This window comes from Sus scrofa, chromosome 9 (assembly GCF_000003025.6).
Source record: "Sus scrofa isolate TJ Tabasco breed Duroc chromosome 9, Sscrofa11.1, whole genome shotgun sequence".
Classification (NCBI taxonomy): Eukaryota; Metazoa; Chordata; class Mammalia; order Artiodactyla; family Suidae; genus Sus; species Sus scrofa.
The window spans coordinates 39,988,013-40,132,191 of record NC_010451.4 but is presented as its reverse complement, the minus strand read 5'-3'; the positions used below and the strand labels follow the sequence as shown (position 1 = coordinate 40,132,191).

The 144,179-nt window shown below is 46.7% G+C and overlaps 2 long non-coding RNA genes across 3 annotated transcripts; both read right to left on the bottom strand.

Moving 5' to 3' along the window:
- Positions 31,710-46,310, bottom strand: LOC110255301. Its single transcript, XR_002335633.1, has 3 exons — positions 46,142-46,310; positions 44,085-44,161; positions 31,710-32,628 (listed from the first exon to the last, which is right to left on the bottom strand). It is a non-coding gene; the product is annotated as an uncharacterized LOC110255301 (long non-coding RNA).
- On the bottom strand, positions 46,400-127,522 carry LOC102164325. 2 transcript variants are annotated; one of them, XR_002335631.1, is made up of 4 exons: positions 126,948-127,522; positions 53,146-53,339; positions 48,420-48,583; positions 46,400-47,157 (listed from the first exon to the last, which is right to left on the bottom strand). It is a non-coding gene; the product is annotated as an uncharacterized LOC102164325 (long non-coding RNA). The 2 variants fall into 2 exon arrangements; XR_002335632.1 differs by lacking the exon at positions 53,146-53,339 and having other exon boundaries at positions 126,948-127,518.

Genomic DNA, 144,179 nt, shown 5'->3' with positions numbered 1-144,179 from the left:
TAGACCAATGGAATAAAATAGAAAACCTAAAAGTAAACCTGCCTATATATGGTCAAGTGATACTTGAAAAGAGTTCCAAGATCAGTCAATGGGGAAAGGAGACTCTTTTCAACAAATAGTATTGGGCAACTGGATATCCACATGCAAAAGAATGAAGCTGGAGCTTTACCTTATACCACATACAAAAGTTAACTCAAAGTAGATTAAACACCTAGATGTAGGAGCTAAAACTATAAAACTTTTAGAGGGAAACACAGGGGAAGTCTTCATGACATTGGATTTGGCAATAATTTCTTGAATATGACACTCAAAGCATAAGCATTTAAAAAAACAGATAAAAACTGGACTACATTAAAAACTACAACTTCTGTACATCAAAGAATACAATCAACAGAATTAAAGACAACTTACAGAATTGGAGGAAATATTCGTAAATCATATATCTGATAAAGGGTTAGTATGTAGAATATATAAAGAACTCTTATAACCCAGCTACACAGGCACACACACACACACACATACGCACATGGTCACACACGCAGTTAAAAAATGGCAAAGAGCTTGAAGAGACATTTCTCTATAAAGATAATATACAAATGGCCAAGAAGCACATGAAAAGATGCCTAATCTACTATTAATTAGGTAAATGAATATTAAAACCACAATGAGATACTCCTCACACACACTAAGATGGCTACAATACTCTCCCCCCCCCCCAAAAAAAACCAGAAAATAGCAAACGTTGGTGAGAATGTAGAGAAATAGGAACCCTTGTGCACTCCTGGTGGGCATATAAAATGGTGCAGTCACTGTGGAAAACAGCATGGCAGTTCCTTAAAAATTAAAACAGAGCTAATGCATGATCCAGTCGTTCCACTTCCAGGTATACTGAAAAGAAGCAGGGTCTCAAAGAGACACTTGTGCACGCATATTCAACGCAGCATTAGTCACAGCAGCTAAAAGTTGGAAGCAACCCAAGTATCCATCAAACAGATGAATGGATAAATAAAACGAAGTATATATGCACAAAGGAATATTATTCAGCCTTATAAAAAAAGGAAATTCTGACACATGCTACAACATGGATGAACCTTGTGAAATCAGTCAGTCACAAGAAGACAAATACTGAATGACACCATTAATATAAAATATCTAAAATAATCAAACTCAGAAAGACAGAAAGTAGAATAGGGGTTGCCAGCAGCTGAGGAAGGGGGAAATAGGGAGGCGTTTAATGCGCAGAGAGTTTCGGTTTTGCAAGCTAAAGGGAAACCTAGAAGCTGGTTGCATAGCAATGCAGTGTACTCACTACTGAATGCTACACTTAAAAACGGTTAAGATGGTGAATGTGTGTGTGTTACCACAATTAAAAAGAATTAAAATCATGAATAAAAGAGCAAGAAAAATTATCCCTGAAGTTCCTGTTGTGGCTCGTGGTAACAACCCAGCTAGTATTCACAAGGACTCGGGTTCGATCCCTGGGTTAAGGATCTGGTAGCATTGCCGTGAGCTGCAGACACGGCTTGGATCTGGCGTTGCTGTGGCTGTGGTGTAAGCTGGCAGCAGCAGCTCGAATTCAACCTTAGCCTGGGAACTTCCATATGCCACAAGTGTGGCCCTAAAAATTTCCCAAAAAAATCCCCTAAAATATGATCTGACATCAAAGATATAATTGAAAGCAAATGATGGATTAAATAAACAAATACATTTGTCTCTATTAAATATAAGTAAGTAGTCTCTATAAAATAATGTTATAGGTTTACAGGATTTTTCTTAAATTCAGAATTAAATTTTTGATGAAATGTCACCAAAAAAAAAATGTTAAGGCAAAAATATTCAGATGAGAGGGAAGATCTTGGACGATAATGAAAGGGAGACGTTGGAGTCAAGGGAGCCTTTCCGGGGTTTGTTTGGAACATTGCTTTTGGTTGGGGGGGGTTCTGCTGTTCGTGATGCCTTTCTTTGCTTGCTTCTGTTTATAAAAGAGGAGAGACTATGCTTATAAGAGCATGTGTCTGTAGGCTGATGAGACATAGGCCACAGAGAGGAAGAGGTTGAAAATACAGGGACAAGGAAAACTTCTGAGAATACTATTCAGGAAGAACTCACACAAATCTTCTAGGCTCTTACGAAGGAATATTTAAAATATTAATGTTAAGAGACAGGACCCCCCTATCCCTCAAGCTAAATTCATTAGCAGCAAGGCTAGTTTTTCTGAGGGAGAAAGCTGAAAATCTTACCCAAGTGTCCCCGAAAAATAGCTCTGCTTACAGGTTTCCAGCATTCAAAAAAGTCCATTTCTCTCAAAGAACTCCCGACTCTGATTGAATACGTCTTGACCTGTGCAATTCTGATCCTAAGTAAGAGCTGAGACCAACCAGGACCAATATAACCCTCTGTCGTCTACCTGCTAACCTTGGAAGGGACTGCTCCCTCCGCCACAGGTTGGTATAGTTCCGATTTCGGTAATGCAGCCCGGATCAGCGGGGCCACCTCAGCACACTTCACTTTATGTGTCACCACTCGAGCATCACCGTGGACTTGCAGTCTTCCATAAACTTGTAATTATCATAGTCATAATTTACTTTTCTTGAGCTCGTATGACTGCAGTTTGGTCCACCTCACGTTCTGATGCCCCAAACACAGAATGACTGCTCCCCAAGAAAACTGGGCTTTTCCTCGGGAAATGGTAGGAAAGACGTAAAGGTACCTGCTACGGAAGTGCCATGTTTCACACGGCACACGATTTGGTTTGTTGACAGAAAAGAAGTTATCTTTGTTTCCAAAAAGTGAGGGTTCATGTTGATATTTTCTTTTTATAATTTTTTTTAAATTTTTGTCTTTTTTGTCTCTTCAGGGCCGCATGCACAGCACATGGAGGTTCCCAGGCTAGGAGTTGAATCAGAGCAGCAGTGACCAGCCTACACCACAGCCACAGCAACTCAGGATCCGAGCTGTGTCAACAACCTACACCACAGCTCACGTCAACGCCAGATCCTTAACCCACTGAGCGAGGCCAGGGATCGAACCCGTGTCCTCATGGATATTAGGTTCGTTAACCACTGAGCCACAGCAGGAACTCCTTTCCTTATTTTTTTTAAGGGCTGCACCCGCAACATATGGAAGTTCCTGGGCCAGATCCGAGCCGCGGCTGTAGCAACTCTGGATCTTTTAACACCAGGTCAGAGATCGAACCCAGGCCTCCACCTCCACAGCGACCCAAGCCACTGCAGTGGAATTCTTAACCTACTTCATCACAGCAGGAATTCCCGTGTTGATATTTTCAATTTGCCTCTATTTTCACCAATTTTTTAAAATCTTGCTCTAAATTTGATATACCATGCTATATACTCTTATACCAAATCACCTGTCCAAATTATACTGTTGCTTTCAAATTTTAATTTCCCCTTTCTTTTCCTTTTTTGATCTCCGGCTCCAGCACAGGAACCCAGCTTCAAAGTGTACATCAATCTACTCAAGTACAAACTATCTAAAAGGAAAAAGCCTTCCAACCTCCCTCCAGAGAACCACCAAAAAATACACAAGCTTGAGCTAACGGGCATCTCACAAATGATTACATTTAAAATGGATAAGCAATGAGGTCCTGCCGTATAGCACAGGGAACAATATCCAACTTCCTGGGATAGAATGTGGTGGAAGATAACTGAAAAACAGAGTGTGTGTGTGTGTATGTGTGTGTGTGTTTGGGTCATTATGCTGTATAGCAGAAATTGACTCAATACTGTAAATCAACTATACCCTAATAAAAAACAAAAGCAAACAGATAATCTTAACAACAAAGATTACTGGCATCGCAATGTGAATCCCAGACCAGTCAGTGAGGACATAGTCCTCTCTGGGGCACAAAGCTGAGACCATGCCCAAATGTCCCTGAGCAATATCTCTATAGTAAGAAACAATATCTCCATAGTAATAACAAGAGCAACAAAGGGTAGAACACAAATCCCGGCTTCCTAGGTTTTAATATAAAAATCACTTGAAACTCTTCATTTTCATGATCATTAGAGTCATAATTTAATTTATATCATAGGTAGCTTTAGTCTTGAATCATTTCCTTTGAATAAATTGATATTCATTGTTTTTGCCCTGTGCCAGCCTAAATTTTCAAAATCAAATTAATATCAGAAAATGCAACAAAAATAAAATCAAGAACTATAAGTGATTTTCATACTTTTCCCCAAAGTTCAAGCGGAACACTTTTTGTAAGACCTTTAAAATGTATGCAATATTGGCTGGGTTCCTCATGATCAACTCAAACGATAGAAGACATTTAAGGCAAATACACCTCAGTCTCAGCATTGGGTTCACATTACTTTCTCATAACACCCCATGTTGACTCCAGAAACAATCAAAAAAAGACTTAGTCATTTCATATGTAGAGCAAAAAAGCTGAATCCATATGCGGACTAAAGATTTCCATGACTCTGGTTTGCATTTTGTGATAACTGCTCAATCACAAGAGAAAAGAAATGTAGTCACTTTCTTCAGGGTAATTGCGTGAGTAGGACCCCCCTTTGTGGGTCTGCGAGAGTAGGACTGTGCCAGATTGTTTTGCTACATCCAAAGTCAGTTGATCAGGTACTAAACTACCTTTGACTTGAGCTCACTATCTATTTCTAAAGAAAATCTCCATCTAATTTGATCACTAGGCACTTAATTATTTAGGAAAAACTACCTATTTAGAGGCTAATAATGGACTTTCCCATTATGCATGTCCAAGTAGCTCTAGATAAAGAGATTTGCTTGGTTATTGGTTTGGTGCATTTAAACAAGGGGACGCTATCTTGTGTCACTTCCACTAGGAGTCACCAACCTGTCGGAGGGGAGGAGGTCAGATGACCTAACCTACCTTTGGGCAGACTCAGCCAGGCTCCCCTTGTGGGGGTTCAACTTTCTGAGCAGTTGTCTAAGGCAACAGTGCTCTCCCTTTACCTCATTTCTTCTCTTTCAGAGGCTGGAAAACGTGGCTCCACCACCATGTCTATTGGATTCCTCCACCATCTATTTCTTTGCCTCTTTCAGCTCAGCCCAGCCCAGCTAGGGCTTGGGTGAATCTCTTACAGGTCAGATAGAAACTGCCTGGCACCCTCGTCATCTTTATGGAGTACAGAAGTTGCAAAAAGCATGGCCTCAGGCCAAGATCCTAAAGTGAGCCAAATAAATTGGAAGAATTTGATCTTCCCCAAACCACTAGTCCTGGAGATGAACTTTTTGATAATAATTGTCCAGGCTCTGTGGTCATCTTCTCCTGTTTTCTTAACTCCATTCCAAAACAGGTATCTTTTTCTAAGACAAATTATGGCCAAAGAGAGTGACTTAACACTTTTGTCAACTATCTTGAGACTGTTTCAATTTGGTATTTTTAATATCCTACTTGAAAGTCACCTTTCTGAAGAATAAAGTTATGCCTGAGACTCTATCCTCTGAAATTCATTTTTAAAAACTCATTTGGCTTGCACAAAATGGTGAAAGCCAAGGTCATAGCTCTCAAAAGACTTTACTGTAAAAACAAAGATTAACTCACACAGGTTAAAGTAATAACATTAACTCTTCTGTTCTCTTTGAAGTCACCCTCCCTATCTTCAGCTGGTCCTGCAGCTCTCATACAATGGCCTTCACAAATTATTTAGGAGGAGTTCCTGTTGTGGTGCAGTGGTTCCGACTAGGAACCATGAGGTTGCAGGTTCGATCCCCGGCCTCTCTCAGTGGGTTAAGGATCCAGCGTTGGTGTGAGCTATGGTGTAGGTCGCAGATGTGGCTCGGATCCCGTTGCTGTGGCTGTGGTGTGGCCGGTGGCTGCAGCTCCGATTCGACCCCTAGCCTGGGAACCTCCATATGCCGCAGGAGCGGCCCTAGAAAAGGCAAAAAGACCAAAAAAAAAAAAAAAAAAAATTTAGGAAAAACTGAACATTCTCAGAGCCCATTTCTCCACTCTCCTGATAACTCCTTCCAAAATCTAACAATGCTGGTGAGGGGCTGGTACTTATCACACTCTGGCACCAACTGCAACTTTTTTGAGAGCTCCAAATCAGCAAAAAGAAAACTCACAGCCAGATTAGAGCATCAATACATTCAGCCAAAGATCCAGAAGCTTACCAGAAAAAGATGTGCATGGCCCCTCCATCTGAGCAGATGCAGCAAATCCCAGTGTCGTTTTCTTAGCCCTCCAGAGGCTTTAATGGGCAGTGACATTAACCGCAGCTCTTATCAGATCTGACAAGCCCATTCCTCGCAGCTCTTAGCCACTGTGCTGTTTTGTACACAGTTGTGCTTGTTACTAAGCTACTCTCAGTTTCACATCCACTCTTTCATGGGCGAATTTGCAGTGGGGCGGGAAGCCGGCAAGCCCCTTCTCTCTGCATGGGCAGCAGGTGCCCTGTTAGTCGCTACCTATGCGGGGGTGGGGGTCACTAGAGGGTCTCTGGAAGGTTAGAGGAGGGAAAGAGGTCACTTCCCCTTTCTACCAGTGTCACCCCCATAGCACTTCCTCACCTGGGCATCCACAGGTACAGCAATAGTTGGTTCCGTTTTCCAGCCTCTTTCCACACGCCCCGTTGTAGCCCTCAGGGGTACCAGCACCATCCAGGCAGAGCCCCTCTTCCAAAGGCCTGGGTCCCAACTCTGTGGCGTCCTCCTCAGAGCTTCTGTGTTCTGATAACCCCAGGCTCCTCCTTTGTTCTCCCAAGCCTAGGATGATAACGGCTTCATGCACTTATTGCCTCTGTGTTACTCTGTTGCTTTTCAGTCCCCCAACATCTGTTTAATCAATTTCCTACATCCTCTTCTCTCTATAGAAATAACTAGTGAAGTTTCTACTTTACAATATAGACTGTAACATGAAAGTACATGCTTTTGTTGATTCTAAAACTTGCCACGGCCACGAGTTCCCATTGCAGCTCAGCAGGTTATGAACCCGATAGATATCCACGAGGATGTGGGTTCAATCTTTGGCCTCTCTCAGTGGGTTGAGGATCCGGCGTTGCTGTGAGCTGTGGTGTAGGTCACAGATGTGGCTCGGACCCTGTGTTGTTGTGGCTGTGGTGTAAGCCAGTAGCTGCAGTTCCCATTCCACCCCTAGCCTGGGCACTTCCCTATGCCGCAGGTGCGGCCCTAAAAAGCAAAAATAAAAATAAAACTTACCACTTCCAAGCACTGTGCCATTTACCATTTCATAGTCTTCAACTGGGAACCAATGAAGGAGGAGAAGAGAAATAGTTACCAACCATCCCAGGCCGGGGATGCTAGACCTTGACCACTGGTAGGGAAATAATTGATTACACATCTGAGGAAATGCCACCAGGTAGAAAATATCCAGCTGCGTGTAAGACTCCTACACAACGATGAAAAAATGCCCAGCTTTGTACATTTACTAGAGGGACATCTTCTTTGCCATCTCATCCTCTGCGCATACATGTCTATTTCCTCCACCACCCCCACTTGCCAGACTCAGAATGAGGTAAATTTGTGAAGGCTGGAGTTACGACCACCCAGCGGGTGTGTGCCTTCTGACTGAAATGAAATGCAATGCAGCATTTCTTAAAAGCCAATTATTTCCAACCTGTTCCATTAGAACCAAACATGCTAAATGAGCATATAACATATTGACTTTTGTGCCCTGTGGCATCTGAGGCCATAAATGTCCTGCTTGTCATAGTTCTCATCTCCATAGCTCTTGCAAATCAGGACCCTCCCTGGGAGAGCACACATCGCTCATTCATAACTCAGGATGGCAAGGAGACAGGCTGCCTGCTGTAATGGAGCTGGGCTCCCTGCACGTCTGCACACAGGCTGGAGCTGCTGCACCCACCCACCCACCTCACCACGAGTCAGGTAGCCTCTCCACCTGTGTCTGAACAGATGGCAGACAATGCCATCCCTAGGGAAAAGAAGTCAGCTCCCAAGGGGTTGCCCAGGCCAGGACCTGGCAAGGGGAGCCCTGAGGAAGCCCCAGAAATACTTAAGCTTTGGAGTCAGAACAACCTGAATTTGAATCTTGGCTCTTATTTGCTACATAACTTTGAACAATGTACTTAACCTCTCTGAGCCTCAGTTTCCTTCCCTGGAAAAGGGAGTTGATAATGCCTATTATATGGCTACTGTAATGATTAAATAATAGAATGTATATAGAGTTGCTTATATGGTACCCAGGACCATAAGTGCTTGACTCATAGGTATTATAATGTTTTACTTTTTATAATCATTTACATTTATAATTTTTCTATCTATTTATTTATTTATGTATTTATTTTGCTTTTTAGGGCCACCCCCGCGGTATATGGAGGTTCCCAGGCAAGGGGTCCAATCGGAGCTACAGCTGCTGGCCTACGCCACAGCCATAGCAATGCATGATCGAAGCGGGTCTGTGACCTACGCACAATTCACGGCAACACCGGATCCCGAACCCACTGAGTGAGGCCAGGGATTGAACCCACAACTTCACGGTTCTAGTCGATTTGTTTCCACTGTGCCACAACAGGGATTCCTACATTTATAATTTTTAATAAATATTTACAATCTAGTGGATTTCAGATGGCAGGGGACCTGTTCTTTCAATGCATCACTTCCTCACCTCCGCTGTACATATAATGACCAGGAAAAGGCAGAAAAATAAATTTGAGTTCTTTCAAATGATCACTTGCTGTGCCCTCTGGAAGATGCACAGCCTCATAACCCTCTCTGCATCCTTGTTTCCCCACCACTCTCCCATGCTCCCTGCATAGCTCCTAGAAACAGGTGGGGATGCGTTTCCTGATCTCTTCTTATAATACACTCTTCATTTTTGACAAGCCTTCTCTATTCCCTACTGTCTCCTGGATAAACACTAATGGCTCTACCTCTGATAATCAGTCAGGGTCTGAGGCTCTACTTTTCCTAGATCCAGCAAGGAAAACCCCAGGCATCCAGCAGAGGTGCATGCAAAACTCTCAGCTCACACCCTGACGCTTTACACAGGTGTGGCATTTGGGGTTCACCAGGGAAGCTGCATAATCACTTAGAAAGAGTGCCTTCTGATTGTTCCTTTCTCTGCAAGTGCCATCTCTCCTAATACCATCGCCCAACTGAATGCTTCCTAATTCTGTCGGAATGCATTTTAATTATCACAGCTTCTTCTGTTGGTGAGCTATCAGTGAAGTTTTTGATTTGTGATGGAAAATAGGGAAGCCATAAAGTATTTTGGTGACAGCTCCCTGATTAGGCAGCATTGCAGCAAAACAAGTTGTCACAATAAAACTGATTAATCAAGTTGTCAAAGTAAAACAAATTAATGCCATGAAAACCTTTGCTAGAAATTACCTCCATATCTTGGGGTATTTGACTGATGGATTCTTTCAGTTAGCAGAAACTTCCATCTCAGGAGCACATCCATGTCTACACTTGGGAGCTGAGTTGGGCCAGTTGCTGAGATTCTCAGTTTCTCTGATTCTGAGATTCTCAATTTCTCTGAGAATCATGAGACATATTTGGTAGAGTTCCCACTGTGACTCAGTGGTAAAGAACCTGACTAGTATCCATGAAGATGCAGTTCCAATCCTAGCCTCGCTCAGTGGGTTAAAGGGTCCAGTTGCCTTGAGCTGTGGTGTAGGTCACAGACGCGGCTCAGATCTGGCATTGCTGTGGCTGTGGCATAGGCTGCATAGGCTGGCAGCTATAGCTCTAATTCAATCCCAGCCTGGGAACTTCTATAGGCCACAAGTGTGGCCCTAAAATGCAAAAAAACAAAACAAAAAAAAAAAAAAAAAAAAAAAAAAAAAAAAAGGAGAGAGACATATTTGGAGGAAACAGCCATGGACTTGATTTTCAGACATACTTTTTTCCTGTCTAACTACTTGGGAGGCTACTAGTACTTGAAACCTAATCTGGAGTATAAAGTCTTAATGCAAAATAAATACGAAGGCCATTGCCTACAATGCTACTACCAGTGAGTCTGGAGTTCGTTTATTAAAATGTTTAATCACAATCCTCTGGTTGGAAGGGCGCCTTGCAGTTCTTATACTTTCCTCTGTCTTAAGGAAAGATTTGGCCCAGACTGGAGACATCAGTCACAGGACCTGTCTCCGCGGGTCATTGTAACATACAAGGTGGTATCTGGATATGCAGAACCCCACCCCCCGCAACTAGAGATTGGCCCAGGAGTGGGTTCGACCACTGACCCTGGTATAAAGTGATGACCTGGACTAATCACATTCCATCTTTGAAGATTTTAACCAGGAAATAGGCTGGTCTGGTTAGATATGGGAGCTGAAAAAGTACCCTCAAGGGACACAGAGCCATTAAGGATCTCAGCAAGCCAAAGTCATAAGTGAGCAAAAGCTTTGGGGTAGAGAAAAGACACAGAGTAGGGCAGGACGAAGTCAGTAGTGTGGTAAGAAGAGAACGAGACTGTGGCCCATGAGAAAGTTGGGACTCAACCCCAAGTGCTAGTGGAGCCTCCATTCCAGGAGCATCTCTGGGTTTGATTCCAATTTGTAGTCTTAGAATAAAAACCCCTTCACTTGAGAAAGTTGGATTGGGTCTCTTTTCTTGCAAATGCCCTAACAAGCACAAGAGGTACTGTCAGGAGAAACGGAGAAAGTGTGAGCGCTGTTCAAACTGTTCATCAGAACAGATCACCCCATATGCCATACCAGGGTATATGGCCTGCATACCATGCCTAACATATGTCAACTGGTGCCAGTCTATGGAAGCCCCATCACAATGATAGGCCTTGCAAATTACCTCAGCCCTGGAAGAAAGGACCAAAACACAAAACATTGTCTCTTGGAGATGCCCTCTAGAAGCTGATCATTGTAACTGGAGTGGAGAGATGTCAGATGCAGCAAAAAACAGCAGTGGGCTATTTCCTTTGAAGCCACTGAGGACAACACTCCTCCCTCTGACAAAATACCACTCTCAGGAGACTTTGGCCATACTGCCCTTGAGGGCAGAGATCCGCATCTTGGAAGGGAGAAGTGATAGAATGAAGAAAAATAAAGGTATTGCCACCAAGTCTAGCCCCAAATAATATCCTAGGATCATAAAAACTTTGTATATTAAGCTTCCGAAGGAATAAAAGGTCAATACCTACACAGATATGCACTCACTGGCACACTCTTATGGTGCAAATTAATTTTAAATGAAACATTACATATTTGAGTTCGAAAAGCAGAATTATCAAATATCAAATAGTCCAGTCATCCTGAGCAATGTCCTGCTTAAAAAAATAATAAAGCTGGGAGTTCCCGTCGTGGCTCAGTGGTTAACAAATCTGACTGGGAACCATAGGATTGCGCGTTCGATCCCCACCCTTGCTCAGTGGGTTAAAGACCCGGCGTTGCCGTGAGCTGTGGTTAGGTGCAGACACGGCTCGGATCCCCATTGCTGTGGCTCTGGCGTAGGCAGTGGCTACAGCTCCGATTAACCCCTAGCCTGGGAACCTCCACATGCCGTGAGAGCGGCCCTAGAAAAGGCAAAAAGACAAATAATAATAATAATAAAGAAACAATTTTTAATGCTCTAGAGAATGCGAATGTTTCATCTGTCTCAGGACTGCTGTGCGATTCAGCACAAAGACCACAGATCCCTAAAGGAAATTTGGTAGCTAGAAAACACAAGGCCAACTTAAACTTAACTTCGAAGTTAGAGCAAACATGCCACCTCCTTCCGAGTGGTGACAGGGGCATGGAATAGAGACCCGAGGCGAAGAAAGTTTAAAATAATTCCAATCCCACACAGTTCTTTACAGCTCGCAGTCCTGTCTCACCCACATTAGCTCATTTTGATTCTCTTCGGTACATCCCCAAGAATTAGTTCCTATTATTACTCCCATCGTCTTACTATAAAGTGGAGATGATGAGAGTAATAAGGTTCCAAGAGATCAAAGGACTCCTGATGAGAGTAATAAGGTTCCAATCTCAGGTTCCAAGAGATCAAAGGACTTTCCATTAGAGGAAGGTGTCTTTTGTGCCAGCCAGACTCTTCCAAGCCACGTGGACAGGAGGCTTTGCAAAGTCCAGTCCCTCCAGTATGGTTAGAGATGTTCTGGCTGGGACCACAACCAAAGGCTGTAGCTAGCAACAGGACCAGAGCCCTGGAGGCCTCTGACCCCATCCTGGGTGACTGCTTCTGTCTTCCTGGAAAGTCCTCACCCTGAATCCCATACACCAAACTCAACCCCTCCCACTGTCAGCATCTGGCCAACATGCACCCTGGTCTTCCACCCTCATCCCCACCCATTCCGTGCTTCTTCCAAATCGCCCTTCATCCACGGCTGCCCTCCGCCAAATCCTGTCCTCTGAGCCCAGCGGAACCCACATTCCGTCATAAAAATATGTACCACTATATGCTCCACCCTTTCTCAAAACACTCCCTCTACCTCCTAGACTTAATGGTACCTGAATTTCTCTCTGCCGGGAAGATGACCTTCCGCAGCGAGGAAGCAGAGCTCCACTCTTTTCACTTCACTCTTTTCTGACCACGACCTGTTGTTTCATACTTCCTTGCCTTTGCTCGTGCTGTTCCCTCTACCTGAAAGGCTCTTTCTGCCGCTCTTTGCCACCCTCACTCCCCACCCCTATCTTCCCCCCAGGCACCGACTCATGTTCATGCCTCTTCTCTGGGTAACCTTTTCTGACCACCCCTTCTGTCCTCGCTCTGCCCTGGGCAGGATTCTTTCAGAGACACACTAACCATTTAATGCAATCATCTCTTCATATACCTCCTCTCCTACTGCACCAGGAGCTTCCAGAGGGCCAAGATCAAGTCTAATTCATCTTCATATCCTCTGGCAATGCTGATAAATACTCATCAAATACATAAAGCAAAAGAGTGAATAAAAGTGGCTAAGTCAGGATTATAGCCTAAGTCTTTGGAGGCAAACGCCCTGGTCTTTCTGCCACAACAATCAGGCACCCCAATGACCATAGCTGAACCAAAAAATGGGGTGCCAGGCATGGGGGGGCACAGTGACAACACAGGAAATCACCAGTTGCTATTCTGCCCTAACCCTCAGCTGAGTGGGGCCAGGGCATCAAGCCCCAGGCAGCATCCAAGAAGGTACTAAAGCCAGTGCCCACTGCCCTTGATCTCTTTAGGCCATTGTCACATTTCTTTTCTTTTCTTTTTTTTTTTTAATTGAAGCAGAGTTGATTATACTGTTGTGTTAGTTTCAGGTATAAAGTGATTCAGTTTTCATATATGTGTGTGTGTATACATATATATGTGTATATATATATAGTGTGTGTGTGTGTGTGTGTGTGTGTGTGTGTACACATATATATTCTTTTCCAGATTCTTTTCCATTCTAGGTCATTACAAAAATTTTTTTTTTTTTTTTGTCTTTTTAGGGCACACCCAGGCACATGGAGGTTCCCAGGCAAGGGGTCGAATCAGAGTTGCAGCTGCTGGCCTAGACCTCAGTCACAGCAACGTGAGATCCAAGCTGTGTCTGCAACTTACACCACAGCGCAGCAATGCCAGATCCCCAACCCACTGAGTGAGGCCAGGGATTGAACCTGCAACCTCATGGTTCCTAATCGGATTTGTTTCTGCTGTGCCACGACGGGTACTCTGGTCATTACAAGATATTGAATATAGTTCCCTGACATGTCTTATGCATCAGAGATGAATTATAAAATCACCTAATATCCCAAAAGGGAGGAAACTAAGAGCTCAGTTGTTTCTTCCTTTGGTTCTCCCTCCTCATTTTAAACGTGAAGAACTAGAAGCAGAGAGAAATGAAGGAAGCTGTCCCAGGTCTCCCATCAACTTGAGGACAGACGCCTGATCCCCACCCCTCCCTCTGGGCCCATTGCTCTTTCTTCTGTATCCTTGGCCTCTCAGGGTGTTGGAGGCAGGATGTCCTTAAGTTCACGGACTAGGACCAGGCATGTAACCTAGATATCACAGGAAGGAACCTCTGCTGTCTTTTCCCAGCCTTGGCTTTGGACTCAGACAGTTCCAGGCTTAAACCCTATCAGTACCACCTACTAGTCTAGTGAAGGGCTGTGGAGTGAATGACCATCTCTGAGCCTCAAATTCTTACTTACACACCAGGATTTGATGCCTTCCATCAGTGTCGATGTAAAAATAGGTAACCACGATCTATGTTGACGCTCTTAGCAAGTTTGACATGCATTCGTTGCTTAATAAATAAGCATCTTAAATTTGCTTTGAGTCATGAGAACAGCCATTTGCAAATGATGTTTAGAGTCCTCCTTAAAAACATTCTGCCAGGAGGTGCTTACCCCCTGACCTGCAGTTTTTATTCTCGAGGGTCTTCCCTATTTTAAGCGGAAAATGCTGCTTCTTTAACATGACAGACATTTCATGTTAAAGACTTTTATAAACTTACTATAATGCAAAATAATTTTCCCAGTTGAGGCAGTAAAACTCTATTTCACATGGAACGGAAGAAAGGATTTTGGTTACCTTCACAGCTTTTTGGTATTTTCATTTTCTGTCCTGAATCAGTGTTCTGCTATTTATAAATTGGTCTTTCTTTTGCTACCACCTACTTACTTTCTTTCTTGCTTTTTTTATTAATCTAGTTTATACCTTTATCAAAGACTTGCATGTGCACAGTTTAAAGAGTAAATCACCCTGTAAGGCTCATTATTAAAGAACAGCCTGCCCCCATCACAATCTCCATTCCATTGCCCACTCGCTTTCCACTCTCTTACCTGATTTTCTTTTGAATTTATTTCTGTGTCACTAAATAACGTGCTTGCAATGTGCCCCTTTTTAAAATTTTCAGACTCTCTTGCCTCGTCTGGAAGGTGAAGATTTTTTTTTTTAATTTTTATTTTTTTGCTTTTTAGGGCCACACCGATGGCATATGGAAGTTGCCAGGCTAGGGGTCAAATCAGAGCTGTAGCCGCCGGCCTACACTACACCACAGTCACAGCAACGCTGGATCCGAGCCGTGTCTGCACCTACACCAGAGCCCAGAGTAACACCAGATCCCTAACCCACCGAGCAAGGCCAGGGATCAACCTGCAACCTCATGGTTCCTAGTGGGTTGTTGACCACTGAGCCACAACAGGAACTCCCTGAAGGTGAAGATTTGACTCTCCTTCCCCCTCTTGATCCCACCACTTACACACTCACTTTCAACTCCTGCCCCTATTCTCTATCCCTGCAAAGCCAGAAGGTAAGTTTGGTTTGGTCGACATTTAGTTTCTACACAACCGTTATTATACAAATGCTCTTCACAACCAAACCATTTGTATTTTGTCCCCCCTGTGCTTAATAATGGTCCTATTGGGAGTTCCCTTCATGATTCAGTGGTTAATGAACCCGACTAGGATCCATGAGAATGCAGGTTTGAACCCTGGCCTCGCTCAGAGGGGTAAGGATCAGGCATTGCCATGAGCTATGGTGTAGGTTGCAGACGCGGCTCGAATCTGGTATTGCTGTGGCTGTAGCATAGGCCAGCAGCTACAGCTCCGATTCAACCCCTAGCCTGGGAACCTCCATGTGCCATGGATGTGGCCCTAAAAAACAAATAATAAAAAGAGTAATAATGGTCCGTTGGTTTCCTATGTACGTCTCATTAATTCACCCTGACTCTCCTCTGATTTTAAGTTTTGTTTGGGTTTTGGGCACATTCGCGGCATGCAGAAGTTCCAGGCCAGAGGTCGAACCCATGCCATGGCAGCAACAGGAGCCAGAGCAGTGACAACACCAAGTCCTTAACCCACTGGGCCACCAGGGAACTCCATCTCCTCCAATTGTGTGAATCTCATCCCAATACATTCAAACACATTAGGTGTTCTGTCGAATTCCTGCTGGGGGAGAAATCTCCCTAGCGATTGTTCTCCATTCTTGTTACAGAGCTGCCATCTTGGGTTCTCTTTGCACCAACAAAGGGTATCTCCTCCCCCTCTGTCTGGTGTTAGAGCCTGTTTCTTAAATCCCATATTTTTGTTTTTCTTGGATTACCTCCTCATCTTGATAAGCACCTCCTCCGGCAGCTTCATAGAAAAATCGCCTCCTCTGGTATAGTGTGCATAGGAAACAAATTTTTTGAGGTCTTGAATCTCTGAAAATGTCTGTCTCCTACCTTCATATTTAACTGATGGTTTCGGTATAGAATTCCAAGCTGGAAATTATTTTCCTCTCAGATTCTGAAAGTATTGCTCTATTGTCTTTTGGCTTCAAGTGTGGCTGCCCTTAGTGTTCTGAAATGTTTCGATGCTGTGCCTTGGGATAGCTCTAATTTCACTCATTGTGCTGATTCTGGAAATTCGTGTCACTCATTTTGAGGAATTTTTACTGAGTCTTTTTTTTTCCAGGGATTCTTTTTTCTCATCTGACTTATTCCTTCTGGAGTTCCTGTTATTCAAATTCAGATCTCCTGGAGGCCTTTTGCTTTGCTTTTCTATTTCCCTTCTCTGTCTTTTTCCTCTAGTCTAGTGAGAGTCACCCAACTTTATTATCATGCACTTATTCATTCTCTCAACAAGCTTTTGTTGAGTCTCTACTTATATACAATGTTCAAGGTGCTGGAAATGCGGCTGTGAAAAAAAAAAATGCTGATTGATCATACAGTCTTTGGGCCCTACTGTTGAGTGTTTGGTTTTTGCTACCAAACTATATTTCCAAGATCTATTTGTGATCTCTGCATCCTATTCTAGGTTTGGGCTGCACTGTCTTATCTCTTCGAGCATTTTGATAGATTTCTTTGAAGTTTTTTCACTTCCTACACACTAGCCATTTCCTCAAAGTTGCCTTTGTTTGCTTGTTTTTGGTTTACCTCTTTTATGTGAGATGCTTTCCTTAAATATTTGTGTTGTCATATTTAAAGTGGCATGCTTCAGCATCACTAATCCTCAGGGAAATGCAAATCAAAACCACAATGAGATGTCACCTCACACCTGTCAGAGTGGTTGTCATCAAAAAGACAACATATAACAAGTCTGGGTGAGGAGGTAAAGAAAAGGCAACACTTGGGCACTCTTGGTAGATGTAAATTGGTACAGCCCCTGCCGAAAACAGTACGGAGGCTCCTCAAAAAATTAAAAATAGAACTACCATATTATCCAGCAATTCCACTTCTTGGTATTCTTTATCTGAAGGGAAAAAGCACTAATTAGAAAAGACATATGTACCCTTATGTTCATTGCAGCATTATTTACAGTAGCCAAGACATGGAAACAACCTAAGTGTCCACTGGTTGATGAATGGATTGAGAAAACGTTGTGTGCATGTGTGTGTGTGTATATAATATACATGTATTTATATGTAGACTAATATTCATGTGTATGTATATAAACACATGCATACATAAACATGAATATTATTCAGCCATAAAAAGGAAGGAAGTCTTGCCATTTGCACAACACATTTGGACCTTGAGGGCATTATGCTAAGTTAAATAAGTCAGACAGAGAAACAAATACCATATGATCTCACTTCTATGTAGAATCTTAAAAACAACAATAATTGGGCTCATAGAAACAGAGACCAGTGGTTGCCAGAGGCAGGGAGAAGGGTGTGGGAGTGGGCAAAATAGGACAAAAGGGGCGAAGGGTACAAGTTTCCAGTTATAAAATAAAAGGAGCAGAAGGTCTTCATTCTAGAGAAAGAATGCAGCACCAAGAGCTCCTGCCATGACTTGTTCGGCTTTCCAGCTTGTCTCTCTCTAATTCATACTGACTTCTGTTTGTAAGATTCGTCGCTGATTGGCATCTAAGCCATTCATCCATTCACTGGACAACCACAAAGCACCAGCTGAGCACCTGCTGTGTGCTAGACCCTGCACTGGACACTACAGAGAATTAGTCACGGTCCCTGCCCTTCACAACACATAGTCTAATAGGGAAGTTGAAGACGTGAACACATGCAAAGCCTTTGAGCCGAGTGGATGGGGCAGCATTTTGGGCACTGGGCATGGCAAAGGTATAGCAGAACCAAAACTTGTATCTGGTTTAAAAGTTCTGATGAAATATAAGCAAATGGAAAAGGAAACTCATGGCTGGTGTGCTTGTTTGTCTTAATAAATCCCATGAAGGTTTTTGTCTACCTAGGAGCATCAGAAGACCATAAGTGGAAAGGTCAGAGAGACCTTTCTCACCCAGACTTGTCAAAAAATAAAGTGGGTTGCCATGGAAACCACGCTTCTATTTATTCTCTTTTTCTGTTCCAGCCATGCTAATCATCTCCCACTTCCTCCACTGAGCCTTGCTCTTTCTCTTTCATTCTTGGATCCTTGAATAATCTCCCTTTACCTACAACACACCCTCCACACAATTTTCCTCCATCTTTCTAGCTCCTACTCCTCTTTCAGCTCATCTCGGATGCCACTTCCTCTGGGAACCCTCCCACGACCACTACCACCCGCAGACCAGAGTGGTCCTCATTAGCCTCAGAGCTGTCCCTGCTCTAACTCTCTTCATCCTTGTGCAATGTCTGCCCTTCCAGATGGCTGGACTGAAAGCTCCCTAGGGATGGACAAGGCTGTCCTTTGTCTTCTACATCATCAAATTCCCAGAACTTAGCAGAGTACCTGGCATACGGGAGGGTGCCGTTGAGCGGGTGAATGAATGTGTAAATGAACAGAACATTCTTTGTCCCTGCAAGTGGCTCTGTGGCAATTTGATGGGAGCAGTACAGAGACGGTTCTGGGTGAGGCGATAAGGCTGGGGCTTCAGGGAGGACTTAACGTGAACTTTTAGCTCTGCTGCAACTCTACAGTTTTAGGACATAGCAAAGGATAAAGCAATTGTAACTCCATTCTTCCTTTAGAATGAAGACCTTCTGCTCCTTTGAGCACATAATAAAGTCCAATAACTTAGTATCTTTGCAATTCAGCCCCCAAACAAGATCAAGTACCAAGGAAATGATCTTTTTTAAAGATAGATTGAGAGGTCAAATATGGCTATCGGTTTCTTTCTTCACAGATGCTCTGCAAAGGTAAAGAAAGCTTCCAATGGAGTGGCAGCCCCACTAGGAGCGCATGTCCAGAGCTGAATTCCAAATGGCTCTAAATGACTGAGCCATCCTCCTGGAGCCACGCTAGTGGGGTGGTGGTTCCTACATCATTTGGCTCATGGTCAACCTTGAAAACATGATGAGAGTTAGGAAACATGCCCCTAAAATGCAACACAGTCACATATACTTAGAATCTGCTGACTATCTCACCTCCTTTGGACTCATACACAGACCTCAGGTGGGGATGCCCGCCTTAGCATGAAGCCATTACCAAGGTTATATGTTGCTGAGAATGCAGGTAACATCAATCACTGCGTTCCTTTCCTCCTCACCTCCTTGGGCTGACAGCGACAAAGGCAGGCCTGACAGCCACCAGCCTCACCCAGCCACTGACAGATACTGAACAATCTGGAAGGTCCAGGCTGTACACTCCTCGCGTTCTGGGTCTATTTAGTGTAGTATCTGAAGTAAAAGCACAGCAAGAAAGACCCAGGGAAATTTAAAACAAAGAGAGGAGTTCTCGTTGTGGCTCAGCTGGTTAAGAACCTGACATAGAACCCAACATCCATGGGTTAAGGATCCAGCATTGCCATGAGCTGTGGTGTAGGTCACAGAGGCAGCTCGGGTCCCGCGTGGCCATGGCTGTGGCAGAGGCCAGCAGCTGGAGCTCTGATTTGACCCCTAGCCTGGGAACCTCCATATGTTGCAGATGTGGCCCTACAAATAAAAATAAAAAATATTTTAAAAAATTAAAAAAAAAAAAGGAAGAGAGGCATAGATGAAAGTAAGCGATAGGACTACAAAGAAAGCCTGAAGAAAGTAACAACAAAACACAGAGAAACCAGTGGCGTCCTGGGACCCAAGGGCCTGAGCGGGAGCTTGGTCACCTGAAGTGTGGCTCCCGACAGTGAGCCTGAGAAGATGAGAGGCGGGCCAGTTGGACGACTGTTTTACTTATTAGGACTTTCATCAACAAGAACCAGGGTAATATTTGTGGTTCATGTCCCTCTTATTTACACAGAAGAGAACTGAAGAAAACTATTTCTCCAGCCTTAAACATGGCCTCCCAGGAGCCAAGCTCCTTCAAAATCAACAGAAGAGCAGTGGAGGGAAGGAAGCACTTGGGCAAAGCTATATTTAGCTCCAACTCAAAGACCAGCCTTCACACTCTTCCCTTGTTCCTTCTCTCCAGCGGGGTCCAATCGCAGCAAAACTCCTCAATTCAACTGCACCAAGGTGCAGTCTCCCGCTGAACTTTCCAGCTTTTCTTTGTTTTAGGGGTCAAATCAGAGCTACAGCTGCTGGGCTATGCCACAGCCACAGCACCTTGGGATCCGAGCCACATCTGCAACCAACACCATAGCTCACAGCAACACCAGATCCTTAACCCACCGAGTGAGGCCAGGGATGGAACCCACATCCCCGTGGATACTAGTCAGGTTCATTAGTGCTGAGCCACAGTGGGAACTCCGCAGTCTTTCTTATGCTGGAGCCTAGAAGGGGGACTGGGAAGAGGAAGGCAGCAGCTCGAGGACAGAGGGCAAGTGCAACCCACCCCTCCCCCTCAGCCCCCCTAATCCTGGAGGAGCTATCCCTCAGACCACCCCACCCCCGGGCCAACACCCAGGTGGTCCTCCCCTGGCCTCAAGGCTCACCACATGTCTTCTGAAGGCCTCTCTGACCCTCACAGGTCAGGAGAATGGGAAATAAAATAACAGTGGTTAAGAGCACAGGGCTGCGTTGGAAAGACCCAGCTTTGAACCCCAGCTCTGCTCTTACCACCTGCGTGGCTTAGTTATGTAGCCTCTCTAAGTGCCCGTTTTGTTCTCTGTAAAATGAGCTGATAATACCAGCCACCTAGGGTTGTTGTATTACATGTGACAATGCAGGGAATGCATTTAGCAGGATGTCTGTCACAGGCTAGGAATTCAGCAAACATCAACCCCCCTGCTCCCACCCCAGCTTCTGCAAAACACTGACATAAGCCTGCATCCCAGCACTTAACCATACTGGGTTTGAAATGGACCCTTTCATCACTGCACAGAAAAGAGCCTACTTCATCTCCAGCACCTGTCACACCATGGGTGCTCCGTGAGTATTTGGCACAGAAGCAAAGTTAAGAGCTAGGAAGGAAAAAACATTTTCGCCTTCACTTTCACACTCTCCTTGCAATCTCTCCGGCTGCCAAATTCCCATACCAGGCAATTTTTAGACATTACCTATGTGTCCCACAGTTTAACTCAATTCTGACACCATCTATCTGGAAATAGCATGATTCTGATAGGGATGGAGTAGGAGAGTTACACAGCTTGTTGTAGAAGGCCCAGTAAGGGACCATAGAGAGGGAAACCTAGGGAAGTCTGGGAGATTACTCTCAGTTAATAATTGCTCAAGACGGCCATCAGGAGTTCCCGTCATGGCTCAGCGGAAACAAATCCAACTAGGAGCCATGAGGTTGTGGGGTCGAGCCCTGGCCTCACTCAGTGGGTTAAGGATCCGGTTTTGCTGTGAGCTGTGGTGTAGGTCACAGATATGGCTCAGATCTGATGTTGCTGTGGCTGTGGTGTAGCCAGCAGGTATAGCTCTGATTGGAACCCTAGCCTGGGAACCTCCAAAAAGAAAAAAAAAAAGTGAGCCACCAGAACGAGGCAGGCTTGCTTGACTGGTGGAGGCAAGAGATATGCCTCAGGTCATTGGGTGGGGGGTGGGGTGAGGCCTGCATTCAGGTTCAGACCAAGGGCAGGAGTTTAAGGACCGCCCTTCTGCTGATTTGAATAAGTACCATGATCCCCAGTTTGACCTTATAGGGTCAAATACTCTCTCAGCAGATACCAAGGAGGAGCTACTACTCTAAGAGAAAGAGGTGGTCTTTTCCCACCCCCCATGCCCCTTGGATGATAAAAACATAGCCATCTAATCCTCAGGCAGAGCCTCCTTGCCTGCCCACTTGCATCTCTCACAAGTGTCTTATCTAAATAAATCTACTTCTTGCCTATCACTTTGTCTTTTGCTGAATTCTTTCTGCACTGAGGCACAAAGAACCTGAACCTCAGTAAGTCCAGACATGGGATGAGGGATTCCAATTTAAAAGACACGAGCTCAAGGAGTTCCAGTCATGGCGCAGTGGTTGACGAATCCGACTAGGAACCATGAGGTTGCGGGTTCGATCCCTGCCCTTGCTCAGTGGGCTAACGATCTGGTGTTACCGTGAGCTGTGGTGTAGGTCGCAGACGCGGCTCAGATTCCGCGTTGCTCTGGCTCTGGTGTAGGCTGGCAGCTCCAGCTCCGATTCAACCCCTAGCCTGGGAACTCCATATGCTGTGGGAGCGGCCCAAGAAATGGCAAAAGGACCAAAAAAAAAAGACACGGGTTCAAGTCCCAACCTGGGTTTTGACTGGGTTTAAATCCTGGCACATGGGTTCAAGTCCCTATCTGGTTAGGCTGGGTTCAAGCCATAAGGGCTGTCAGTTTCAATTCCACAGGTTAAGGGTTCATCCAACAAGACGGCCCCCCACCCTACTTTAGGCACCAACTGCAAGTCCAGGTTGTCACCTGCTTCTGACTGATGCTATAAATCAGAGGTTCCCATGATCCCCTCCTTGGGTTTGATTAATTTGCTAGAGCAGTTCACAGAACTCAGGAAAACAGTGTACATATAGATTGCCAGTGTATTATAAAAGGATATAATTCAGGAACAGCCGAATGGAAAAGATGTATAGGGCAAGGTACGAGAGAAGGGGTACGGAGCTTCCGTGTCCCTGCCAGGCACGTCGCTTCTCCACGTGTTCACCCACCAGAAGTAATCTGAATTCCATACTTTAGGGATGTTTACGGAGGCTGCATTGCCTCGGCAGGATTGATTAAATCATTGGCCATTGATGACTAATTCTGCCTCCCCCCACCTCTCCTCCCCAGGGACTGGGAGGTAAGGGGATGGAGCTGAAAGTTCCAACCTCCAATCCCTGGGTTGGTTCCCCTGGCAAGTAGCTCCCATCCTGTGGTTAAACTCAGGGTTGTCCAAAAATTGCTCCATTGACATTAGCCCAGGTGCGATGGAAAGGGGCTTGTTATGAATAATGAAAGATTAGTTTTTATGTTTATGGCTCTTACCCCTCAGGAAATTCCAAGGGTTTTATGCCCTTTTGGCCAAGAACAGGACAAAGACATTTCTTATCCTCAACCACAGTATTAGAGAACATACCCCATTTAGTGTCAGTTCACCTGTTCCTATCCATGCAGACTCCCAAGAGATCTGTGGACCTTCTTCAGGCTTTGGGAAGTTTCCCCATAAAGCGATACTCCTTGTGGTTTGTTTTCTGTCCAATTTGCCTATTCAACATCTTGCCCTTTAAACTAGGTAGGTTGCTTGGGGAAAGGGCTACCTGCTCCACTTAGGGTCTGAGGACTTGGAGAAACCTTCAGCCATCAGCTGAGGCAGAATGAGCAAGGGCAAGGGCAAGGAGTCTTGAGCCAACGGTTCCGGATCCTCATCTGCATGGACGGAAACATGCCCTGCGTTGTCTTCAAGGCACAAACTGCCCAAAGAACCACTCAACCGGCTCCAGGAAGAGGCTAAGTGGCAGGTCAAATTGCCCATAACTTTGTCGAGGAGGATGGCTGGATGATTCCAGAGCCTCTCTAGGGAGAAATGAAATTCAGAATGCAAGCGTCAAGAAAAGGAATCATTAAAAAAGAAAAAAAAAAATCCCCTGTGCAGAATTTACATCCTGCCATAAAACAGGGAAGGACTTAGGATGCAGAGGGATACTTTTATCAGCAGTGCGCATTTGTCAAGAAACATCTCCCTCGGCCAGACCAGACCTTTCGCTTTCAGACGATTTCTGTCAGGGCCAGACAATCCAGACATGTGCAATTATAGCGTATCAATTTGTTTTTAAATTATAAGTCTGCCGGGAAGAGCCGACTCCCTGCCGGAAAGATGCTGCGCGGTGCTCCCGACCGCCGCTGAGATGCGGTGCGACCACCCATCCGCCCAGACACAGAGGATTAATGCACCTGCACGTGCAGCCAACGCCCGGGCCACCCGGCCCCACAAGCTTGGGGTGGCCCTCGCTCACTTAGCTAGCACTTGTTCTGCAAATCCCTAACCCGGCGTCCCAGCACGTGCAGAAGTCTCTAAGAAGCAACCTCCTGGAACCCAGGCCTCCTTTCCGCGCCTTCCTTCCCCTCCCGTGTGTGTTTCCCCCGCGAGGAGATGAAATTCGTGGGGGAAGATGCCCAAGGAGGCGGCCTCCCAGGCTCTCCTGTGTGTAGTCTGCCCTTCCTCCTCATCCCAGCAGGAAAAGCCACTGTCACATCATCTGATACAGCTGGCATCGCTCCTCTCCAGGAGGACTGAACCTGGCCTCTGCTGTACCCAACCGTCAAACGCCCCTTTGCTGGAAGGCTCCAGAAATTGCCCTGGTAGAGGCAGAGGACATGCGAGGAGACTTTATCCCTTGTACCACGTGCTGGAGGTAAGGACAAGGACTCAGTCCACATCTCCAGTTTTCTTGGCTGTGCCGTCACTCCCAGCCCTCTCTCTGGGCAGGTGTCACCACCTGGTGACCCTTCTCTCCTCTCTGGGGATGCTCCTTCCCTTCCACACTGGTGACCCTGCCCTGACTCCCTTCTCGTGGGAGTCTCTGATATGGGCTAGAAGGCAGTAAAGTCTTTCCCCACTGAGCTTCTCCCTTCTCCCTCCCAGGGGGGTGGCAGGAGTGGCAATGGTGCCCTGAGTGGAGGGAGAAGAGATGTAGTTTTTCAAAGGCTCTAAGGTCTTTCTCGCCCAGAGCCAGCTACCACCAGCTTCCCCTTGATTTTCTGAGCTGTAAACACACTTGACTTATAAGAATTTATTTTCTTTTGAAACCCATATATTCATTTTAGCTATAGGACTTGGACTCTATTCCTTGTGAGGCAATTATCCTGGTCTTTTTATAATAATTCAGTTCATTACAAAGGGCTCCCAAGCGGCCCTGCCTGCACTATCTAGGACAAGGGACCCATGCTTCTAGTTGTCACTTAACATTGTGATTGGGGACGGGATGGGGACCATTTCAGTTCATTCAGCACATACAAACATAGACACCTCCAACAATGCTACATCATGCAATCCAATTTCCCAAGGTCCTGCTGCTCACCTGCCAGCACAGAAGCAAAAGCATCTCCAGACCAGAGCCCAGACAAGCAGCCTTTCCAGAGAATGGGGAAGCGAGCAGTAACGGTAGCTGTCAGGACTCTCATAGTGCCACTGATGACAGGTCTCCTGGATTTCCAGACCAGGAAGCCCCACTGATCACCAGGCAGGGACCTGGGAATGTCAGAGGTCTCCAGCGGCTGTCATTCCTTCCTAATCAGCTTCGGCACCTTCATTTGGGGTTTAAATTTTGACAGGCTGAGGCCTCCAAATCATCTTCCAGATTGTTCCCCTGCTTTGAAGAACTGAGATGGTTTTTTTAAAAAAAAAAATCAAACAAAAATCCTTTCTCTCTCTTCTGAGCCCTTTCTTCATCAATTTTACATATTCTAGTGTCTGGAGTTTTCCAAGACTGTATACTCTTAAAACCCCATTTTCTCCCTTCATTTCTTTGGTTCAGCCTCTAGAAACAACACTGCTAGAAATACCTTCCCTCATCTCTCACTCGCCTCACCCACTGAAACCTGTTTTCCATGCCCGCAACTCAAATATCTGCCGCTAGTGTCTCCAGTGACTGCCTTGTCACGAAATCCAATGTCCACCATGATACTGGCTCCTCTTGGTTTCCCTCTGCTGCTCTGGTTGCCTGTTATCATGGGGTGACCATGAAAGTGTCATCTAATCAAGGTTGCTTTTGAAGATGAAAAGGGTAAACTACCATGTGGACATAATAGGCGTAAACCAAAACACACCACCACAGGCACACGGGACACGCAGGCACACTTTTCATCCATCTCCTTTATCGGCTTCTCTTTCTCCGATTAGCCTTAAAGACCAGTGTCTCTCAAGGCTCTGCTCCTAAACCCTCCTCTTTTCCTCTGCATGCTCTCTCAAGCCATCTCCTCTATTATCAAGGCTTCGAAAATCATCTAAATGCTAATGATTTTCAAATCTATCTCTCCGAGTGTGGTAGGCAGCCTTGACGATGGCACCATGATCTTTGAGGTCCAGTGTTCACACCCTGTGTAGCCCCCGCCATCAGTGTATCAAGGTCAGTCTGTGTGACCATTAGGACATGGTAAGGTATGGTGTGTGACTTCAGAGGCTAGGTCAATAAAAGACATTGCCATTTGTGTGTGTGTGTGTGTGTGTGTGTGTGTGTCTTTTTGCCTTTTCTAGGGCTGCTCCCGTGGCATATGGAGGTTCCCAGGCTAGGGGTCGAATCGGAGCTGTAGCCACCGGCCCACGCCAGAGCCACAGCAACACGGGGTCTGAGCCACGTCTGTGACCTACACCACAGCTCACGGCAACACCGGATCCTTAACCCACTGAGCAGGGCCAGGGATTGAACCTGCAACCTCATGGTTCGTAGTCGGATTCGTTAACCACTGCGCCACGACGGGAACTCCAAGACATTGCCATTTCTGCCCTACTTTCTGAGGTCACTTGCTCTGAGAGAAGCCAGCTCCCATGTCTTGGAGACACTCAAATAACCACTGTGGAGAGATCCACATGGTGAGAATTTAGGATCTCTTGCCGACAGCGCCAACTTGACAGTCATCTGGAAACACATCCACCAGCCCCAGTTGAAAGTTCAGGTGATTATAACCCTAACCCAAATCTTCACTGCCACCTAATGAGAAGTCTCCAGCCTAAGGCACTCCTTAATTCCTCATTCATGGAAACTGAAATAATATTTATTGTTATTTAAGCCACCAGCCTCTAAGAGCAATTTATCATAAGCAGTAGATAAACAAATAAATAACTTGTCCTTTCTTTTAAGCTTTATATCCAGATACCTGAATGTCTCAGCTCTGTTCTTGAATATTCCAAAGATAATTCAAATTTAGCACTTCTGAACTACTCGCGCATTTTCCCCTCCACCACCTTCTCCCAAAACCTGGTTCTCCTCTTGCTCTCCACCTCACTACATGGTGGTAGCATCCTTACAAATATGGAAGCCAGAAACCCAAATATGATCCTTGCCTCCTCTCTCGTCCTCCAAGCCTCATCCATCATCAGCTCCTGACAACTGGACCTTCCTCCTAAGTAAATGTCTCTCAACTCCATCCACCTCTCTCCAGCTGCTTCAATTCAGGCCATCATCATCTGTCTTTGAGTAACTATCACAGCCTCCTTAGCTGGACTCCTTGCTTCTTTTTAACCTTCTTCAAGTTTTTTTTTTTTTATTAGAAAGCAAATCAACCATGTCCACCCTGCTTAAAACCCCTCAATGACATCACGGAACCTTGAGAATAAAACCCAAGCCACCATCATGGCTCACAGAACCCTATGAAATGTCCTGACCCAAACCCCGGGCCTCCCGCTTTGCCGTCCCACCTGGGCTTGCTCTGCTCGCTTGAGCCTATTACTCTGTGCACATTCTCTTCCTCTACCTGGAATCGAAACCCTGTCCCTCCAGATCAATACCTGTTGCCAGACTGATCCTTACTCTTCCTCCAGGTTGCAGCCTAAAAGTCACCACTTCTAGGAAGCCCTCCCTGAATAGTGTTGACCATGTTGGGTCCTGTTGCAGGTTGCTTCCACAGGAGGCAGAACCTGAGACAGAGATTACCCTACAGGTGGTTTATTAGGGAATGTTCTGGCAATCAGCACGTGTGGGAGGGGAGGAAGCAGACCTGGGCCGAGGGAGAGGCTGAGTTGTGATGCAGCCCCCCAGAAAGGCTTCAGCTGATCTCATGGGGGATCTGAGACTCTAATGGGTCAGAATTGTCCCAAGTTGGGTCAAGAATCTGGGGCTTTCTACACACAGTCCATCAGCCGTGGATGCCGCTGCCCTGGGAAGGACACATGGTCTTGGGCCAGGTGGCTCTCCCCAAACATGGGAACCTCCACAAGGTGCCCACAGCCAAAGTCCCTCCCTCCCCCCAGCTTTCCTAGCAGCTGGGGAAGTAAGTCTTGGTCCTTGTTGGGGGCTCCCCCAGGAACCTCTGCTGTTTCCTCCTGTACCCAGTACTCACTCACACTGCACTGAAATTGCACAGTTCCGGTCTCTGCCCACCTGAGCACAGGTTCACACCTTTTTCATCTCTCCAGCCCGGCACCTGACCCCAGCTGGCATACAGTAAGTGCTCCATAAGATCCTGTAGAATGTGAAGGAGCAAAGAGGACATACAGGGCCTTCCAGGGCACTTGTTTGGGGCTCCCTGGAAACCCTCCTTCCCTGAGCTGCATGGATTCCCACCTGAGCCATGACTTTCCCCAGGATGGATCTGTTCCTAGAACAGAGGGTCAGACCAGCCTTGAGCCCTGGAGGAAGAAGGGGAGGCAGGCTTCCCCTGTGCTGGGTCAGCTCTCTGCCACTGGGAACACAGAGCAGGAATTAACAAGTCTGATGCAGTCAGATGCCCCAGAGGAATACTTTTTCTCTCCTGATTTTATTCTCACTTATTAAATTTTAAACAGCCCTCGAAGGCTCCAGCCTAACGTGGAAATCAAACACAACAACAAAATGTGTTTGTTTCTTATTAATATGGCAGAGCAGACAGCCCTGCTGCAGCAAAGCTGTGCATTATGGCAGAAAAATCAACCATCTTCCTCATGTCCCCAGTGGGCCTGGCATTCCACGCCGAGGTCAAGATGCCAGCGCCTGGGAGCCGCAGCTGCTTGCTCCCCTCACCTGCAGGCTGCTGCCAGGATGGTCCAGGAGCCCTCAGGTAGCTTCTGGCTGCCTGGGGGAAGCCCAGGAGTGAGGAGCTTGTGTCTTAAAATAGCTCACTACAGGAGTTCCCGTCGTGGCACAGTGGTTAACAAATCCGACTAGGAACCATGAGGTTGCGGGTTCGATCCCTGCCTTGCTCAGTGGGTCAAGGTTCCGGCGTTGCCGTGAGCTGTGGTGTAGGTCGCAGATGCGGCTCGGATCCTGCGTTGCTGTGGCTCTGGTGTAGGCTGGCAGCTACAGCTCCGATTCAACCCCTAGCCTGGGAACCTCCATATGCCACAGGAGCGGCCCAAGAAATGGCAAAAAGAAAAAAAAAAAAAAAATTAGCTCACTACAGCCTGAGCTCTCTGGTCCAGCTATGTGCCTTGAGCATAAAGAAGAAGACTTCAAGAATTTCCTGTGCAATGGACAAAGCACCTCTACAGGAGAGTCAGGTGTGGTCCCCAGGCCCGTCCTGAGGTCGCTTGTACTGCCTCCATCTTCCCTCCCTGAGCTGGGCCCTGCCACAGGACAGGAGATGTTCGGAAGCAGCCTTTTGGATGCAGGGACATCTTGAGATACTGTGAGAACACATTATGTAAATCGCTGGTGAGTAAAGTGGGTTCAGATTGGATGATCATCTCACTTATCCAAATGAGGACACTTTGGAGACTGACGGAGAGTGCTGTTAATCATTAAGCCAACAATGTATACAAATATTGAATCATTATGTTCTACACCTGAAGCTAATATAATGTTTGTCAATTAAACCTCAGTTTAAAAAAAAATCATAGAGCCAAGACATGAGTAAACTGTGACTGTCTCTAGTGTTAACTTTCCCATCCCATTGCTGAGCTTTCCACCCACCCCTAACCTTGACCCAAGCCTCACCACTCCCGGAGCCTCACCCCCCAGGACAAGGGCTGAGGATGGAGCAGCCTGAGTGAGGTGCAGGTGCGGAAGGGATGTTGGTCCAGAGAAGGTCAAGCAGAGGTGGTGCGGGCTTCCTGGGAATTTTAAAGGGCATTTTTATCTGAAAGCTGGTGTGACACAGTGACCAAGTTTCTATGAGCTGTGTTCTCTTTTGTGACCTCTTGGTGCCCAGCACAAAACAGAGTTTTGTGAGAAGAAGGTTCAGAGAGGGGAGGTAGAGGGAAACCCCCGTCAAACCCCCTCCCATCCTGGTTTGCCCGGATCCGGCCCTGCTCTCTCTGTCTAAGGGATGGGACCACAGCTCTCTCCTCCAGGCTTCTGTTTGCTGATTACCCTGGGCAACAAGAGGTCTGGATCTTCACAGGAGTAAAGAGACCAGAGGCCAGAGTTCCCATCATAGCTTAGCAGAAATGAATCTGACAAGCATCCATGAGGACACAGGTTCGATCCCTGGCCTTGCCTAGTGGTTTAAAGATCTGGTGATGCTGTGGAGCTGCGGTGTAGGTTGCAGATGTGGCCCAGATCTGTGTTGCTGTGGCTGTGGTGTGGGCTGGCGGCTATAGCTCCAATTCGACCCCTAGGCTGGGAACCTCCAAATGCTTCAGGTGTGGCCATAAGTAGACAAAAAAAAAAAAAAAAAAAAAAAAAAACAGAGAGCGAGGGAGAGAGAGACCAGAGGCCACTGGTTTACAACCCACCGGAGGCCTGAGCAACCAGGGATCTTTCTAGGGAAGAGTGGGTACTGAGCCCTGGACTCTGAGGGAGAGTTCGTGCGTGTGTGTGAGTGTGTGAGTGTGTGTGCACGTGCGCTGGTGCTGGTGTGCTTGCTTGTCTTTGTGCTGAAATGGCACAGTGTGCTTTCCCATAGCCCAGTGGGAGCAGAATTTTCTCTTTCAATGTTTTCAGAGACAGTGAGAAGCAAAAACATCAGCAGGACAGCTCCCTTCTCTTCCTCACACAACCTCAGCGGGAACCTTCCCAAAGGTTCTGCCACCTGCTGAATGGGAATTTGTGTGAAGGGCCCGGAGGCTGAGAAGATGGCCCAGAGAGCCCCACAAGCAGCATCTGGGCACAACCAACTGATCGGAAATTGCCTGATGACGGTGGACAGAGTAGATATTTGAAAGGTGAAAGGCTTCTAGAAGTCTCCACCGCACCCCCACCTCCTGCGGATAAGTACTCAGGTGTGGGTATCTCCTTCACCTTCCAGCGGAGCTGCTGGGGCCAACCACCTTAAGTACCTACCCAGATGCCCAGGCTCCAGGACAGGCAGCTTTCCTGGCCCTAATCCAGGCCACGCAGGCAGAGGCACAGGGCAGCTTGCCCTTCAAGGAGCTTGAACTGATAACTCACATGACTGGCTGTTGGCAGGAAATGCTGAAGAGCCGGCCAAGCCAGGGTGGTCACGGAACCAAAACCAGACCTCACATATCAGCCCCCTGAAGTCCTGCCGGCCCGCTTCTCCCAAGATCAAGCTCAAAAGCCAGCCTGTCTGGTCAGGCCACTGGTCAACCAACCGGAGGTAAGAGTAACAAAAGGAAGCCCTCTGGGGGCAGAAGCCACCTGGGGCCCTGAATCCAAGGGCAGACGGCACCTGGTGACAGTAGTAAAAGAAAAAAATTGCCACGAAATGCCACCTCATCACTAAGAAACCAGAGGAGTCTCTGCCATGGGCCACAGCAGGGGCGGTCATGCGGGAGACGCCAGGTGATGTGCCTGCGTTTAGGCTGCATGTGGGTGCACAAGCGGGAGGGTCTCGGTGGTGCAGAGGGTGGCGAGACCTGCGTGCGGAGGGGAGCGGAGATGCTTGAGGAGCTGTATCAGCAGGGCAGAGCTACTGCTGCTTGTGCAGTGCAAGAGCCAGCGGATCCGGAAGGCTGATCCCGCTGAGAAGCTCTAAGGTCTGTTTTGAGCAAGGCAGCCCTTCCGGCATGGATGCATGGCTGCAGGCTGGGAGGAGAAAGGATGGGGCATGTGTCCACTGGCATGTAGGTGCTGGAATAATTGCTCAAAATACAACTTTACAACAGTTCCCTTGTCCTAGAAGATTAAGGATTCAGTGTCGTCATTGCTGTGGTGCAGGTTAGATCCCTGGCCTGGGAACTTCCATGTGCCACGGTTCCCCCCCGACCCCCCAAAAATACAACTTTACAGCCTCCTATCTCCTCATGTAGGACTGCTTACCTTTAAATCTCCTGCTGCCCTTTCAGAATCTCTGGATGCCTTCTCATTGAGTCCACAGAGTTCCAGAAGGAAGGAAGGAAGTAGGGGTCACCTGGATCTGGGCTCCCACTCCCACCTCTGCTAGCTTTTCCCATTAATCCTCGCCTCCTACCCTGCCTGGACAGCCAAACGGAGAAGCCTGGACCTCCTGCCATCTCCTGAGTCAGACCACATTCTGATGCCAAGGCCTGCCAGCCCCGAAGTAACGGCAAGTGACATTCTCAGGAACTTCAAAGGCAAGAGGCCCATTGCCCCCATATGCACAAAACAACAACAACAACAAAAAAAGGGTTATTTTACTATGCACCTAACTGGATTTTACCCTGTTTTCCCAAGCACGCCTGAACACAGAAGCCAGCATCTACGCACGCCAGGGCAAAGGTTAAGAGAATAACCACTACCATGTTTACAATATAAGATAACTCTCCAAAGCACCTCTGCTTTTCCTTCTGTGGTTTTCCCCAAATCGGTTCAATATTTGCTAAACGCCCACTTTGTGGGGAGCATCGTTCTGGGAACGAAGGATGTAGCAGGACGATGAGACTCAAGGCTGCCCTCAGGTTGCTTCCAGGAGATGCCCGGGGATGATGCACATGAGAACAAAGGGAGGGAGCCAACAGGAGCCAAAACAAAGAGCCAGAGAGTTGGAGGAGACGCAGATGGGCTGGTTGGTTTCTCAGGAACGCTTCAAGAATGGGGGCATTTTGAATAGCATCCAAAGGACAGAGTGAGTCTCCCAGACCTGAGCATCAGCGGGAAAGAGACAGTGTGATGGAGTGAAAAGACCTTGTCATTCGAGAGCAGCAAAACCCGAGATCAAACCCTGGGCTGAGCAATTTTAGCCAATTTTTTTTTCTTTCTTGGCCACACCTGAGGCATGTGGAAGTTCCTAGGCCAGAGATTTAACCCTCGCCATAGCAGCATCCCAAGCCGCTCAATGACAATGCCAGATCCTTAACCCACTATGCCACAAGGGAACTCCCTTGGTCAAGTCGTTTAACCTCTTTGGGCCTTTTGTTCATCTCTAACATGAGATAATAACTCCAGCCTCCCAAGGTGGCTACAAGGATCAAATGGGCCAACATTTTCGAGGAGCCCTGCCTGGCACACAAAACACCCTGTGACTATTAATGCATTAATTCAAACATGGCACCAAATCATTTCAGCACCAACCCCACACGGTTCTTCTGAGCTGCTCGCAGGCTGAGAAGATGGGAAAGGGGCGAGGGAGCAGAGTTCACAGCTAACGTTCGAGGCCAGGCGTTGTTCCCAAGTGGAAAACATTAAACAGCTTTCACCTGTTGTTACCCCAAAATCCCTCTTCCAGGACCAGATATTACAGAATTTAAAAGCAAGCTGAAGCCAAAATCCAGACTAGAAAAAGCATGTGCGTACACACACACACACACACACACACACACACACACACTCCGCTTCTTCGTAAGAAAGGTTGCCATGGAGATAAAACAGAGAAATAGCATAGACACAGAGGAGCCACTGAAATGGCTATAATTAATTTAAAGAATTAGAAACAATTAAAATTGTATTAAAGCAAGTTCATTTGAACAAGGAGTAATCGGGTGAGCCAATCACATCAACTGCGAGCAAAATAAAGCATTGCTTTGGGATGTTGGAACAGGCACCTTCAAAGGAGGGAAATAAATGATTGCACAGTGTTCAGGAATAATAAAATATGTAACCTAATTTATCTAATGTTTCTGAAAACAAGACAGTTCTCCAATAATGCCACTTCCTTTAGTACCTTTATGCCAGGTTAAAAAAACGAATCGAAGGCCGAATATTACACCTTATCAGGTAAATGGTTCCACGTTTCTTTGTCAATCACTGTGGCCACTCAGAAGTAGAGAAGGGGACGGAGTTCCCATTGTGGCGCAACCGACTAGTGTCCGAGAGAATGTGGGTTCAATCCCTGGCCTCGTCCTTGAGTTAAGGATGCACTGTTGCCATGAGCTGTGGTGCAGGATGTGGCTCAGATCCTTCATTGCTGTGGCTGTGGGGTAGGCCAGCAACTGTAGCTCCAATTCGACCCCTAGCCTGGGAACTTCCATATGCTGCAGATGCGGCCCTAAAAAAAAAAGCAAAAAAAATAATAATAATAATTTTAGAAAAAGAAGGGGAGGCAGCACTGTACAACCATCCTGGATTGAACAGCTTTGCGGAGTGTTTCCCTTTTTTCCATTTAAACCATTGGGGAGAGCAGAGAAAACTTTTCAGAGAGACAAGCTTCAAGGTGGAGGTTCCAACAGGCAGAACTTCTTCTTGTTCCTGAGACCAGATCAGTCTGAAATTTAGAGCTGGGGTTGGAGGGCCCCAAAAGAAGGAGAATGCAAGGAGTATTTGCTTGAGGCGACATGAAGTCCCAAGGACTGGATGGAGGACAGACCTGCTTATCCGGGGAAGACAGGCCAGAATTGCACCCAGGGTCACATCCAAGGATGAAGGGAGGACAGATGGGAGAGGAAGTCAGAGGTCAATAGCAGGCAAATCAGCTGTAGGACAGAACCAGGAACAAGATGAGAAGTTAAAAGAAAAAGAAAAAGCCGAGGATTCCCGTCATGGTGCAGCAGAAACTAATCCGACTAGGAACCATGAGGTTGCAGGTTCGATTCCTGGCCTTGCTTAGTGGGTTAAGTATCTGGCGTTGCCATGAGCTGTGGTGTAGGTTGCAGACAGAGCTTGGATCCTGCGTTGCTGTGGCTCTGGCATAGGCCAGCAGGCGTAGCTCCAACTGGACCCTTAGCCTGGGAACCTCCATGTGCCGTGGGTGAGGCCCTAACAAGCAAAAAAAAAAAAAAACCCAAAGCTGCCTGGGAACAGTTATGCTGGAGCCTCTGTATTTGTCGTGTCTGACATGTAAGTTCCAGGGACAAGCGAGGCCAAGGAGCTCGTCAGACAGGAACAGCTGACATTAGCCAAGACTCTGCAGTAAGTCATCCATGTGACTCTTGAATATGCCATACTGGTTAAGACCAGTTGCCACACCGGGGCTCCCATCACCTTGGCCACCCCACCCCTCCACTGTGACCCCCAGACTCTAGAAACTACATCCACACAACTGTCACCTCCAACACCCCAGCACTGGTGCCATTTGCCAACGTGGACCTCTGTAATGAGTAAATATTTTTGCATCTCACCCCCTGCACGAAGCTAAGGACTTAGGAAAATGACACACTGAATTCTGACCACAACCATGAGGTGGGTCTCAACTTGACTAACACAGGCTTTGGGAGATTAAGCCACAGCCTAAGAGAAGTTGCCGTGGGAGAGAAGAACTCAGAAGCTGTCATGAGCCAAGGGGGGGAGCCAGGAAAATGAATGGCTGGCATCTGGCTTCTCATGGCTCAAGAAACTGAGCTTGGATTTATTTCCTAAGAGGAGAAATTCCATGAGTCAAAGGGAAAATTCTAGACCATAAGCTGCCTAGGAAGAGGCCATCTAACTAGGTGCTTAATTAACCCACTCCCTGGATACATTAAACCCAGATGGCTGTGCTCAAGAGATAGATGTACTGATCAGATGGAAAGTCAGATGAATGATGGACGCTTCAGGAGCCCCTACAGCGGCCGCCCACCTGTGATTCCAGCAGAGAAGTGAGGGGGTAACAAATGGCCTCCACCCTCCCGACAGGAAAGAGAGACCTGGCTGGACGACCTGTGTCTGCAGAAATAGTTATTCCTCCACGGGATTCATTAGTGCTCACACCAACATGGTGCAAAAGCAAGGTGAATTTCAAATTATGATTTCCCAGAGAATAATTTCCTCGGCCTTGATAAACTACAGCTAAATGCCCACCACTCAGGAACAGTGAGGGCTGGGAGAAGTCAAAGCAGAAAAGGAACGCGTTAGAGCTTACGAGGCGGGAGGCAGGAGGAAGAATGGGTGTGCCAGGCACTGCTCTAAGCACTGGGAATATATATACCCCCTGCCCTCATAGAGCTTCCAATCTAGTGAGGGAGACAGACAATTTAATTTTTTTGAAGGTTTTTTTTTTAACCTTCTTTTAAAAAAAATATTTTCTTCCATTATGGTTTAATCATAGGATACTGAATATAGTTCCCTGTGCTATACAGTAGAACCTCGCTGCTTATCCATTTTATATATAATAGCTTACCTCTGCGAACCCCAACCTTCCACTTGTCCCTCCCCCAACCCCCTCCCCACGTGGCAATCAAGGTCTGTTCTCTATGTCCTGTGTCCATGAATCTGTTTTTGTTCATGGACAGATTCATCTGTGTCATATTTTGTTCTATTTTCATTAAGTTTTCTTGAAGTATAGTTGATTCATAATGTTGTGATAATTTCTGCTGTGCAACAAAGTGGTTCAATTATGCACGTACACACATCCATTCTTTTTCAGATTCTTTTCCCATGTGCATTATTACAAAATATTTGGTAGAGTTCCCTGTGCTACACAGTAGGTCCCCATTGGCCCGTCATTCCATATACCACTGTGTGCATATGCCGATCCCAAACCCTCCGTTTCTTTGAATCATCTTCAATGTATTTTGTTAATGTCTTATAGTTCTCAGTATATAAATCTTTCACCTCCTTGGTCAGGTGTATTCCTAAGTACTTATTTTAGGGGGTGAGATTTTAAAAGGTATATGTATTTTTTTAACGATCGCTTTCTGATATTTCATTGAAGTGTAAATAAATGCAAACAGTTCTGTATGGTAATCTTGTGTCCTGCTACCTTGCTGAATTTGTATATCAGTTCTAGTAGCTTCTGTGCAGAGGGACAGGCAATTTAAACAAATATATAATATAATATCAAGCCATGAATAACTAGACCTAGGGCAAAGATCCTGAGGCCAGAATGTTCTTGGCATGTTTAAGAAATAGCAAGAAAGCCCACATGGCTAGACTAGGGAGTGTGAGGGAAAGAATGGGTGAGAGAATATTTAAGGGATTAACATGTAGAGGCTTCCAGGTCACAGAAAAGAGCTTGGATTTCATCCTAAGTATAACAGGGAGTTTGAAGCTATTAAAAGGTTTTAAGTAGGACACTGAAATAGCCTGATTTACATTTTTTTTTGCTTTTTTGGGGGTGCACCTGCAGCATATGGCACATCCCCAGGCTAGGGATTGAGTCGGAGCTGCAGCTGCCAGTTTACACCACAGCAACAGCAACTTGGGGTCCAAGCCACATCTGTAGCCTACCTCACAGCTCATGGCAATGCTGGATCCTTAACCCACTGAGTGAGGCCAGGGATCAAACCCACATCCTCATGGATACTTACCCATCGAGCCACAGGGAAAACTCCCTGATTTACATTTTTAAAAGTCTCTCATTGCTGGTTGGAATGTGGATCATAATAGGCTAGGGGCTCATCATGTCATATATTACCGTGTAATTGATGCAAACCTTACAGCCACACCTTTATTATCTCCAGGTCACAGTTGAGGAACCAGGACATAGAGAATTTCAGCAAGTGATAGCATCAGGTTCTGAACCCAGATCCCCTGCCTCTACTCTGCTGGGTGATGCTGCCTCTCTGTAGTGGCCCAGGCAAGAGATGGCAGTGGCCAGGACAGTGATGGTAGCCAGTAGAGCTGGTGAGAAATGATTGATCCCAGTTATGTTTTGAAACTTCTGCTGACAAGCTTATCAGCTTAACTAGCTGAGAGATAGGAAGAAAAGACAGTTGGAGACCATTGCTTCAAAAGCGATGAGGTCAAAGTTCTAATAAGAGCCAAACACAACCTCTACTCACAGGTTATTGAACAGAAGATTTCACACACCCAGATTCCAAAACCTCACTCCTTCCGGCACCAAAGGACACATTCTAGAGATGAGCCCAGAAACCTGCATTTTTAGGAGTTCACTGGTAGCCTAGTGGTTAATGATCCAGTGCTGTCCCTGCTATGGCTCAGGCTCAATCCCTGGCCCAAGAAATTTCTGCATGCTGCAGGCATGGTCAAAGAGAGAGAGAGAGTGAGAGAGAAACCTGCACTTTTAAACCACTTCCTAGGTGATCCCAGGAGACAGCAGCGGAGCTCCCACAGGCAACAGTGTCTGTGATGAAGCGCCTGTCGAGCTCCTCTCCCTCCATCCAGTATCTCTCTGGAAACGAGGGCTCTTGTAAGGTTAGAGAAAATGCATTCCTCTTCTGCTTTTCAGGCTAAAAGCATCTGCCTCCCTCACAAAGAAGGTAGTGAACCCGTTATAATTACTGGGGAGCATGAAAGTGACATTTAGTAACACTTAAGCCTTGGATATGTGGTGGCTGCAATAAACATTATATAATTGCTGCAGCATCGATCCCAACAATTAATGCCAAAAAGCAGAGATGGGATGGAAGTTCTCCAAGAAGCTCCCACTACCTGAGTAAGACAGAACCCAAAATCTCTCTTGGAGACAGCTTCCCCACCTCCAAATGTTAAGGCTTTGGGGGCAATGTTTTCCATCCCAACAATTTTCAGCACAGTCTTCCCAGGGTCCAGGGGACCAGGAAACAGGCAGGTGGGGAGGCAAACCCCAGAAAGCTGTCTGATGGAGTCAGCTCCTTCCCAGGGCCCTCTGGTCCAGCCCATGAAATCGGTGAACTGGGGGAATGGCAGGGTCGATATGGCTGGGTCACAGAAGCCAAGGGCCAGCCTTGGGGGATGGTCTGGGGAGGGTAAGGGTCAGTCTTGCCCGTGGGCAATGTGGACTCGCTAGAGGGGTTTATGATAGAAAAAGTGCAGAGCCATTTTGCACTTTGGGAAGAAGCAGAGAGAGAGGAGAGAATGACGGTGGCTGAACTGCGGCATCGAAGGTATGGAGAGTGAGCAGATCCAAGAATTATTTAAGAGGCCAAATTGATAGGCCTGGTGAGAGAGCGGATGCAGGACAGGTGAGGATGACTCCAGGGTTCTGGCTCTGGGGACGAGGAAGTTCGTGGTACTGAACCCTGGAAGGTGGGAAGACAGATTTGGGAAAGAAAGACAATGAGTCAGAGTGTTGGGTACATTCATTAAAAGAGAAGTCAGATGAAAGGGGAAAGTGGAAATATGATGCAGAAGGAAATGCTGGGGTGAAGATACAGAAATGAGAGTCCTGTGTCCTAGGAAGTGACCAGCCACAGAGGTGAGGGAGCTTGCTGGGGAGGAGAAGCAGAGCATTAGAAAAGGTCAGGGCCATAGCAGTTAAGGGGGAGAGTAAGGACTCTAACAATGGAGACTGAGACGGAACTTCAGGGAAGGCAAAGGAGAAAAAAGAAGCATTGGAGGGAGGTCTTCGAAACCAAGCAAGAGAAATCTTGGCCTAAAAGAGGTGCACAGCCTTGTCTGATGCTGAAACAAGGGGAAGTGAGATGCACTCATTCATTCCACAAAGATTCACTGTACATCTATGATGTGGCTGGCACCATTCTGGGTACAAAGAGAGAGCAGCGAAGTGATTATAACAGACAAAACTCTCTACCCTCATGAAATGTCATACAGGTTGAAGGAAGATCGGATTTAAGCAAATAAATAAATAGATGGTGTACACATTATTTTGGTGTATATAGTGGATTGAATAGTGATCCCCCCAAATATATGTCCAGTCCTAACCCCTGGAGCCATGAGTGTGTTTTTATTTGGAAATAGGATATTTGCAGATGTAATTCAATTAAGGGACTGGAGATGAAATCATCCTGGATTTACATTGAGCCATATATCCAACGACTGGTGTCTTATCAGAAAAAGAAAGGGCTACTTGAGACAGATGCACAAGGGAAAGGACCGTGTGAAGATGGAGGCAGAGGGGAGCGATGCCAGGACTGGAGTCTTAGAACAGACTCTCCCATGTCTTCGAATCTCTCCCTCCTTATAAGGACACCAGCCACCCTAATCTAATATGATCTCATTTTAACTTGATTACACCTGCAATGTCCCTATTTCCCAATAAGGTCCCATTTGCAAGAACTGGGATTTAGAACTTTAAATATATATTTTGGAAGGTTGCAATTCAACTCACATGCAAATACACACAAAAAAAATACCACAATCATTTTAATAAATGCAAGAAAAGCATTTGAAAAATTCAACACCCACTCATGATAAAAACTCTCAGACAACTAGAAATAGAAGCAATTTTTTCTCAGCCTGACAAAGGACAATTGCAGAAAAGCTTCAGCTAATATCATACTTAACAGTGAGGACTGAATGCTTTTTCTCTAAGATGGGAAACAAAGCAAGGATGCCTACACTCACTATTTCTCTTCATCATCACACTGGACATCCCAGCCAGTAAAATGAATGAATGAATGCAGATTGGAAGAAAGTGTAAACTCTATTTAGACACAACAGGGTATCTAAATAGAGAATTCTAAAGAATCTACAAAAAAAAAAAAAAAAAAAAAAAGCCTTACAAGCGAACCTCCTAAAGTCTCTCAATTGTATTTGCATTGACTACCAATGAATAATTAGGAATTGAAATTTACAAAAGTACCATTTATAATAGCACCCAAAAGTGTCATTACACCTGTAACTTAAGTATAAGACTAACACAATATGTGCAAGATCAGTGTACTGAAAACTAAAAAACACTGATGAAAGAAATAAAAAAAAAAAAGATGTAAATAAATAGAGAGCTATATTGTTCATGGATTTGACGGCTTGGTGTTGTTAAGATACCAATTTTCCCTAGAGCGAGCTACAGAGTCAACATATTTCAATCAAAAGCTCTGCAGGAATTCTTGTGGAAATCAATACTCTGATTCCCAAAATTGTACAGAAAGACAAAGGAACTAGATTAGACAAAGCAATTCTGAAGAAGAACAAAATTTGAGAAATCGCATTACCTGATTTCAAGACTTACTATAAAGCCATAGTGATTAAGGCAGTGTGGTACTGGAGAACAGGATAGATATTGGTGGTGAGCTGGAAGCAGCTCATGAGAGCCACCCGTTAAATTTTTGAGAGTTTTACACGTTGGTTGAGGTCAGATTAGTTGCTTCAAATTGTCTACTGTGAGAATATTTAAGAAACAACCATCAGCAAACACTACAAAATCAGAACTCCCCACCTCCCTTCTCTTCAGAGCCAGTTCTTAAACATTTACCCACATACCTCTGCTTCTAGATCAAGAGAACAGAGCATTCAGAAACTGACCTACATATATTTGGGCAATTTATTTTCAACAAAGGTACAAAGGCAACTCAGTTCATTTTTCTACACTGGAACAACTAGATATACATATGCAGAAAAAAAAATACCTCTGTCCCTTTCTCGCGATATAAAATTTAACTCAAAATGGATCACAGACACAGATGTGATATCTAAAACTATAAAACACTCTGACACCATACTGATAACTTAGACTTCACCAAAATTAAGAACTTCGGCTCTTCCTAAGACACCATCATGAGAATGAAAAGACAAGCTACAGACTGGGAGAAAATATTCACAAATCATGTATCTGATTAAGAACTTGATACAGAATATATAAAGGATCCTCAAAACTCAATAAGAAAGCAAACAATCCAATTTTTTTTTTTTTGAATGGGCAAAAGAACTAAGCAGACACTTCATGGAAACAAGTACACGAAAAGATGTTCAACATCATTAGCCACTAAGGAAACACAAATTAAAACCACAGTGAGATCCACTACATGGCTAGTGGAATGGCTAAAATAATCTTTTTTTTTTTTTTTTGTCTTTTTGAGGGCCACATCCATGGCATATGGAGGTTCCCAGTCTGGGGGTCTAATCGGAGCCGTAGCCACCAGCCTACGCCTCAGCCACAGCAACACGTGATCTGAGCCGCATCTGCAACCTACACCACAGCTCACGGCAACGCCGGATCCTTAACCCACTGAGTGAGGCCAGGAATCAAACCCACAACCTCATGGTTCCTAGTCGGATTCATTTCCACTGTGCCATGATGGAACTCCTAAAGTAATCTTTTTAATTGATAATTCCAAGTGCTGATGAAGATACAGAGCAACTGGAACTCTCGTTCATTGCTGGCAGGGATCCAGAATAAGCACAGGTACTTTGGAAAGCGGTTTAGCGATCTCTCATGAAGTAAAACATACCTCTATCATATCACTCCTACCAATCTCACTCCTAGGTGTTTACCCAAGTGAACTGGACACCTACATGTACTAAAAAATCCATATGTGGATTATTATTTTTATTTTTTTACATAAATTAACCCATTCGGGAGTTCCTGTCATGGCTCAGCAGAAAAGAATCTGAGTAGTATCTATGAGGACACAGGTTCAATCCCTGGTCTTGCTCAGTGGGTTAAGGATCCGGTGTTGCTATGAGCTGTGGCATAGGTTGCAGACGAAGCTCAGATCTGGGGTTGCTGTGGCTGTGGCATAGGCCAGCGGCTACAGCTCCAATTCGACCCCTAGCCTGGAAACCTCCATATGCCTCAGGTGTGGCCCTAAAAGGACAATAAAATAAATAAGTAAATAAATAAATAAGCCCATTGGTTACAGGCTAGCAATGTTTCCAATGGAGGTGTTTCTACTGACTCTTCAATTCCTTCAGTCTTGTGATGGCAGACTTTACTTCGATAGCAGAAGTGGTGTTGTAGGTCCACCAGCTGCTCTTTTCGTGGAGGAGCCACAGTGCCCGATGCCCACAGCTCATCTCTTCACTTAGTTTTACCACAGAAGGAGCAAACGACCATCAATCAATCAACCGATAAGTAAATAAACAAACAAGCTTGGACCTTTCCCACAGGATGAGCCCTGACTCAGAAAGGAACCTAGGTCTTTGCAGACCAACCATCCTCTTTCGCCTGGGATTTTCTAATTTTGAGAAAGTCCTGCATCCAGCGGGAGCCCTCCGTCCCAGGTACACCAGGATATTCGGTCACTTACGCCTGGTCCATCAACTGCCCCGCCTGAAGGGCTGTGCTCCATTCAAGACAGCCTGCCCCTCTGGTCACCCTGCACTTCTCCCCTGTGGGTGAGTAGGGGTCCCTGCCTTCCACCCTTTCAGGCCTCTGAGCTCCTCTCCGATACTGCTCACACCACAGAAGGTGCAGGGATGCTTGCGAACAGAGCCACCCTCTGCTGCTTCTATGTCCTTTCCCTTCAGCTGTTTGTTAGATGACTCTTAATATGAGGAGGAAATAAAAGAGGGGTTTTGCCAAATGTCCATCAACAGATGAATGGATAAAGATGTGGTGTATACATATATATAGTAATATTACTCAGCCATAAAAAACATCAAAAAATGCCATTGCAACAACATGGATGGACCTAAAGATTATCACACTAACTGAAGTAAGTCAAAAGGAGAAAGACAAATATCATATGATATCACTTATATGTGGAATACAATAAAAAATGACACAAAAGAACTTATTTACAGAACAGAAACAAAGACTTCGATATCAAGCTTATGGTTACAAACATGGGCAGAGGGATAAATTAGGAGTCTGGGATTAACGTAAACACACTGCTGTGTATAAATAGATAAACTGCAAGGACCCACTGTATGGCACAGGGAACTACACTCAATATTACTGTATAGCACAGGGAACTGTGTGTGATTGGGTCACTTTGCTGTAAAACAAAGTATATTAAGTAAACTATAATTTTAAAATTCTGTAATAACCTATATGGGAAAAGAATCCGAAAAAGAATGGATATATGGGAGTTCTCTTGTGGCTTGGTGTGTTAAGGACCTGGCATTTTCACTGCAGCAGCTCAGCCACGTGCTGTGGCATGGCCATCCCAGGCTTGGGAACTTCCACATGCCACAGGTGCGGCCAAAATAAAGGAATGAATTTATGTGTATGTATAGCGGATTCACTTTGCTGTACACCTGAAACTAACACAACATTATAAGTCAACTATACTCCAATAAATCTTTTAAAAGGGAGCGGGATTGCCACTCCACTGCCCCCAGTGGGGAGAGGTGAGCTCAGAACACACTTTTCTCACCCATCTCACTTTGGAAATGCCTCTCTTGAAACAGACTCCTTGAAAGGGCTTTGCTTTGGTCTGGTCCATCATGGCATCTCCACAGCAATGGATCTGGGAGAAGCACCTTCACGTCTCGGCTTCAGCCACCATACACCTGCTCACCTTCTGATGTGTGTTTCTCTACTTCCTTATTGCCGAAGGAGGCACGCACCTTCCTCACACATGCCACGAGAGCAGTCTGGAGCATGTCTGGGTGCCCGAACCTTGACATTAAATGGGACCTAGGCTTGAATCCCAGCTTTGTCACTTTCCAGCAACATACCTTTGGCTCTTCACTGCCCCCATCTCCAGATATGCCCTCCGTAAAAAGGGGGTCATGAACGCTTCCTCCTTGGATCACTGTGAAGAATAAATGAAATGAGATTGTGAATGAAGAGGGTTAAAAACTCAGCACAGTTTTGGAACAGGGCAAGTGGCAAATGCAACTCTGGGCATTAGCTTTCCAACAGTAATGCTCAACAATAGGAAACTGGTTGATAAGTTAGACTACACCATGATTTATTTATGGAATACTCTACAATGAAGCCATTAAAAATAATGTTCTGAAGAATATCTAATGGCACAGAAAAATGTTCAGGGTATAATTTCAAGAGAAAAAAAAAATCCAAGCCATAAAACTCAGGTCCCAGTTCTGTTCGCTAAAAAAAGTGTGTGTGGGGGGGGGTACATGGGTATTTAGAAAAAAGAAATATCAAAAACGTTGGCTCTTTTTTTCTACTTCTTTATAGTCTCTATATTTTCAAGTTTTCTCTAATGAACATGTGTTACCCTCATACCAAGAGGTGTTATTTTTAAAATTCAGCCATCAATTTTTTCATTCAAAAGAGATTATCTGGCACCCTCTGTGTGCCAAGCAATATTCTAGATTCTGGGGATACTGTGATTTTTAAAAAGTCAACAGGCGGGTTTTCCTCAAGGCAACATCTAGCTTTGCATTTAATTCTCCTCCATTGTTTTATGCACTAGTTTTGTCTCTGCAAATAAACTAATCCCTCGGGGAAGGAACCATGTGATTCTCTGCCCTGTGGCCTTACATCACACTGCGGACACACAGGAAGAACTCAGTAATGCACCTCACTTCAGTACTCGGGGATGGATTGAAAAGTGGCCAGTGTCCAGGTTCCCATCCTGGCTCAGCGGAAAGGAATCTGACCAGCATCCACGAGGATGCAGGTTGGATCCCTGGCCTCCCTCAGTGGGTTAAGGATCCAGCGTTGACGGGAGCTGTGGTGTAGGTCGCAGACGTGACTCAGATCCCAAGTTGTTGTGGCTGTGGTGTAGCCCAGCAGCTGCAGCTCTGATTTGACCCCTAGCCTGGGAACCTTCATATGCCTCTAGTAAGGCCCCTAACAAAAAAGAAAAAGAAAAAAAAAAAGGAGTTATACATCTCTGTTTCCTCACAGTCATATTTTGAATTTAGCATCTAGTTATTGGTGAGGGAAAAAAAGGGGGGAAAAGAAAGAAAAATGAAAAGTGGCCAGTTTCCTAAAATCAGCTATTATGGGAAGAAAAGAAGGGGGGCCTTTTTGTGTGTGGGTCTTTCTAGGGCTGCACCCTCAGCATATGGAGGTTCCCAGGCTAGGGGTCTAATCAGAGCTGTATCCATCGGCCTACATCACAGCCACAGCAACACACCATCTGAGCCACGTCTGCGACCTACACCACAGCCCACGGTAATGCCGGATCCTTAACCCACTGAGCGAGGCCAGGGATGGAACCTGCAATCTCATGGTTCCTAGTTGGATTCGGTTCCACTGCGCCATGGGAACTCCAAGAAGGGGTGCCTTCTTAATGGGGTGCCTTCTTAATGGGGCTATCGTTCCCCTTCCTCCTTGTCCTGGGTGCGATCGGGCTGAACACTCACGGCTGTCACCTTCAGTGGTTTTCCTGGAAGCACAGGAACCTTATGGCTGACCCAGCTTTATGTCGCAGAGGTTCCCTTTCTCAGCCCCACTAGAAGAAGCATCAAACCTCCCTCTTCCCCTATTTAAGCAAATTGAGAGCATAGAAGCTAGTCATGTTCTCCTTGATTAGGAATTCTTTCTTTATTTATTTTTTTTAGAGCATGGATCCCCTGAGCAGTCTGGTGAAGCCTGTAGACTTAGCATAAGGTTTTTCAATGCATAAAATAAATCACAAAATTACCAAAAAAAAAAAACTCCTAAATATACCAAAAAATATGTATTTTTAAAACACATGTATTATATAGTAATAGATTTACTTCTTTGCAGGACACTAAAAATAAAATATTACATGGGAAATAAGTTGAGTTAAATTTTCAATTTTAAGGACACATCCATGTGAAAACTTTTTGCTTACCTTGAATAAGAACACAAAATGGTAGAATGGTCTTTGATGAGATAACATACATTTCCTGTTGAAAATTCAAATTTTTTTTTTTAGGGCCGAACCTGAGGCATATGGAGGTTCCCAGGCCAGGGGTCTAATCGGAGCTGTAGCCGCTGGCCTACACCACAGCCACAGCAAAGCCAGATCCGAGCTGCGTCTGCACCCACACCACAGCTCATGGCAACGCTGGATCCTTAACCCACTGAGCGAGGCCAAGGATTGAACGAACCTGCGTCCTCATGGATCCTAGTCAGATTCCTTTCCGCTGCACTGCAACGGGAACTCCTGATTTTTTTTTTTTTTTTTTAATGGTAACAAGGTTGAAAATCCATTCCTCAAGGATATAGTGTTAAAAATGAAATTAAAACTTGATAGTAACTTCACAACATAAAAATTAAGTGTCTCCCAGGAACCACAAAAACTCTCCAAGGCTTTTTAGTGAAATGAGTTACAGTGGTTTCTTGTTCCTACAATCAACAAATTCATCTCTGGCTAGGTCAACACCATTGATACAGTTTATATCTGTAAGAAAAAGAATGCCTTCTAGGGTTCAATTTTGTTACTATCAAGATAGAAACAACTTTTGCAAGAGTTCTGAAGTGTTTCCAGGTGGTTCCAGATTACTCTTTTCAAATAAACTGACAGCATTTTGTAACTCAACTCCTTTGAGGTAAAGCGCTTCCCTCCCTGCATTTGAAAGTTTGCAAAGATGTCAGCCCCCTGCCAGCCAAGAAAGCTCATAATGTTTCCAGAAGCATCATAACGATGATATTGGGGCCTTGAACTGAAAGAGTCATCTCATTCACATGGTTAAAAACATCTGGCAGGTAAGCCAACCAGCCCACAGTCAAAAATCATTCTTTCAAGGTGTTCCCAGAATGAATTTTCTTTTTCCTTTTGAACAAGTGAAACTTTCCTCTTGAATTCCGTGAGCTTCTCCATGGTAGAGAATCCCATCACTTTCTGCTATGGTTTCTTGACAAAACCTGTAAAAATATAATTCAGAGACTGACTTTTATGGCTGTCAATAAAACATCTCTCAGGATTTTGGAAAAGCCAGAATATGTCTGTGTTAAAAGTAGCCAATGAAAACACCACTGAAATGCTCCCTTTTCCACTAAAGTAACATCAGATGAGCAAACGATCCTCACAGGAGATCCCATGCAGGGTCTGACTTCCTGTAGAGTCAGGATTGTTTGAAACAAAAACAAAACACACAAAACTACACCATCTCCAAAACATCAGTGGTCTTGGTTGTTTCCAAGGTACCCACAACATAAGAATTCTTCTTACGTGACCTTAGTGGGTCATCCTGAACAAAAAAGGAGGTGGCTGTATTGAAAGATGCCAGTAGTTTCCTCAAGTTCCTTACTGAGAGGAATGGCAATTCCTCCATAACCCACCTTAATACACTCCCACAATTCTCCATGCAAACACCCTTGTGTGACTAGACAGCCACATCCAGCCTATTCCTCATTCCCAGGATATGTGGCTTCAAGGGATGTTTCTCCAGTTACTTGAGGCTTCTTTTGTTTGGCACTTGGTAAGCATCTTAAGGAATGCTTCTAGAAAAGGTTTTTCACAAAATAGCACATTTTTAAACAATCCTACCTTTTTTTTTTTTTTTTTTTTTTTTTTTTGTCGTTTTAGGGCCACACCAGCAGCATATGGAAGTTCCCAGGCTAGGGATCGAATCAGAGCTGCAGCTGCCAGCCTACACCAGAGCCACAGCAACACAGGATCCGAGCCATGTCTGCAACCTACACCACAGCTCAGAGTAATGCCAGATCCTTAACCCACTGAGCGAGGCCAGGAATCAAACCCACATCTTCATAGATACTAGTCAGGTTCATTACCACTGAGCCACAATGGGAATACCCTACATTTTTCAAATTGAGCTTTCTTCATCCACCTACACATAAAACCTTTCATTTTCTTTGGATGCATTTTCCTTTTTTTTTTTTTTTCCAGAGTGGGTTGCATCATTTTTTAAAAAATATTGTTGGAGCTTAGTTGAATTACAAAGTTGTGTTAGCTTCAGGTGTATAGCAAAGTGAACCATTATACTTATACATATATCCACTCTTTTTCAGATTAACAGATACACACTACTACATATAAAATAGATAAGTAACAAGGACCTACTGTATAGCACAGGGAAATCTACTCAATACTCTGTAATAACCTATATGGGAAAAGAATCTGAAAAAGAGTGTATGTGTTTTCTAGCTGGGCAGACATGACATACTCTTTCAGTCTTCCTGACTTCAACATTCCTTTCTCGATCATTTATCCACCAAAAAGAAGAAATCATTGTGATTTTATGTCTTCTTGCTTCATTAATGTAAATAAAATAGGTATATAGTTTTCATCGGACCTTCGTTTTCTTTGCCTGCTCAAGATAAACTGGATCTGTAAAAAAAAAACAATAAAGCTAAAATAAAATATTTTTCTCCCATTGACATTTTTGAAATATAGTATTTTCTTTGTGGTGCCTAACTAATTTGTTTGATAAATCTACTGAGAAGGGAATCCTTTGTACATTAATTAAGCGTAAAATATTCATTAAATTTTAAGACAAGTAAGTAAATTAAGGCAGATTGTATGATGAGCCAGTGTGTGCACTAGTAACATCCTTTTAATTTTGTGTGGACCAGCGGATGACAGCAGTTGCTCAGGGATCCAGTTCTCCCTGGAATTTAGCTATTGCTTCATGTGACTCTCCATGACTATCTAGAAATAGTTGTTCTCAGGAGTTCCCGTAGTGGCGCAGTGGTTAACAAAACTGACTAGGAACCATGAGGTTGCGGGTTCAACCCCTGGCCTTGCTCAGTGGGTTAAGGATCCGGCATTGCCATGAGCTGTGGTGTAGGTTGCAGATGAGACTCAGATCCAGCATTGCTGTGGCTCTGGCACAGGCTGGTGGCTACAACTCTGATTAGACCCCTAGCCTGGGAACCTCTATATGCTGCAGGAGCGGCCCAAGAAAATGGCAAAAAGACAATAAATAAATAAATAAATAAATAAAATAGTTGTTCTCAATTCTCAGATTGTCAGCGTTTCCCACAAAGGTATCTTTTTAAATGTGTGACATTTTTCACAGAGTAATAGTGCAAAAACAACAGGTGCATAATATACTGTGCATGAAAGACTTTACTTCATAATGCAAAAAATGTACAAATAGAAAAAAGAAAAAAAGATCGAGGAGAACTATTACTCCTCAGAGAGCTTGTCATGAACTGTGTCACTGTGCAATCTGTGAGCGATCACAAGAAGTTACTTTAAATACCACATTTCAACAGTTAGCGGGGCCATCAGACATGTTTGAACCCATCTGTGTCACCGAAGGCTGCATTCCCAAAGGCGAGGGGAAAACTCACATCAGAGTGATTCAGACTTGCAAAATTTTAACCAACTATGAAACTGATTCAACTCCCTCTGTGTGTTGATCCACAAACAATTATGATTAAGAGAGGTTGGGATGTGTGGGTCCACCCCATGAGTAAACGATGCACCATCCAGGGGCTGCTGACCCCATGCACAGAGCTGCCGCATAGCAGTGATCACGTTGGAGGGGAGTTTTCCAGGAAGACAGATCCCGTGTTTCCTGCAGCAGGTGATGGTTTCTGGGGCATCAGTGACATTTCCAGATGTCTACCACAACTGTTATGTGATATGAAAATATTTGTGATTTCTGTTGATGACAAAATCACAGGTCATACTAGTACTGCTGCTTTGTTCCCACACTCGCAATTGAAGGAAGTGCTGCATTTCAGATAGAGGTTAATAAAAATGAAGCTGTAAATTTTTCCTACCCAAGGTCATAGGCCCATGGATCCAGTTAAGAACTTCTGTTTTATATGATTTGTAGAGGTCCAAGAGAGGGGTTTCCACATTTCAGGTAAGTGAAATTAGGAAAAAAGAGCAAGTTTTGATAACACTAAATTTATTAAATGTAAAAGTTTTTTTCTTCTTGGCTTTAATTTTTTTTTTTTTTTTGGATAAACAAGGTCCTACTGGATAGCACAAGGAATTTCCTCAATACCCTCTGATAAACCACAATGGAAAAGAATATTTTTTAAAAGAATATGTATGTATGTATATATGAATCACTTTGCTGTACAGCAGAAAGTAACACAAAACTATAAATCAACTATATTTCAATTAAGAATAAAATAAAATGCTCCTTTGATAAAATGATGGAGGCCAAAGATAGTGATTTTTTAAATGTCTTTACTAGGTACAAATGAAAAGTTACCAACCCTCACCCACTCCTTTTTTTTTTTTTTTTTTTTTTTTTTTTTGCTTTTTTAGGGCCACACCTATGGCATATGGAAGTTCCCAGGCTAGGTGTCGAATTGGAGCTGCAGCTACCAGTCTGCACCATAGCCACAGCAATGCCAGATCCAAGTTGCATCTGCCACCTACACTATAGCTCACAGCAACACCAGCTCCTTTAACCCACTGAGCAAGGCCAGGGATTGAACCCGAATCTTCACAGATACAAGTTGGATTCTTAACCCTCTGAGCTACCATGGGAACTCCCTAAGAATGGGCATTGCTTCTTTTTTTTTTTTTTTTGTCTTTTTTTTTGTCTTTTTGTCTTTTGTTGTTGTTGTTATTGTTGTTGCTATCTCTTGGGCCGCTTCCGAGGCATATGGAGGTTCCCAGGCTAGGGGTTGAATCGGAGCTGTAGATCGTTAACCCACTGAGCAAGGGCAGGGACCGAACCCGCAACCTCATGGTTCCTAGTCGGATTCGTTAACCACTGCGCCACGACGGGAACTCCGGCATTGCTTCTTAAAAACAAGTTCCCTCATCAGGGTACAAAGTGAGCTTACCCATCCCTGTTTATGTAATCATCTCTCCTACGACCCTAGCTCAAGCCATCCCTCGTGTCTTGCAGATCTTACCTCTTAAATGCCCCCTAATCCTTCTTATTCTTTCTATTTCCACCGCCAACTCTAGCCCAGCTAACACTAGCTCTTGTTCCATCTATAAGACTAGTAGGCACAGCCCAACAACTGGTTTTCCTGCTTCCACCAGGGCCTCTTCCAAAGAGCAACCAGTGTGATTTTGTTTTAATGCTAATTCGTTCACATCACTTTCCTGTTGAAAACCTTGCAATGGGAGTTCCCATCATGGCTCAGTGGAAACTAATCTGACTAGCACCCATAAGGATGCAGGTTCGATCCCTGGCCTTGCTCGGTGGGTTAAGGATCGGGCGTTGCCGTGAGCTGTGGTATAGATCAAAGAAGCAGCTTGGCTGCAGTATAGGCCAGCGGTTACAGCTGCGATTTAACCCCTAGCTTGGGAACTTTCATATGCCAAGGGTGCAGCCCTAAAAAGACAAAAATAAAATAAAATAAAACCTTGCAATGAATGCTGGAGAGGGTATGGAGAAAAGGGAACCCTCCTACACTGTCGGTAGAAATGTAAATCGTGCAGCCACTATGGAAACAGTAAGGAGGTTCCTCGAAAAAACTAAAAATAGAGCTACCATCTGATCCAGCAATCCCACTCCTGGGCATCTAACCAGATAAAACTGTAATTTAAAAATATACCTACACCCCTGTGTTCACTGCAGCACTATTTGCAATAGCCAAGACACGGAAACAATCTAAATATCCACCAACAGATGACTGGATTAAGAAGATGTGGTATATATACATATATATACACACAATGGAATACTACTCAGCCATTAAAAAGAAGGAAATAATGCCACTTGCAGCAAAAATCGATGGACCTAGACATTATCATACTAAGCAAAGTAAGTAAAAAAGAGAAGGACAAATGCCATATAATGGAATCTAAAAAAACAACAAATATGAACTTACCAATGAAACAGAAACAGACTCACAGACATAGAAAACAGAACAGACTTGTGGTTGCCAGGGGGGAGGGCGGTGGGGGAGGGAAGGTTTGGGATTTGGGGATTAGCAGATGCAAACTATTACACATAGGATGGATAGGCAACAAGGTCCTACTGTGTAGCATATTCAATGTCCTGTGATAAACCGTAATGGGAAAGAATATGAAGAAGAGTGTATATATGTGTGTGTGTGTCTATGTGGACACGTGTGAACACGTACATGCACATAAATGAATCACTTCGCTGTACAGCAGCAATGAACACAGAATTGTAAACCAACTGTACTTCAATAAAACAAATTCTAAAAAAATCATGAAAAACAAAACCCCTGCAATGGTTTCCTATTGCACTTAGAATAAAATGCAAAGTTCTTAAATTATAAAACCATTATAGAACTTGGCCCTCTCTACCCGCCCCCAGCTTGCTCCCTCTCCCTCACCCCTGCCCTCTCAATTTCACTCGTGTGGGCCCTCTGCACCCCTCTCCTTCCTGTGTCTAGTCAAAGCTTTAGGTCCTCAGCTCAGCAATCGCTTCCTCAGGGAAATCTTTAAGGACCACATCTTCTACCAGGACCACATCTGGCCCCTAGCGCTCACACTCACAGCACTCTATACAGTCCTTCCTAGCATTTAACAGAATTTTTACTACATATTTATTTGCATGATTAGTTGAGTGAAGTGTTCTTTCTCTACTAGAAGGCACGCTCCCTGTCTTGTTCATTGTTGGATCCCCAGCCTCTAATACAGTATAAGCATTCAAACCTATTTGTGGTGTGAATTAAAGGATGTTCACAGATGGTCACAGATGCTCCTGGAAGTAGCCTCATTTCCAAAGAGTAACTGGTTTCATAAACATTACACACGATCCTGTTCCCCAGCTTCCAGAGTCCTGCTCACAGGCACAACAACTGGACACTTGTCCACTCCCTCTGGGCACAGTGCTGAAGGTGAGGGAGCTGTGGGGTCCCCTACTGTGCCCCTAAGGGTGACCTAAGTCTCCACGCACACTCTCCAAGTCATGGAAGGAGCCAACATCGCATAATGCATGTTAGGGACAGGTTGTTTGTGTCCCCCAAAAAATTCGTATGTTGAAGCCCTACCTCTCTGAATGTGATGGTATTGGGAGGTGGTATCTTTGAGAGGTAATAAGGTTTAGACGAATTCATGAGAGTTGGGCCCTCACAATAGGAGTAGTGTCCTTAGAAGAAGAGGAAGAGGCTAGAATTTTCTTGAACTCTCTTAGACTTGAACTTAAACTCTCTGCCATGTGACGACACAGCGAGAAGGCAGCCATCTGTAAAACAGAAAGAGAGACCTTCCCAGATGACAGCTCTACTGGCACCTTGATCTTGAATTTCCCAGCGTCCAACCTGAGAAATAAATGTTTGTTGTAAAAGTCATCCAGTCTATGGGATTTTGTTACAGCAGCCCAATCTGACTCAGTCAACTCATCAAAAGTGTAGTCTGGAGAAACAGAGACATGCCCTTACCAGTTTTGTTTCCTGGGGCTAGGTACACAATATCTGTTTCCCATTCATAAAATGGGATAATAAGAGTACAAACTGTGGAGTTCCCATGGTGGTGCTGCGGATTAAGGATCCAGCCTTGCTGCAGCTGTGGCCTAGGTCGCAGCTGTGGCTTGAATTTGACCCCTGGCCCAAGAATTTCTATATGCCACAGGTGTGGCTCAAAAAGAAGAAGGGGGGCGGGAGGAGAAGGAGGAGGAGGAGGAAAGTGTATAAACTACATGGAGCTGCCATGAGGAATAAATGAGATAATATATGTGAGGGTTTTAACTTCCACATGTGAGCACAGTATAAACATTCAGCAATGGGTGTCTTTTTGTTTGAATTGCTAGCACAGAGCTGAAACAGAGTCTTAGAGATCAAATCATAAACAATCTGACTTCACAGACTTGGAAACATGCTCCAAAGAGGCTCCAGTGGCAGAACCAGCAGAAGGAGCCAAGTTAACAGCTCCCGTTTGGTGCTGTTTCCATCACAGCCTACACACACTCCGATTCTCTGTGCCTGGACAGCTCAGGGCCCTCCCAGGGCTGGGAAATGGTGTGAAAAAGAAACAGCCAAGGGCTTCTTTCGTCCAGGTCCAGAGTGGGTTGAGCTCTTGAGTAAATGCAGAAAGGGCCAGCAGGTGCTTCTCTGCGCCAGTAGCATACCCATTCTCCCAGAGCAGAAGGAGACACAGCTCAGGAGAATGTCCTACTTAATCCTGGACCATCCATCGCTTTTACTGGGCCTTCCTGGGGAGGATATTCCAGGCTATTTATCGGGCTTTCTGTCAACATTGTGGTCATTCTCTCTCTGTCCTGGGACCAATAGAGATTAATTTCTTGGTAATGGCCTCCTATCACGCCAAGACCCAAAGGATGGTTTGTGAGGATGCAATTCAGAAACAGCCTCAGAGTTCCCATCGTGGCACAGTGGAAATGAATCCAACTAGCCACCATGAGGTTCGGGTTCGATCCCTGGCCTTGCTCAGTGGGTTAAGGATCCGCATGGCCATGAGCTGTGGTGTAGGTCGCAGACTTGGTTCGGATCTGGTGTTGCTGTGGCTGTGGCACAGGCCAGCAGCTCCAGCTCTGATTCGACCCCTAGCCTGGGAACTTCCATATGCCAAGGGTGTGGCCCTAAAAATGACAAAAGAAAAAGACAAAAAAAAAAGGAAGAAAGAAAGAAAAGAAACTTCCTCACAGGCACACATGCAACCAAACAGAAAATAGGTTCCTAGAGGCCTGAGGTCACCGCTGAGTAGCTGCTGGACAACAACTGGAAAGAAGAGAGAGAGTAGGAGACAGACGGACAGAGAAGAACCTGTGAGAGATCCGTGAGCCAATGGGGGCAACACAATTAATCACAACACAGTCAGTCACTTCAAAAGGGCATCCTTCCCCTAGAGAAAAGATTGAAGGGAAACAGGCAGGCAGATGTAAGAAAAAATTCCAAGCCTACTGATGGGAATCTGTCGTCTGTTCTTACGATCCGGGCACACCCATCCCTTCTGCACGAGGCAATCAGCTTAAGCCTCAGGTAAATAGAGGACAGAAAAACCTTTCAAGAGACAGGCGAGTCGGGCAGAGATGGCTCGTTCCGTGACACGCTGCCCACATCTCCTTCCCTGTGGTCTTTGTAATGAGACACATCCAGGGCCCCTCTACACTGAAGCCCCTAAGCTCCTGGCTGATAATGGCAATCCCAGGACCCCAAGCAGCTGCTCCCAGAATGCACTGCACTTGTCTTTGTCGCCTTCCTCTGCCAAAGCTGCTCCCTCTGCCTGGAACCCCCTTCTCTGGCCTCTTTACCCACCTTGTCCACCACCGTTTGCCTGGAAGGCGGCCTTTCAGCAGCAGCTCCTGCTGAAGCCTCATCTGCCGTCCCCAGGTGGCTTTACAAGCTTCCTCTGGTGGGTTCCAGTGGCGCCTTGTTCCCACCCCCGTTGTGACAATGATCACACAGCTGTAACTACCACTTCTAAGACACATTCTTCCCCACATTTTTATGTTCTGATAGGTCACCATACCCACTCCCATTGTGACAATAATGATTACTTTGCTCATATTGCTAAGTTCTGAAACACACTGTATTTTTTCACATTTGAATGTTTCTAAAATCGGGGTGTTTTGCAACAAGGTGTGCATTTAGTGTGGTCGTGTTTCTGACTTTTTTTTTTTCCTTCTGAAAAGCTGTTATTATGTTGAGAGTGCCTTTTAACATCAAAGAACTATGTTACTTGTTCATGTGTCTTCATGTGTCTGACCTCTGAGCATCCTGCATCCCCACCCCTTCACAGAGCACTTGCTCTGTGCTGCCACTGCTCCATGTTGGAGGGAGGGAGGAAGGAGGCAGAAAGAGAGGAAAAAGAGGAGGAAGGGAGGGAAATTGCTTCCACTGTAACTGGAAAGCACCATCACATCTGCTCTCCTTTCATTTGATTTCCCATCAGAGGGCAATGGGGTTTCTCCCCCAGAGATTGCCTTAGAATTTCCTTCCTCCTGCTATTCCCATGTCTGCTATAGATCAACCACAGGGCACGAGGGTCCTTGGGCACCTAGGGCAAGGGCTGTGAAGGGGAAACTGATCAGGAGGAAACTCACAGGTTCAGAGTCATCCTTGAATTCAGCTTCACCAGGTAGGAGACTCTGCTGTGAAATCTACATCCCGCACGATCTCCATCACATCTCCACCATCATTTGGCCCACGGAACATGCCACGCTCTAGCCTGATCCTTATCTTTCCATCCATATTTCCCAAGGCTCTGGTCAGCTGATTTTCTCATTTTCCGTGGCTCATGCCCTGCCAATGACCTCTTCTCTTGCCCCCAGTTATTCCATGACATCTTCTTTGATCCCCCTGTCCTCCCAGACCCACTGTCCTCTGCACAGCATGTGTTGTCTGAGCTGGACCAGTTAGTAGGGGTTATGCTGTAGCTGGGTTTTATAGCATTTCCCACTGCAGAAGGCTAAGCACATAATTAATGCTCAAACACACGATGGAAACAAATTAATACCATGACTGCCTTTGGGGGCTCCTCCTCCCTTTATCATTTCCTTGGTCCACACTTCCATACTCTCAGCCCAAACAACTCCCTCTCTCCGAGGCTCCCAGGTCGGTTGAGAACTATGCCCTTGCCTCTGGTTTTTTTTTTTTTTTTTTTCAGGTATTTTTGTTGGAGATACACGTGGACCACACCCCAAATAGCCCCTGGAACCTGGACCCCATCAGACATCGCTCTGATCTGGCCTCTCCTTTTCGGCTGCTGCATCTTTCTTACAGGTTCTTCTCTGTTCTGGTCAAATAACCACCCTCCTGGATTCCTCTGCATATTGACCTCAAGGTGGCATTAGAAGTAGGGGAAGGGGGAGTTCCCGCTGTGGTGCACTGAGTTAAGAATCTACTGCAGTGGCTTGGGTTGCCATGGAGGCACGGGTCCATCCCCGGCCTGTTGCATTGAATCCGGCATTGCCACAACTTCCACATGCCCTGGGTACGGCCATAAGAAAGAAGAAAAAGTGGAGAGGGGGCAGCCACTTGACACTGTTGCCTTATGTGGAATTCACAGCCAACTGACTCTCTTAGTTCTATGGACCTGAGCTGCTGTTCAATCAGGCTTTTCATTCTTTATATGATTTTGTAAACTGGTGTCATTTATATTTGCCCTATAAAAGGCCATCATGTTTAGCCTCATCATTCCAGCTGGTGGTGATCATTCTGAGGCTTCCTTCTGTCTTTTCAATTCCCCAGCAGGGTGGAAACAAAGTAGACCCAGGATTTATGGTGACCTGGATAAAAGAAGGAACACTGTGTCTATATCAGGGCTTCAGTTCGCTTCTTAGCCCCAAGATGCCACTGGCCTAGCCAGCAGCAGCCTTTCAGGGCTCATTTATACAAAAATGGAACATGCCCAGTAACTAGTGTCTTATCCCAGCCCACCTCCACCCTGGGCTCCTCCCACAGCGCTCCTGGTCTCAGTGTCATCATGCCCCACCCCAGGCAGCCACAGCAGGAGCCAGAAAGGCCTTCCTAACTTCTCTTTCCCTCCAGCCCCATGTGGATCAGTCCTTGGGCCCATCTCTGATGCGATCTCCTAAACAATAAAGTTCAGCCACCACTCCCTCTGACGTTTCAGCCCATCTTCGTGGACTCTTCCCCCTCCTTCATCTATTTAACTTCCATGTTTCCAGCTCAGCTTAAACCTCACTTCCTCCAGGAAGGTTTCCTGTCCCATCAATTAGCTTGGGGGCTCCAGCCACCAGCTTTCCCAACATGCTTTCTCTGTCCTGTCAACCAACTCACTGCGTGTTGCTACTTCTATAACACTTCCCAGCTGCATCCACGTTCTATGAGTCTATGAGGAGTCTGTTTTGCTCATCATCACATTCCCAGCATATAGTAGATATTCAATAAGTATTTCTTGAATTATTAAGCAGCTGTACCATGACCTTGGCTGGGCAAGTTTTAAATCACTGGCAAGGGGTTTGGCTCAAAGCCTATGAAGTCTCCTGCCTAGAAGGAAAGAATACCAGCTGTGGCTCCTGGTGAATAGTGGGAGTCGTGTCCAACTTCACGAGCCTCAGCTTCCTCATCTGAAAAGTGAAATAAAAATTTATCATAGGGGGTTGTCGCAGTGCTCAAAGGAAATGATGTGTAGGAATGTGGTCCCAAACTAAAAAGCATGGTTCCAGCACAAGCGTATTCATGGACATCCATCCCTCCATGAGTGGCCCTGACCTGACTTCAGAGGTTGTACCAAAGACCCCCAGAGGCTCAACCGTGAGCACTGGTGCTCATCAGTTTAGGTCCACTACTAACTCCTGGAGGTCCTTTTCTTATTCTTTCTCAACCTTCTCTGCTGTCCTCATTCTCCTACATCCCTGGGCCACTTCCAGAAGCTTTCATAACTACCACTTCTACTGCCTTCTCTTGGTGGAGGGTTTAATGATCCCAGAGGCCCTAGAAATACTTTGAATTAAAACACAAAATGGAGAGCACTGTGCGTTTAGTGAAACAGCAATTAGGAGCGGCAGTCACCATGTGCTCGGGAGGGCAAGAGAGCCAAGGAGAAAAGGAATAAAGTGACCTCATAAAGACACTTCATTTCATTACCACCAGGCACAGTTTCCCATTATTGCTCTTGGTGTTTAATGGTTTTATGATTCCATCTATTGATGCTTAGCTAGTTCATTAATGTGCTGCTAAAAATACAATTATCTCCAACCAAACCTTCATCACTAATAAGAGGGAGGGGAAAAAAAGCCTTCGTCATTCCCAGAAAGCAGGGGGGCGGACACACATGGGTAGTGACTCCTCGGCCCCAAAGTTTTCGTGGACACTGAGATTATAATCACACAAGTTTCATGCAGCCAGTTTTAAAGTTTAATCCAACAACGGCTCTATTATTTAGCTGACTCTGTACCAGTGCCGTGCACCCAAACAACATGGCTTTGATTGAGTCATCTGAGTCCACCCAGCACAATGCTGGTGACAACTGAGAGCTACAAAGTTCTGCTCAACTGCTCCTTCATTCACTAGGTGCTCACTAAGGCCCTCCTGTGTGCCAAGCCCTGGTTAGGCAGACAGAGATACCTAACATAGGCAGGGCCCCGATTCTGAGAAGCTGACAGTCTAGCAGATAATGTGTATTCTTGGGGATCAGAGGAAGAATTCCAGGAGTTGAGCTGGGGCTCAGGGAGGACCTCCACTCCTGATGTGGAATGGGGGGAGGAGACAGTGGGTACCAGCCAGGCAGAAGCTGAGAATGGCTTTCCATCTCACTTGGCATCAAGCCATTACAATGGCCTCCCAGGCCCTGCAGGGTCTGTCCTTAGGACCCATCCTTTTTATCTCCCCCTCCACCCACAAGAGGTGGAGCCAGTAAGATAACCCAGGTCTGCAGTCAAGAGGGGCTGGGGCCTAATAAAAACCTATTTAGGAGTTCCTGCGTGGCTCAGCAGTTAGCAAAACTGACTAGCATCCATGAGGACGCAGGTTCGATCCCTGGTCTCATTCTGTGGGTTAAGGACCTGGCGTGGCCATGAGCTGTGGTGTAGGCGCAGACATGGCTTGGATCCAGCATTGCTGTGGCTGTGGTGTAGGCCAGCAGCTGCAGCTCCAATTTGACCCCTAGCCTGGGAATCTCCATATGCCACAGATGCTGCCTAAAAAGCCAAAAAAAAAAAAAAAAAAAAAAAAAGAAAGAAAGAAAAGAAAAGTAAAGATCTGTAGGTTCCTGCTTGTTCCAAAGGGAGTCTCCCTGTTTTTTTTTTTTTTCTTCTAGAACCCAAACTGCTTTTGATAGTCTGTATCCCTGGCTTCATTTCCTATTACAGTTGTCCCTCAGAATCCATGAGGGATTGGTTCCAGGACTCTTTGAAGATACCAAAATCCGTGGATGCTCAAGTCTCTTATAAAATGGACAGTACAGTCTGCTCTCCATACCCAGGGTTTTAAATCCATGCTTGGTTGAATCTTTGGATGTGAACCTACAGATACAGAGCACACCTCTCCCCTGCACATTCTGCTCTCACCCCTTTATTGTTCCTTGACTGGCAAGCCCCAGGGCCTTTGTATTTGCTGTGCTCCACCTAAAATGTTCTTCCCACCGATTGTGCCAGAGCCCACTCCCTCACTCTTTCAGTGAAATACCCCTTGTCAGTAAATCTTTCCTGCCCACCCACCCACTCCCACCACTCCCTACCTTTTCCCTATTTATTTTTCTCTCTAAATCTTACCATCATCTGAGATACTGTTACCTTTTTTATATGTTTGTTCGATATTTCTCCCAACAAAAATGTGGGGGTGGGAACTTTTTGTTTTGTTCACTAGTGATTCCCCAGCACTACAACAAGGTCTGACATGTGGAAGGTACTCAATAAATACCTGTTAACCTGAATGTTCTTATTGCTTACGTGCTGTCTCTCAACCCCAAGCCCACCCTCCATATACTGCTCTACAAGGCCCTGGATCCTTTGCCAGTGGGCTTCCTCGGAAGCTTTCTCAATAAAAATGCTGGAAGAGAACAGAAGGTGAGAGAAAGGGAGAAGCTATTGCTCTTCCTCTAACTCTCTCACTCCTTCTCTCCTCCTTTCTTCTCTTGGTGATGTCTCTATAGAAGCCGTGTTCTTTCCATCATCCCAACTCTAGCTGAAACCTCCATGGGACTCTGGAGGCTAGGACACCCTCCCACCCACCCCCATACTCCATGATTCTGGTACCACCTCCCCCTCCCTTCAGATCCCCGACCCCAGCTGTGGCAGCTTCTTCCAGCTGTTAATAGGCTCTGGGGTGCTTCACAATCACCCTCTTGCTGTCCTAGGCTTTCAACACCTACACAACCTAGAGCCTGTATTCACACTCTCCTGGGGGCTTCCCAGTGTGGCCATGCCCCTTCTGGCCAGCCGCCCCGGTGAGGGTCACCTCTGCAAGGTCTCTATAATAGAAGGAAGTATTCGAGCTGGCTCTGCCCTCCTTGAGGCAGCCCCAGCTCCGTTAGGAAGAGAGATGCCTGAGAAAAGATAACTGACAACAGGCAGGACCGTCAATGACACAAAAAGAAGACAATGTGTGTGCAGAAGGCTCCCAGGGAGAGAGAACTTTCTAGAACTGTGCTTTTCTTCGTGTTCCTATTACTTTCAAGGAGAGCGTTTCTGAGAGTCGAGAATTATGCTGGCTCCTGGCTTCCTCTCAGTCTTTACAAGGACCTCACGATGTTATATAGTCCTTATCATCCCCACTTTATAGATGCCCTAAATCATACAGATGGTGAACAGTCAAGGTGGACTTGAACCCTGGACTGCCTGACCTTCAGAACCCACACCCCTTCCATCACACCCTATCCTCAGCCCTCAGTATGTGTGTGCATGCACGCATGTGTGCACAAACACACACACACACACACACACACACACACAGGCCTTATCTACTGTGTACAGAGGCAATTATTTTTTGGAAAAAGCAACATAGAACACATTGCCAGATGCATTCAGAGAAGCCAAATCTTTCATAATCCTTCCTAGGGTGTTTTATTGTTTGCACAAGAAAATAGATTTTTGTGAGGTTTTCTTTCATTGTGCTTTGTTATAATAATGATAAGTCTGGTTCGAAAGTAAAGCAAGCAAATTGTAAAACTGGAGATTTATTCTTTACCTGGCAGAGCTTTGTGTGGAAACAGGGCTGCATTGAGAGAATGACTTGGTCCTGGGGACTGGCCTCCGCCCCAGGGAACCTGCTCTGTTTGGCTTTGGGCTGGGGCATGTGGGGAGCAGCTGGGTTGATAAAGGTCAGTCCACCCGGGACACCCCCTCTAGCGACCAAATGCCTCGGGCATGTCTCCTCATCCACAGAACAGACATGCATCCAACACCTATAGGGTACCAGGCGCTGGAAATAATAAACAGCTCTGCCCACAAGATGCTCAGTCTGATGAGGAGAGTGAAGGGAAGTTAATTAGTATAATTCAATGTAAAAGTGCTATAGCACAGCCTGTGGGAGCACCCCGGGGAATTCTAATTCCGCAGGACTGGAAGGGGCAAGATCAGGTGTTAAGAAAACTGTAACAGGGAGTTCCCGTCTTGGCTCAGTGGTTAATGAATCCGACTAGCATCCATGAGGATGCAGGTTCAGTCCCTGGCCTGGCTCAGTGGGTTAAGGATCTGGCGTTGAGCTGTGGTGTAGGTCACAGAGGCTGCTCGGATCCTGCATTGCTGTGCCTGTGGTGTAGGCCAGCAGCTACAGCTCCAATTCAACCCCTAGCCTGAGAACCTCCATATGCCTCGGGGGCAACCCTAAAAAAAGAAAAAAAGAAAGAAACTATAACAAAATCAAAGCTAGAAAGCCAGGGCTTTGAAGGTTAAGGAAGACTTTCTTCTGTAGTTAGATAAGGGCAGAGGAGAGAATTCCTGAGGATCCAGCAAGAGCAAAGCCAGCGAGAATTCGCAGTGCGGGTCGTGGGCACCATGAAGGGGGAGCAGAATTGGGGGGAGAGGGGTGGGTTGTGGGTTGAAACTAGGGATTAGTCCGAGGTTGAGGAGTTGTCTTTTTTTTTTTTTTTAATTCCTGTTCGCACACAGCCTGATTCATTTCCAAACCTGGCTTAATTGATATTTTAATTATATGCTTACACCTGCAACAATTTCAAATGAGAGCAGGTACCTGAAATGAGATAACGTATGTGCAAGCACTGAGCGAGCTGTGAAGCGTTAGACAAACTGCTGTTCATGTGGTTTGGCATTGTTCTAAGATTCCTGAGGCGAAGTACCAAATTCATTCCCAGACATATTCACGGCTCCCCTGTCACAGCGCAACCCCAGCCAGGAGCCGGGAGGCCCCAGTGAGGAAGGACACGATACACCCCCAAACACCTGCCCACCTGGCGTGATGGCTCCCATCACCCACTCCTCATGGATGTCAGGACTTCTTAGACCAATAAGGAGGCCTTCAGACCATAAACCCTTCCAGACAGGCCCCTCATTAAACCAAAACACCGGTTCAATGGTGTTGTGCGGTGGAAAGGTCACTGACTTAATTTCTCACCCCAACTCTCCACCCGGGTGGCCCTGGGGAGCTGGGAGTCCTCTGGACCTCAGTGGCCTCGTTGGAAATATTCAGAGATGATGGCAACACCTGCACAGGGTTCGAAACTCTCTGGGGCCTCCCCGTAGAAAGCAGAAGCAGACACTCTGTCTTCACACCCATCTCACCTCTTTGTGGCTGTGCTGGCCACACCAGAGTGGCAGGATGCAGAAACAGGAAGGGAAGTGACAGAGAGCAGGGTGGGCGCTCCAGGAGTCTGCGTTCCAACACGGACTCGGCCCACGGCTTTGGATGTGTCCCTGATGAGCCCTTGACTGGCTTAGTTTCCTCTCCTGCCAAAAAAAAAGACTGTCAAGGAAACCCCCAACCCCAGCTCATCCAATAAGCTACCCAAATGCTCTATCTGTATCGCGTATCTACTCTTCGCTGGCAATGTGCGCTGCACTGGGCCGCAAAGATTTTTTAATAATAATATTTAAGAACATATTTTTCAAATAATAAGACACAGCCTCTCAGAATTCAGGCAGACTTCTAGAAGTATGAATACTTCCTATTTAAAGTCAGTGGTTTTCCTGGTGCCTTTTGGAGTAGACAGATAATTACGAAAGAGTCATCCACGTGCTAGGATGGAGTGGAGATTTTCAGAGCCAGGTCCTAGTACAGGGCTAGGCACAAAGTCGGTGCCAATAAACAGAGGCCTTAAGAACGGGGCACTGTGAAAACACTGAGAAGAGGTGCTCAGCCCACGGGTACCTCACTCCTTGACAGGTGGCGTCAAGGAAAGCGTCCTGAGGGAGCAACTTCTGGTGCCTGTGTTTTTTTCTTTTCTTTTTACAGTCACACCCACAGCATAAGGAAATTCCCAGGCTAGGAGTCGAATCAGAGCTGTAGCTGCCGGCCTACACCAGCCCTCAGGGCAATGCCGGATACTTAACCCACTGAGCGAGGCCAGGGATCGAACCCTCATCCTCACAGACACTATGTTAGGTTCTTAGCCTATTGAGCCACAACGGGAACTCCAGGTGCCTGTTATTGCATCACTACCACTTTGGAAACCCTTGCCTGGCCGAGAGGCTGGCAGGAGAGCCACCCTCTAGGGAGTGTGAGGCAAGAGAGCAAGGGACCCGTTTCCACCCTTCTGAGGGGCTGTTGTGTTAATACTGCATCTGTTAAGAGATGCCCAGGAGGTTGTAAGATATTTTCAGGCATGGGAGCAGTCGGGGCCAGGGAGGGAATGGTTATGGGAGCAAAGAAGCCCCCACTCAAACTGAAGTGTGTTTACAAACACGACCCACATCTACCTGTCAAAGGAGGCCCATTGCTGGCAGCCTGATTTTTGCTGAGTCACTGGCTGTCTTGCTCAGCAGAAGCAGAGCAGAATCCAGGCCTAAATTTCTTATTACATCTCCTTCCTATAACTTCTTGATAGAATCATCATATCAATCAGACCTTTGCCTTCATGCCCGAAGAGTGAGCTCTCCCAAGACCAGCTCCATCAGCTCGTTCTAATCCACGCAGAAATCTAGTCCAGCGGAAAAACAGGGCAATCTCATTGTTTAACTGGTCGCATCCTAAGCCAGCAGCACAGCAGATGCTCTGCCCACATCAACAGACGTGCACACTGCTGGATGCTTCTGCTTCTCCAGAGAACCCCCAGTACTGACAGAATTGGTGGCACTCAAATTAGATCATTTGAGGAGAGTTTAGCAGAGAGAGTATGCATGGGCAGAGCAGAAGGAGACCTCGGGAACAGTGCAGTGATCTGAGGCTAATAACAGCCTGGCACCCTAATCACCCTGAAGGCCGAAAGGGAAAGTGGTCATCGGAGCCCAGATGCAGAGAGCAACGTGTGGAGAGAACCCCCCAGCAGGAGCTGTGACTTCCGCAGAGGGTGCAGCCAGATGGTGCAACCTTACAGGAAGAAAACCAAGGGAATCACTTCCCCAGCCACTCTCTCCTGCCTCCTTCTGCTCTGCTTCCCGTGATCCCCATTGGCCCAACTCCAGCAGAAGCCAAAAGGTGAAAACATCCTCTGATAGAGTCTATGCAGGTCAGCTGCCTGGCAGAAAGGCAGGTTGAAGCGGATGAGGGGTTAGACAGACTGACAAACAGAAGCTATCTAATGCCATCCCTATGTTCACTGCACACTGTCTGCAATAGCCAGGACATGGAAGCCACTTAAAGGTCCATTGACGGAGATTGGATAAGGACGATGTGGTACATCTATACAATGTAATACTACTCAGCCATGAAAAATAACAAAGTAATGCCATTTGCCACAACATGGATGGACCTAGAAATTATCATGCTAAGTGTGGTAAGTCAGAGAAAGACAAATATCATATGAGATCACTAATACGTGGAATCTAATAAAAATGACACAAAGAACTTACAAAACAGAAAGAGACTCAAAGATTTTGAAACCAGAGTAATGGTTACCAAAGGGGAAAGTTGGGGGGGGCATAAATTAGGGGATTGGTATCGACATATACACACTACTACATATAAAGTAGATAGATGACAAGAACCTACATAGCACAGGCAAATCTACTCAATCCTGTATAATAACCTATATGGGGAAAGAATCTGAAAAGGAATGGATATACGTGTATATATGTGTGTGTATATATATATATATATATATATATATATATATATAAAACTGATTTACTTTGCTCTACACCTGAGTCACACTGTAAATCAACCCTCCTCCAAAAAATTTTTTTAAATAAAAATAAAAAAACAGACGCACTCGAGCACACCCCACTAAGGCAAACCACAAGAGAGAGTCAACTTCAAATACGTACCAAAGCAAAATGGGCATTAAAAACAGCAAATTTTGGGTGATGGATGGACCCAATCAAGTAAGATCTCTCCTGCCTCTGACCTCCCCTCTGTGCTCCTGCCAACCCCAAAGAGGTCAGAAACTGCAGAGGGTCAGCGGAGTTGAGGGCAGAGAAAGAAGGCACAAAGCAGGGAGAGAGCGGGGCTGGTTGTCCCCATTCCCAAAAACTGCAGGCTTTTAACCTGGTGCAGACCTGAGTGAAGAATGTACTAGTTAGAGCGGGTTAGGCTGCAGGAACAAACAGACCCATTTAGTGACTCAACAAAGGAAAGGTTTTTTCTTGCTCCTCAAACAGTACAGGAAAGTTCCAGGTTGGGGTACTGAGGAAGGTAGGAGGCTTGGCTGCGCAGTTATTCAGGGATCCTGCTGGCCATCTTTAATACACAGCTTCCAAAAACACCCTGGCGTCCCTTCCATCTCAGTCAACTGGAAAGAAGAAACAGTATGGAGGCACACACGTGGGCGGTTTTTAAAGGACAGGCCTAGAAGTGAAACCTATCCCTTCTGCTCATATTCCATTGGCTAGAATCAGCCACGTGATCACTGCTGACTGCAAGGGAGACTGGACACTGTAGTCCAGCTGGCCAGGTGCTCAGAACTCCTATTATAGGGAGTTCCAGTCGTGGCTCAGCAGAAACGAATCCGACTAGTGTCCAGGAAGACGCAGGTTTGATCCCTGGCCTTGCTCAGTGGGTTAAGGATCCAGTGTTGCCGTGAGCTGTGGTGTAGGTGCAAACACGGCTTGGATCCTGCGAGGCTGTGGCTGTGGCGTAGGCTGGCAGCTGCAGCTCTGATTTAACCGCTAACCTGGGAACCTCCATATGCCACATGTGTGGCTCTAAAAAGACCAAAAAAACAAAACAAACTCCTATTATAACGGAAAATGAGGGGTGGGGGAAGGATTTAAGTAGACAGTGGCCAGTCTCTACTACAGAGAAATTCCAAATTAAATTCTGAATTTTGCTATTACACAGAATAGACATTTAAATCACTAAAAGGATCTGTTTCGTGATTAAAAGTTACAAGAGAGTTTTATTATTTGAGGTGGTAGAGTCATGAGGTCTGCCCTAGATGTTCTCAACAAACAAAAAATGCACCAGCCTGAGAGCAGGTGTGAACAGGCTTGAGCGACAGTTCAAATAACAGTTTGGAAGTTGTTTATATATATTCTGGGATTATCACTTGCTCACTGTACTGCTTACTGTGTTATCCTTACGGGATGAGAATGAGTAATATTTTTTCTTTCTCCTTTTACTTCTATGGGAGACTTTTATTTTTTTATTTTTCTATATATATATATATATATATATATATGTATTTTTTTTTGGTCTTTTTGTCTTTAGGGCCACACTGGCGGCATATGGAGGTTCCCAGACTAGGGTCTGATTGGAGCTGTAGAAGCCGGCCTACACCACAGCCACAGCAATGCAGGATCTGAGCCTCGTCTGTGACCCACACTATAGCTCACAGCAATGCTGGATCCTTAACCCGCTGAGCGAGCCCAGGGATCAAACCTGCATCCTCATGGATGCTAGTCAGGTTCACTAACTGCTGATCCATGATGGGAACTCCTATGAGAGACATTTTCAAATTTGTTATTGTATGACTTTTAAATGGAGAAAAATACAAAATATTTTTTTAAAGCCAATGAGGTTACCCCATCTTCCTATTCCACTTACAGTCAGTTCTGTACTAATTGTAGCACCTTCTGCTTTAAAAAAATCTACTCACCCCAATATTCACTTGATGACTCTCTTAGTCAGTATGAGCTGCTATGATGAAATACCATAGACTGGATGGCTTAAGCAATAAGTATCTATTTCTCACAGTCTGGACCCCCAAAGTCTCAACCTCCAACTCACCTTTCATCACTTTTGTATCCCCACTCCCATATCAATCAGACACCTGGAACTCTCCCTTCTGCAAGCTTTTCCTGTACTATAAGCTGCCTGTGACAACACACACTCCAAACACTCCCCTTAGTATAAAGCTCAGGCCAAGTCCCACTGGCCCACTCCAGCCCTTTGAAAGCAAGAAAGAAAATTAACACTTAGGAACCACAGTTTGTTTTCACCAGCACTGTATCTTTCTATCCTCTCAAATTCCTGTCCTCCCACACAAGTTAGGAGATTGAAGCTCAGAGTGGTTAAGTCCTGTGTCTAAGGTCACTCAGCAAATGAAGGCTGGGATGTGATGCGAGCTCCATCTTGTCTGATTCCAAGTCCGAGGGTCTCCTGGTCCTGAACTCCTCGCGCAGTTGTGGTCAGAAGCATTCGTCTGGTAGTTAAGTCTGCGAAGCTCTGACACTAGTCTTCGCTAGCACCTGAGTTTTACCTTGAGCTTTTATTTCGTCTTGCTTATCTGTTCTCTATTTCCGTGTCTTTTCTCTCCAACTATAGTTCCAGCATCTTCAGAAACTGAAATGGGTTTTTCACTTGCACCAAGTCCTTCACAGCCACTGGCAGTCAAGATGACTGGTGCTGTTTTAGGGCCAGGTTGGGGGTATTTTCTGAATAACCTAAAATACATACCCACTCCTCAGGACTCATGCAGAGCTGGGCTCCAGCCAGCAGGACAGATGGGCCTCTTTCTCTTCCTCCAAAGAGGAGGCTTCATGATCTAATTAATTCCAGAGATGGGTTTTGAGCCATGCCCCTCCTACCCCAGTCCCTCGCAGACCCCATGCAGGGGGAGGGCATCCCCACCACCCACACCCCAAGCTCACCTGCTGGCCAGAGGGCTGGACATGCATATGGACACACACACACCCTCTCTGCTTTCCCCGACCTTTCCTGTCCCCAATCTCCTCTCTCTACTCTTTCTAGGACCTCAGGTTTGCCTGAAGCTAACCTCTGTTATGTGGTGGTTACTGTGGGCCAGCCACTGTTTTAAGCACTTTAGAGATGTCACCACTACATTGAAAGAGCAGGACTCAGAACACAGTGTCATAAAGGTATTTTTACTTTGAGCCCCACGGTTCATTTTTACCTCCTAACTGGAAGTGGCCCTTCTTAGATGAAAGCCTAAATGCTCTACATCGTTCTTCTGGTCACTCTCAGGCAATAAACACGTCTACAGTCCCTTTAAAATACAAAGAGTTCCAATTCAGCAATTGCAGTGGTCAGATCCCATGCAATAAACAAACTTTGACCTGGAGTTAGAATGTTCTCTGCGCAGCTGGGCTCTGCTGCCCTTGAGCTCTGCAGCCTATAGGGCTACTGGGGAGTAAGAAGAGCGAGTGGGGAAGTGTGGGAGGGGTTTATGGCGGCCTTGGAGGTGACCGCTCAGTTCTCCTTCAGGATGACCTGCTGTGGGGAGCAGAGCTGACAGCCCAGCGGCCACCCTGGGATCCACCCACACGCTTGCATGGAGGCCCTATTCCCCCGAGCTGCTCCCAGCTCAAGGCCACACACAGCTAGGACCAGGCCACTCCTGCCTGTGCGGGGATTCTTCATAGTAATTTTTGCAAGGAGACTAGCTGGGAGCTAGCGGGGGACTGGCTATTCCCACCCAGACTGGCTCAGCATTGCTCTCTAGTCTGGGATTCTTCCTACCTGGTTCTCCATCCTTTCCTCTCCCTCTGCATAATCTTGCTTTCTTCCCCTTTATTCTTCACAGGGATTTCAGCCAATCTCTGCCTCCCCAGAACCTGAATGATGCTTCCTTGCTGCCTGCCGCTGGCTACTCCTCCCCCACCCCCAGGGCCAGTGCAACCTGGGAAGCTCGTGCAGTCAGCTTCTCCTTCTCTCCCACGTCCTCCATCTTCCTTGGCTGCTCCTTTGTCCCACCCCACCCCCACCCCCACCCCTGGTGCCACTGGAAGCAGAGAAGGGGGTAAGGAAAGAGACAGGAAGGTAACTACTTGACTGGCTCGAACTTAAACGGCCTCTCTCTCTCTGGGACCTGGCAGGGCTTAAGGTTAAGCTGAGAGTTTTCCTCGGGTGGCATTTTCATGGGTTCTGTGATGTGGCAGTGCCTCTTCTGCTGCTAAACTTCCCCATCCTGCCCTTCAGGCTGTGCTCAGTCAGAGTTCTCCAGAGAAGCAGAACCAATAAGGCGTGGATGCATGGATAGATGCAGAGATGGATAGATGATAATAGATAGATACATATAATAGATAGATAGACAGACAGACAGACAGCAGACAAACTGGTTGATTTACTAAAGGAACTGGTTCCTGTGATCATGGAGCCTGAGAAGTTCCAAGATCTGCAGTCAGCAAGCTGGAAGCCCAGGAAAAGCCAGTGTTGCAGATTCAATCTGAGTCCTATAAGCCTGAGAACGAGGAAAGCCAGTGGTCTAAGTTCCAGCCCGAAAGCCACTGAGTTCAAGATCCATGAAGAGCTGATGTTTCAGTCTAAGTCTGAAGGCAGATTTTGTTGCAGCTCAGGAAAGCGGGCCAAAGGAGTGTCCTGGCCTTTTGTCCCTCAGTTGATTGGACAAGGACCACCCACGTGGGGAACAGCAATCTGCTTTATTCAGTCCACTGATTTACAGATGATTCTCATCCAGAAACACCTCCACAGACACACCTAAATAATGTTTGACCAAATATCTGGGCAGCCCATGACTTAGTTGGGTTGACACATAAAATTAACCACCACACCCCTGACTGCTCCCAAAGGGACACCCAAAGGACGCTAGCCCGGCACTGGGAACCCTCTCTTTGCAGCCCTTCCGGGCCGATCCTAATGCACATCCCATTTCTGGGCCAGAAGGTACATTATCCGCAGGGAGGAGAGGGTGGCCGCTTCCAGGTGCCGCCTCCCCCTGCAGCCGCAGGTGTGAGCCCTGCAACCATCGTTCCCCAAGTGTCCCCAGTGATGGCATCTTTTCCAGCTCTCTGAGTGGTCCTCACCGCTCCATCACCACCCCACAGGATGGGAAGGTTGTGGGAGGTGCCCCAGCTCACCAACAACTCTCTCAGAAAAAGCCCTCCACCTCTCCCACCCTGTGGTGCCCTCGCTGTGGAGAGGAGGTGGAAGGCGCGTGTGACCAGGTACTTTCTCTCCCCTGGTTCTGCGCATGACACGGCTCCCCCTTTGGAGTCCAGCCCCTCCTGTAACCAGGCGCCATAACGGAGCCCTTGCAAATGTCTCGTCACTTACACACGTACTCATTGAAGTTCTGAAATAACCTCAAGGTCAGGATCATCCCCACTTTACAGGTGTGGGAACTGAGGGACAGAAAGGTTAAGTAACTTGTTCAATGTCACACGACTATTATGTGGTGGGGCTGAGATCGAATCCCAAATATCCAGCCTTTAACCCCAGCATTATACCCAACAGTAGTGCTGCCTGGAGGAAGGACACGGCAGCAGCACAGAAGTGTGTGCCCTCCCTCAGGAGAGCGTGTGACCGAGTGCAGACACAGCTCATTGTCCGCCCTGTGTTGGGACAGTACTGCTGGGGTGAAGAGCGTGCTGCCCACTATAGGCCTCAGTGGGAGGGGTGCTTGACTCGCCCTGATTTCCATTTTGCTGCCTTCTCTCTCCTTCCCCCTCAAGGTCCTAGTTGGTGAGGGGCGGTGCTTTTGTTTTTCTTTTTCTTTTTCTTTTTTACAGCCACACCTGAGGTATATGGAGATACCCAGGCTCAGGATCAAACTGGAGCTGCAGCGGCCAGCCTACACCACAGCCACAGCCAAGCCAGATCCAAGCCACATCTGCAAGCTATACCACAGCTCACAGCAACACCGGATCCTTAACCAACTAAGCAAGGCCAGGGATCAAACCTGCATCCTCATGGACACTATGTCGGTTCTTAACCCACTGAGCTACAATGGGAACGCCAGGGTCCTCATTTTTGGCGTGGAGGTAATATCAGGCCATTGTGAGAATTAGCTGTCACCCATCCGCTACACGGCCTTTGGCTCTGCTGCCTGCATCCTAGTTAATACCACGGGATTAGATGTCCAGTTCCGACCTCAACAGCTCAGATCCCGCTTGGCTCCCAGAGTCACCAAGTCATGCTTCTGGAGCAGGAAGCAGCACGGGGAGGAAATGGCTGTGTCTGTGGCCATCTCAAATATCTGTGCTTGAAACAAACGTCTCTTTTTTTTCCATTTAGCAAATATTTATTAAATATTTTTATATAGCATAGTAATAGTTTCTCAACTTAAGAAAGTTTTACTAGTTTACTGTTTGCTTTTTAATTTTGCATGTAATTTTTTGACATGTACATTTGTATATCAAATATTTCTTATGCTTAAAAAGTCCTTTGTGGGAGTTCCCACTGTGGCGCAGTGGTTAACGAATCCGACTAGGAACCATGAGTTGCGGGTTCGGTCCCTGCCCTTGCTCAGTGAGTTAAGGATCTGTCGTTGCCGTGAGCTGTGGTGTAGGTCGCAGACACGGCTCAGATCCCGTGTTGCTGTGTTTGTGGCGTAGGCCAGTGGCTACAGCTCCTATTAGACCCCTAGCCTGGGAACTTCCATATGCTGCGGGAGCATTCCTAGAAAAGGCAAAAAAGACAAAAAAAAGACCAAAAAAAAAAAGTCCTTTGCATCCCAAAATTAAATGTTCACCTCATCTCTTGATGTGGCCTCCTCTTGGAGGAGTAGGATGTCTCTTTGAAAGTTTCCAGTCCATTTGGTTGAAGGTTGTTCAGCATTTGGTTGTGGTTTGTTGTTTTTATGAGAGAAGCTGAGCTCCCGTCCTTCTGTCTCGCCATCTTAATCCCGTCCCCCAAACGTCTCTTATGAACGGTGAAGGCTACCAGTGATGACTCAGAGTTAGCATATGTCCCCTGAAGGAGGTAACCAAGCAGCTAATGGGTTTCTCGTGCACCACCAGAGGCTGGCTGAGAAGTCAGGACAGCTTCTGAGCTTAAGCACCTTCCATCCGTGGAAGAGGGTCAGCCACAGGCTTGACCCCCAAGGGGCTGGGTTTTCCTGCCCCAAGGAGCTGGTCACCAGCGTTTGCACCACCAGAGCCCTGGGACGGTCCTCTCTCCACAAAGGTGATGCTGAATTCCAGGCAGGACTAGCTGAGGAAGAAGCAGAGCCTCCCAGGATCCTCTGGCCTCCTGGGGGGACAGTCACCTCTACGGTGTGAAACCCACAAAACTACTGGGGCCTCAGCCTTACCCCACTGCACCTTCCCCCACAAGCTCCCAGGCCAGCTTGCACCCTCCAAACTTCCTCAATGCATCTTGCATCCCGTCTCCATCTGCACCCCCACACCCTGTGCCTCGTTCAGAGATGACTCATGGCTCACCTGGTCTACCGCCTAGAGCTCCCACCTGAAAGCCCCACCTCTGCCCACATCCCACCTGACTCCCCCTCAACACCCAGGTCTCAGGGACCCTCAGCTCGAACCAGGCCCACCCTCCCCCCCAGAGATCTCCCCAGCTCCCCACTGCCCAGCAGAGGGGTGGATGGGTGGCCTCAGGCACAGAGATTTTTTTCTGACCTACACAGTGTTTTCAAATTTTTTGAAATCAGGAGTTACACATCAAAGTGTAGATTTCTGACTTGTCTCCAACACCAGGAGATCTGGAAAACCCAGTGTGATGGTTAATTGTACGTGTCAAGTTCACTGGGTTCAGGGATACCCAGGCAGCAGGTTAAACATTATTTCTAAGTGTGTCTGTGAAGGCGTTTCCAGGAGAGATCAGCACTTGGTGAGCTGAGCAAAGCCAAGTGTGGGGACATGTCAAAAATCCATCAAGAGGAGTTCCCATCATGGCACAGCAGAAACGAATCTGACAAGGAACCATGAGGTTGTGGGTTCGATCCCTGGCCTCACTTAGTGGGTTAAGGATCCAGGGTTGCTGTGACTGTGGTGTAAGCTGGCAACTGCAGCTCCAATTAGACCCCTAGCTTGGGAACCTCCATATGCCACAGGTGCAGCCCTAAAAAGACAAAGAAAAAAAATCCATCAAGGGCCTTGGAAGGAATGAAGAGGAGGAAGAAGGGGGATTCATTCTCTCTGCTTGAACTGAGACATCCAGCTTTTCCTGCCCTCGGACATCAGCTTTCCTGGTTCTGGCGACTCAGACTGGGACCCAGACCAGCACCATGTCCACCCACCTCCTCCCTGGTTCTCAGGTCTTCAGACTTAGTCTGATTTACATCGCCAGCAACCCTGGTTTCCAGCTTGTAGACTGCAAACTATGGGACTTCCTTGTCTCCGTAACCACATACAGTGAACCTCCCCTTACAAGGGAGGTCCTCGAGCCTCCTTGCCTGCCCTATTGCATCTCTCAAGAGTATCTTATCTTAATGTATCTATTTCTTGCCTATCACTTTGTCTTTCGCTGAAGAGGCACAAAGAACCTGAACCTCAGTAAGTCCAGACACCCGGTGAGTCATTTGAAAACCATGGGAAGAGTTCCTGCCACGGCTTAGCGGAATCAAATCTAACTAACATCCCTGAGGATGCAGGTTCAATCCCTGCCCTTGCTCAATGGGTTAAGAATCTGGCGTTGCCATGAGCTGTGGTGTAGGTCGCAGACACGGCTTGGATCCTGCATGGCTGTGGCTGTGATGTAGACTGGCAGCTGCAGCTCTATTCAATCCTTAGCCTGAGAACCTCCATACATAAATAAATAAATAAAAACGAGGGAGATCCTGCTGCTGCAGTCTCTCTGGAGAATCTGACCAATGACCCGGGCCTTTATTTACCTGGAAACCGTTGGCTGGAGCTGGGTCACCGCAGCCACCCACTCTGTGGGCTACGCTGGACCATGCGCCCCCCCCCCCCCCCCCTCCATGGCCAAGAGACTAAAGTCCAATCTCTTTGACTTCCTTTCCCAAATCCGGCCCCACCTGTCCTGGCGCCTCCCTCTCACTGTGAGCACATGAAGTGAGCACATGATGGATCTTCCCCCCAGGCACTTTTGAAAGTGAAAAACAGCACTAAGATAAGTATTGCTCATTCATTGAGCCACAACAGGCAGAAGCTGGGACTTATTCTGGAAAATCTGGGGGCCTGGTTGCCTAAACTATTGACTCTTTTGTTTGTTTGGTTTTTGTCTTCTTGCCTTTTCTAGGGCCACTCCCACAGCATATGGAGTTTCCCAGGCTAGGGGTCTAATCGGAGCTGTAGCTGCCAGCCTATGCCAGAGCCACAGCAACGCCAGATCCTTAACCCACTGAGCAAGGCCAGGGATCGAACCTGCAACCTCACGGTTCCTAGTCAGATTCGTTAACCACCGAGCCATGACAGGAACTCCTAAACTATTGACTCTTAACTTGAGTGTCACATACCCCAATCTCCAGGCCACCCGCATCCCTCGTGTTGCCTTAAGTGGCCACCAGTGCACGTCGGTGCCTTGGCTCATGTTGTCCCTGCCTCTGGGGATCCACTCCCCTTCATCCCAGCCTGTCAAGAGCCAACCACCCCTTCGAAGCCCAGCCCAAAGGTGACTGCCTCCCTAAAGCATGTTTTGCGTTAGTTGGCCAGAGCGCCCCTCCTGACTTGTGAATTTCCAGAGAGACTTGTAAAGCCACCCTTACCTTCCCTGGGTCATGCTTTTGAACCCTGTCCTTCATTCAGTCCACAAACATTTCTGGAGCCCTGGGGATACAGCCGTGAACAAAATAGCCAAAGTTCCTCCCCTCATTGAGTTTACATTTTATTGCATGTCGGTCTCTTACAAACGTCTCAAGGGTAGGATTTGCAGATGGAAGGTTGAGTGCTCTGAACACAACAGATGGTCACGAATTTTTGCAAATTAAATTGTGAAAACCTCTCTGTGCCTTACACAACTCATCCGCTTATGTAGACGAATACTCGCCCTTCTTCCCTTTATTTCGCGGCTCTGACAACTGATGAGAAGCTAAGAGAATTTGTAAAGTTAAAAACACAGTAGGCATAGAGAGTTCTAAAAATAGTAACCACTCAGAAATGCCAGGCTTGATCAGCACATCCTTGGATCGCCTTCTAAAATCCCCAACACCAGAGAGAGGGGTTATCATTCCTTTTAACAGAAGAGAAAACTGAGGCCCAGAGAAGCTGAGTGACTGGCTGGTAATGTCAGCAGTTTAATGCAGGAAAGCCAGGCTCAGCCCAGGTGTGTCTGCCTCCAGACTGTGTGTGCTTCGCACCAGACCCTGCTGAAAGCCAAATGAATTCCAGGGTAGCATGATTTCTCCTCTTAGGAGCAAGCCTAGAAGTGCATTGAGAGAAATCTGACTTTAGCCACTGGCTGGGGAGTTCCTTAGCAGAGACAGGTCTGGGACCTAAGTGACAGTGGAGGGGGTAAAGCGGAGACTGGCTTGGAGGGGTGGAGACGTGGAACCACGGGGTCAGCCCTGGGTCTCAACCTGCCTCTCCCCCATCCCTGACCCTGCCTCCAGTGTCCCCATGGCTACAGTCCCCTTGGCCTCCCTGGGCAGCAGGGACCTTCAGAGGCTACAACAGTCCCTGTCTATGGCTATGACAGGCGACCGATTTCCCTGGGGAGGAGGGAAACACCTGCTGCGCCCTCCCCATCCACCCCACCCCCACAGGCCTGGAGATGCCACTCAGCTCAGCACAGGGTGGGGAGCAGCCCAGCACTCTTGATCCCTGCAGCGCAGCTGACTCTCTCAGCCGGGGGTGCTCCTCAGGCCATAAGTGAGTGCCCAGCTCTTGGCAGGGCCTCGGCTCATTCTTAGGAAGGAGGACGAATCGGGCTATAAAGCCACACTGCCTTCATTCCAGAAGCCCCAGCCTGTGAGGCTGTGCTTCCCATGTCAATACACAGCCAACTTCCTCTCTAAATGTCTGCTGGCTTCTGCAATTACTTGGGGAAAATGTCACGTTTGCCACCATGCTATTAGAGTGGCACACGGGCTAAGATGCAAACAGCTCCACACCAGTATAAATATTTTTAATGGCGTCGCTCCAACTATCTGGTGCCTGTGCTTCCAGATGATGGCACAGGAGAAAATCAAAGGGAGGCATCCTCTGCTCTGAAATGCAGGCATCCGGAGGCCGCCTCTGAAGACAGACAGTTCCAGTCTGGTGTGAAATCCGGTCTGATCCTTGCATTTGAAGCTATATTTATTCTCTCTTACTTGAGACTTTAGCACTACCCCATTTGATGACAAAAATGAAAATCTGGGTGTTTAGCAGCTGTCACAGACACACTTAGCAATGATATCAGGGAGCCTGGGAAAGGAAGAAGCAGACAGACTTTAGGTAAATCATGGAACCTCCCCAGGCCTCTGGTGCCTCATCTGTAAATGGGAGTAAGACAGCAACTGTCTGAAGGAAGGCTGACTTTCTTGTACTTCCTCCACGCTCTGAAATCCATGACAAATTGGAAGCCTTGGTTCCATGCTAAAGTAAAATGCGAATAAATGCCAGTGTGCCCTATAGTTCCTGCTGACTCTGGAGGACGTGGGCATGGCAAGTGCCCAGGGAAAGACTGTAAATGGAAGCCCACATAGCATATGACATAATATTGAAAAGGCATAAATCAAGGCGATAAACTTAATTTAAATAAAATATGCTTTGATCACCTACCTTGAAAAATCTGCCTTTGAAACAACCTGGAAGGATTGTGGAACCAGGCTGGACTTGAGAATTCTTGCCCTCCTCAGAGACGCACGTCATACATGGCAGTCGAAGAGCTGACCCAGCCCCCTCGCCCCACTCTTCTTCCCACTCCTGGCTCCATCTCATACTGCAACAGGGCCTTGTACTCATGCTGAGAGTAGCCCAGCCTGCACATCCACACTCTGTACACACACACACACACACCACACACACACACTCATGCCAGTGGGTCTAGGTGTGTATAATAGCAGCACAGTCCACTCTCTGGAGGATGGACCTGGGAAAGAGGCCTGGTGATGGGCTGAGTGCTGTTTAAGCAGGAAATCCCAGGGTCCCATGAACCCATGGAATTGTCTAGAAGAGCGAGTATGTCCTTAGCACTACTGGGTCCTCAACTGTGGGCTAGTGCACATCCACAGGAGGCTAGAGTGGAACCAGGGTAAGAACCTCTCTTACATACCACTGACGTGGGCTAATATCCTTAACATATAAAGAGCTACTTCAAATCAATGAGAAAAAGAAATAAGCTCCTCAATAAAAAATGAATAGACAGTTCATTTGAAAGACCACAAATCACTCCTAAAAATGAAAAGATACTCCGTCTCAAAGATCAAGAGTTTAGTGGCTCACTTTGTTGGCTGTGTGTGCAAAGCAGTACATCCATGGCTGGTGGGAGTGAAGGTGGTGAGAGCTCTGTGAAGCATGATTTGGCAACAGCCGTAAAAATTACAGATGCATATACTCTTTGTCCCAGAAATTACATGTCTTTTCTTAACCTTTCTTTCTTTCTTTTTATTTTTTTTGTTTGTTTTTTGTTTGTTTTTTTGTCCTTTTAGGGCCACACCCATGGCACATAGAGGTTCCCAGGCTACAGGTCTAATCGGAGCTGTAGCCACTGGCCTATGCCAGAGCCACAGCAACACCAAATCCGAACCAAGTCTGCGACCTACACCTCAGCTCACAGCAATGCCGGATCCTGAACCCACTAAGCAAGGCCAGGGATCGAACCTGCAACCTCATGGTTCCTAGTCGGATGTGTTTCCGCTGCACCATGACGGGAACGCCAACCTTAAGAAATGCTTTAACAGGAAATGATATTTGTTGCAGCCATTCCTGGTAATAGCAAAATATCGGACGCGACATAAAAGTGGAGCCACGCAGAGCCAGTTAACTCGGCAGTGTCCTCCCACAGAACAGAATTGTTCCAGGAGGTGCTGCAGGAATGAAGCTCAGCATACAATTTTTTGGCCATACCCACAGCATATGGAAGTTCCCAGACCAGGGATTGAACCCACACCACATCAGTGACCCGAGCCCCAGCAGTGGCAATGCCGGATTCTTAACCTGCTAAGCCACCATGAGACTCCCAGCATACACTGCTAAGTGAAAAGAGAAAGCTTTCTGGGACAGTGGTTGTGCGCTGCTGTTCATGTGAAAAGAAAGAGCACGCATACGCATATGTTCCACGTTGAAAGATTTTTCTGGAATGATACACAAGAGATTCAGCAGTGGCTGCACCCATTGTGGGAACCTGGCTGGCAGGAGACAACTATGGAAGGGAGAATTACTCTTTATTGTATTTTTTTTGTGTGCCTTTTGAATTTGCACCATGTGTATGATTTACTTATGACAAAATATTCAAATGATAAAAGAGAAAAGCCTGGCTCAGTACTCCATCAGTACCTTTCTTCCAAGTACATATATTTTTCTATCTCATGTCATCATTATTTATGTACAAGTTTTGCAAATCTTCTATATTTTACAGTTTGGGAAGGAAGAATACATGTCAAATTATAACTAACATTTCTGAGCATTTATTATCTGCCAAGCCCCATTCTTGATGATTTATCCATCATCTCGCTTATTTCTCTTCTCTTATTAAAGACCTCTGGTGGTAGGTCCTGTTAGCATCCTCATTTTACAGCTGAGGAAACCAAGAGTCCAGCAGGAGGCTTAAAACTTTCCTAAGCTCCATGCTGGGGATGCCGATTCGAAGACTGTTCCACTCCAGTCTCGACAGACTTCACGACGCCCTTAACTGCTCTGCATGGTGCCTCATTCTTCGTATTCCTGAGAATGGTGGAAGAGCTCAGGAAATCTTACTGAAGGGATGAACGAGGGAGTGATGAATGAATGAATGATGTCCTGCCACGTTCACAGTATCCTGCACACTGCACTTGAGATCTTGTGCATCCTGTTCCCAGCTCTGGGTCCAGGCAGAGGAGAGCGGGCCTCCTTGTATATGGTCATGGGTTTCCTTTGCCACCGCTGCCTGGAGGGAAACGGGGGCGGGGGGGAGCTGACCAACTATGGAAGATGAAGAGGTGGGCAGTTTCACACAAGAGAACATTTTTTTAAGCAAAAGTGCTCAGGCTTAGACAAGAGCCTACGGGCCTCTTCTGTCCCCTCTGCAGGAAGCATGGCTCGCCTCTCTAAGCTCAGAAATGTCAGCGTGTGCGGTACTTGGTCCCTGGCCACACGGAGCCCAGGGGCTTCTTCTAAGAGCAGCTCACCCCACAGTCTGAGAGTGGAGCCCCAAAGGGGGCTTCACTGTTCGAGCAAAGAAACAGAGGTTGCTGGGATACCCCCGCCCTGACCCCCAAATAGCTGACCTGTTCCTGTGCCTGTCTGTTTACCACACTTAAAACAAAGCCCGCTTTGAGCTTCCGTAAGGCAATTTGAACCAAGCCCTTGATCCTTACACACTATTCTGTCTCCTTGTCTTGCATGATTTATATGAGGCTTAAATAATAAATTGCACGGATGCTGTAGAATTTATAGTGCTCCAAGTAGGTCATTAAATAAATCACTGTATAATTTATATAAATGAACCTAAATCATGCAGTAGGAGGATTTCATTATAAAATCAATCCTGTGAGTGGATAAACACGAAGGGCTGGCAGGAACAGGGCTGTGGTTGAAAAGTCCCCGTGTCTGTGGCTGAATATGTGAGACCTTTGGGGCCCAGAAGATGCTCCAGCCCACTTTCCCCTCAGCCAGCGGACTCCAGGAAGCACCTGCCTGCACCTCCGCATTCCCTGGCTCCTCCAGCGGGGCGTCTGCATAGCTCAGGGGCTCGGCCGATCTCAAAGCCAGCTGGCCTCCTCCTGTCTGGAAGCAGAGCCAGGATGAAGGGAAAGACTGGGCACGTTCTGAGCGAAGGAACCCACGGGCACTCCTGCCAAGCACGAGCCTGGCTCAGGCTTGAACACGGGCCAAAAGACCAGCCCCAGCGTCTGTCTGGCAGGAGCGTTCACCTTGCCTCGGGCAGATGTCTGCCTGATGCAGCTGCCTGCAAGGGGATGCTTTCCCCGGCCTCCCGCGCAGAATCCAGGCCAGCTTCCAACAGGCGCCCAGCCTTGAGGGGGTATTTGGGTGGATGCATCCAAGAAGCCAGTCCAAATGGGGCAGCTTCAACCCCACCAGGCCCCCTCCAGCTCCCCCAACACCAGGACAGGAGTGTGAAGGACAAGCAGAGCCCAGGGACACCCCCTCCCTGCAAAGAAAGGAACTTCACTCCCAGCAGCCGGGGCAGCGCTGCCAATTAGGGGCAGGAAGCCTGCAGTCTGGCTTGGTCGATGGCAGAGATGTTTTAGGAGAAGGGAATTTCAAGCGAGAGGAGGTCCTCTATTTTTAAAATTACTGCTGGAGAAAGAGCAGCGAGATGAAGGGAAGCAAGACGGAAGATGAACAAAAGATGCTTTGACAAGCTCTCTAGAAGACCGGGCAGGCCTGGGAGGCTCCCCTTCAGAAGCCTTTGGGGATTTCTGCCACATGGAAAGTGAAGAGAATTCTGAGGCGACATGCCACGGGGGAGCCAGTGCTATTTAGACGTCCTAAGGGTGTGCATTTAAAGTCTCTGCTCCCCCAACACCTGAGCACCCTTCTTGGCTTGCACACCCCAAGAGGCAGTTGGTCCAAGGGTCAAGGGTGGCTCTTTGCTCCCGATTGGGGTGGTGGTCAGAGGAGGGCCCCTGAAGCCCACATGCTTGCCTGGCGCACAGCCTGGGGGCATAGTCCAGGCCCTTCTGGTCCTCAGCTCCTGTGAGTTGCTTTTCACAAACACTATCAGGTGACACTGTCCATAAGCCTTCACTGAGATGCTTTGGTGGCCAGCACCTAAGAAACAAGAGAATAAGCCGCTGATAGCAGGGACATCTTTTGAGTCTCCCAGACTGTTCAGCCTTCCAGTCTTAATGATCTAAGACCAAGAGCTGTGGAAAAAGACACCTCTCACCTGGACAGCCAGCCCATCATGCAGCAGATTTCCCCTATGGATTATAAAGATCAGCCAGGGTGCATGACAGAGGGGGCCAGCGAGCTCTGTGCTCCAGGATGTCCTTTAGGGTCCCTGAGATCTCCCCATTCTGAAAGGGGAGAGGACAGAGAGGTGTTTTAGTGCATTCCAGCTGCTATAACAAAACTACCACAGACGCAGTGGCTCAGACAAGAGAAATGAGTTCTCACAGTTCTGGAGGCTGGAAGTTCAAGATCAAGGCACCAGTAGATCCAGTGTCTGCTGAGAAGCTTCCTCCCAGTTCCTAGCGGGCAGCTTTCTCTCTGTGTCCTCACTCGGTGGGGGGGTGAGGGGGCGTTACATCAGGAATCCCACCCACGAAGCTCCGCCCCCACGGCCTACTTGTCTCCCCGAAGCCCCACCCCCCAGTACGGCCGCAAGGGAAGTTGGGATGTGGACCTTCAGTCCAGAGCAGAGGGAGAGAGAGCGAGCGAAGGAGGATGGGAGCGGGTTTCTGTTGAATCCACGGACTCCACTGAGCTACTACCCTGTTTTTTACCTCCTTGCCTTCATTGCTCAATTCCTTTATGAAGAAACGGGTTGTCTTTTCTGCCTCAACTGCCTCTCATTTCTAAACCCCTTGCCGTTGGGCACCCACGCCCACAGCTCCCTGAAAAGTGGCCGGCGCCCTTCTCTGGCTGCTCCAGTTTCTCACACGTTTGGGCATCTCCCAAGCCCCTGCCCTGCGGAAACCCCTCCTCCCAGCTGCGCCATCTCTGTGGCTCTTCTGTCGCCCAGGGGACTTTGACCTCTTTCCTCTTTTTTCCGCTCAACATGAGTATCTCCTCTGGCTCCACATATCGCTCCTGTGAAAAGGACTGTCGAACCTCCATTTCTGACTGTGACCACATGGCTTTTGACAATCAACCATCCTAGGGACCCTCAGGTCTCTCAGATTGGATACCCCGCCACCTAAAACTCAACTCTTCATCTTTCTCTCTGCCAGTGAGCCTTCTTTCCTGCTGTCATTATCACCATAAGGAATGCCATTGTCCTCAGCTTCTAAGTCCTTTGAATCCTCTTTTTTTTTTCTTTTTCTTTTTCTGGCCACCTCGCAGCTCATGGAATTCCCAGGACAGGTATCAGATCTGAGCCACAATTGCAACCTGTGCCACCGCTACGGCAACAACACCGGATCCACTGCGCTGCGCTGGGGAATCAAACCTACATCCCAGCGCTCCAGAGATGCCACCGATCCCATTGTGCCACAGGGGACTCCTAAGTCCCTGTAGTCCTCTTTACTCACGACAGCTAGTTCACCTAAGCTCACCAGCACCTGCCGATTATTCCTACGGTATTTTTTCCCATATTTACTTCACTTCTACTGCCCTCACCATCTCATCCATAGGCAAGACAGCCACACTTTTCCAGCTGGGAGGAACAGGTTAGGACACCCCTCCACGTGAAAGATAAGGAAGCAGAGGCTCAGAGAGGAGGGAGGTGTACGGACATCACCAGCCGTTTAGAATCAGGACCTCAGAACCAGAAGCAGGGCTCCTGGCCTTCCCACATCCCCGCAGGCAAGCTCCTTCACATTCCCTGACGGCCACTTGCCAAGATGCTACAACACTCTTTGGGGTGTTGTCTCTCTCCCTGCCCATCTCATGGTGGGGGGAGCACAAAATTACCCTTTCCTTGTGACCATGCCCCAAGTGGGGTTCACTGGATTAGGGATAGCAATCTGACTTGTCAGAGCAATCAGATTTTTTTTCTCCCAATATTTAGAATGAGGGATAAGGACATTCTAAATTCTGTCTGAATTTCTCCCTTCAAGGTGGCCTGCCACCTGCCTGGTGGGCAAAGGGGAAAAGGGAGGTGGGCTGCAGAGGAACACAGACATGGAGCAGGAGCAGAGATGACAGAGGGGGAAAAAGAAGCCTAAGCTTCTGTTACTGTTCCAGCACAGCTGGGGGTGAAAAGATGGCTTTTCCTTGGCGGGAGGTTGATAGGGAAGAACTGGTGGCTTTACCTCTGTCGTGATCCCCACAGTGTCCCTAATGCACCTCCAAACAAACGTATAACCTGAGTAAACCCTGGGCTTGCTATGCAAACAGCTTCAGAAGTCTCCAAAGCCTGCGAGATTTTGCTTCAAGCTACCGCACTTTGGTTTCTGTTGCTTGCAGTCAGAGTCCTAGAATCCTCCTGTGGTGCAGTGACTTAAGGAGCCAGCATTGTCACTGCAGTGGCTGCAGTGGCACACGTTCAGTCCCTGGCCCGGGAACTTCCACATGCCATGAGTGTGGCCAAAAAAAAAAAAAATCCTAAGTAGTTCACCACCCACTTCAACTCAATGTACATACACACTCATACACACACACCACCACCACCACCACCACCACCACCACCACACCCCTACACAGGGCGAAAGCACTCTATCTCAACCTCCTGTGAAGGTTTACCTCTGCCAGAAGATGTACACGAATATGCTGTTGGCCTCTCGTGAGACTTGCACTGCGAGCTCCCCACCCAGCCCACACTCTCCCCGACATCACCTTGCAGACTTCATGCCACTCTTTCCCAGAGCCTCTGCTCCAGCCAAGTCCATGGACTTCTCAGCCGTGCTATAGGTCCTGCTGCTGCACTTTTGCCAGTGCCACGGTCCCTTCTGCGGGGCCCCAGCCCCCTCCTCTCCAGCATTCTGTGTCCCTTGGTGGCTCCAAACCCTGCTCAGGTTAATTTTTCCAGAAAAGCTGTTCCTGATGCATGTCATACAACTCTAGGCTGCACCTCCAGCCCCAGCCCAGCTTCCCCTCCCTGCAGACACCTAGCGCATCAGAATATACTCAGGGACATGAATTCTCTGTTATATCTTTTCCATTGTGTGTCCTAACTTCCTGATGGCCTGCAAGCTCTTCTGCAAGGGAGACGGGCACGTTCTCTGGTCCCCTTCTCCTCCCGCCAGTATCAGGTGCTATTCTTTCCACCCTGTGGGCACTTAATAAATGTAACTGCCTGCCTGACTGAAACAGGAAAGTAATAAGCCAGCGTACACACCTGCTCCCCGCGGGCCTTGAACTCCCTCTCCAAAGTGGCAGGCATCAGAGCTCTGGGCCCTCATCCACTTCCAACTGCAAATTAAGATGCACTGCTGCATGGAGGATGCCAGGCCTTTGGAAAGGTGTGAGCTGAAGGCTGCAGGGAAGCATCTTGGAAAGTGAGACCTGTCAGGGGACTCAAGTGTGAACACACATGACCAAAATCCCCGACCCATGCTGGGAACCGCCTCACCTTCAGCCCTGAAGCACACGTGGAACTGGGGATCCCCCCCAGCCCAACCCCAAAACCTCTCCGCACAGCCTTTCTCTTCCAAAGCCACTGTCAGCATCCGTAATGGGCTCACTCAGGGCTTTTCCCTCTTTCATACCTTGCATCCCATCCATCACTCTCAACTATTCTTTGCAGATAGAGCAGCAAGAACGATCTAAATGGCTTTTAGTGTAATTATTTCAACAAGTATCTTCATTGACTGAGTTTCTACCATATGCCAGGCACTGTAGATTTCATTGAATCCTCACAATAACTTTCTTGGATAAACTACCACTATTTTTTCTATCTTCCAGAAGGAAAAACTGACGCTTGGAGAGATGAAGTATTTTGCCTAATCTGTGCCTAAAGCCATATAGGCAGGAAGTGGCAGAGCTAGGATTTGAATCCGCCTGTGATTCCTGCTGAAGTTGGGTATTTCCCCCCTATGTTGCTGTCTCCTGAGATAAGGCAGCAAGACCCTGAGCTAAGGAAAGCTTAGCCAAACTGTACACTGGGCCCTTCTGAACCAACAACAAGCAGGGAGGTCGGCAGGGAGAAGCGTGTTGCGTTGAAAATCAAACTAAAGGAGGAAGAGTAAGATCTTAGTGACCATTATGAGACCCTGTGTCCTACCCAAAGAGAACAACAATGAAGAGCAGTGGGTTAGATAACAAAGCTCCAGAAATGAACTTGAAACTGACCATGTGTTTCCTGCAGGAAAGGGCAGAGGATCGAGCAAATCTCTTCTTCTTTCCCACCACAACTGATTGATATATTTGTTTTATCAACATCATCATTATTAGCTAATATTCATTAAGGTCTTATTTTATGCCACCTACTTGGGTGCATTATCTCATTTAACCCTCACAATAACACCAAAAGATGAGTATTATCACTCCCTGGTCAGTGGATGAGGAGACTAAAGCACAAAGGGCTGCATCACTTATCCAAGCTGCACAGCAGGTCAATGGAAGAGCCAGAAGGAAATCCAGGACTGCTTCCGTCTAGAACCTGAGCCCAGATCCCGACTACAGCGGGGCTTTGCTGGCCATCACCCTGAGAGTACCCCGAGAGGTACTGGGTTTTGGGTCCAAAGTCCCAGTAGAGGCCCAGGACACAACAGAGGAGCAGGGTGGCAGCTCCTTAAAACGGCCAAAAGAAGGAGCCCATGTGAATAGAAGGAGAGAGAGGTCAGCTATCAGCCCTGGGCTGCCCGTGGGGAGCAGAGCCAGAGGAAGAAAGAAGCCCCCAGGCACTAACCTCCACCTGGAGGCATCTGGGAAACAAGCACCCCTCAGTGGGTGACACTGGGGTCCTTTCACCTCATACTGTAGCATCCTAGTGTCATGAGGCTTAAAAACTGTTTGTCGCACCTCCCAGCAGATGCCCCTGAAACAGTTGCAACCACATGCGAACAGAGATAGGCTTTCTCAGGACCCAAACAAAGCTAGTTTGGGGCTCCATCCTGATGCTATACAGAATATTTCATCGCCATTATCTTTTGTTTGGGGGGTTACTTGGTAGGGAATCGGAAAACATGCAAAGAGAAAGCTGTAAGATTTATATCTCTTTTTATTCCTTAAAAAAGTTATTTTGGGTGTTTGGGGAGGTTTGTTTTGTTTTGTTTTGTTTAAAGGGCTTGCAGCAGCATTGATTGTATTGCTGGGCACGGCGGGGTTTGATGGCTGCGCTAATGCGGTCCTTTTGCATTAGAAGACAAGCCCGTTAAGCAGGGTACGTCTGATGACTGCGGAGGAATTACAGAGCACAATTTCAGTCTAGAAAATTGAGATTGCAATTGATCTCCACTTTCATATTGCGTTGGATATTGATGTAACATAATTATCATGAAAAATTCCACAAATACATATGGATCTTTCATGTTATCAAATAGTTGTGCTAATGTCTTCCAGACAAACCGGGTTTGTGGTATTAGGTAAGTGGCTGAGCCCATTCAGAGAGGCAGCTTGACACGAAGGATCGTCGTGTACAGACTGGAATCTAAGACACGAGGGTTCGAGGGTCAGCTCAGGTCATTTCCTGGGGGGTTGCTTTGGGAATTTCCATCTCTGCTAATCCTGTACCTCTCTGTAAAATGGGGATGATAATAACAGCCTACACCGCGACCCTTCCTGAAATAATATATTTGGCAGCAGTAGAGGCGTATAAAAAATACATGTTCCCTTATCAGCCAGGAGCCCCATGTCTCTGGAAAACAGTGAAGGTTAAAAAAAATCCCCCCACCTTTTTGCGTTCCAGAAAATGGGTCACGGCAAAGAACCTTCCTTCCCACAGAACTTACCACGCCAGCCTTTTTTATCTATGACAAGGCCAGACACAGAGCCTCTCAAGTCCCACTCTTGGCCTTGTAAATGATTCGCTGGACTGTTTTGTCCCCAGTAGTTCAATCAGACCAATAGGAGGAAAAAGCTGCTCCCCTTCCTCTCTGGTGCCTGGGCTTGGACTCGCCCTCAGGGCAAACCATTGTCCCAGCTGCTGTTCTGATCCTTTTAGCCCTGTTTTCACACCTGGTTCTTTCTGCTGTTATCTACTTCCCTGTACAAAAGACAAAACCCTTCTGCCCAGCCTTTGAGGCCCTGGCAGCTATTACTGGGGGAGTTTCTCCCTTTTACAATAGTCCCTTCCCTGAAATAATCCTCGTAGATAAAGTCTGTTAGTATCAAGTCCAGATTTGGTTTTTTGTTTGTGTTTGTTTTATTTTGGCTGCGCCTGCAGCATATGGAAGTTCCCAGGCCAGGGATCCAGCCTGAGCCACAGCGGCCACTGCTGTGACAGCACCTGATCCTTAACCGGCTGCACCACAGGAGAACTCCCAGATTTGTTTTTTACTTGAAGCTTTAAGCAACGGTGGCACACTGGCCACGGAAAGAGTTGAAGGAGCTCTGAGACCCAACAACTGACTTCTAAAAACAGATCTCCAAAGAGAACCCTCCTACACTGTTGGTGGGAATATAAATGGGTACAACCACCATGGAGAACAGTATGGAGATTCCTCAGAAAATTAAAAATAGAACCACCATATGATCCAGCGATCTCTCTCCTGGGCATATATCCGGAGAAAACTATAATTCAAAAAGACACATGCAGGAGTTCCCGACGTGGCTCAGTGGTTAATGAATCCAACTAGGAACCAAGAGGTTGTGGGTTCGATCCCTGGCCTTGCTCAGTGGGTTAAGGATCCGGTGTTGCCGTGAGCTGTGGTATAGGTTGCAGACGTGGCTCAGATCCAGCATGGCTGTGGTGCAGGCGGGAGGATACAGCCCTGATTCGACCCGTAGTCTGAGAACCTCCATATGCCGTGGGCGCGACCCTAGAAAAGGCAAAAAGACAAAAAAAAAAAAAAAAAAAAGCAAAAAAAAACCAAAAACAAAAAGGCACATGCACCCTTATGTTCACGGCAGCACTATTCACAATAGCCAAGATATGGAAACAACCTAAATGTCCATCAACAGAGGGATTGATAAAGATGTGCTACATAAACAGAATGGAATATTAGCCATAAAAAAGAACAAAATAATGCCATTTGCAGCAGCAGGGCTGGACCTAGAAATTATCACACTAAGAGAGGTAAGTTAGAGAAAAACTATATATTTCTTATATATGGATTCTAATTTTAAAAATTATACCAATGAACTTATTTACAAAACAGAAGCAGACTGGGAGTTCTCATTATGGCTCAGCACCAACAAACCCAACTAGTATCCATGAGGATACGGGTTAGATCCCCAGCCTCGCTCAGTGGGTTAGGGATCGGCACTACCATGAGCTTCGATGTAGATCGCAGACATTTCTAGGATCTGGCATTGCTGTGGCTGTGGTACAGGCTGGCAACTGCTGCTCTGATTAAACCCCGAGCCTGGTAACTTCCACATGCCACAGGTTCAGCCCTAAAAAGCAAAAGAAACAAAACAAAGCAAAACAAAAACAGAAACGACTCACAGCTTTAGAAGTCAAAGTTATGGTTACCAAAGGGGAAATGTGATGGGGAGGGATAAATTAGGGCTTGGGGATTAATATATACACAGTATAATATATAAAATAGATAACCAACTAGGACCTACCATTTAGCAGAGGGAACTCTACTCACTATTCTGTGATAGCTTATTTAGGAAAAGAATCTGAAAAAGAATGGATATGTGTATATGTATAACTGAATCACTTTGCCATAGAACATAAAATAGCACAAACCGATAAACCAACTATCCTTCAATAAAATTTTTAAAACTAAAAAATTTTTTTAATTTTAAAATAAAATGTATAAATAAATAAATAAAATGAAAACTGCTCTCCAGTCTTAGAAACTGTCCAAGACCCAAGCAGTTAAGAACAGGTGATAATTCATGTTCTAGTCCAGCCTTTCGTTGGGACCCCACCACTCCCCCAGGACACCTTGGCTGCTGGCATGACTGTGTCCATGATCCTGGTCTTTTCTTTCTTTCTGTTTTTTGGTGGTTTTGTTTGTTTGTTTTTGCTTTTTAGGGCTGCACCCTCAGCACATGGAAGTTCCCAGGCTAAGGATCCACAGCAATGCACAATCCGAGCTGCATCTGCAACCTACACCACAGCTCATGGCAGCGCCAGATCCTTCACCCACAGAGCAAGGCCAGGGATTGAACATGCATCCTCATGGATCCTAGTCGGGTTCGTTAACCGCTGAGCCACAACGGGAACTCCTGATCCTGGTCTTTCCTTACCTCACCCTCGCTGTCATCCTTGAGGCCTTGACACCAGGGTCAAAGGCAGCCTGAGTGCAAGTGTTTGGATGGCCCAGCCTAAGCCGCCCCCTGGTGCCTTGTGGTCAGGGCGGAAGAGGGGAGAAGCTTTCAGGTGGATTCGGAGGAGAGTAGCTCGGCCCTGCCTTCCACTAACATCCCACACGGCGGGCAAGAGAGTTAACCTCAAGCAGTTGGGAAAACATGATAAATATCTGCTCTGTCTTTCCGGACTCCAGATTTTGGGGGGGGTTGTTTTGAGGGATTTGGAATTCATTGTTGCAGTGAAATGAAATTCTAGAACTTGCTCTGGGAGTCAAAAAGTTGGTAGAAAGCCCCCCACCCCACCCCACGAAGATGTGTACCTGAGGGCTGCACAAAGCGGGTCTGGATTTGAGGACATCACATCTCACAGTGTCCTTCTGTCACCCACCTCCTGCCCACGCCGTCCATCAGGCCTGATCCATCAGCCCAGATGTTGAGGCCTGGAAGGTGCTTGCCGGCCTCCTGGGTCTGCGGCTCCTGACATGCACCTCCTCAGCCCGGGCCACTTACCACTGAAGAGGAGCCTGGGCCCCATGGGACAGGGGCGGGTGTCAGCATTAACCCGCTAGCTGCTTCTACTGGGGCCTCTGCCAAATGCCAGCAGGAGCCACAATCAATTGTTGCACAACCTGCCAACGTAACAGCTGGTGACCAGTCATCAGGGTAACCCACCAAGCCCAGGAGTTTCAAGAGCCCCCTCCACACACGTGGAAAATGAGAGTTATTGCAAAACCAGGTGTTCCGGTCTAATTGCACCAACCAGTTTGAAATGCTAATCTGCTCCCTGGAACTGAATTTCGCATGTGAGAAATGTGGGAGAGAGACGCCCAGGCAAGCTTCACAGGGAGAGCGAATATGTTGTTGCCTCATTTATTTATCCCTTTGAGGCTGTTTTCAGTTCTTGAAGCAGGAGGAGCATAGAGGAATGCGGCTAGAATTGACCTTGAGGGCACTGGCACTTGAGGAGTCCTGCTGTGCCAGCCCAGCCCCGGGCAAAGCCAGCCCACACATCCTACAGCCTGCCTGCCTGATTCTGCCTGTTGGAAGACACAGCAGCAGACTCGCCCCCAGCACCCCCTGGGACTCCCACTGTTGCAGCTGGAGCCAATTGCACCTGCTCTGGGAGGCAGTAAAATCTAGTTATTAAGAACCTCAGAGGCAGGAGTTCCCATCATGGCTCAGCAGGTTAAGAACCCGACTAGGATTCAAGCTTCCATTCCTGGTCTCCCTCAGTGGGTTTAAGGACGTGGTGTTGCTGCGAGCTGTGGTGTAGGTAGCAGACGAAACTCAGATCTGGCATTGCTGTGGTGTAGGCCAGCAGCTACAGCTCTGATTCGACCCCTAGCCTGGGAACCTCCATATGCCACTGAGCGAGGTCAGAGATCAAACCTGTCTCCTCATGGATACTAGTCAGATTCGTTTCTGCTGAGCCACGATGGGAACTCCCTCACCTGGTCTTTCTTTGCTGCTTCTTCAAGTTGACCTGTCACAAGTTTCCAACCCTCACGCCTCACCCTGACCTGCATGCTATGCTCTGTTCTCTCTCTCAGGCCCAGGAAGTTCTTTCTGCCTTCCCCATCCTCTCAGACCTGAGGCCCCTCAAAGCTCAAACCCTACCTTCTCCACCAAACCTAACATGAGGCTCCAAGCCATTCATTCAGCTGCAATACCGACCAGGCATCAGCACGAGGCTGCTTGAAGGACCATGGATGGACAGACTCTTCCCTGCTCTCCCCACACTGCGCTCGGCCCTCCCATCACCCCTTCACTGAAGCACAACCACAACCACAACCACAACTTCTCAGCCTATTACCACCCATGTTCGCGGCCCAGCCGTGTGTCATGCTTGCCCTTTGATGCCAACTTCTTTAGAGAGACAGTGCTGGGCAGTGCTGTGGAAGCAAGACCGAAGGCTCTGAGGTCCAACAGTCCTGGATTTGAATCCCAGCTCTGCCTCTTGCTGGCTGTGTGACCTGGGCACAAACTTAAGAGAAGATGTGGTACGAGGCAGAACCACATTTGTCACACTGGGAGGACAGCTGGCTTCTGCAGGAATGAGCTGCATCCTAGCATCTGACATCCTAAGACCACTGTCCTTTGGCTTCCATCAGGGTGGAATCTGAGGAATAGATTCTAGGCACATGCTAGACAGCCATTCTCTAGACCGGACACTGGACACCAGGCAATGTCTTCTCTCTCCCCACAATTCGTGCACAATATACAAGAAATAACAACAAAGCCTTCTTTTCCTAATTGTTTCGTGAAACGACTGAGCCAGCTTTTTTGCAGAGTTCTTTTTCCTCCCTGCTCTACAAAGATGTTTATGAATGTATTGTTGAATTGTTCTGGGAAACATATCTATCTTGTTATTCCGAAGTTGGGGTGCCGTAACTCTGGCTCCTGCTAGAGAGGGGGCACCTGGGAGAATGTGAAGTAGCCCTCTCCAAAAAATTCTGCCAGTTCTGCAAAATATTCTTTGAACATCCTCAAGCAGGGAGAAGCCGACAGAGCCCAGCAAATCTCCCTGGGCCAACAAGCGTGCCCCTGCGGGGTCTGCATTTACCCATGGTAAATAGTAAAGAGCAAAAGCACTCCCGCCCCGTCTGTCATTGCCTCTTTATCCCCAGTTCTCTGTCTTTTTGCAACTTGGAGGGTGCTTTGGGGTAACAGCAATAAAGTGTTAAGATTATACTGATTTCCCTTTGGTCATTGAATCTTTGTTCTAAGAGCCTCAGCCTTGGGAGTTCCCATTGTGGCTCAGCAGGTTAAGAACCCAAAATAGTGTCTGTGAAAGTGGGGGTTCAATACCTGGCCTCACTCAGTGGGTTAAGGATCTAACTAGCATTGCTATAAGCCATAAGCTTCAGTACAGGTTGAAGACGCAGCTCAGATCCATGTTGCTATGGCTGTGGCACAGGTCAGCAGATGCAGCTCTGATTCAAACCCTAGCTTGAAAAGATCTGTATGCTGCGGTTACAGCCCTAAAAAGAAAAAAAAAGAAAAATATGAAGAAAAAAAAAAAGAACCTCAGTCCTAAGTCTAACAAAAAAGCACTTGAGTCCATTAAAAGGTGATTTAAAAAGGTGGGGGACGTTCTCATCCTGGCTCAGCTATAACGAACATGACTAGTATCCATGAAGACACGGGTTCAATCCCTAGCCCTGCTCAGTGGGTTAAGGATCCAGCATTGCCATGAGCTGTGGTGTAGGTCACACATGTAGCTCGGATCTGGTGTTGCTGTGGCTGTGGTGTAGGCTGGCAGCTACAGCTCTGATTTGACCCCTAGCCTGGGAACCTCCATATGCTGTGGGTGCGACCCTAAAAAAACAACAAACAAACAAACCAAAAAAGCAGACCATTCCAAATTTCAACCAAACGGCAGTTTAAATAGTACAGAGGGAATCAATTCATCACAAAATGCTCAGAACAAAAGATAGGGTAGGAAAGGACCAAAGAAGTCACACAGTGAATTCAATCATGATGATTGTAAACAGCAGTGATTGTGGGCTGCAGAGACCCCTCCTCACTATCCCCCACCCAAAAATGTGCAGCAAGAGCCCCAGAGAGCAAGGAGAGCTGCCTGGGAGCACGCTGAGCGGAGGAAGTCTGAAGTCTTCAAGGCTTGGTCTCCCCACAGCTTTGCCCCCAGGCTGAATCTGAAAAATCAGAAGAAACTGGGAGTTTTTTCCTTGAAATGCATAGGATTTCACAGTGGAATTGGCATCCCAAGCAAGGATCATCCTAATTTTGCCTGCTTTCCCCACTCACACACCATGAAATGAAGCCTGCCTGTAAAGCTGGCCCACCCACTAAGCCCTGTCCTTCAGGGGAAGGGCAATGGCCAAGCTCTCTACATGCAGGCTCCCTGCTGTAGTCATTCTGGTCTTCCCCTTGTAAATATGCACAGACCGTCTAGGGTCAGCAGACCTTGCAGGAGAACACAACGAAATAAACAGCTCTAAGAAACAGGCCCTTGAAGAAACAGACTTGAGGAAATGTATGGAACTCAACGTAGTCACCCCAAAGAGATTTGAGAAGAAGCTGCATTTATAAAGAGTAGGGTGCTAGAGTTCCCATCTTGGCTCAGTGGTTAATGAATCCGACTAGGAACCATGAGGTTGTGGGTTCGATCCCTGGCCTCGCTCAGTGGGTTAAGGATCCGGCATTGCCATGAGCTGTGGTGTAGGTCACAGACGTGGCTCAGATCCTGTATTACTGTGGCTGTGGCGTAGGCCGGTGGCTATGGCTCAGATTAGACCCCTAGCCGGAACCTCTATATGCTGTGGGTGTGGGCCTAAAAAGACAAAAGACAAAAAAAAAAAAGAAAGAAAGAAGAAGAAGAAGAAGGTGCTATAAGGAGTTCCTGTCATGGCACAGCGGAAACAAATCAGACTAGGAACCATGACGTTGCGGCTTCAATCCCTGGCCTCGCTCAACAGATCAAGGATCTGGCATTGCAGTGAACTGTAGTGTGTAGGTCACAGACACAGCTTGGATCTGGCGTTGATGTGGCTGTGGCTAGGCTGGTGGCTACAGCTCCAATTAGACCCCTAGCCTGGGAACCTCCGTATGCTGCAGGTGAGAACCTAAAAAGACAAAAAAATAAAAAAAAAAATAGGTTGCTATGAAAATTGTTGAAACAGAAATTCAAAAAAAATACTCCAATGTGGAAAGCAAAGAGGCAAAGAGCTGTAACATGAGAAAAAAAAAATTAAAACATGGAAGACTAGTTTAGCTCATGAAAGTCCAGAGAGAACCAAGAAAAGGAATAGAGGAAAGAATCAAATAAATATTTCTGAGGTCTTTATAGCAATAAGGCCCACCAAAAAGGCCCACCAAGTCCTGAGCAGGATGATTCTAAAGGATAATCCCTAGAGCTGTCCTCATGCAATTTTGGAACATGGATTAAGAGAAGTTTCTAAAAGCACTTGGGGAAGAGTTTATCTGCAAAGGCTTGATAATCCTCCACCTTAACAACTCTGGATAATAGAAGACAGTGAAGCAATTCCTCCAAAATTTTGAGTAAAGTTATTTTGAACCCAGAAGTCACCCAAGGGAGAGGACAAAATAAAGATATTTTTACACCTGCTATGACCCAGATATCTTGGGAAAAAATTACATGAGGAGATACTCCAGAAAAGCAAACAAACAAAAATGAACCTGTGGAAATAAATGAAGACCAACCAAATAAGAACATGCAATAGTTATTTATTCACAGCTTGCAAGGGAATTAGCCATCGTAACTTGTGTTTTGGCAGAGACTCAAAGGCAGTCAGAAGAGTGGAAAAGCTATATGTTGGAAAAAAGAAAGGCTTTAGCTCTGCCTGGATTGGAGGCTGTTGGCATAGGGAAGCTGTGGGTGGGCTAATTAGAAGCAGGGCATCTTATGTGACTGGTTAAAAGTGTCCACTGGCTACCTCTGGTTGGTCCTAAGTTGGAATCAGGACCTGGCCATGTTGGCTGTATTGTTATAGAAGTTGTTGTTTGGCTTCCTGGCCTGGTTGCTAGGATAGGGACCTGACTTCCTACAGGTCTGACTTATAGATGGCAGGCCAGCTTCCTGGGCTAGTTACTACAGAAAAACGGGTTGGTGTCCTGGGTTGGTTGCTGCCGATTATGAGTCAGAGTTCTGGTTTTTTTTAATATCCTCAGCCATTGTCCATTTGTATATTCAATCTCTCAAACCTAAGAGACTGAATGAGATCCAGCAAAGAGTGGAACTAAGTCAGGAGTGCGCTGAAAAAGCTCAGGATGACACCGTTAGAAAGAGGTCTGTTCCAATCGGCCATTCGACAAGTAGAATGATGAAGAAGTTGGACAGACTCAGAATATGGCAAAGGAGGTCTTTGTTATTTCAGTCAATAGGAAAGAGAGACATGAAGTTAGCAATTCCAGGATGAGAGTAATGTGCTAGATATGAAACAGATAAAAATCAGGTTTTTTTGAATAAGTGACAGAGTACAACAGGGATTCATTTGACCTTGATGCCTGACACAACCTCCTTTGAGCAGCCCAGATTTAGTGGGCTTCTAGAATGACAGCTTCACTATAGATCCAAATAATCTACTGATTCTACCATGTATAATAGCTACAAAATCACAATATTTTCATTTTTCAATTTTATTGAAGTGTGGTTGATTTACAATGTTGTGTTAATTTCTGCTATACAACAAAGTGATTCAGTTATACAAACACACACATCCGTTCTTTTTCAGATTCTTTTCCCATATAGGTTATCACAGAATGTTGAGTAGAGTTCCCTACGCTATACAGGAGGTCCCCATTGGCCATCCACTCCAAATACAATAGTATGCATATCCCAATCCCAAACTCCCAACCCATTCCTTCCCCACCGCCTCCTTCCCCTTTGGCAACCATACGTTTGTTTTCAAAGTCTGCAGTCTCTTTCTATTTTGTAAATAAATTCATTTGTATCATTTTTTATTCCACATATAAGCGATATCATATATTTGTCTTTCTCTAACATTTCATTTAGTATGATAATCTCTAGGTCCATCCATGTTGCTGCAAACTGCATTATTTCATTCTTTTTCACAGCTGAGTAATATTTCATCAAAATCACAATATTTTTAAAGCTAGGCATTGATGTCAATTTTCAGCATCAACTTATGTATAAACAAAGCACGAAAAGACTAACTATGGTTGAAGAAGTATGAAATATAAATGTCCTAAATTTTGACAAAATAAAAATAAAGTTAGCAGTAACCAAGATTGGTAGGAGGAGGAGGAGGCAATATGGAAGCAATGTCCTCCTGTTACCGGTGGAGAAACAAGAGATGCTAAGTTGATCACTCAAGGAAGGAAGGTTTAAGCATCTTACTTTAAATCATAGAGGAAGTAAATAGAAGAATAAAAATATAACAAGAATCGGCAGAAGGAGGGAAGATACATGCCTCATCGAACATAGTGGGGAGTCAATAGCTACTGCTTCAAAGAGATGAATCAAGAACTAGAAATGTAAGTGTATTATTTGAGCTATGGACAAAACCATTGCCACTGTCACCCTCAAAACTGTCAAGTGAAGAACAGAACCAGCCTTGGAGGTGCAGAGGGAAACTTCCTTTTCATGTCACCCCCTTCTGTATTGTTCTCATTGTTATTGCTCCTGGGCATGTGTGGTAAATATTCCTTTCTCTCTTTTAAATTTAAAAGGAGTCAGGATTCGGAGACAGCGCAGGAACACTCCCACAGGGCTGACTTCTTCCTCTCTGTCCCCAGAACAACCCTGGCCTCATTATTTGACTTGGCCTCACAAAGACTGTGATTTCAACTGCACTTTCTCAAACTTACCTCCTTAACAGACACAGAAGGGATAGTTAACACATATTTACTGCCTGGAAGAAGATAGTGATTTCTTTCCTTCAATGAATATCTACAGAGCACCTACTATGTGCTAGGCACTGGATTCCCAAGTGAACAAAACAGGGTTCCCACCCTCAGGGAAGTATGTCTATTCTTGCAGGCAAGACAGACATCAAACAAGTAAAGCCTGCCCCTCATTTACCTGAAAGAAAAGAACACAGGCTTCAGAGCTAGACAAACTGAAGTCCGTATTTCTGTTACCTGCTGTGAGACTTTGAGCCAATGACTAAAGCTCCCTGAGTCTCTGTGTCCCCGTCTGTAAAATGGGGATGTTACCTCTCAGGGTTGTTGGAAGAGTAAGAATATACCCAGGCTCTGAGGGGAATTACACAGAGGCAAAGTGGGTTATTTTTTCTTTATTTAATAAACTAGAAAGAAGAGTTCCTGTCATGGCTCAGCAGTTAATGAACCTGAGTAGTAGCCACAAGGACACGGGTTCAATCCCTGGCCTCACTCAGTGGGTTAAGGATCCGGTGTTGCCATGAATTGTGGTGTAGGTCGCAGATGTGGCTCAGCTCCTGTGTTGCTGTGGCTGTGGTCTGATTAGACCCCTAGCCTGGGAACCTCCATATGCTGAAGGTTCGACCCTAAAAAAGACACACACACAACAAAAGGTCTTGTGGCCAACTGCGGACCTCACCATGAACAACCAGATTCTCCCCTAAAACCCTTGAACATTCTGTAGGCATCACACGAGCACAGCAGAATCCATCTGAGCCAAGCATCCATGTACCCAGCCCACAAGCCTTACTGAGGGGGCAGCAGAAACAGGAACAAGCCCCTCTGGGCTCCTGTCATTCCCTTGGGCTAAACAGTGAATCTGAGTCACCCCATCTTTTGGTCTAGCCCGCCCTGGGAGATTCACCCTGTTCCTCAAATAGCTGGCTGACTATGGCTGCAAAGGTTTCCAAAGCCTACGGCACAGGAAGATGCGGGGCAGCAGCTTCCCAAGGTGCCCCTGGAGATGCCCAGGCCCACGTGACGTCGGCCGCCTTCCCCTGTGCCCGCCCACCCATGCAGCACACACCAGTCCCACACGAGCTACCTCCTAGCTTCTACCACATGCAAAAAGCAAAAAGCTGTCCTTGGGACAGACTGGCTTGGCAAAAAGAGTTTTAGAGGCAAAACTGCTGCTTCTGGGAAAAACTAGCAAATCAAAGGGCAGGACTGGCATTTTCTTCCGTCTCTATGACATCTTTATCTTGAGCAGCAAGTGAGTTTGGATAACACCGACAGCTGCTGAGGCTCCTGCAGGAGGCCTGAAGCCCACAGTCCCTCCAAATGGCGAGTTCTTTGGTTCCCTCCTCCCCTTCGGCAGCGTGCAGGCTGCCACCTGAAGCCTCGCCTGGCTTTGTTCCCTTCACAGACACTCGCTGGCAGCAAGGCCTGTGTTCTTCCTGACATTCGCACCCCACTCTGCTCAAACCACATCAAGGCGTTGCAAAGTGATACACAGCGGATGGTGGAGGAATAGGCAGCTGTCTACTGCGGGTGACTGGAGCGTGAAAGTCCTCCGCCTCTGGAGCAGTCTCTGCCACCAGCTGTAAGAGCTTCATTCCTTGGGCTGAAAGCAGAGACAGCAAGACGGAGTTATGTGGCAGGGGCAACTGCTCCCCCTCTGCATTGGTGGCAGGCATCCTACACAACCCAACAATCCGTTCCTGCTGGATCCTGATTCTACACCCAGTTCTTCTCAACCCAGGCAGCCACCACTCTACTAAACCTCCCATGAGGTTTTGATCCCATTAAATATACTTTCCCTTGCCATATTTATATGTTAAATGAAAAGATTTGACATAATTTAGAGCAATGGGAGGGGAGGGAGCAGACACATGATAGATGGAAACAAAAATGGCAGATGGCTGATAAAGGATAAAAGAAAATAGACATGTGGGTTATTACACTTTTCTTTCTAATTTTGGGATTGAAAATTGTATAATAAAAATTTTAATTAAAACATATCTGTGTGAAATCAACACCCATTCTGATTAAAAAAAAAAACCTCTCAGAAAGTGGACATAGAGTGAATATACCTCAATATAATAAAGGCTATATATGACAAACCCACAGCTAACATTATTCTCAACAGTCAAAAACTGAAACCATTTCCTCTAAGATCAGGGACAAGACAAGCATGCCTACTTTCACCACTTTTATTCAATATGGTTCTGGAAGTCCTAGCCACAGCAATCAGGGAAGGAAAAGAAATAAAAAGAAACTAAATTGGAAAGGAAGAAGTAAAACCATCACTGTTTGCAGATAAAGCAATACTGCAAGGCTATAGAATAGAAAATCTTAAAGATAGCACCAGAAAACTATTAGAGCTCATCATTGTATTTGGTAACATTGCAGGATACAAAATCAATATACAGAAATCAGTTGCATTTCTATACCCTAGCAATGAACTCATAAAGAGCAATTAGGGAAGTAATCCCACTTACCATCACATCAAAAAGAAAATATGTAGAAATAAACCTACCTAAGGGGGTAAAAGACCTGTTCTAGGAAAACTGTAAGGCACTGATGAAAGAAATTGAAGACAACATGAACAGATGGAAAGATACACAATATTCTTGGATTAGAAGAATTGATATTATTAAAATGCATATATTACCCAAGACAATCTACAGATTCAATGCAATCCCTATCAAAATACCAATGGCGTTTTTCACAGAAATAAAAAAATTTAAAAATTTGTATGGAAACACGAAAGACCCCAAATAATCAAAGCAATCCTGAGAAAGGAGAACAAAGCTGGAGGCATCATACCCCTTGATTCAGACTATACTACCAAGCTAAAGTAATCAAAAGAGTATGGTACCGGCACAAAAACAGACACATACATCAATGGAACAGGATAGAAATCCAGAAATAAACCCAAGCACCTATGGTCAATTAATCTGTGATGAAGATAAGAACATACAATGGTGAAAAGACAGTCTCTTCAGTAAGTGGTGCTAGGAAAACTGGACAGCTACATGTAAAACAATGAAATTAGAACATTCTCTAACACCATATACAGAAATAAACTCAAAATGGATTAAAGACCTAAATGTAAGACCAGATACCACAGGATTTCCTCCTAGAGAAAAACATAATCAGAACACTCTGACATAAATCATAGCAGTGTTTTTTGGATCCACCCCTAAAAGCAAAAATAAATAAATGGGACCTAACTAAACATCACTTAAAAGTTTTGGCCAGCAAAGGAAATCATAAAAAAAATGAAAAGACTGGAGTTCCGTCGTGGCGCAGTTGTTAACGAATCCGACTAGGAACCATGAGGTTGCGGGTTCGATCCCTGCCCTTGCTCAGTGGGTTAACAATCCAGCGTTGCGGTGAGCTGTGGTGTAGGTCACAGAGGCTGCTTGGATCCAACATTGCTGTGGCTCTGGCATAGGCCGGTGGCTACAGCTCCGATTCAACCCCTAGCCTGGGAACCTCCATATGCCAAGGGAGCGGCCCAAGAAATAGCAAAAAGACAAAAAAAAAAAAAAAAAAAGAAAGAAAGAAAGAAAGAAAAGGCAACCTACTGAATGGAAGAAAATATTTGCAAATGATATGACCAATAAGTGGTCATCCAACATACGTAAACAACTCATAGAACTCAACATTTAAAAAAATGAAAACGGGAGTTCCAGTTGAAGCTCAGTGGGTTAAGAACCCAGTACAGTGTCGATGAAGATGCAGGTTTGATCCCTGGCCTTGCTCAGTAGGTTAAGGATCTGGCGTGGCTGCAAGCTGCCACATAGGTCGCAGATGCAGCTTGGATCCTGCATTGCTATGGCTGTGGCATAGGCCAGCAGCTGAAGCTCAGATTCATTCAACCCCTAGCCCAAGAACTTTCATATGCTGCAGGTGTAGTCCTGAAAAGGAAAAAAAATAAGAGAAGCCTTGTGACACAGCAGGTTAAGTATCTGGCATTTTCACTGCTGTGGCATGGGTTCGATCCTTGGCCCAGAAACTTCCACATGCCACAGAGATGGCCAAGAAAAAAAAAAAAGCATAAGACCTGAATAGATACTTTTCAAAAGAGAAAAATGCAGATTGACAAGTGTATGAAAAGATGTTCAACATCATTAATCATCAGGGAGATGCAAATCAAAACCACCATGAGATATTGCCTCACACTTGTCAGAATGGTTATCACCCAAAAGAACACAAATAACAAATGTTGGTGAGGATGCAGAGAAAAGGGACTGATTTTACACTATTAGTGGAAATATATATTGGTGGCATCACCATGGAAAACAGTATGGAAATTTCTCAAAAAACTAAAAATAGAACTATATGACCCAACAATTCCACTCCTGGGTGTATGGCCAAAAAAAAAAAAAAAAAAAAAACCAAAAACAAACAAACAAAAAAACTAGAAACACTAATTCAAAAAGATATATGCACCCCAAGGTTCATGGCAGCATTATTTATAATTTCCAAGATATGCAATTGACCTAGGCGTCCATCAACAGATGACTGGATAAAGGAGATGTTGTATTTAGATACACACACACATATATGCATACGGTGGAATACTACTCAGTCATTAAAAAGAATGAAATTTTACCATTTGCAGCAACATGGATGGACTTGGAGGGCCTTATGCTAAGTGAAATAAGTCAGAAAGAGAAAGATAGATAGCATGTGATATCACTTATATTGGAATCTGGAAAATCCAAAATCTAGTGAACATAACAAAAAAAAAAAAAAAAAGCAGACTTACAGGTATAGAGAACAAACTAGTGGTTACCAGGTTGGGAGAGTAAAATATAGGGATAGGGAATTAAGAGGTATAAGCTATTAGGTATAAAATAAGCTACAAGAATATATTGTACAACACAGGGAATACAGCCAATTTTATAACTATAAATAAAGTATAACCTTTAAAAAGTGAATCACTGTTTCTTACACCTGTAATTTGTATAATACTATCAACCATACTTCAATTGAAAAAACAAGATAAATAAATAAGTAAATAAACAAATAAATCTACCAGATACCATTTTAAACAGTTACTGGCAACTTAAATTGTAATATGAACAAATTTTAGTTTTTGAATCTTTTTTTTTTTTTTGTCTTTTGTCTTTTTAGGGCCATACCTGCGGCATATGGAGGTTCCAGGCTAGGGGTCTAATCTGAGCTAAAGAGACTGGCCTACGCCACAGCCACAGCAATGCCAGATCCTAGCCGCGTCTGTGACCTACACCACAGCTCACAGCAACGCTGGATCCTTAACCCACTGAGCAAGGCCAGGGATCGAACCCAAAACCTCAAGTTTCCTAGTCGAACTCGTTTCCACTGCACCATGGCGGGAACTTCTAGTTTTTGCATCTTTTTGAGAAGAGATTTTGACAGTAAAAGAACAGATCGGAGCTCCTGTTGTGGCTCAGGGGTTAATGAACTCAACTAGCATCCATGAGGACACAGGTTCAATCCCTGGCCTTGCTCAGTGGGTTAAGGATCCGGTGTTGCTGTGAGCTGTGGCATAGGTTACAGACCCAGCTCGGATCCTGTGTTGCTGTGGCTGTGGTGTAGGCCGGCAGTTACAGCTCCAATTCGACCCCTAGCCTGGGAACCTCCATGTGCTGCAGGGGTGGCCCTTTAAAAAAAATAAAAGAACAGAAAGATAGCTGAATTCTCAGCAGGCAGAAGAAGACCATCAGTTGGGGAAGGAGGTGAGAAATATATTTGGGAGGCTGGGGTCCCTAAAAACGTTTGGAGGAATGCTTCCAAGTGTTGAGGCTGGTGCTATTTCCAAACAATCACATTAGGATTGAGAAGTTTGGTGGAGAAACTGAACAAATATTTGTCCTTGGCATGGCTGATTTCTGAGGTGTTGCTCTCGTGGTTATCCACCTCTGCTTTTTCCATTAACCAGCTTGAGTGTGAGAGGCCAACGTTTTGCTTTGAGGTACGAACTTTAAAAATTTGTGGGCAGCCCACCTACTGTTTAAAGTTAATGACTCTATTTCCTCTGACACCTGTGGATCTGGTCTCAGCCTCCAGCAGATTTAGAAGACTTTGTTTCTTTCGTAATTTATTGAACCATTCTTATCCAAGCTTCTCAAATGAGGTCAGCCTTCAAAATACTATGAAGTAAAAAAAATGTTGGTCTTTCCAGCCCACCACCCCAATGGCTTCCCTTGTCATTATGTCCCCTCCTAAACTCAGCCTGTTTCCCCTTCAGAAAAGAATCAATAAAAAACAGAATTCTGTTGTAGGAACATCAAGTCTTAAAGTATTTAGCAACGGAGTTTGGTTAAATAAATTGGCGTTATTCACACAATGGCATATCTATGCAACTCTTTAAAAGGAGGCATTAGATCCATAGGGGCAGACATGAAAAGGTCTCCAAGATATACTATTAGAGTGCGGTGAAAGTTCTGCTGCCCTATGGGCCTGAAGGACCAAATTTATTCTCTGCAGGGAGAGGAAGAGTCTTCCCTGTTAATCGCTAGGAGCAATCATTGACAAAGCCTGCAGCCCAACGGGAAGCCAGATCTAAATGGTTGAGCGCCATGGGATGGCAGAGTTTGAAAACGGTCTTGTGCCTTGTTCCAGGAAAAAGCAAAGCTACTCTTCTCTATACAAAGACCTGACAGCAGCTGAAAGGAACAAAGGCAGGCATGATTTTTAGTCAGGCATGATTTTTGCGTACGGAGGCCCGCCTTTGAGGGAGGGAAAGCAATTACCTTAAGATTCAGGAGTTCCCTGGTGGCCTAGCAGTTAAGGATCCAGTATTGGCACAAGTTTGATTCCTGGCCCGGGAACTTACACAGGCCAAGGACATCCATCCCCAATCAAACAAACAAATTCCAAATCTGTACGTTTCTGAGCATGCAGCATTCTCTTTTTTTATTTTATTCTTTGTACACCTGAGTATCAAATAAAGATCTTTGAAAATGCCAAGGTACCCATTCTTCCCAGGAACAAAGAAGGAAAGAAGGCGTTGTGTTTCCTGGCTCTAAATTTCAAAGGAGTAGTTCTGTGCCCTCTAGTGGGGTGAAGGCAAACACGTATGACTACACCAGACAGGAGACGAACCTCAAGGGATCAAGCTCTTTCCATTCCCGCTTTCATCTGGATATTTTCATGTGTATCCTCAGACTCTTTGCCAGGCAAACTGTTACATGGAATAAAGACTACATTTTCCAAATTCCCCTGCCAATTGCAGTGAGTCCTGGCCAAAGAAAATAAGAGGATACAGTAAGTGCAATGGTATGGGCGGTTTCTGGGCAGAGCCTTTCAAGAGAAGTCACCTGGCTCCTCCTCCTTTCTTTTTCCTGCTGCTGGTTGGAATGTGAACATATGACTGGAGCTTGAGCAGCTACTTTGGACCACGAGGTGGAAGCTTCACATTGAAAGAAAGAGAGCAACCAGACACGAGGAGCCTGGGTTCCCAAAAATCGTGGGACTGCCATACCAGCTCAGGACTGCCTGTCTTTACTGGAGAAATAAACTTCCATTTAGTTTAAGCCACTGTTGTGTTTGGATTCGCTCTCTCATAGCCAAGCTGAAACCTGGCTAATAGAGACGGAAAACTATCTCAGGTCTTCTTCCTTAAAAGAATCCAAGACTTTTATCACATGTGTGGGAATCTTTTTGAAATAGCTCAGCAGTGATTTTCATGCCATGTGGAACTGAGAATGATTACCAAAGAGGGCTCCAGAGATGGGCCCTGTGCCTCCTGCTCTATTTTCATAAAAAATCTCATTCCTGAGGAGTTCTGTCGTAGCTCAGTGGTTAACGAATCTAACTAGGAACCATGAGGTTGCGGGTTCCATCCCTGGCCTCGCTCAGTGGGTTAAGGATTGGCATTGCCGTGAGCTGTGGTGTAGGTTGCAGACACAGCTCAGATCCCACATTGCTGTGGCTGTGGTGTAGGCCGGCAGCTATAAATCCGATTAGATCCCTAGCCTGGGAACCTCCATATACTGCAGGAGCAGCCCTAGAAAAGGCAAAAAGACAAAAAAAGAAAAAAGAAAAAAATCTCATTCCTGCAGGTGCCCTAGGAACTCTATTCCCTTTTTCTCCAGCCCTCCCTGGGATCACCAGCCAGACTGCCGAGTCTGCGGGCAGTAGGTAAGGAGGCTCTCTCCCACTTTATTTCAAAGAAGCGCCAATTAATTCCTTTCATGGTCCAAGGGACCAGGTCAGGATGGTCCAATTACAGTAACGAGTATTCCCCTGAGTCCTTAGAAAAATCTCCAGTTGTGATACTGGACTCCTTCTTCCCTTTTCCTCCCATAACTCAGCTTAATATAAATTTGAGTAACATTTAATCAGCACTAACTCTTCCTTTCAGATTCACTTATCTCAGGTGGAACCACTGCCAAGATGCAGATTTTTTTTTAAGCCCTACCAGGAAAAATCATCATTTTCATGCTGAACCCATGGATACAAAAAAAAAAAAAAAAATGTGGGAGTTCCCTCTGTGTCATAGCAGGTTAGGGATCTGGCATTGCTGCAGCTGTGGCATAGGTCGAAGCTGCAGCTTGGATTCAATTCCTGGCTTGGGAATTTCCATATGCCTCAGGTGCAGTCAAAAAAAAAAAAAAAAGTGAAAGCTAAGATTCCTCCCAATCAGCAGGGACTACTGATTTTGCTGGAAAAGCAACAGGAAGATGGATGTACCAGCAATGTCTGGTTACACTATTCAAAGGGAGACCCCGTCTATTGTTAATACTTCATGGCGATGTTAAGAAAAAGAAGCCAGTTTACATACTCCCAAGAAGAAGAAGCATGAGAGAAAGAGGATGGAACTGGTGGCCCTGAAATACTCCAGAGCTGATGGATTGGCAACTTTGGCCACCTTCCCTGGACTGTCTTCTGGTAGCCTCTTCATGATAAGGTACCTTATCCCAAGTGACTTTGCAAATGTCTAATCCTTGCTTCAACAGAGAGACAAGCAAACATGTGTATCAGCACAAAGCAAGAAGGACTTTACAAATTGGATTTCATTCCAATGTTTTAAATACAAAGCTCTTGTTTTCAAAAAGACAAAACTATAGTGATGGAGAACAGATCAGTGCTTGCCAGGGGTTGCAGTGGGGAGAGGACATGACTACTAAAGGGCAGCCCAGAAGAGCTTTTTGGGGTGATGGGAAGTTCTGTATCCTGACTTATGCTGGTGGTAGTCCCACATATTTACATATGTGCTAAACTCAAAACAGGACTATACATCCAAAAATGTTCAGGTTGAACGAATGCTAGCTTTTTTTTTTTCATCTTTTGTCTTTTTAGGGCTACACCTGTGGCATATGGAGGTTCCCAGGCTAGGGGTCTAATCAGAGCTACAGCTGCCAGCCTACGCCACAGCCACAGCAACACCAGATCTGAGCTGCATCTGCGACCTACACCAAGCTCACACATGGCAACGCTGGATCCTTAACCCACTGAGTGAGGCCAGGGATCAAACCCGCAACCTCATGGATACTCGTTGGATTTGTTTCCTCTGCACCACCATGGGAACTCCAATGATAGCTTTTTAATTAATTAAGTTAAAGCAACTTAAATTTTAAAAGGTCTTTCCTAAGGAGTCAAAAATAAACAGATTGGAGTTCCCTGGTGGCCTAGTGGTTAAGGATCCAGTGTTTTCAGGGCTGTGGCTCAGGTTACCCTGTGGGGCAGTTTCGATCCCTGGCCCAAGATCTCCCACTTGCTGTGGGTGTAGCCAAAAAACAAATAAATAAACAGACCCCATAGGCTAGTTCATGGAGAAGCCAGCATTGGACGTGTCTAGACTGCCAGCATTCAGGTGCCAGTCTTGTGCTGTTTGTCACACACAGGGGTCAGAGTGTCATTTGGAGATGGTTACAGGAATGGGGACAGTGAGGCAGCAACTATTCACAAAAGCTAGTACATCTTCTTACAGAGCAGCACTCTTTGTGCAAAGTGATTTGCAGAAGACCCTCCAAGCATGCAAAATAAAGCAGCTTGCAAACAAGAAAAAGCTCAGCTAGTTCAACCTGACTAGTTAACCAGAAAATTCATCACCAACCAAAAACAACCCAACAAACAAAAACAACCCTATGCATCACAATCTGTTCTCTAGAGACACTGGCACAAACACAAAGCTTGCTGCCCCGAGCCCTCAGATGACTCACAGGTACCTAGAACCAACCATGGAGCTGGGAAGAAGGTTGCACAGAGGGAGGAGGAGAGTCCCAAAGTGAGAGAGCGTTTTCCATCAGTGCGGTACCTTGGGAATGCCAAGTCAAACTTAGGTTACTTGATGGGCAAGGATAGAATATGAGATTTCTCACCCATCTGCAATTGGCGCCTGCTCTGCCCACAAAACTCGCGGCACTGGTCACCTTTGCGAACTAAGTGGCATTCCTTCTTCCCCTTCCCACTCCGTTTCCCCAGCAGTGACGGGGATGCTGTCTGTGCCCCAGACAGTGACTTTGGCTGCAGCTGGCACAGATGGTTCCCATACATGGACCAAAGACCAACTCAAGCGTCTTCCTAGTCTCTGTGTGTCTTCCTTAGGGCTTTTTCCCCCCAAGTCCCACTTGTTAAGAGAAGTCTGAAGGTAAAGGTATTAACACCCCCAAGGGCACACCCCCAACCAATGGGGTTGGAAGTCGGTGAATAAAATCATCAGCCTCCCTTCCAGCGGGACCATCCGACAGGTCCTCCTCAGAAATGAGCCCAGTTGCCACCTGGTAACCAGTTCACCCTGCCTTTTCCTCCTTCTCTGCATCCCTCGCCCCTCTTCCTTGGATCACTGCCAAATAAACTAACTGCTCCCCCATCCTTTTTTTGAGCTCGTCTTTCAGGGAAACCCAAACTGAGACAAATGGCTAAACTATTACTCTCTACTCCATCCCACTCTCTGTGAGGTCGGCCATCCAGCTCCTGAAACATAATTGTGTAGTCCATCCAATGCCAATGGCTGGAAAGACGTAAATCTCTTAATGTGAGGAGATGGGCGGAGAGGTTTTGCGGAAACTACAGCCTCCTCCCCATCGTCATTCATCCTTAACCATTTCCGGAAGACATTCGTGCCTCTCGCCTCCAGCCTGGGTTCCCTGTGGCCCCCTGGCTGTAGCCAGCACATCCTGAGGGTTTTGCTCTTCTGCCCCCATGTGTGTAATGAACCCCAGGAGGGTGGCACTCTAAGCATTTCAGTGCCCCCCCACCCCCTGCCGAGGGATTGCAATTTCTTCACTAATTAGGGAGGTGAAAGGGCGATGCAGGGGAGACTCTGCCCCTGCATCTGACACCAGCATCACACCAGGTGGCTCATCCTTCCCCCCTTCCCTCATCAGTCTGTTCAAGCCCTTTGCCTTCCAGCCACAATGGCTCAGGTTAAGATCCATCACGATGGAAAGTTGCCCCTTGATTAAGGTAAAAATAAATCAATCAAAATATGTAACACGTTCCTCCTTGGAACAGATGGCCGGGGAGCTTGCCTCATAACATTGAACATCAAAAATGAATCAGAGGCTCATCTTCCTGCATAATCAAGAATTTGCTCACTGTTTCCGCTACAGCCAGGCAGGAGTCAGAGACGCCATCGGCAAGGGCTGAGAAGCCACTGATCCCATCGCAAGCCTCTCCTTAGCCTTGTCCTCAGTCTGTCAAGGTAACACTGTCTGTATCAGACACGGTGTCTGTGTCTGCCCGGGGATTGTGTGGGGGAAACAGGAGGGGATAAAATAAATGAAAGATGTGTCAGTCTACTCTTTCAGGAGTGACAAAGCTACCCTTTATCAGACTGCACCTGTGGACACTTTTTCCAAAGAAAAAACTATTCCAGCCACTTCCTGTGTTTTATCTCTTGGAGACATCCCAGGCCAGACACTTGTCACTTCACTCCAGTTCCAACATTTGGGTGCATTGCGATGATTTATTTGTTTACTTGTCTTAGCTCCCTTGAGCTCTTTGAAGGCAAGGATAATTTCTTATGTGACTTGATATCACAGAGCCCCGCAAAGACTTAAATAAATGTTTGATGAGTGAATAAAAATAATCAGAATTATTGAAAGAGCCTCCCAGTTGGTCTAGTTTCCTCCATTCTCTTTCCTCTATTCCATGTGCACACCAGTTTAAATCCATCCAAAACCTTCAAGGAAACAGAACCTAGAGTTGCTATGAAATTATCTCCAAGATATACAATGAGGTGACAAAAGGAAAATTCAGAACAATGCATGTATAATACTTATACAAATAATTGATTTAAATGGAGAGGAGAGACATGCCCATATATGGTTTATATATTCCTAAATGTTTGCAAGATATATAAGAAAATGAAAAAAATGGTGGACTCTACGGAGGGGGACCTGGGAGCTGGGAATAGAAAATAACCTTGCTTTTTCTTTCTTTCTTTCTTTCTTTTTTTTCTTTCTTTCTTTTTTTGTCTTTTTTTCTTTTTTTGTCTTTTCCAGGGCCACACACATGGCATATGGAGGTTCCCAGGCTGGGGGTGTAATCGGAGCTGCAGCCACCAGCCAACACCACAGCCACAGCAACACAGGATCCAAGCCACGTCTGCGACCTACCCCACAGCTCATGGCAACACCAGATCGTTAACCCACTGAGCAAGGCCAGGGATGGAACCCACAACCTCATGGTTCTTAGTCGGATTCGTTAACCACTGTGCCACGATGGGAACTCTGATAACCTTGCTTTTTCTTACATAGCCCTCTGGCACTCTAAATTTTTATCTTCACGTATGTATTTCTTTTTCCATTTAAAAAGCCAGTTAGGAGTTCCCGTTGTGGCTCAGTGGTTAACAAATCCGACTAGGAACCATGAGTTTGCGTGTTCGATCCCTCAGTGGGTTAAGGATCCAGCGTTGCCGTGAGCTGTGGTGTAGGTCGCAGACACAGCTCGGATCCCGAGTTGCTGTGGCTGTGATGTAGGCTGACAGCTGCAGTTCTGATTCAACCCCTAGCCTGGGAATCTCCGTGTACTGCGGGTGTGGCCCTAAAAATACATACATACATACATACATACATACAAACCCAGATCTGTTTCTCCCCAAACCCATCTCTTTCTACCATGCCAGAATGTAAATTTGGATACAAGCCTGGTTCTGCCTTTTATTGGCCAGAGGGCCTTGGACGGTCTGCTTAACCTCTCTCGCCCACACTTCCAATGTGGGGTTAGTCATAGACGGTACCTGGCTTATACGGCTGTTTTGAGTGACATACGTAAAGTGCGTAGATCAGTTCTGGAGCCATAGTAAGTAGTCAATAAATGTTAGCCATTGTGTTTTTTCTCTGAAATGAATTTCAGAAAAAAAAAACAAAAGACTTTTTCCGCTCCCCCCAAATGCCCCTTTCCTTGGCATCTACTTTTATTTGGTATTCCTATAACCTGAGCTTTAGAAGTGCAAGAAGAAGGGAGTTTGGGGGGCATAAACCATCATGTGGGAACCTCATAGCAGATTTCAGCTCTCCTTCCTCCTCCCCTCCCCACCCCCCAACTCCCTGCCCCCTCCACAGTAGCCTAGAGGCCTCAACACTAACTCAAGAAGTGGCCAAATCCGACAGACCCTCAAACAGGACTGGCTACACAATTTGCAAGACCCAGTGCAAAGGGAAAATGTGAGGTCCCTTTTTCAAAAGGTATTATGATTCAAGACAGTGACAGCTGACTGTGAGACAAGCCAGGGTCCTTCTGAGCACAGGGCCTCTGTGAAGCCATCCCTGTTTTCAAACCTCTTCCAAGGGGGGCAAAACCGCTGGGAGAGGCGGGAAAATGAGGCAAGCCGTCTGCCACCCTGGCTTCTCCATCCAGGCAAAGCCTGATGTTCAAAACGCCTTCCTGCACCTTAACTCAGTATTTTGATTAAAACTGTGATAAACTGGTGGGTGCAACAAACGCAGAAATTGATGTTTTAAGACAACTCATTAGAGCACCTTTATTAACTCCAGAAATAGAAAGAGGGTGTAAAATAGAAAGATTAGTTTAAAATCAACATTGCACTGGTAAAGGCGGACGCAATTCCAGGGACATTAATTGCTGGGTCGTCTCATTACTGATTAAATAAGAAATCTCGAATACCATTAGACAATTGTGATTAAATGTATGTCATTCTAATTGAATGCGTGGTTTATTGCTTTCCACTGAATCGGCAGGTCACCTCCCTGTTTTGTGTGTTTGGCAAGGGCACATCCAGGCAGTTACGGCATGCAGAGCCATTATTCCTCAGACCGCCCTCAAACCCTCAGACTCGTGTCCTAGAGTAAGGCTGTATCTGCAGGTGGAGAAGGTGCGTGCCGTACAGCGGGAAGCAGAGACAATGGAAATAATTCCCACTTAATGTCACAGCTGGGCACTGCTCCCTCTTAGCCTGTTACCTGGCTCTGGGTGTTCCGACGCCAGAGTCGCTGGCAGTCCCTCCAGCTCTGGAGTCATCTGAGGACTAGAGGGGTGTCCTCTTGGCTCAGAGAGGAAGCTCTGAGGTCTTGAAACTGGATCTGGCTGGGATCACGGGGAAACGCAAGACCTTCTGTCCAAGCCCTCCCTCCCTCACGCTAAGGAGCCTGGGCAAAAGAGTCTTCTAAGGCCCATTCTTTTGGCTGTCCCAGGGACAAGGGTACGAAATTAATTCTGTCACCACTCTGACTGGGTTTTGCTACCCACCCTTCCCAAGGGTCATGAACTATCAGCTCCCCTCCCTGCTGTGACTTAATAGCCAAGGGGAAGAGGGACAAACATCCGGCCATGTGCTTATAAGTTGGTGCCCCCACATGATCCGGGGAGGGAACAGGACAGTGCCAGGCCCAGGCCCACCCTAGTGCACTGGTGCGGGGTGTGTGGGGGGCAGAGAGGGATGATGCAGTAGGTGCATCTTTCTTAGGAGCCTTTTGCTGTGCACACATGCACGGGCATACACACTATGAGCCTGTTCTTTGAAAGTCAGAGAAAGGCCAAACAAGAAGCAGGGACACACGGCAGGTGGCGGCGGTGGTGGTGGTGGTGGTGGCGGCGGCGGTGGAAGCGGGGGTAGGGGGGCTTGTGTCCTGAAGGCCTGGCAATGTCCTGCTCCATTTCAGTCCCCTCTTTTCTTTGATGCTCCTCAATCCTGAGGGGAACGGGGATGGGACAGGAAAGGAAATAAAGTTTGGGGTAGAGAGTGTCATCATGCACTCAGCAGGGGAACCTGGTTTCAGGGGAACTCCCCAACGCGTGCAAGCATGCACGCGTGCACACACACACACACACACACACTCAGGAAGAACAAGATACAGAAGGCTAAAAAGGAAAGCTTGGGTCACTGCCAGTGTGGAGGTAGATCACAGAGAGAAAAGCGCTCTTCTACCAAAAGAGTCACACTGCTTCATCCAGCCTCCTTCCTTCCTGGCCAGCACTTCTGTGGGGCCTGAAATAAACGATAAAGGAAGTACATTCACCGCTCCCGACAGCGCCCGTGAGATGCACAGACAGGAAGGCTTCCTTTCTCATTCATCAATTCTTCTTTGGTGCAAAGCAAAAATCAATAAGAGCTTGCTTCAAGTTTCTAACTTTCCCCATCTGGAAGTTCACCGTCTAAGCCTCCTTTAAACACGCTGTCCTACCTCAGGCCTCAGATCCAGAGCACAGAATCCCCCCGCCACCCCACCCCAATCTGTAAACACAGCCAAGAGAGGGTCCTTGGAAAGCCACGGTGACAGCTGCCTCAGAGAAGGGTGTCTCTGCATTTGAATTTGTAGTCAAAGCCCCCTCTCCCCGCTCTGGTTCTGGGATCTCATTTCATTTCTGCCATGCACGTCTCACACTAGTGGGTGTGACAAATTGTCTTATCTTTGTCTAACCTTTGTTGGACCCATGCTTCCTTCAGGGCTTCACTTTATATACCACTTCGGTTTAATAGCAAAGTGGTTCTCTTAAAAATGTCAGATTGTAAAATGCTGAGTCATTCACCAAGAAAAGACTGGTCCTGAGTAGAAATTGGAATCACTGGGGCACACGGAGCAAGACCACATATCTTCAGTCTAAATAGAGGGAGGTGGAGCTGAAGTGCAGATCAAATTTAGAAGGTAGCTCTGAGCTCCTAAGGCGCCGTGTGCTCTAAGAGACAGGAATGAATCAGTTGGAAGGATGAAGCATCTGTTGAAATATTGTTACACCTGAAAGCAAACAGAGTGGAGTAGATGTGACATTCAGTTAAGTCTTATGTACTTAACTCCTGACTAAGCTGTACTAAATGAAACAAAACTATGACGACAACGGAGCAAACAGAGTTAGAGGTCTAAGAAGGGATACAATCCTGCCATGTGCCTAGAAGGCTCTTTTCGTGTTGCTTTATAATTGCCTTTACATTGTAAGTGAATCAAATTCCCCAGGAACAGTTATTTCAGGCAGCACCATTAATGAGTCTTAAAATCAGTGGGCAAGTCCTGAGAAGAAATAGGATATTTATAAGTTATCTCCCTGCCCAACACTTGCTACAAAAGTAAAAGCAGTAACTTTACAGTGGAGGAGCCTGGCAGTTCCCACCTTAAACAAAAGATCGAAGTTCCCACCAAAGGTACCAGAACAAAGAGAGGTCATGTGCCCCCTGACATGATGCTCTGAGAAGGACACAGTGTCACTGCTGTGGTGCTCTTGCCCAAAATGCCTAGCCTGGATTTAAATCACTATGAAACATAACATAAAGCCAAATTAAGAACATTCCAGGAATTCCTATCATGACTCAGTGGTTAAGGAACCCAACTGGATCCATGAGGGTGCGGGTTTGATCCCCGGCCTCACTCTCTGTGTTAAGGATCCGGCATTGCCGTGAACTGTGGTGCAGGTCACATAGGCGGCTCGGATCTGGCATTGGCCTAGGCGGACAGCTGCAGCTCCGATTTGACCCCTAGCCTGGGAACATCCATATGCTGCAGGTGTGGCCCTAAAAAGCAAAAAAAAAAAAAAAAAAAAAAAAAAATAGACCATTCTAGAAGATCACTGGCCAGCATGTTTCAAAGGTGAAAAGGTTACGAAAGACAAATTAAAACCAAAGGACTGTTTAGTTTGAAAGGAGACCAAGGAGGCAAGACAATCATATTTAATGTGTGATCCTGGATTGGATCCTAAATCTGAGCAGAGGCATAGCAGAAAAACTTGCAAAATCTGAGTTAAATCTCTAGACTAGGTAAGAGTATGTATCAATGTGAATAACCTTTTCTCCCTTAAAAAAAAAAATGTATTGGGGTTAGTAGATGCAAACTATTGCATTTAGAATGGATAAGCAACCAGGTCCTGCTATACAGCACAGGGAACTATATCCAATCACTTGTGGTAGAACATGATGGAAGATAATAGAAAAGTAATATATATATGCATGACTGGCTCACCTTGTATAGCAGAAATTGACAGAACATTATAAATCAACTACACATTAATAAAAAAATTAAAAACCAAATTTTTTAAGTTATTGAAGTATAATTTACAAAGTAGTCTTAATTTCTGCTGTACAGCAGAGTGATTCAGTTATATTCTTTTTCATATTCTTTTCCATATGGTTTATCACAGGTTATTGAACAAGGTTCCCTTGCTATACCTTGCTAGGACCTTGTTTCTTATTCATCCTTTATAAAATAGTTTGCATCTACCAAGCCTAAACTCCCAACCCTGCCTTCTCTCACCCCACCTCCACCTTGGTAACCACAAGTCTTTTCTCTATATCTGGAACTCTGTTTCTATTTCATAGCTATGTTCATTTGTGTTGAACTTTAGATTCCACATATAAGTGACATCACATCGTATTTGTCTTTCTCATTCTGACTTATTTCACTTAGTGTGATAATCTCTATCCATGTAGCTACAAAAAGAATTATTTCATTCTTTTTTATGGCTGAGTAATATTCCATTGCATATATATTGTATATACATAATATATACATGCATATACCATATAGACATATCTACTATATATGTGTGTATAATATATATCTTATATATAATATATACATACACACACACATATATACCACATCTGCTCTTCTCCATTCATCTGTCAATGGACATGTAGGTTGTTTCCATGTTTCGGCTATTGTGAATAGTGCTGCTATGAACACAGGGATGCACTATCTTTTTGAAATAGAGTTTTCATCTTTTCCAGATGAATGTCCAGGAATGGGATTGCTGGATTATATGTCAACTCTATATTTAGTTTTCTGAGGAATCTCCATGCTGTCAGTTCTCCACAGTGGCCGCTCCAATTTATATTCCCACCAACAGTGTAGGAGGCTTCCCTTTTCTCCACACCACCTCTAATCCTAATAGCTTTGATCATTGTCCTCTAGGTTATAGACGATGTTAACATTTAGGGGAATTTGAGTGAGGGAAATTTTTTGTACTATATTTCCAACTTTTTCCTTAAGTCTGAAATGAATTAAAAATGAAATGTTAAAAATAAATAAACTTTTAAGTGAATGAAAGGATCTCAATTTAGCAATTGTAAGGATAGGAGAAGGGGATCCTTGTTCGGCCAAGCCCCTGGTCCCCACTCTCAGAGAAAATGTTGAAAATGTAACAGTACTATCAAAAATATACAAAACTGAGAAGTTCCCATTGTAGCACAGCAGAAACAAATCTGACTAGTATCCATGCGGATGAGAGTTCAATCCCTGGCATTGCTTGGTGGGTTGGGGATCCAGCATTGCCCTGAGCTGTGGTGTAGGTTGCAGGCGTGGCTCAGTTCCTTGGTGCTGTGGTGTAGGCTGGCAGCTGTAGCTCCAATTGGACCGCTAACTTGGGCAACTTCCATATGCCACGGGTGTGGCCCTAAAAAGCAATGTATATACAAAACCAGCTGTATAAATAATGAAACCTATGTCATGGGTTTCTCTTCCCCTATAATTATGTAAAATCTGCACATCTTTCATCAGGATGGACAACAAGAGCTTTGAGGCCCGAGGCCCTGGGGTGAAGTGAGGTGCAGCAGTCTGTTCCCCCTCAGCAAGATAAAGGCAGCTGCTGCCACTGCCAGAGGCAAGGCTATTTGGCAGAGTTTCTCTAAGCTCCAGCTCCTCCTCCACAAAAGAGATCCCTCTTAGTGCCTGTGCTAAGGGGTGTGATAGGGCAGTGCACACTGAGCGTCCCTGTCCCTGCAGAGCCAGTGGAGCAGCCTGGGCCACTGCAGCTTGCCTGGTCCCAGGGGACAGGCACCTAGGGAACCCATCTCATTCTGGGAGAGTGGAACTCGAAACCTCTGTGGAGTTCCCATCGTGGCTCAGCAGGTTAAGGGCTCAATTAGTACCCACAAGAATGCGGGTTCAATCCCTGGCCTCGCTCAGTGGGTTAAGGGTCCAGCATTGCTGTGAGCTGTGGTGTAAGTCGAAGACATGGCTCGGATCCTGCATTGGCGTAGGCTGGCAGCTGTAGCTCCAATTTGACCCCTAGCCTGGGAACTTCCATATGCCGTGGGTGTGGCCCTAAAAAGACAGAGAGAGAGGGAGGGGAAGAGGGAGGAAGGGAGGAAGGGAGGAAAGAAAAGTCTCTGGCCTCAGTCTTCCTGCCTCTATCTAGGGAGCAATGCCGGGGACAGGCGAGGGTTCTCTGCCAGGGACAGGACAAGCCTACACTCACCACCAAAGTCATGCCATTTGGGTCTCAAGCTGCCACCCCCCTGCAGACTCCCCGCTGCCAGGCTGCTGTGTTAAAGGCACTGTTTACATTTCCCATTGACAACCTGGAGCCATACGAAGGCAGAGACTCATGGCAGGCAGGAGCCCGGGGTTGGCAGAAGACAGGAGACTGGCCCCACCGAGCTCCTGTTCACAGAGACTGGGGTGGGAGCCTGTCCGGGCGCCCCCATCACGGTCAGTCCCCAGCCTCAGCAAGATCCCATTCATTCCCACCCATAGCACTCACCCCTAGCCTGGGAACTTCCATATGCCACATGTGTGATATAAAAAGAAAAAAAAAAAAAAAAAGAAAAAGTTTATAAGAGTTTCCACCATGGTGCTACAGGTTAAGAATCTGATTGCAGTTGTTTTGGTCACTACAGAGGCACGGGTTCAATCCCCAGCCCAGTTCAGTAGGTTAAAGGATCTGGTATTGCTATAGGTTGCAGCTGTGGCTGAGATTCAATCCCCCTGGCCCAGGAGTTTCCATATGCCATGGGTGCAGCCCAAAAGGGGGGGGATGCCTTATATTTATAGATTTGATCATTTATAAAGCACTTGATAGATGGTAAGCAAAATAAGTGTTATTATCCCCATTTTATAAATTTAAAAACTGGGATTTGGGTCCATTGATAAAATTGCTCAAAGTCTTAAACTTTTATGTGACAGGAAGTATCAAGAATAAGATCCAGGAGTTCCCACCATGGAGCAGCGGAAAAGAATCCAACTAGGAACCATGAAGTTGTGGGTTCTATCCCTGGCCTCGCTCAGTGGGTTAAGGATCTGGCTTTGCCATGAGCTGTAGATGCAGCTCGGATCTGGCATTGCTGTGGCTGTGGCATAGGCCAGCAGCTATAGCTCTGATTAGACCCCTAGCCTGGGAACCTCCATATGCCCTAAAAAAGACAAAAAGACCAAAAAAAAAAGAATAAGATCCAGGGAGTTCCCATCGTGGCACAGTGGAAACGAATCCGACTAGGAACCATGAGGTTGTGGGTTTGATCTCTGGGCTCGCTCAGTGGGTTAAGGATCCTGTGTGGCCATGAACTGTGATGTAGGTCACGGATACGACTTGGATCCCACGTTGCTGTGGCTGTGGTGTAGGCCAGCAGCTATAGCTCTGATTCGACCCCTAGCCTGGGAACCTCCACATGCCAAGGGTGCGGCCTTAAAAAGCAGGAAAAAAAAAAAAAAAAAAAAAGGGAATAAGATCCAGAACTTCTGACTCCAAGGCCAGTGCTCTCCCATGCTGCTAGCTTCAGCTGCATGCCACTAAATGCATCTATGAGAAGCATATTTCCATTTCTACCTTCCTAGAAAAAAGCATTGGTGCAGGTGTGCCGTGTCCGGTTGTTACTGGGCCTGCTTTAGAAATGAAGGGCGAGCTTAATTTCCAAATAAAGTTACTGCTAGAAAGTTTGCAAAATGTGGATTTCATACTAAAGAGTTGTTCTGATTAGAGGGAAGTGGGAAGGAGGCCAAGGCAAATGTAAAGGGAGACAGCTGGAAATGCAGGTGTACAGACTTATAAATGACTCTGTAGCTCTTCGCAAGAGCTCCCCCAGACCCACAGCTCAAGGGGAGACTGGGGCTCTGTTGCACTCAAGTAACACGAAGGCCTGCGTGGAGGGCTGGGGCCAGACACTCCAGCTCCCATTAGGACGGGTCTTAATTAGCTTTCTTCCCAAAGCCAAGAGTGATAGGAACCTGCGGGAGCCTGTCCAGGGCACAAGAACCATCTTTCTCTGAGAGCTGTCCCCACGCCCAGCCCTGACTTGGCACCTCACAGAGATACACACACCCAAGCACAGCTGATTGGACAAGACTGGTCGCCTGACCCAAGTCGGGCCCATCAAGTTCTCTTTCTCCCTGTAGCCCGGAATTAGGATAGACCCCAGGAAGGAGCATTGGTCAGCCCGAGGTGGATGCCTTAAACTGAGAAAAAGCAGGAGCTCTGAGGCATACATTTTACTCCACGTACATGTGAAACAGACCAACTCACATTACAGCCTATCAGGCCTTTATTTACTATTAATGTTTTTGTCAGAGGGAGACAGGAAGAGCGTGAATGAGGGTCTGGGTTCCCAAGAGCTTTGGAACTGCTGTCCCAACTGTCCCTGCATTCTATAAGGTACTTCAGCATCCCAATACCCAGGTTTTTCTCTTTCTCTCTTTCTCCCCCTTTCCCAAGCTGCCCCCACTCGCTGTAATTGATTTCTGATATTAACAACCAAAAATACCTTGAATAAGACCCCAAGCCAGAGAAATTACCCTCCAGTTGATGACTGCTTGGCATGGCCACCTGCAACCCAAAGAAGGCTCACCCCCACCACCTCCAAAGTCCCAGGCAGTGAAATTTAGAGATGGATCTGAAGCCAACTTTGGACCCAGTGTATGCTTCATAAAGTGATTTAAGGTAAACAGAACATGATGAATAAGTAAACTGAACTAATTCCTAGAACTATTGTTTCAAAATAAAAATCAGGTCCACTCAGGGTTAAGGTGGCATCTGGCTGGACGCTCCCAATGAAGTGTCTCTGAACATCTCCCTGAATTACTTACATAACAGAAAAAAAGACAAAAATTCACATCAAAAAGGAAGACTAACCAACTAACTGTTACCAGAATCTATAAGGAATTTCTATCACATAAATAAAGCTAATGACAATAAACTGCATTGAGACAGGCAACCCCATGTCTCACCTTGTAAAACAGACTGGCCCTTGAAAAATGATAGGAATCCTTTGCCTTTGTCCTGCTTTCTACCCCCAGCTCAGAGATCCAATACAAGCCAAACATGGCTGTTTACTATGGGTGCCATGCTTTGGATGGGCCAGAGAACTGTTCTGTCTCCCCCAACCTATCTACATCCATTCACAGAACACAGTTCCTGGGAAACAATGGAGCAGGAAGTAGAAGGGGGCTAACAACAGCATATCATATGTTGGAAGGTATTTTTCCCACACAAGATGCTTCGTAGGCAGGACAAAGGCAGTTTGTGCTAGAGAGTAAGATTTTGACATACTATCAATTCTGAACGTTCAGGCAGAAGTAGGAGGAGACCTCACATCAGATCAGCAGGGCTACACAAGATGAATCCCATCAGTTCTGGGAACTGCTGAGAAGCTGTGCCCCACAACTGGCCCTCCAGCTGCACACCCAAAGGATAGTGCAGTGACCAAAGCCAAGGACAAGCCACAATTCCTCTCTCAGCCAGCACCAAGTCTCCATAGAGCTCTACTTGCCTTAAGGTAAATTGAAGAAAGCAGTGGGCAGGAATAGGGCCATGGATCCTACAAAAAAGCAATGCCACATACGGGGAGGAGAGCATCACCCAGAAGACTAAGAAAAAGAGCACACCTCTGAAGATGATTTACTATAGAAACCAGAAGAAAATTTTAGAAATTTGGCATCTATCATATGAAAAACAAAACATGGCCCTATGAAGTTGAAACTAAAAAAAAAAAAAATTCCTATGGTGGCTCAGCAGTTAATGAATCTGACTAGCATCCATGAGGATGCAGGTCTGATCCCTGGTCTTGCTCAGTGGGTAAGCAACTGGCGTTACCCTGAGCTGTGGTGTAGGTTGCAGATGTGGCTCAGATCTGGCATTGCTGCAGCTGTGGCATAGGCCAGCAGCTGTAGTTCCATTTAGACCCCTAGCCTGGGAACCTCCATATGCCACAGGTATGGCCCTAAAAAGATAAAAAATACCAAAAAAAGAAAAGAAAGAGAAATTGAAAACCATATGGAAAACAAGCTGAGATAACTGATACTGGGACAAGATTCAAAGACTGCCACTTAAGGTGATATTGTATGTTCTGACAAAAAATGTGATGGGGGAAGAAGCTCCTTTGTTTACACAAAGTCTAATTGTGAATCTTTTTAAATAAACAATGAAACCTAAATTTTAGACCACAAGAGACAGCAGTTAGCTAAAGCGGGGAGTTTTTTTTTTGGTAAATATTTCATCCGAAATAACATTAGACAATGTTCCGTTATTACCCACCCAGGTTTCAGACACTTTCTTGTGAGAGTTCTTTTCTTCTTTTATCAAATGTCTAAGAAAATCAGAAATCCACACAGCCACTCGGGAAAGGCGGTATTCTGATGAAACTTTTTTTTCTTTTTTTTTTGGGCAGAAGTGATGGGAGTGCTAAAATCCAGTAATTACTTCATTACCTCATTTGAGATAGTTTCATTGTCCAAATTACTCTCTTTTCTTAGCAGGAACAATAAGTAATTAAGAAAGCAAAATTCAAGGCAGTTCTTATAGAAATTTCATAAGAATTTTGTGAAAATCTTTTATAAACGGTACATGGTGATTTCAGAATATATATTATTAAATTCAGCTGCTATACAGAAACATTCAATATTTGTATATTAGATGAAATATAATAAAAGTGTATTTGTCACTTAGAAAACAGCCCAGGAGTTCCCACTGGGACTCAGTGGCTTAAGGATCTAACATCTCTGTAAGGATGCAGGTTCAGTCCCTGGCCTCGCTCAGTGAGTTAAGGATCCAGCCTTGCCGCAAGCTGTGGCATAGGTCACGAATGCAGCTTGGATCTGGTGTTGCTGTGGCTATGGTGTAGGCCTCAGATGCTGGACTCATTCATCCCCTAGCCAAGGTGTGGAAAGAAAGAAAGAAAACAGCCCGAAGCAAATGTCCCAAGTTGCCAAGAGCAGTTGTCCTTGGGCACCCAAAATAACAAAAGTTCTGCCATCTTCATCACGTGGCCTCCAAGGCTGTCATTGTCATCTCCTGGCACTCAGCTGGAATGAGGAAAAACGAACATAGAGAAGAGTTCACTGCACATTCTTATGTAAGTCCTATAAGTCACACACGTCACTGGAATTCACTAGAACTCAGTCACATGGTAAATATTAGGGGGCTTCAGGCCTATAAAGAAGAATCTGACCAATGGTCCCCAAGAACAGATAGAAAGGAAGCTAGTTTGGGTAAGAAAAATATTTCCAAGAAAATAAAATGATTAGGTGATCAGTGTACAACTATAATATAAGAAAATTCATCAAGTTAAAAAAAAGAAAAGAAAATGATTAAACAGTAATTGAAAACTATACATAGGAAGCAGTAAATGAATGGAATTGACATGGCAGAAAATCAGATAAGTATTATAGATGGCAAACTTAAGAAACACTTCCAAAATGCAGAGAAAGCAAAGAATTGAAACTATCATATTTCACTGATTCTAAGATGTCCATTTCTCCAAATGACCACAGTTCTGAAATCAGGTTAAGCCTTACGATCAGTGGCATCTTGGACCTGAGAGCCGTCCCAGTGAGGCTGTCAAGTTCTGGGCATGGGTGAACGGTGGTCTCAGCTGTTCATGTGGTAAGCACTTTAATTGAGTTATGTACATTGTCGCAATTACATGTGACTTTAATTGCCATTTAAAATGTCTTTTAAAAGATTACACTATGATTTGGCATTGAAGCAAGAAGTTATTGTGTAGGTAGAAAGGCGTGGAATTAGAGCAGCAGGATGTAATTTAATAAGCAAATATCTGTTATTGGAGCAATGACTGCAACTCTTTCTAAGGCAAGTGCTTTACAGAATCCAAGAAAGGGAAAAGAAGAAGCTTCGAAGCTGTATTATGCTTTATAACTGAGATGTACGCAAAAGGGATTGCCTGACTCATGCCAAACAATGCAACTGTAGACAGGAAAAACTGCCAAATCTCTCAAAATCGATGAAATATTTCAAAACAAGAAAGAAGCTGATATGATCAACTTACCAATTTCAAGGACTATGATTACGGCATCATGCCATAGTTTAATTGGCACCATTTTTTTCTTCCTTTGTTGTACATAAAATATAGCACCTCTTACAATTAATAAAATAAAGTAATTAAAAAAGAAGATGACAGCTATGGAAGACCAGAACAGAGATTCAGCCCAAAAATTATGTTTCTGAAGAAAAATCCAGATCAAAGAAGAAGCAATCACTGAAGATACAGTGAAAGAAAACTTTCCAAAAAGGGAGGGGAAGGGGGGAACCTGAGAGAATGAAACAGGTTCATCAGGTTCCAGGGGAAAGTAACTAAGAGAGAGTCACACCTAAAAATATCCTGACAGGAGTTCCCATAGTGGTTCAGCAGTAACGACCCAACTAGTATCCATGAGGATGTGGGTTCATTCCCTGGCCTTGCTCACTGGGTTAAGGATCTGGCATTGCTGTGAGCTGTGGTATAGGTCACAGACACGGCTTGGATCCCACATTGCTGTGGATGTGGTGTAGGCCAGCGGCTACAGCTCCAATTCAACCCCCAGCCTGGGAAATTTATGTGCCATGGGTGTGGCCCTAAAAAAACAAAAAAAATTTAAAACAAATTAAAATATCCTGACAACTTTTAAAATTCAAAACATGTTTTACAGATGAGACAGAGAGAGATCCATACCAAAAATAGGAGATAAAAATATCTATAAAGGAATAAAAATCATGCTTGGTCTTCTCTTCTACGATAGAGCTATGTCTATACAGTTTTGACATGGAAAAGATTTAGACTCGAGTATTTTACTCACGGATAAGTTTAAGTTTTTGAGAGGAGATAACAAAAAGACATTTCATAAGAGCTCAAAATATAAAAGGACTAGCAGTGAGCATTAAAGCCAATCAGACATAAAGACAGGTCTAAGACAGTTGTTTAAATACAGTTACAAGACAGAATGTAAGTGTCAAAAATTTAGAGTCAGGACACACACAACATCCAAAAAAAAAAAAAAATGTAGCAGCAACCCAAATTTCAAAGTCATATTTAACTAATAAACTTTCGAGTAAAAAGGGAGAACAGAGGGAAATAAAAAGATACAAAAGTCATTATCTTACATAGCTGTGAGCCCCCAAATACCATTTTACCCTTAACTTTATTACTGAGAGAAATATTGATTGGTGTTCACATATATTTTTAGAAACATATGGGGAGGGGGGAGCTGTGTTTCCAAAGACAAATAAAACTTCACCCTTGCCTCAAGGTCTTTAGTCTGAAGACCTCCAGCCAACACACAGGATAGATTTTCATTTGTACCGAGAATAAACAAATGTTAAATTCTTGGAAGAAACCTATGGAAACCAGTCTTCAAATGATGATTAGACCTTCCTGCCTACTGGGATTTTCCATTCCTTCTGGGAAAAGACTCCTAAAATCGAGTGTGAAAAAATACAGAGTTCTTGTTCGCAATGGTGCTTCTATACCTACGAGCACCACACACACACACACCCCCACACACCCACAGCCCATGTCCGTGTAGGCTGTGACCATCCTCAGGCTGTACAGCTTTGGCCAATAGCACCACTGGTGTCACAGAGAAAGAAAGACACAAAACTTGAGGCCACAGGGAAGTTCTCCATGGTGACTCTTACGACACACACGGCATTTAGGCCTGAAGTCAGTACATGAATCAGGTGGGTTTTTTGGTTGTTTGGTTGTTTTTTATTTTGTTTTTTTGTTTGTTTGTTTGTTTGTTTGTTTTTTGCCCTTTAGGGCTACACTCACAGCATATGGAGGTTCCCAGGCTAGGGGGTTGAATCGGAGCTGAAGCTTCAGCCTACGCCACAGCCACAGCAATGAGGGATCCGAGCCACATCTGCAACCTACACCACAGCTCAGAGCAACTCGGAATCCTTCACCCAGTGAGCAAGGCCAGGGATCGAGCCTACATCCTCATGGATGCTAGTCAGATTCTTAACCCCTGAACCATGACGGGAGCTCCTAGGTGTTTTTTTATCTCCCAATTTAATGCTCACAATAACCATCCGGGTAGATACCATTTTTCCAGCTTTACAGATGTGCAAGCTGAGGCTCAGAAAGATTGTTTTCCAGATTGATTACGTAAACAGTAAGCAGGTGGCAGAGGCAGATCTCCAAGCCAGGGATTTCTGGCATAAACGTTTCATCACACTGTGCCACACCACGTCTCTAATTCAAAGAGAGAAAGTAGAAGGAAAGGGAGGCAGAGATTAATTGTATAATTCATGAAAGTATCAGTGCAGGTGCTTCCTCTTTTACAAAATAATAATACCATGGGCTGAACCCTGTCCTGGTACCTCACTAAGCCTCTCTAAATCATCCACAAAGTGGACACGGGGCTACTTTTTCTCTAACTTAAATGGTTTTGAGACATCCTCAGGGAGTGCCCTGGTGCCTGGGGCCAGATTAGCAAGTACCAACTAATACGCCTTCGGTTCTCTTTGTTTCTTCCGTATTCTGGGCTAACCTTATTCCTGCCAGGAAGGAAGATTAGATTTAAGTCACTGGTTTACTCTAAAGAGTTCCAAAAAGTTGTTGCGTTTTGGCCGCCCGGTGGCATATGGAGTTCTCAGGCTAGGGGTCAGATCTGAACCACAGTGGCGACCTAAGCCACAGCTGCGGCAATGTGGCATCCTTAACCCACGGTGCTGCCCGGGGATCAAACCCACTACCAAGACACAGCCAATCCCCTTGTGCCACCGCGGGAATTCCACTTGTAAAAGTTCTAATGCATTCCTCCTTCCCAGGGTCTTGAGGAGGGGATAACACTTAAGATAAAAGAATGCATCTCTAATAGTGATATTTTAGACACTAGCAAGGGACTTATTTCTAAGCCCCTCCCTGAAAAAAAAAAAAAAAAAAACCTTCATATCACACACCACACCACACTAAGACCATGGTTCCTCATGTGTGTACCCAGGGCCTTGGCGCATCTGAATGTCCCCTAACTCAGTGTCTTGCACCTCTACAAATCACGCATAGACACTCAACAAGGGTGTAACCACAGTGTTCCAACCCCAGCTCCCAGACTCCGGGAGACATGCAGCCGCCACTGCGGGGACCCCGCATCTGCTTCTGCGGTTCCTTCCCACCAGGATCAGCCCAGACAGCCTCGGCGCCAGCGTCCTCTGTCCACCCGCGCGTCCCGAGCCGCCCGCGTCTCAGCGACCCCGCCCGGCCCGGATGCTCCGAGGCAGCGGGCGGGCAGCTGCTGCCACCTCTCGGCCGCCTCTAGCCCGGCTGCACTCGGCCCTCTCCCACCCCCACCCCGCCCTGAAACCCTCCCGAGGGAAGTTCGTGATCCCTGGGCCTGGGTCGGTGGTGACCCATTCTTCCTTTCGGGCCAGGCTCACTGCGCTCTCGGAATGGATGTGGGGTGAGTGCGGCCAGCCCCCACCTCCTCCAGGGTTTTGAGGCGCAGGTGCCCGCGCCCCCTCCCTCCCGGAGATCCCGCGACGCCACTCCCTTCCCCCAGGCCATAGCCTGGCCCCCAGGACACCGGAAAAAACCAGGACCCTCTGCCCCCCTCAACCCCGCCCTCCTGACTGCAGAAAGGAATGCGGCTTGGTGCAGAGGTTTTTAAATTCAGATGCCTTTGTCGGTGCCACTGAATGCGAAATCTCCAGGACAGGACAGGAAATTATTTTTGCCAAGTTTCCGGGATGATCCAAACGGTCAGGCCGGCTGGGGACCCACTCAGAAAATCTACATGACCTTTTCTCATTACCTGCTGGCGGGCACAAACACGCACGCCCGGGGATGTCCAAGGAAAACACCTCCTAACAGGCCCAGGGCTTGGAAGGAGAAGGGTTTAACTGACAGCACTGTCACCTAGCCCTGGGTGGGTTTGCAAACAAACCCGCTCATAGTGCCTTTACTGGCTCAGAAAATTTTTTTTTCATAGTCCCTGGTGGCCAACAGAAATACCTTCTATTAAGAAAAAATAGGAACAATACAGTATATATTTATGTCCTAATGACTAAGTAGCCATCAGAAAAAAATAATACATATACATTGAAAAATAATGATATTTTTCTTTCCTTCTTAAATAACCACAACTACTCAGGGGATGTGTGTGGTGTGCCCCGTGGGCAGTGCACAGCCTCGCAAAACTTGGAATCAGATTAGACAGCGCCACCCTCATTTCCTGTCCGACACTGATTTTCCCATGGTGCTTGCTTTTATCACAGCGACAGCTAAAAAGACAACTTCACAAAGATATGTCCTCCAAAAGCACGAAAGGCAATGTCATGGAGAAACTGCAAGCTCTCCTGAGCTGGTGAGTAGTTTGCATGGAGCCCAACAGATGTTGAGTGTCCCCCTTAAACATTGAACATCCTGGGGAGCCCTGTGAATTCACTGCAGGGCTCCAGGAACCCCTAGCGCAGAATTGGGAAGCATGCATGGATTTAGCATCACAGTCCCCAGGAGCTCCAACTACAAGGACCTTCTTTCTTCCCTTGCAGGAGCCAGGCACTTACCCTTCCCCGCACATCTCGTGCGTCCTTTCGGTCTTCTCTGCGTTGAACGCTCTTCCTTCCCCAGGTCCTGGCGAGGCAGACAGTCTCTCAGTCTTCAGGTTCCAAAGTCTCTGCACACTCTGACGCCGCCTCGGCTTCCTACTAAATCACCCCCTGCTATGCCGGCCTCTGTCCTTGTCTTGGGAGCTCTGACTGCGATCTGAAATTCTCCTGTTTGTTCATGTATTGGTTCATCCACTCGCTTCCCTGTCAGAATGTGAGCTTTAGGAGAAACTTTTTGTTCATTACCGATTCCCCAGAACCCAGAACAATGCTTAGCGATAAGCAATCAGTGATTGTTTACAGAACGAATGCAGCCACTCTGCCCAGCTCGGAGAGATAAAAGTGTGACGAATGTGTTTTATGTGTGCTGTCCCCTTTGATCTTCCCAGTGACTATTAAAAAACAGATATGATGAACCCCACTTTGTAGATGAGGAAATCATGGCTCAGAGAAGTTAAATGTTCAAGGCTGCACAGCTAATGCATCCGCGCTAGACTGAAATTCAGGGCCAGCTGACACCATGGCCACTTTTCCTAAAATCGCATCGTCTCCCACGGACTTCCCATTATTTGCCCAGAAGAGCTACGGCCGGCGGCAAAGTCAGGAAGGGAAAGCAGGGGCGGGGGGGCGGGGGGTGTCATCTGGAGAGTCCTTAGAAGAGAAGCTGGCCCAGGCTGGAACTCACTGTCTCCTGGCCTCCAGCAGAGCCAGCACAGGTGTCCATCCACCTGGGAAGGTCTCGCCTCCGATTCTCCTGCCAGCGGCTCAGGGATGCCTCTGGCAACCATATCCTTGGCCTGGCACAGGTTCCGCTGTAAACTCAATGACTCATGTAACTGGTGGCTGCCGCTCACTGCCAAGTTCCTCTTGATCACCCTGACAGGTGGGGGGCCACACACACACAGCTGCAATCAAGGATTTGCTGAGCACCTCTGCACCGCACTGGGTGCTAAGGGGGCCCACCTTTTAGACACTTCCCCATTGAAGCAAGGATTTTCTTTTTTTTTTTTTAATTTTGTTTTATGGCTGCACCCACAGCATATGGAAGTTCCCAGGCCAGGAATTGAATCCGAGCTGCATCTTTGGCCTACATCACCACAGCTGCAGAAATGCCAGACCCCCAACCTACTGCGCCTGGCCAGGGATCAAACTGGCCAGGGACACAGGCAAGATCATTAACCCACTGTGCCACAGTGGGAACGCTAATGCCAGATCCTTTAACCCATGGCACCTGGCTGGGGAATCTTCCGCAGCAACTCAAGTCACTGCAGTCAGATTCATAACCCACTGCGTCTCAGCGGGAACTCCTAAAGCCAGGATTATCAGGACACACTTATCTGCAGTCCCTGCAGGGAATTTTAGGTTGTATGCGCCCTGCTGAGGTGCTTCAAAGGGGATCCAGGTCAGATATCGGATGGACATTAAGTTTGAGAAGCCTGTACAAGGAAGAGTAGATTAAAATTTGGTCTGTAAAATCTAGACCTGGGCTTTGTCATTATCCCTCATGGGCTTTGCTTTTAAACTGGGTGGTTTGGGCAGAACAATTCACCTTTCCTCTCCTTACCGTTACACTCCCCTTTGCTGGCCTAGCCAGCTCCTGCTACTGCTTTCAGACAGTCGCCTCCTCCAGGAAGCCTTCCCAAGCCCCCACTGGGCCAGGTACCTCTCCTCTGTGCTCCAAACACCCCACATATGACTGGATGGTAATTCCACCTGTGTCAGGAGTGGGGGGTCTGTCTCCCCCACCAAATTGGCCGCCAATTGGCTATTGCACCCCAGCTCTTAGCACCGTGCCCGGCACAGGGCAGGAGTTCAGGAGTAAACACCTGTGATGAATGAGCTACTGACTCCCCAGACCGCATGTTCCGACGTGGTTAGGAAGACCACCCCAGTTCTAGTCTCTGTGCTGCTGGCCTTCGTAGGATCTTAGAAGACACCTCAGAGGGCATCTAGCCCAGCTCACAGGCACCTGCACCTTGAGGTCCCCGCACTGGAAGGGCAACCTGCTAAACCCACAACCAGCAAGAGAATGAGCCCCTAGAAAAGGCTTGGCTACAGGCTACCATAGTTCTTAAGGTTCCGAGCCTGCATCACTGACAGTTTGGAAAAAACTCTTTATGACTCAACTTCATTATCTTCTGTTCTAGGTCAGGGACCAGGACTCACTCCCCTGGCACAGAATGAGGTCATGGCAACTGCTCCCTCTTGGGTTTGTGACATGACCTCCACCCACAGCAGCCACCCCAGCCTCCCTCATAGCAAAAATAGCTTGCCAAAAAGTTGTCAGAAAAGCAATCAACACGAGGCTGGGGAAAAAGAAAGTAGAAACATGTAAGAACAAAGGAGATGGCACATACCAGCAAAGCGTGCGATGGCCTGCCTGGAAGCCTGCATCAGAGGCGGGGGTGGGGACCCCAGGCTCAGCCATCCGGCTCTTCCCCTGGTGGCTTCATCTCAGATGAGCAGAGCCCCCTCTTTCATCAAGAGCTCCTGCTTGGTTGGTGTGGGAGCCTGCAGGGACCACCTGAGCCCAGGATGAGAGAGAACAGCAGCCAGTCTTTCCATGACCCGTGGAGAAACAGCAGCTTCTCTGCAGCAGAACTCGGACAGGCAGGAGAGAGAAGAAACATTTCAGAATCACGAGGTGACCAACTGCCTGCTGACCGGCAAGTTCATAGGGAGAAATGAGAGACAGAGACAGAGCAAGACGGAGAATGAGACCAAGACACATGAACACAAACTGAGAAACAGAAGCCAAGGACTTAAAAGGGAATTTTTCCAAAGAATGAGCTCCCAAGCAGGAGGGGCCCTGCTGAGAGTCGGGAGGGGACTATGAAAGCATAACCAGAAGGTTCCAGACCCCACCCCTGCAAACTGCAAAGCCAGGGCACATTTATTTTCAGGTCCCAAACTGTGGTCACCTGGGGCTTAGACTCCACGCCCCCACCAACCAACCAGCGCATCAGCGCAACAGCACCTGGGCAGCCCAATGTGGGCCTCCACCAGGGGATGCCACCGCCACGGCCACACTGGCCACGAGGACAAGCCCCAGCTCTGACCCCTGCCTCTCAGGCCTTCCCATGGGCTCCACCGCACAGCACAGCTGAGTCCAGCTACATCCACCATGCATTTCCAGGAGGAGTGGAAGCACAGAAAGACCTCCACAGGCCCCTTACCCCCCGGCCTCCCACCTCCCGCCCACCACCTTCACAGGGCCAGGCCTCACGCATCTCCCACCGCCTGAAACATGCCAAGCTGTGCCTGGAGTCCGAGTCAGAGAGATGGTGCCTCACCCCAGCTGAAGGCCTTCTCCCGAAATCAGCGCACACCCTGGACTACCCCCTCTCACACCCAGGCCCTTCCAGGGGCACCACGCCCACCCACCCTGTAGCCTGACCGGGCTGGGGCACGACCATCTCCCACGGTCAGACAGCAGTACATTCCCCAGATCTGGCTGGTTCCATCCTTGATAACCTTGGCCAAGGGGTGGGAGTGTCAAAAGCTCAGCTCAGTCTCTTCATAAGGGTGAAAATTTGGAGGAGTTCCCATCCTGACTCAGTGGTTAACGAATCTGACTAGGAACCATGGGGTTGCAGATTCAATCCCTGGCCTTGCTCAGTGGGTTAAGGATCCGGCGTTGCCATGAGCTGTGGTGTAGGTTGTAGACTCGGCTGGGATCCTGTGTTGCTGTGGCTATTGGACCCCTGACCTGGGAATCTCCATGTGCCATGGGAGGGGCCCTAGAAAAGGCAAAAAGCCAAAAAAAATAAAAATAAAAAGTGAAAATTTGGAAGGCCAATCTCATCAAAGTTCCTTTCCACATGTAGATGCCAGTGAATTCTCACCTCAAAACTATCTGTTAAAAGTTTGCAAATTATCCAGGAAACGTGCATTAAAGCCGCAATGACTTACCACCTCACATCTGTTAGAATAGCTCTTATTAAAAAGATAAGAAAAGGGAATTCGCACTGTGGCCCAGCAGGTTAATGATCTGGCTTGTCTCTGTGGTGGCCCCAGTTTCATCTCCAGTCTGGCACAATGGGTTAAGGATTCAGTGTTGCTGTAGCTGTGGCGTAGGTCACAGTGGCAGCTCAGATTCGATCCCTGGCCTGGGAACTTCCACATGCCACGGGTGTGGCCCAAAAAGGAAAGAAAGAAGTGCTTTACAGATGCGGGGAAAAGGAAACCCTTGTTCACCGTTGGTGGGAATCTAAATTGGCGCAGGCACTACAGAAAGCAGTAGGGTGGTTCCTCAAAACATTATGAATAGAACTACCATATGATCCAGCAGTCCCACTTCTGGCAATACATCTAGCAAAAACAAAATCACTAGCTCAAAAATATACCTGCACCCCCATGTTCATTGCAGCATCATTTACAATAGCTAAGATATGGAAATAAGCTACGTGTCCATTGACAGATGAATGGATAAGGAAAATGTGTGTGTGTGTGTGTGTGTGTGTGTGCCCTAAAAAAAGGAAGTCCTCCCATTTGTGACAACATGGATGAAATTTGAAGGCATAATGCTGAGTGAAATAAGTTAGACCAAGACAAATAGCGTGTTATTTCACTTATATAAGGATTTTTTTTTTTTTTTTTTTTTTTTTTTTTTTTTTTTTGTCTTTTGTCTTTTGTCTTTGTCTTTTCAGGCCTGCACCCGCGGCATATGGAGGTTGCCAGGCTAGGGGTCAAACCAGAGCTACAGCTGCTGGCCACAGCCACAGCCATGCCAGATCCATCTGAGCCGGCATCTGCAACCTACACCACAGCTCACAGCAACACTGGATCCTTAAGCCACTGAGCGAAGCCAGGGATTGAACCCACAACCTCATGGTTCCTAGTCGGATTCATTTCCGCTGTGCCACGACGGGAACACCTATACATGGAATTTTAAAGAAAAGGCATACACACATCTAGCTCATAGATACAGAGAACAGACCGATGGCTGCCTGAGCTGTGAGAGGACAGGGCTGGAGTGTGTGAAGGTGGCCAAAAGGCACAAACTTCCAGTTAGAAGACAGAGAAATGCCGGAGGAGTACTGTAAACAAGAAGGAAGGAGGGAGGGAAGCGGGGAGGGAGGAAAGGGCAAAACAAAGAATGTTGTATCCGGCTCTACCTACAAGACTCCCTGAAAGGGATCCAGGGCAAAGACCAGGAATGAGGCCCTCTGTGCTCTGGGGAAACAGGCAGAACAGGCCCTCGGATCGTTACATATTTTCAGGAGAAAATTGGATGAACCCAGCTTCTTGCATCTTCCCACATGCAGAAAAGCTCTAAATTCTTTAACTGAGATATCTGTTCCTTCGGATTAACAGTAACCTTTTACCAAGATGTGTGCTTAATTGCCTGTAACCCTTCTCCAAAATCACATATCTACTGACCACACACACACCTCTTCAGCGCAGGTCCTCAGAGCCACCCGGGAGGCAGTCCCAGTCCAGCCCAGCACAGCCTCCAGTGGAACTGGGTCTTGCTGACAGCACCTAGGACAGCAGTCTGTGTATCTATCCAACACGCAGCTTGAACTACAAAGTGAAAGGCATCGCCTGGAGTCATGAAAATAGACACCTTGCAGCAGCCCTGGTGGACTCCCAGCCCAGTTTCCTGAGCTGTAAAATGGGAATAATAATAGATACAACAGGTTGGATGCAAAAATATGAACCATGTATGTGAAACAGCATAGCACCTTGCATACAGAAAGTGTTCAGTAACTTTATTTTTTCTCACCTCCTCCTCCAATGTTTTCTATATGCTAAACGCATGCACTTGTGTCCCCTGAATGCGAGGGACCCCTATTCCATATGCACGAGAGATCCTTGTAAGGAAGTGTAAGTGCAAAGCAGGCTGGGATGCCCGAGATATTCAGTGTGGCCCCAGCAGGCAGTGCTGACACAGGGCAAGGGTTGCACACACAGCTCCCGAGGGTTCCTTTCACCCCGTGGTCGTCGTAGGCTTGTCTGGTCTCCGCAACACTTTTCTGGAAAATGTCATGTCAGGGAAGTGTCTAGAGGAAGAGGCGTCCTCTTCCATATTCAAAGAGACTTGCTCAATCAATCAGCACCAGGGTGCCAGCCCCACTCTCTGTCTCCTCCACCCCAAGGTGACACTGTCCCTCATCAGTCAACTACTCCACCTGCCCACCAGGCAAGTCCTGATTATGCCTGTCTCGGGACACACGAGCTCCTCATGCTCCTCAACCCTGACCACACAATGAGAATGCAAAATACAGCAGGACAGATGGAGACGATGAAACCCACCCAGAGGTCCCGAAGCTTTCATTCTGAGGGGATTCCCAGCCCCCCGCAATGCAGACCAAATGGCCCAGCTCCCAGACAAGGCTCCATGGCTCAGCAGCCACATAGGAGCTTCCAGATGGGGTGGCCCTGTGGTGTGTCACGCCCACCTGCCCTTCCGAAAGAAACTGCCTGCCCTTGGCCCTGCCACAGAGGCATCCCCAGGCGGTTCTGCTTTGTATCCCACCCTCCCTGCCCAGCTGATTATAACAAGAAGCAGAGCCCCACCTGGCCAATTTGCTGGCTGGTCAGAGATTCTTGGTGTAGCTGAGCACCAAAAAACAGGGGTGGCGGCACCAACTGGGCTTCTGCCTCAGAAAACAGAACTGAGAAATACCAAGAAAATAAGTCAGTTGGTGGTAAGGGCTGAGACTGAAGTGTCAGGAGGTGGAGAGAGTGGAGAGATGCCAGAGGGACCACAAGGAGCCAGGGGCAAACCCAAATTACAAATAAGCAGAAGCTATGATGTGGAGAAAAGCCTAGAGTGGGATTCAGGGCAAGGGAGCCGGTCAGCAGCAAGTAGAAGATGGAGAGATAGCAAATCACCTTCATGGAGAGAACGAGGTAGAGCAAAATTCCGGACTCCTGCTCTAGTGTGATCCTGAGTTCAAAAGGCTGGCTCCATGGACCTTCCTTTTGTCCCCTGTTGCTCCGCTGTCCTTTTAACATCTTCCCCCACTTCCTTCCAACTGGGGTAAAGGAGTCTGTTTACTGCAATTAAAATGACTCAACTGGGAGTACCCATCATGGCACAGCAGAAATGAATCTAACTAGGAACCATGAGGTTGCAGGTTCGATCCCTGGCCTTGCTCAGTGGGTTAAGGATCCAGAGTTGCCGTGAGCTGTGGTGTAGGTCACAGACATGGCTAGGATCTGGCATTGCTGTGGCTGTGGTGAAGGCCAGGGGCTACAGCTCCGATTCGACCCCAGCCTGGGAACCTCCATGTGCCGTAGGTTTGGCCCTAAAAAGCAAAAAAAAAAAAAAAAACCTCAACTAAACCACTTAGCAAGTAGAGACAAAGAAAATCATGAAAGGAGCCAAAAAATAAAGGAGCCCCCTGAAAGAACTATTCCAGAGTTTCTGGGAATTAACATAATTAACATCTGTGTAACTATTTGCAAATTTTGGCTTTGGGAAATTATGAGAAACAGAAATTGAAGGAGTGCCCATTGTGGCACAGTGGAAACAAATCCGACTAGTATCCATGAGGATGCGGGTTCAATCCTGGCCTTGCTCAGTGAGTTGAGAATCCCGCGTTACTATGAGCTGCTGTGGAGGCCCGCAACTGTAGCTCTGATCGGTCCCCTAGCCTGGGAACTTCCGAGTGCCGTGGGTGTGGCCCGAAAGAAACAAAGAAAGAAAGAAAGAAAAATTGAAGCCGAGTTCTCTCTCACACCAGTCACCACCTCAGAATCAGTTCATTTTAGTCGGAAAGCCAGATGGGGGCGGGGGGCTTTGCAGTCTACAGCTCTGCCACCCACACCTCAGTGGATCTTCTTAAGCTTATAAAGTAATCCTCATGGACCAAAAAGCTAGGAAAGGGAGGACAGCATCTTGCGATACACCCCGACGGCCACTAGAGGGAGATGCTCCCTTGTGTAACGTCCTAGCCTGCTACCCACCAGGGAGGATTCTTAGCTGAGACCCTAGGATGGGAGGGGACGCATTTCCCATCTTCCTCTTTTAGAGACGTCAGGAAGCAGCCTCCTCTCAGGAACAGAATGGGCTGTCTCACCACCTTGGTCAAAACAAAGCCTCGTTTTACAAAGTCCGTGTGATAACCCAGACTTCCTGACGACCAAAGGGGCAGGGGGAGATTGAATGAGGGAGGTAGGAGAGAAAAGTCCACCGCTGCCCCCAAACAGCTGCAAGGAAATGGGAGGGGACACTGCGTAGGAGTAGAATAGTACCTGTGGGTGAGAGCTAGAGGGAAGAATTTAGACACTGGATACCAGAAGGGCTCCCTGAAAACAGAGCTGTGCAGAGTGAGTGCTGGACAGGGAGCTACTCAAGCTGACCTTGACCATCTCTGGAGGTAGTGTGGAGGGATGCCTGCACCACGTAGGAGACTGGTCTCATGGTGTCTGAGTTTGCAGGTAGGAGAAGTGTGGCCTGGGGGTCCCATCTGCCATCTGCTCAGTGGCTGTTTGCCAGTCATACTGCCTTATGCCACTAGGGGGCGAGGCACTCATGACAGAAGCCTTCCCGCTGAGGTTTTCAGAGCTGCGGCCTGAAAGCTTGCCTGCTCTGGGCTAAAAGACAACCCAAAGGGTCAGGAGAGCACGATGAGTCCAGGCTTGTTGCATCCCTGCTGCTCCAAACACATTGCAAAATATAAAGAGGGAAAATCAGGAGATCCCCCATGGCTCAGTGGGTTAAGGATCCAGTGTTGTCACTGCTGCGACACAGGTTTGATCCCTGGTCCAGGAAATTACACATGCTGTGGGTCCAGCCAAAAACAAAAAAAGAGAGAGAGAGAGAGAGGTAAAAAGGGGAAACCAAGAGTTCCCTTTGTGGCGCAACAGGATGAGCAGTGACTCTGCAGCACCAGGAGACAGGTTAGATTCCCCAGCCCAGCATCGTGGTTTAAAGGATCTGGTATTGCTGTGGCATACGATTCCTGGCTCAGGAACTCCACATGCTGCAGGGTGGCCAAAAAAGAAAAAAAGAGAGAGAGAGAGAAAAAACCAAAAGAGTTGGGCTGAAAAAAGTATGTATTAACATCTCTTTGGATCAGAAATGGAAGAGAAACCAAAGCAGTGAACAGAGCTGAAGCCCTAAACTGCTGGGTTCCAGGTCTGGAAGCTGGCAGAGTGTCGGGGAGCTCGGCCCGAACAACAATAAAAGGACTAAACGTGCGCCACTGCTTAAAGTCACCTTAACTCCCCTGATCCAGAAAGGAAGCCAACAAAAACTGACCACGTGCAGCCTGGGACGTCAACTTCTGAGGAGGCTGTGGGCCCAGGTGGGGTGGGGGACAAAGCGTTTTTTCCCGGAACTGAGCCAAGAGAGCCCACCACCCCATCTCCATCTCCAGTCACCAGCCCACGGCATGAGGGGCCCAGGAAGCACCCACCACAACACCTTTCAACAGGCAGGATTGAACACATAGGAAGAGAAAGAAAAAAAACTCCTAAAGCTTCCTTTTCCAAATGAGACTGTAAATCTAAAATTACAAAGCACGTGAAGAAATGAAATGGGAGTTCCCATTGTGGCTCAGTGGGTTAAGAACCCAACTAATATCCATGAGGATGCAGGTTCAGATCCCTGGCCCCCCTCAGTGGGTTAAGGCTCCAGCATTGCCGTGAGCTGTGGCATGAGTTGCAGATGCGGCTCGGATCTGGCATTGCTGTGGCTGTGGCATAGGCCAGCAGGGCAACCGTAGGAATTGCACTGGGAACTTCCATACACTGCAGGTGCAGCCCCAAATTAAATAAATGAATAAATAAAATTCTAAAAAAAAAAAAAAAAGAAAGAAAGAAAAAGAAAAGAAAGAAAGGAAAGGAAAGCTGTGCATAACAGCCAAAAACATCAACCATCTGAACATGAACCAATCCAGGTGAACTCTGTTCTAGGAAGCAGCTAAAGATGTTGAAGTTTGAGAGATACATGAAGGTGTCATGTCCGCTGTGCGAAGAAGGGCAGTGAGCAAGCAGCACGTACACTGGGCCGCTGGAGCCGCCCCAACTGGGGAAAACAGAGAGGAGCAGGAGCCTGTGTGCAGGTACCACGCCCTCTTCCGGGGCAGCAGAGGTAGGTCGCCCACAGCCGGAGCACAGACTGTAGGAGAGGGACTCTGACTCTCAGGCTTTGAAGCTGTTGACTAGAGAAGCGTGGGCCTCCTTCTGGAGCCATCAGAGGCAGGGATGCAGCAGCAGCGTGATGGGGCAGAACCTGGGTTCAGTGTTCCTGGTGGGACGAAACACCAGCACCATCCCTTGGGCCTGAGACTGAGGTCCCAGCCTAGTGGCTGCAGCTAAATGACTGAGTAAACTATCGTCAGGGGTTCCTGGTGGAGGGAGCACCAGCCCGCACTCCAGGCATGATGGGGAGTGAGGGCACAGGGCTGGGACCCCGTCCCCGCTGTGGATTAGGATCAGCTGTCATAAGCCCTGGGACAGTTCCCATGGATTCCTGCAGGAAGCCACCTCTGTTTCTGAGAGGCCCGTCTGGGGCAGTGGGGGTAGGTCAATCCTAGACAGACCCATTTTTGTCCCTCAATATCTACTTCGAAGAGAACAAAATTATGAAACCAAAACAGACACGAAATTTTTTTTCATCTCGGGGATGAAAAACAGTAATTATGTTGAAAACTCAACAGTCACAAAACTCTCTACAGCGGCCACAGTCAAAGAGGGAATGAGTGGGTTGAAAGAAGCCCTGTAACTCACCAGCATGCAGCCGGAGCACAGAGACATCAAAGGTATGAAAGCTTGGCAGGGTGGCAGATGGACGGAGTGGCTCTAACAAACATGCAGTCAAGCGTTTCAGAAGCAAAGGATGAAGGCAAGAGTGAGGAGGTCTCACGCCTCTTTCTCTCACACCCCACCTGCAATCCATCAGCAGGTTCTCTTGACTCAACCTTCAAAGCACACCCTGAATCTGACCACTTCCACCCTCCTGGTCCCTGCCACCATGATTGAAATGGCTCTCTCTCTCTCTCTTTTTTTTTTTTTTTTTTTTTTTGCTTTTTAAGGCCACACCCGCAGCATATGGAGGTTCCCAGGCTAGGGATTGAATCAGAGCTGTAGCTGCCGGCCTACACCACAGCCACAGCAACACCAGATCCTTCACCCACTGAGCAAGGCCAGGGATCGAACCAGTGTCCTCATGGGTGCTACTCAGATTCCTTAACTGCTGAGCCACGACAGGAGCTCCTCTCTTGCTTTTTAAGTGACCTCTAGCCCCTTTGCAGTTTTGTCTTTATGCAGAAGCCAACGTGATCACATACCTGAGATCAGACATAGATCTGACCATGTGAGACCTACATCTGATCGTGCCATTCCCCGCTCAAAGCCCTCCGGTGGCTGCCAAAGCTCCAAGCCCGTACAGTGTTGGACAAGTTCCTTCCTGACCTGGCCTGTAGTGAGCCTGCCATGCTACCTCTCATCCCCCTGCCCTCGTACTGACTCTTCTCCGGACGGGGCGGTGGAGGGGGGGTGCCCCTCAGGGCATTTGGGCCAAAGGGAAACATCCCCCAGATAACCGCTTGGCTCATGCACTCCCTCGTTCTCTCAGCTCTCTGTACCCTTATCAGAGAGGGCTTCCATGTCTTTCTATCTAAATACCCCACCCCCCCATCACTGCTGGCATTACTGCAGGTCCACGGAGATAGAATGCTTTTGATGGAACTGGTTATTCATATAGGAAAATATTCGATTCTTATCTCCCCAGTCGTAAAAATAAACTCCTGGTACATTCAAGACCCAAATGGGACACAGAAATCTTCTAAACCTCGGAATAAAATATAAAGGGTTATCTTTTTTTTAATTAAAGTATGGTTGGTTTACAATGTGGTGCCAATTTCTGCAAAGTGACCCAGCCATACATATATATCTATGTTCTTTTTCTTGTATTATCTTCCATCATCGTCTATCCCAAGAGTTGGGATACAGGCCCCTGTGCTGTACAGTGGGACCACATTGCTTATCTATTCTGAATGTAATGGTTTGCATGTACTAACCCCAAATTCCCACGGGATACGTTTTTAGTATTTCAGAGAAGGCAAGGAGTCCTCTTAAAAGACTCAAAAAAAATAAATAAATAAAAAAAAGCCCACTGCCCATAAAAGAAAAAGTTATAATGCGACTATGTTAAAATTTTAAATGTGTGTTTGGAGTTCCCCTTGTGTCTTAGCAGGTTAGGAACCCAACTAATATCCATGAGAACGCGGGTTGGATCCCTGGCCTCGCTCAGTGGGTTAAGGATCCGGCACTGCCGTGAGCGGTGGTATAGGTGGAAGACAAGGCTCAGATCCCACATTGCTGTGGCTGTGGTGTAGGCCGGCAGCTGCAGCTCCGATTTGACCCCTAGCCGGGGAACTCCACATGCTCAGGTGGGGCCCTAAAGAAAACAAAAACAACAAAAATGAAGGAGGTGACAAAATTACAAATTAACAACAGCTAGCCCCCCCCGCCCCCCCCACCCCCGCAATGGAGAGCGTTTGCAATTAATATATTTACTTCTTCTCTGCCTGTCTGCACCCTAAACTGCACAGTCTCCGGGGGCAGGGGTGTCCTATTCACCACTTGTCCTGGCACTTATCAATGAGTCTCAGAATGAATTAAATACATATGTATATACACCAGAGCCCCAGGGAGTGAAAACGACGTCCTAGGAATCTTCTCTGCCCTGTCACCCAGACCTCTGTCCCCTCTGGCCCTGAGCCCTGCAGTTAGGGAGCCTCTATATGAGGAAGTCAAGGCCTTCCCAGCCCATACTAGCCTCCCTTCCTCCTCTGTCTCCTACTGTCACCCTGGTTCCCTCTCCCTTGAGGCTGTCCTTCTTCCTGCTCATCCTCTGGGCCTTTTCTCACGGTGCCTCGGTGTCCGGAATTCTCCTCCTCTCCCAAGCACGGCCAGATCCTACCCTGATCCTCAAGGTCCAAGTCAAATGCCTCCCCTTCTCCTCCGCCAAGCCCCCCCCCACCCCCAGATCTCATCTCCCCTTCATCTCCAGCCCCACGTCCCACTCTCTGTCCTTTGCTTATGGTGACTGTCCCTCTCTACCTGATTTTTTTTTTTTTTTTTTTTTTTTTTTGCATTTTCAGGCTGCATCTATGGAGGTTCCCAGGCTAGGGGTCCAATCGGAGCTGTAGCCGCCGGCCTACACCACAGCCACAGCAACTCCAGATCCGAGCCGCATCTGCCACCTGCACTACAGCTCATGGCAATACCGGATCCTTAACCCACTGAGCGAGGCCAGGGATCGAACCCGCAACTTCGTGGTTCCTAGTCAGATTCGTTTCCACTGCACCACGACAGGAACTTCTCTACCTGATTTTATGGCTCTTAAAATCCTCTCGCAAGGATAAGCTCCTTGGGGACGGTTTGGTCAGCCAGGTGTTTCCTCCTACCCACCCATGAGCCAGATGGAGAGAGCCTTCTGCGAAGCAATACTGATGGCAGGAATGAGAGTCGTTGGTGGGCCTCGTGGGCAAGGCTTAACCGCTTATCACCAAGGGGGTCGGAGAAGGTGGTGTGGAGAAAGACGTCCTGGGGGGCCGCCTTCCAGGGTGGAAATCAGGAGAAGAAACGGGTTTGGGAGGCAGACGAGAATTCCATTTTAGACACGCAGAGTTGGAGGTGATTGAAGAACATGCACATACGGATAAAAGATGGCTCTGGCCCCCAGAGACTATGGGGAAAGATTTAACGCCCAGATTTCCAGAACTATGCCAAAGATTTCCAGAAACATCACTGTCTCCTTTTAATGAATAGAAAAATAGAATTTGGAGAAGGAACCTTTAAAAAGTAGTAGATGCCAGGAGTGGACCCTACCTGACCCAGAAGACTCTCCCCCAGAGACAGAAAATTCCAGAAATCCCAGATTCGACTAGTGACTCCAATGGTTTGGGGAATATCCAGAGCTAAAGCCACCTCTCTCTTGAACCCCAAATTCTCAAAGACAGACGCATGTAGTTGAAAAACACAGGCCCAGGAAACGTGAAACCCTGATACTCATTTGTATCTTCCGTCATGTGTTTCCCTCTTGGTGCCTTGGTTTCCTCGACCGTAAAATGAAGTTAAATAAGTGATCCCAAAGGTCTCTTAAAATTCTACCATAGATGAATCACTAATTCATCTCATTAATTCCTTTTTTTTTTTAAATGGCTGCACCCACGGCCTGTAGAAGTTCCTGGGCCAGGGATTGAATCTGAGGGACAGCTGCAAACTATGCCACAACAAAAAAAAAACTCAACTAAACCACTTAGCAAGTAGAGACAAAGAAAATCATGAAAGGAGCCAAAAAATAAAGGAGCCCCCTGAAAGAACTATTCCAGAGTTTCTGGGAATGAACATAATTAACATGTGTAACTATTTGCAAATTTTGGCTTTGGGAAATTATGAGAAACAGAAATTGAAGGAGTGCCCATTGTGGCACAGTGGAAACAAATCCGACTAGTATCCATGAGGATGCGGGTTCAATCCTGGCCTTGCTCAGTGAGTTGAGAATCCCGCGTTACTATGAGCTGCTGTGGAGGCCCGCAGCTGTAGCTCTGGAAACCTCCGAGTGCCGTGGGTGTGGCCCGAAAGAAACAAAGAAAGAAAGAAAATTGAAGCCGAGTTCTCTCTCACACCAGTCACCACCTCAGAATCAGTTCATTTTAGTCAGAAAGCCAGATGGGGGCGGGGGGCTTTGCAGTCTACAGCTTATAAAGTAATCCTCATGGACCAAAAAGCTAGGAAAGGGAGGACAGCATCTTGCGATACACCCCAACGGCCACTAGAGGGAGATGCTCCCTTGTGTAACGTCCTAGCCTGCTACCCACCAGGGAGGATTCTGAGCTGAGACCCTAGGATGGGAGGGGACGCATTTCCCATCTTCCTCTTTTAGAGACGTCAGGAAGCAGCCTCCTCTCAGGAACAGAATGGGCTGTCTCACCACCTTGGTCAAAACAAAGCCTCGTTTTACAAAGTCCGTGTGATAACCCAGACTTCCTGACGACCAAAGGGGCAGGGGGAGATTGAATGAGGGAGGTAGGAGAGAAAAGTCCACCGCTGCCCCCAAACAGCTGCAAGGAAATGGGGAGGGGACACTGCGTAGGAGTAGAAGAGCACCTGTGGGTGAGAGCTAGAGGGAAAAATTTAGACACTGGATACCAGAAGGGCTCCCTGAAACAGAGCTGTGCAGAGTGAGTGCTGGACAGGGAGCTAATCAAGCTGACCTTGACCATCTCTGGAGGTAGTGTGGAGGGATGCCTGCACACGTAGGAGATTGGTCTCATGGTGTCTGAGTTTGCAGGTAGGAGAAGTGTGGCCTGGGGGTCCCATCTGCCATCTGCTCAGTGGCTGTTTGCCAGTCATACTGCCTTATGCCACCAGGGGGCGAGGCACTCATGACAGAAGCCTCCCGCTGAGGTTTTCAGAGCTGCGGCCTGAAAGCTTGCCTGCTCTGGGCTAAAAGACAACCCAAAGGGTCAGGAGAGCACGATGAATCCAGGCTTGTTGCATCCCTGCTGCTCCAAACACATTGCAAAATATAAAGAGGGAAAACCAGGAGATCCCTCATGGCTCAGTGGGTTAAGGATCCAGTGTTGTCACTGCTGCGACACAGGTTTGATCCCTGGTCCAGGAAATTACACATGCTGTAAGGTCCAGCCAAAAACAAAAAAGAGAGAGAGAGAGGTAAAAGGGGAAACCAAGAGTTCCTTTGTGGCGCAACAGGATGAGCAGTGACTCTGCAGCACCAGGAGACAGGTTAGATTCCCCAGCCCAGCATCGTGGTTTAAAGGATCTGGTATTGCTGTGGCATACGATTCCTGGCTCAGGAACTCCACATGCTGCAGGGTGGCCAAAAAAGAAAAAAAGAGAGAGAGAGAGAGAGAAAACCAAAAGAGTTGGGCTGAAAAAAGTATGTATTAACATCTCTTTGGATCAGAAATGGAAGAGAAACCAAAGCAGTGAACAGAGCTGAAGCCCTAAACTGCTGGGTTCCAGGTCTGGAAGCTGGCAGAGTGTCGGGGAGCTCGGCCCGAACAACAATAAAGGACTAAACGTGCGCCACTGCTTAAAGTCACCTTAACTCCCCTGATCCAGAAAGGAAGCCAAGAAAAACTGACCACGTGCAGCCTGGGACGTCAACTTCTGAGGAGGCTGTGGGCCCAGGTGGGGTGGGGGACAAAGCGTTTTTTCCCGGAACTGAGCCAAGAGAGCCCACCACCCCATCTCCATCTCCAGTCACCAGCCCACGGCATGAGGGCCCAGGAAGCACCCACCACAACACCTTTCAACAGGCAGGATTGAACACATAGGAAGAGAAAGAAAAAAACTCCTAAAGCTTCCTTTTCCAAATGAGACTGTAAATCTAAAATTACAAAACACGTGAAGAAATGAAATGGGAGTTCCCATTGTGGCTCAGTGGGTTAAGAACCCAACTAATATCCATGAGGATGCAGGTTCAGATCCCTGGCCCCCTCAGTGGGTTAAGGCTCCAGCATTGCCGTGAGCTGTGGCATGAGTTGCAGATGCGGCTCGGATCTGGCATTGCTGTGGCTGTGGCATAGGCCAGCAGGGCAACCGTAGGAATTGCACTGGAACTTCCATACACTGCAGGTGCAGCCCCAAATTAAATAAATGAATAAATAAATTCTAAAAAAAAAAAAAAAGAAGAAAGAAAAAGAAAAGAAAGAAAGGAAAGGAAAGCTGTGCATAACAGCCAAAAACATCAACCATCTGAACATGAACCAATCCAGGTGAACTCTGTTCTAGGAAGCAGCTAAGGATGTTGAAGTTTGAGAGATACATGAAGGTGTCATGTCTGCTGTGCGAAGAAGGGCAGTGAGCAAGCAGCACGTACACTGGCCCGCTGGAGCCACCCAACTGGGGAAAACAGAGAGGAGCAGAGCCTGTGTGCAGGTACCACGCCCTCTTCCGGGGCAGCAGAGGTAGGTCGCCCACAGCCGGAGCACAGACTGTAGGAGAGGGACTCTGACTCTCAGGCTTTGAAGCTGTTGACTAGAGAAGCGTGGGCCTCTTTCTGGAGCCATCAGAGGCAGGGATGCAGCAGCAGCGTGATGGGCAGAACCTGGGTTCAGTGCTCCTGGTGGGACGAAACACCAGCACCATCCCTTGGGCCTGAGACTGAGGTCCCAGCCTAGTGGCTGCAGCTAAATGACTGAGTAAACTATCGTCAGGGGTTCCTGGTGGAGGGAGCACCAGCCCGCACTCCAGGCA